At 41.1% G+C, this 144,179-nt stretch overlaps 3 protein-coding genes across 6 annotated transcripts; 1 reads left to right on the top strand and 2 right to left on the bottom strand.

Annotated features, from left to right (window-relative positions):
- Positions 1 to 50,967: 50,967 nt before the first annotated feature.
- BMX (BMX non-receptor tyrosine kinase) lies at positions 50,968 to 79,997 on the top strand. Its single transcript, XM_027810880.2, has 17 exons — positions 50,968 to 51,105; positions 52,105 to 52,209; positions 54,477 to 54,558; positions 56,211 to 56,330; positions 59,813 to 59,874; positions 64,703 to 64,884; positions 67,947 to 68,006; positions 68,754 to 68,808; positions 70,595 to 70,674; positions 71,313 to 71,440; positions 71,856 to 71,930; positions 72,668 to 72,839; positions 73,755 to 73,971; positions 75,706 to 75,770; positions 76,694 to 76,812; positions 78,762 to 78,919; positions 79,923 to 79,997. The coding sequence occupies exons 1-17, from the start codon at positions 50,968 to 50,970 to the stop codon at positions 79,995 to 79,997; spliced, it is 1,893 nt and encodes a 630-aa protein (XP_027666681.2).
- Positions 79,998 to 82,747: 2,750 nt separating this feature from the next.
- ACE2 (angiotensin converting enzyme 2) lies at positions 82,748 to 109,280 on the bottom strand. 3 transcript variants are annotated; one of them, XM_055703157.1, is made up of 19 exons: positions 108,955 to 109,280; positions 105,810 to 105,968; positions 103,273 to 103,366; positions 102,507 to 102,650; positions 101,045 to 101,157; positions 100,395 to 100,503; positions 99,570 to 99,667; positions 97,885 to 98,054; positions 96,032 to 96,258; positions 95,085 to 95,229; positions 93,406 to 93,504; positions 92,617 to 92,739; positions 92,082 to 92,254; positions 91,059 to 91,117; positions 86,734 to 86,834; positions 85,666 to 85,782; positions 84,246 to 84,440; positions 83,474 to 83,608; positions 82,748 to 83,069 (listed from the first exon to the last, which is right to left on the bottom strand). In XM_055703157.1, the coding sequence occupies exons 1-18, from the start codon at positions 109,147 to 109,149 to the stop codon at positions 83,488 to 83,490; spliced, it is 2,442 nt and encodes an 813-aa protein (XP_055559132.1). In that variant the 5' UTR covers positions 109,150 to 109,280; the 3' UTR covers positions 82,748 to 83,069; positions 83,474 to 83,487. The 3 variants fall into 3 exon arrangements, with proteins under 3 accessions (XP_055559132.1, XP_055559131.1, XP_055559130.1); XM_055703156.1 differs by having other exon boundaries at positions 83,483 to 83,608; XM_055703155.1 differs by having other exon boundaries at positions 82,748 to 83,608.
- Positions 109,281 to 117,115: 7,835 nt separating this feature from the next.
- Positions 117,116 to 139,658, bottom strand: CLTRN (collectrin, amino acid transport regulator). Of its 2 annotated transcripts, XM_005443037.3 has the most exons (6): positions 139,205 to 139,469; positions 138,771 to 138,829; positions 133,023 to 133,108; positions 126,059 to 126,175; positions 123,068 to 123,262; positions 117,116 to 118,967 (listed from the first exon to the last, which is right to left on the bottom strand). In XM_005443037.3, the coding sequence occupies exons 1-6, from the start codon at positions 139,269 to 139,271 to the stop codon at positions 118,811 to 118,813; spliced, it is 681 nt and encodes a 226-aa protein (XP_005443094.2). In that variant the 5' UTR covers positions 139,272 to 139,469; the 3' UTR covers positions 117,116 to 118,810. The 2 variants fall into 2 exon arrangements, with proteins under 2 accessions (XP_005443094.2, XP_027666674.2); XM_027810873.2 differs by lacking the exon at positions 126,059 to 126,175 and having other exon boundaries at positions 139,205 to 139,658.
- Positions 139,659 to 144,179: the final 4,521 nt, after the last annotated feature.

Raw genomic sequence — 144,179 nt, 5'->3', positions numbered from 1 at the left:
TCCTCATTTCCAACTTCACAGATGCAAACGAGGCAGCAGAACAGACTTAATGCTGATTTACAATGCACTCGCAGTCAGCAAGGTAATGCTGGACAATGACCAACTTCCCCAGGAAAGTCTAGTGCCTCCTTCCAAGGCAAGTGGTAAGGGTACATATGTGTGTGTGTAAGCTCTATCAGAGAACTGCAGCTCTGCATATGCTACTTCTCGGTTCTGTGCATACATATCCATGTGCTCTTAAAAAGCACATTGGAGTACATACCCAAGCAGCATTTCCAGCTTCAGCTGTGGAGAACCTAGCAGTCTTGTGCATTGAAAATCTGAAGCCCAACTTAACCTCTGAAACTCCTTGTACTGAGCCAAATCACACAATGTCCAAGGGGATTACTGGTACCTATGACTGGATTAATTGCCTCTAACTTTAGACTTTCACAAGCAAGTATACAGGTTTATTGGACCAAGTACACACACATGCTTTGAAATAAGGACTGTGTCCAAGCGAGCCTGTTTGCTTCCACTGGCTCTACAGTGAGTCCAGGGTGACTAGCTCAGGTGCGGATGGATTCTGTCTTCAGGGCTGCAAACTACTCCTTCAGATGTCCTTCAGCCATGTAGTAAAATCAGAGTGTTTTCCAGCTGCATTTTTCTACTGCTTCTCATATACTGCCTGGGAAATGTCAATTTCCTAGAAACATTTTAAATTATTATGCCGCATAAGCCAATGACTTACCATATCTTACAGAACTCACAAAGCATCCCATCTGGGGTTGTTGCTTCATCTAAATTGAAATATTTCAACTCTGTGTCCTTCTTTCCTCAAGGTGAAATGAAGTAATCCAAAATTTTCTGCAGGTCCCTTAGGATTTTAGACATGCTCTCTATTTCTTAAATAACCTGTAATAAACCCCTCTCTGCCTTAGTTGTTATCCTGTAGCATTAACCTCTAGCAAAGGATTTCCTTCTAGATCAGTTTACTCCCTATTTGATTCAATCTCTTTGTTTTGTTTTAATATATTGCTTCCATCTTTAGAAGCTTCCCTCCATTATTAACTACATTTGTTTCACAATCACATCTTAATCATGCAGGCTGCAGCAGGGATTACTTAAAAGTAAGGAAACACCTTTTGTTCTGTATTGAACTATGCTGCACTACTGCTGTGAGAATTACATTTAATAGAAGATGTGGTTTACTATCTGAGTTGTAGAGTGGTCTCACTGGAGGTGCTACACCAAATATTACACAGACATCTGTTTAATTCCAGTACTCCATAACTGGTGTATATTTCCTAATGTTAGAAGGCTTTAGAAGAAGTTTCTTTTCAATTATTAATCAAATTCTTAAGTGTGGAGCATCTTTTGCATCTTGTTCTACACTTTAGTCTTCAATGCAGCCAAGTTAATATTTTTATCAAATTGTAACTTTGCACTAAAAGAATTTTTGGTGTGTCAAATTTTCAGTATCACAGTGAGAAACATTCATATGTTAATAATACGCACATATTCCCTAAACTACTAACAAGCTAACAAACATCACATTTTCTTTTTGGGACCTGCTACTGTATCAGGAATATATCTGCAGTAAATCATCTGATAGGAATCCCGCTAAATTACACTGACCACATTTTCTACATGCCCTTTGCTTGCCATTCACTTTGGTGATCACCTCTGACAGTGGGGAGAGTGGGAAAGTACTTAAGTTCTGAAATTCTCAAAAACGTCATCTCTTCTATTCTGTACCTTCTAAATCTCTATTTCCCCCCTTACATCCATTCTTTTTTGCTTTCTCTTAATCATTTATGAAAATGAAGGGTAAGCCTCAGTAATTTTCTTTTTTTCTTTCCAGTTGCCATATTTTAAGGCTAGAAATACATAATTGGGGAAACCTCCATGACCTTTTCAAAATAACTTATCTCTGTCTGCAATTAGCTCCTAAATCAAGGCCTGATTCCTAAATAGCACTACAGACTCTAAATCCCTCACCCAGTCCCTCATTTATGAACATCTGTTTTTATCGGGTCTAACCCACTTCTTTCACGCTTACCTTACAAATTTATTTTGGATGCCACACAATCTGCCTCTCAAGCCAAACTGCAGACTGTTGGTTTTGGCTCAGTAAAGTTGGCTGATACCATTCTCCACAGTGACTGAAGAGTGTTGTCAGCGCAGATGTCCAAGGATGGTATCACCCTAGAGAACAGTACCACATTCTCCCAAAGGAATTTTTCTTAGAAAGGTACTTTAGGTTAAAGAAATATCTTCCAACTTCCCTATTAGATGAACAGCACTGTTGATTATGAAAACTGAAAGGACTTGATGTATTTCTTCTGCATGGGGTTGCTTAATGAATTTTGCATTTCTCTCACCCAGAGCAATGACAACAAATCAGCCTTTTCTGGTTTTACTTATAATTGTGGTTTTGTTATCTGCAATTTAAAATTGTCATAAGTTAACTGCAAACTGTGGTATGTTGGCTGCAAAGAAGTAGAAAAGTCTTCTCACTATAATTTTTAAAATTTATGGAAGCATGCTCAGTGCTTTTGGTTATCTAAAGAAATTATTTTTAAAATCCCTCAAATTCTGGAACTAGGTTTTACAGGACATTGTTCGCCAAAGGATGCTTGTGGCACAGGTAAAGCAAAATGCTTCTCCCCATCAATACACCAAGTCCACCACCAAAGTAACAAACATGCCGAGAGTAACAAACACAAGAGTGATAAAACACCCTGGGAGAACTTATGTTTTGGTAAAACAAATTTTAAAAAAGCCATCACCATGCTGCAAAGTTGCAACATGAAGAACAGTGGGGTGCAATTTCTTTTTAAGACATTGCAGCCAAAATAATAACAGTTTAAGCTAAAATATGCAAGAAAATCTCATAAGAAACTGTCAACCAAATCAAATCTTACTTTGTTTTTACATTTCATTAAGGGAAGACATTGCACCAGTTCTCCCTCAGCATTTTTTGAGCAACAGTTATCTTTTATGGATATGGTAGTGTGCAGAGACAGAAGCAACACAGGGTGACTATTTTAAAAGATGAGGTGTGTCTACATGTCATTAAATTCAAAATCCCCATGACACTGAATCTACCTCAAAAACAAGAGGTCAAAAGTGACTTCTTTTACGGCAACTAGAATACTACTCAAACTACCTCCACTTACTGCACTTGTGTATTCACAGAGGGCTGGGTTAGAAACTCCAGTTCTGTGTACAAACGATCATGGAAACTTCACCATTCAAGAAGAGATAAGCAAGTGTATTTGTGATTGAAGTGATCTGCTAAATCAAAGCCACCATCTCCTAACTCATTCATGACATCTAGGTCATTCATGAATCAGTGTGTTACTCTGACCTTTAGCTAAATTTAAAATATTTGCTCACTAGGTTCCTGTTGCTTCACATGCTATGACCACCTCCAGTCATTCTCCCTAGCAAGTCAAAGCCACGATCTGGTATGCTGATTACAGCAATTGAATACAGTCCTGACTACTCAGCTACAGGTCTATTCATACACACCTGTATGATGCATATAATGTGGAATTTGGGATTCATTAGGCCCAGCTTCTCATCTTTATTATTCTCCTAGTATGTAAGTAATTTGTAACCTATGCCCATAAAGACAAAATAACTCATTGGTGGTGTCACATGTTTCTAATGCTTGATTATCTTATTCCTCACCTGCCCTTTTTATGTGAAAGCAGTTAAAAACTCTCTCTTGTACTGCAAATAAGATCAATTTCTGATGTAAGTCAAACCCACTGCAATAGGTAGCAGCGAATTCCCCTTTATACAGCTAGCAAGAAGAAACACCTTACAAATGTGAAAGAATTTTGTAATGCTGAGATTCTGCTAATCCTGAGGGCAACCCCTGACTGCTGTAACTAGCACATGCTGAATGGAGAACTGTTCCCAAGAGGAGGGCATAACAGATGGGTGAGGGTTGCAGGATGTGGCCCCAGTTTCTCTCCAAGCTACCTGGAACATAGTGCTCTTAAACCTTCAGACTGCCTTCCACTGCTCTTGCACTGTGCAGAAATATCTGTTTGCTGTGAGAGCAAAATCCCTGACCAGCTGCTTAACTCTTACACGTGTCTAGTTTAAAGGTGTTACTTAGGCAATGAAAACTCATCTCTCGTGGATGTCTGTTAACCTTTATTTATCATTTCCATTCACTCCTGCGTGAATTCTGTGATGCTGGTGAAGTGCAGATTCTGCGTGATGTTTTCCCTCTGGTTTTAAGGCACCTGCAACATCCTTTTTCATGGGGCCAGTAAGAGTGGAATTCATACTGCAGTCTTCCTCAATAGAGGGCTCTTAATAGAGCTTTCATCCCTCCCTGTGTGCAGGAAGTTTGCTTTGTTGCTTGCATAACTGTTTGTGAGCATTCTCCTTCAGTCTCTCTGTTTGAAACTGGCCAGTGGGTAGACTACTGTGAACTGACGGACACCAAAGACACATTCTACATAGTAAGGGCCTTCCCCTACTACCTAAAAGAAATGCAAACAAGATAGTGTTTATTATATTAGGTACTTCAGACTGAAATAAATATACATTGCAATCCCACCCTGTTTCTCTTCCAAAGTCTGTCTGTAGTAGATTTACACATGAAAATATCTGGTTACCATTAGCATCTGTAATTAATTTTTCAGTTGCGGTCTAACAACAAATCTACAGAAGCCAAACAAAGAAGGAACAACGAAACAGCACATTTGAATACCACATGAAAAATTGTACAGTTTGAGCTGTTTGTGTTAAATTTTTTTCTCAAATACCTACTCATTCATCTTGCCCTCACATTAATGCAGCAGCTATATATGAACGCATTTGGAATGCCTCCTTACAAGTTTACATAGCTGACAACTTCACTTTTGCTTCTTATTTTAACTCCCACCAAGTGGCACTGTTAAGCTTAATTAGCACTAATTAAGCAGCCTTCATTCACCAAAGACATCAAAGGCTCCAACTCTCACTTGAGGGTTTTTTGAACCGTCAAGGAACACAAATGTTATTCCTAGAAATAAAAGGGCATGGTTTTCTACAAAGAAGACAAAGTTTCTTCTCTCGTCCAGTCTATCACTAGTTGAGACAAAGAATTTCAGTCCTCTTGCGGGTATACTTTGGCCTTTCATTATCCAGAAAGCAATGAAGACCTTATACAATCAACTTCAGTGTTAATCCTGGTGACCCTTCCAAGGGACCAAGTTCTTTGCAAACAAGTTACCTCTAGATGGTAACCTATGTCTTCCCACGCTCCAATCCAACACCTTAAAGTCACACTTACCAGGCTGAGATTACATCTTCCAATTCCTGTTGATTTTCCATCAATGGCATTTGAACTTTTCTTGAATGATGTTTCAGATCAATAGAGATATTCTGCTCCCATATACAGGAGCCCAGTTCCTATCAAGTGCTGTGCTGCTCTCTGTCCTGGAAGCAGAATATGGGAACAGGTAATTGCCTTTTTCGGTATGTTTTCAAACACTGAGGACAGAGCATTGCAAAATTAAGATGTTTTCCACCCTATAAAGGTGAAATACTTTATCTTGTTATGAATCACAACCAGTTCATTACATTCCTCTTCTTCTCCCATTTTCTTCCTCTCTCCCAAAATAATAAGATTCTTACCTTTAGCGAAGTGGTATGTGCTTGATGACTGTCTGTTCTGAAGCCCAGGTACAGATCTTGTACTTACATGTGGCTAAGGAAGAAGCAGAGAAGGAAGATGTTGTTCACGTACTTAGAAGCTAGTTTGTAAGGTGTGTAGGACTACTATTCAAAACCAGTTTGCTTTCCTTTGTTCCTTGGAAGTTAGCTGTAATTTCCTAGATAAATGGAGGAGTAGTTGAGGAGTTAGTAACAGTATAGTGTAGTAACAGAAGCTATAATGGCAGCTATATAAACATAATGTGGAAATGGAGAAAAAAATCGTTGTGAAAGATAAAGCCAAGGTAGCAAACAGGAGGGGAAAAAAACCCCAAAAAACAGATGGGAAATCTGGCTGAGGCAGAGGAGTTTGAAGTTAATGTTTAAAACGCTTCACTTCCTCAGGTACGCTGAGCAGAAGTATGTAGCATCCATCAGGAAGGAAGAAGGTCATGGATAGCAGTTGCATCTTGTTTCTGCTTGACAGCTCCAGCACAACATCATTTTTCTTTGTATTCTCTAAATATTTATGTACCTATGAACTCTTCAGAAGACAAGAAATCTGAAACAGGAGATAAATTAATAGTATCTATGGAGACACGACTTGTTACTATCACCATTCACACAATGAAGTAAATTAAGGGAAACTTAGAAGAATTAAAACTTTAAACAATATTACCCTTCACTGGGAATGCTACACTTGTCTTCAAAGATTACAGGCAAACCAGAAGAATCGCCACCCTTGGACTGATATTTACTGGCAAATGCTGGTATTCAAAGGGTTACATCACACAGTTTTATAACAACAAAACAAGAATTCTTTATAGAAATCAATAGCAATTATGAAATCTCATCCATGCAAATGACGTGACTAGAACTTGAACAAATAAACCAATGAAAATATCCACTAGGAATAACAATGCAGTAAAATAATTTTTCCCGTGGGTGTTTACTTGGCTTACCCTTATCTGGAAATAATTCTAGTTGGGGCAATTCCAGATGTACATAAGAAAAACCTTTCATTTCCCTCTGCTAAATAAAAAGACAGTGTAAGTGCATTTAAGTTAGACATCTAGGTTTTCCGAAATATACATTAGTCCTCCCTAGAAGAAAAGCAATGAGGAGTCTCTGGAACTTCCTGCAGTGTTGTATAACAGCCACAAGGCATTCATCTGTCTGCAGCTGAATAAAAGAAGTGCAGCTAGTTACTGGGAAGGACCGCCACGTTCTTAGGCCATTCAGCTGTGATGAACAGGGTCAGGAGGTCAGCAGCAGGCTGCCTAGGTTTACATGCTGACAGTCATATCTCTATCAGCTTTTTCTCAGTGGAATGCTGCTGCTGCATTTGATCACCTTGCAGCTCTGGTAGAGCTTTCTCCTTTTCAAAATTAACAATTTTGGGGTTATTCCTGGAAAAGTCGCGGCTGAGCTCATGTCCTTTTCTGAAGGCTTATTGAAGCTAAGGTAGCAAAACCAAAAGAAAATCCTTAAGACAAGTTGAACTATCTTAATAGACAATTAGATTTCTTCTTAGGAGTTCTGAAAAGGGGCTAAAGGCTCTTCAAAGCTCATGCAGTTTGTGGGGGAGACTGCAAGGTATCATTGCTTCATCCCCATGCTATCCTGCAATATATTTTCCTCATAGGATTCCTCGCAGACTGCAGGAGGCTTCACAAGATGGTGCTCTGTGCGTACATGGCAGTGAGGAAAAGCTGATAGTGGCCACAAACGCCTAGACGACAGCGAAGCACGAACACTGTCTTCCTCTGGGCTCACAGAAACCACTCAAATATATATTGCATGATCACAGATAGGACCTTTCCAGGTCTCTGCTGACTGATTTCAGCTACCTATATGTCTACTTGACAGGAAAGTTAACTGTCCATAAGCAAATCAAGTGGAGCTCTGTGTGTGCCAGGCTGCACAGTGGTGACTGGACATGTGCAAGAAATCATCTTTCAGCAGAGGCTCTGTGTTCTGCTGGGACAGGACAGATTGGACTCTCTAACCAGACAGTGACAACTTGCTGAGCTAAGTTATGCACTTGATTGTATCTTTGCAGTCACTTTGAGTTGTTTTTTTTTCATCAAATACTTCATCAAAATGCTGCAGCAGTAATTTGACTGAATCACAAAACCAAAATAACAGAGCACTTCTTATAGCAGATAATTTCTTATAGTCCTTGCCTGCAGTACACTCTTTATTTACATACATTGGAAAAAAATGAAGTACACAGAGTTCAAAATTCACAGCTGCAATGCTCGGTGAATTTAGACTTAATCTAGTACTAAAAACATACAATAAATATATGGAATACCTTCCAGTGCTATTAGGTAGGGTTTGTTACATTTCAAAATATGTAAACAACTGTATTATACCTTTTTTTTTTCCATGAAAAAAAGTACCCACAAAAAATAAAGATTTCAGAAAAGTTCTGGGTATCAAAGGCTCAAAAGGTGAGAATTTACTAAAAAATAACACAGTGCTATTTAATTATTCTAAAAACAAAATGGTGTATCCCATTCACCTGTTTTTTCCAGTGGATGAAGTTCAAACACTAATAGCAAGCAGAAATGGTGGTTGAAACTTTGGAAAGAGAACTCTGGAAAAAAATCAATGAGACAACCCAAAACTTTCCAATAGCTTAAATTAGCTGAAGTAGTAACTTTTGGCTCCCTTTCTAGCTGAGGGAGAGAAACAGATGCTTCAAAGGGTTATTCATCTTCTCTTAAAATAAACAACAAGAATACGATTATGAACATAACCCTAAAAATTTCTCAACATACTGTAAGGAGCATCTTGGGCAACCAACTCTGCAGCAGACGCCTCTGCTAAGGACTTCTAAAATTAGGGGAGATAAATACCATCCTAGTTTTAACCGGGTGTTTTACATCTCAGCATAGTCTACATGCATTTAAAGGGAAATTTTACAATGGAAAAAAAAAACCCAAAGAAACCAGGAAAAAAACTCAAGAGGCATTAGATTGAACATCTGCTTTACAGCACAGAATAGATCACCGAATCACAAAGTCTTTGAGGTTGGAAGGGACCCCTGGAGTCTGCGTAAGCAGTGCTTAGGGCTACGTCCAGTCAGGCTTCAACTGTCTCCAAGGATGGAGAGACCAACATCTCTGGGCAACCTGTTCCAGTTCATACAGGGGTCGTTTACACCAGGGCGTTAAAAGAAGTCAAGACAGGATACAGAGTGGTGCATCGCCCTGCAGAGAAAGGGATTAGAGATTACGCAAAATAGAGAGTATGGAAAATTGTCAGAAGCTGTCTCGCATAGCTTTTTTTTTACTGAGAATTTCTAGGTTTGGTCACGTAATTAGCCTCTGTCTTCTGTCACACAGTTGACAATCATGAAATCAGTATACCCTCAACGGTCATGTTTAAAATACAAACTGCCTATTCTGATATTATTTAATGCACATGCAGCCTAGTCATCTCTAAATTGCTTGCTGGTTAACATGTTTTATTATACACTCTTAGACTTAATTTTACGCACAGACCAAGGAACAGCAGATTTGTGTTTTTTAAGAGTGAAAACTTTCATAATGAAAACCCCAGAAGATTAAACTGCATTCTTAGAGGTCCTCTTTCATACAAAGAGGTTTGTTTCCTTCTCCTGTGGCTCATACAGACTTCCCAGAACATTTATTTTGGGATGGGGATGATTGACGGACTTGTTACTGCCGACAAATCCCCTGATCTGCCTTGGTCTTGGAGACTGCTCCAAACTGGAAAGTCTGCCAAGGAACAGAAGAGGCCACAGAGCACCCTGCGTTCAGGCAGATAATGGGGGAGCTGCCTACCTCCTAAGCAAGTGTTAAATAATACTGAAAATTGAAGCTCTTTCATGTTCTTTTCTTTCTTGTAATTTTACCAATACAATCTCTGTCACCACCACTAGATAGTTCCCTAATTAATGATAGAACCAGCTGAGGAACTGGCCTTTAGCAAGCAGTTTCACATTGTAACCAAATGCACCATTACACAAAACACAAAGATCAGAACTAAACTAAACTTATAAATTCCCTTTCTGAAATGAAGAGTTACCTATACTGCATGCCCTTCAAAGAGTTTCCATTCAGAAGTCTTTAATTTTATCACCGCTAACATTCTTTCTTTCCTTTCCTGGGTTTTATTTGTAAATGTGTTCTTAATTATAAGAAAAAAACATTGCCACACATAAGCTATGCAGCCTATTGAAATCACAGCTGCTCCAACAGAGAGACACTGGAGTTTCTAGCACAAGTATGGGAGGCAAGAATATATGTGTCCACACTAAATTCCCCTTTTACGCATTAGAACTGATTTACAAACCTTTTTTAATTTGTCCATTTTATTTCCAAACTGAACCAAAATATAAAAAGTGAAATAAAGAGGCTGAGTGTGGTCTGCATACCAGAGCAGATGTGATTTTTTTGACATGTGGTTTCAAGTGTATCCATTACTATTTTACAATCGTATTTTTAAATTTATTTGTATTTAATGTTTATCTTCAAGCTTGCTTCATTTTTTTTTAATTTCTACAGAGTATTGTGTTTAATTTCCTGACCCAATTAGGATTTTCAACTAAGGTATGAAACACCATGTCTTAAGGCATTATAAAAAATGAATTAGCTGTCTTCCTTGGGGTTTTTTTTTTCCCCTTCTGGTAATAGTTGTTTCCTGACAGAAAAAAGTAACCGAATAGTTTGCATCCAGATACTGTATTAGGATCAGTTATTCAAAATTCCAGGAACACTATAAGCTGTGCAGTCAAATTGATTTTTGGATGGGGATCAGACAAGTTTTTCTTCAGTTTTGCTTCTTGAAGTGTTCTGTATTGGACAGACCCACTCTTTGAACAGCTGTTCCTATGGGTCTCACTCAGATCTAGTCAATGCATCTTCTCAAATAACTGCTGTTTCTTAAGTACAGTATATGTTGATAATTATATGTGCTTTTGTTTTGATTCACGTATTGCAACACTAACTTTATTTTACTGTACTTCACCTACATTTGTTTTTCTGTTGTACATCCCATCCATCCAGTCTTTCCCCTTCTTCCCTTCTCCTCTCCTCAGCATCAACAAATCACAAACCATAGATGCCATTCCACAGCCATCCTCTCCTTTTAATTCCCTTCTGCTCTCTCCCTAAATCCTTTAAGTCTCAAGCCCAACTTTACTCGAGCAGCTTTGAAATAAACATAGTATCTAGATCCTTAGGTATCTGCCATGTCCAAATACAAAACAAAAAGGCTGGAAGTCCTAGAGAACTCACAGTATGGCTTCATCTTACTTTAGGACAAAGATCAGCATGGACAAATGGGGGACTAAAGGAACCAGTAAGGCAATCTGGTGATGATAGGCAGTGGGCTCAGCACAACCTCAAGTTATTATCAGACTTGCTGTAGACAACCTGGCAAAGCAAATTCTTATGGAGAGATTTGAAATGCAGATTTTTCCTCCATAACTATCATAATAAACAAATTTTAAAATGCTGCACCAGAATTTATCTAAACGTCTAGTAGAAAGAAGTATAGTAGAAGAAAGAAATGTGGGTTAAAGGCAAAGATGACCCAGGCAACTCTTAGTTCTATCCCTGTTAATTTTTACTTTTCTTAAGACAGAACATTGTAACCATTTTTTGCCATCATTCTTCTGTTGTTTTCTGCTCTCTGCTTTTGCAACAGATATCCTTTCTGCCAAGATCACAGCCTATTAGTTGCATCTGAAAGATCAAAACCTCTCTTTGCACATAGAACTCCGTTTAGCTAAACATAATTTCACACCAGTTTAAGATTCTTTTTGTGTAGATACAAATGCAAAATCATAGCCTCAGACTATAGACTGTTTCAGGCAGTGATCACATTTGTGTGATTCTGTGAAGTGCAGAAGACACTTTGGACAGTTAAAAACACTTCTTCCATCAAGAAAATATTCACATTGGAGACAGTATTAAGGACTGCAAGCCAGTGGCATGACAGCAAGGAGACTGAGAAGGAAAAAAATCTATTTCATTTTTAAGAGCAATAACAACCTCGAAGTCAATCATTTCCTGGCAGTTAATGACCAGATGGATTAAGATCTCCTCCAGATGGCCATTAACTGCCAGGAAATAGCCAACTCGTTGGCCATTAGTCCTTAAAACACCATTAGGATACTGCTCTTCATTAGTCACATTCACATGACGTTACTGTGCACTGAGGATATGAATGCAGCAGAAAACCTTCGTTTGAAAAGACAACAGAACAGAACTAGCTCTTAAATAGATGGATAGTTTCATTTATGCAAGGCTGTATTGCTGCTAGAACAGTAAGAATGCGATGCTCGTGGAAGCCACTGTCAGCAATGTAAGCCTCCACACGCTAATCCACTTATGTGCCTTCTCTTATGTCCTGAAAGGACCACCCCAAGGGGTGAAAGGTTAGTCTCCATGCCAAATCAACTGATGGTTTCCCTGCTAAGATGTCCAAAAAAGTATGTGACTGTTGAGATTAGGTTACTTGACAACTATTAAGAGGACTAAGACAAAAATTCCAAAGCATAGAAAGCACAACCATTTAGTTTTAGTGCATACACACACGTATGTTAGCATACTCAAGGAGAGACTAAAATTTCTTCCAAGTAATCTCTAAACACTATAATTTACTGTAGTTTATATATAGTTTACTATATATATTATATTATAGTTTTTATGTACTATACTATAGGTAATATATAGTTTACTATTGTTTATATAGAATTTACTATAGAACTGTAGTTTCTTGAATCTTGTGCTGTATATACATAATAACTACTTAAAGCTATTGATAGAAAAAAATGCTTAGTAAGACTAACTGGCAAACACATAATTAATTTGAGTCTTATTTATAATAAAATCTCCAAAGTTAAAGCTAGAGCATTAATTTATCTTTGAAAATATTTTTTCTGATTCTTTTTATGTATGTGAACAAACGAACAAACATCTGTGATCTGAAAAGGGAAGAATTTGTGAAGCTATAAATAAAATAATTGTGGAGAAATAACCTGTTGACATCACTGGTGCAAGATAACTAAAGGGCAGCAGAATTAAGAACTGTCTTCAAAAGAACAGCAAGTGCACTTAGAGCTGTATTAGTTTTATTAGTTTTAACAACAGATACAGATACTCCTGCATAGTCGTCAGCCAGTCCTTTTCTGAAAGATAGGAAGAACAGTCTCATCATATATTTGCTGACTTTAGATAGCATTTTTGCAACATATTTTACACAAAGGGCATATTAAACCTTGCCTTGGAAAGATAAAGCTACTGAGGAACTCCCAAGATTTTCCTGCAAAATCAAAAGTCACTGATTGCTCACTTGGTGCTGGTGCTTCAAGGTTTTCCCACTGTGACCTACAAGGCTAACACTGCAGCCAAGCTTACCCATTTGGAGAGATCTACTACATAATACTCTGAGATCTAAAAATTATTTTAACACTCAGGTATGCTATACGGGAGCTGCCAGAGAGGTCTTCTTACCAAGATCCCATGCATCACATATTGCATTTTCCCTGAGCTTTGCATCCTGAATATGCTAAAACTTGTTTCCACCAGATGTTGCAGTTTGGAGAGGGCTTGTTTGACAGGGTCAAAGCTATCTTCTTGGAAAAGAGAAGAGGATTTTTTATTTTTTTCTTTGTTTTTTTCTGCATTATTTTGCTACAGTAGATTATATTTGTTATATGTTTCCTGTGGTCTTCATGGGGGGAGATGCAATTCAAAATAAGCCAATGTGTTTAAAATAAGTAACTAAATAAAGGTAGTGAAATGCATATCCCCCAAAATGCCAAAGTTTCTCAGGTGCTTTCTGACACACAGAAAAACACTGAAAGAAATCTCCCCACAAAGGAATCATTCTAAAAGCACCTGAAAACAGATGTTTTATAAAGGAGGAGTGAAGGAAGCTTTTAGTAATGTGAACATGTGTATATTAGTAATTCTGGATACAACTATTGTTAGCTTTTAAGCTAATCCATCAATTAATGGGGAACACTATTGAAAGTGTACACAAACAACTGGGGCCAGCAGGCAGGCTGGGTAGTCACTAAGTGTAATCTTAACTTCTTAATAAGTTAAATAAGTCAAAAAAAACTTCTGTTAAGCTGCCTGCCCTCACAGGCATTCTGACAAAAGCCACACTGCAGCCACAATGCACTATTGCAGCCCAACGGTGTATTAACGTGGCATTCGACTGACACGCACCAGTCCATGGTGAACAGTGGAATCCAGGCTGCCTCTAATGCACATAGGGAGCTGCCACTCAGCATGTGAGAGAAGGTCCTGGATGACTTGCTTATGGCAAAATAGGACAGTTGGAGAGGCTGGGATTTCTTTTAATCCGTGCACTCTGCATTGGTATGCTGGTATCAAAAAATTTCAAACAACAAGCTCAGAACAGGTTTCTGGATGCCCTATATAGCAATGGCTTATCATGCCCAGATGTACCACACAGTTTTTCATCTAGTTACTTCTTCTAGTGATTTATATTCTTTTCTTCCCTATGTGCCCTGCTGGGCCTGTTCTGGTGAGCAACCAGATGGCTTACTCACTACTTGATTACCTCATCCCCTTTTTAGCAAACAAGAGTCCCTGCCAATTATAGGGTACAGAGGTTTTACAGAGTTCAGTGACAAAGTAGTAGGAAATGCTCCTCTGTGTGCAGGCAAGAGCAATGTCAGAAACATTATTCTTATAATGAGGAATTATGACCTAGGTTTCAACTTCAAACAAGTTAGACATAACACAATCAATTTGTATCTGAATGTCATCTGCCTCAGATGGGCAGTATACAGAGAATATTCTCTTCATCTGTTGACGGCAAAATATCTACTGACTCCAGGAGAGCGAGAATTTCAGTCCAGAATTTTTCAGGTAAGGTACTTTGCATCATTAGGAATAGTAACATGGGAAGAGCATGACGATTATATTTTCCCAGTTGATTTTATTGACAATAACGTAAAATACTGGTAGTGTGTACTGTCACTGTGTGACTGAATATCCGTTTGAGAAAGCCTATGTGAAGACATTTTACAAGCTAGCAAGCTGCAAAGAGTGCAATAAGAGGGTGGTTTGAAGAGAGCACTGTGGACAGAAATTGGGAAATGGGTCTCTGTAACCAGCCCTTCTACCAATTATCTGGCTGGGTGGACAACTCCTTATTGGTGTCGTGTTTCTCATTTCCCCCCTACTTTGTGATGTTTTCCAAGCATTTTTGCCCATTACTGGCTGAAGAAAGACAAACAAACGGTAGAAGAAAAAGAGAAGGTTTCCTCCCTTTTTTGTTCAGAAGAGGAAAAAAAACCACAGAAAAAAATACCCCTACCACATGGACCTACTACATTCTTTCCAGAGGGCAGTAAACGTCAACGCTGTAGTATATTTCCTGCTTTGAAAATGAACCACTTTAATTCAGAACTATTAAACTTCACAGCAGTGGTAACCCCTTCCTGTGTGTTGTCTTTCTGTTGGGCCAGTCTCTTAAATCATTCAACACTGCTGCTTGCTAGAGACTGAATACTCAACAAATGAAACTACCCCTGCAGTCAGATTTCTGCAATAAGGCTATGCTTTGATCAGAGCCTTCCTTCTTTCCCCAAGGATGAGTTAACCTCATAAAAATGCATATCCTGCCCAAATGTTTGTTTGCACTCATTTATTCCTTCCTTAATACTAATAGCAAGATCACTGACCAAACAAACTACTGAGCCTGGGTATAAATACCCACCCTTCAATGGCCATTTTTCAAAGGTGGTCAGGGCCATCCCACAATTCATGCTCTACTTGTAGGCTGCTGTTTTTCTTGTGTTGGTTCAAAGACACCCATTGAGAACAAGCATCTGGTCTTGGAGAGGGAGCAGGGACATGAAATCTGAACAGTGTGAGCAGACACAAGTCTGAGGGTTTTTTTTAAAGTCTGTCTATAAGTTCTTCTGTGTTCTTCCCCAGTATAGATAGTAAAATTGCTATTGGGAATGTAGCTATGTGTGCATCCACAACTGCCTACCACTAAAGGCTTTGTTCAACACCACTTGAACTTAGATCTGGGGCAGATTCCTGCCCTTATCTGGACTCACTCATTAGCATCCAGGGGACTGTGGAGCAAGACAGAGACGGGCCATCTATAAAAGAACTTTGTGCAAAATCATGGTCTTATTCTCTATTTTATAATAAAATGCTATAGATGAAGTTGCATAGACCACAGCCACCCAAAAAGTAGGCAGATAAAGTGCTTTTCCCGAGTCAAAACAAATTATCTAGTAGATGGTGCAGGAGACAGCCCCTAAGTGTTCAACATACTGTAGCTGCACATGGGCACTGTGCCCTGATAAAAGGCTGAGACACAGAATTAAAAAAAAAAAAAAAAAAAGACTATAAAAGCAAAGATACAAGGCAAATGTAATGCAGCCAAATTCACGTTACTTTGCAGCCTTGTCCACTGTTATTTCCTCACTTCTTTTACACCAAGGGATCTCTGACACAGAGCTCATGCTTTCTTTGTTATTTAGGGATTCAGGTTTGCACCAGTGACACTGGTTTTGAAGTGTTTTTTTGGGAGGTAAGCAGAAATCTCAGTCACAGCAGAGAAAGTACCAACATTATCCAGCCACTGTCAAAACTGGAAATGTGCTGCCAGCTTGAACAAAAAGATCAAGAGGACTGAGCTGTTCCCATACCCAATGTGCCTTTCCCATAGATAAGGGGAAGTGTCACAGCTGTAAAACAATGAGAAGCTTGTGCTTAACCATCACACATAACAGAAGCCATGAAAAACTGACAAGTACCTGATTACAATGTTAGTAGTAGATACAGAAATTTTATTTCAATATGCATTCATCTTCTCTTTCTCTGGTAAGGGTTATTCTTAATAAAGATAATAAAACCGCAGAGCTGTATATCTCTGCAAAACAGATAAATGGGCAAAAAAATGAAACAGCTACATGTGACTGCCTTACATCATGCAGTAAGGGTGCCTGGAATGCACTTATGGCAGAGGTAATGCAATGTTCAATTTTAGGGAGTTATCAACTGGCGATGATTAGTTAATAAACATTAATTCAGTCCTTCCACTGAAACAACAGTCTAAATTACAATGGCCTTATCAGCTGCAATAAATGCGAAAGGCCATGTGCACTTCTATAAACTGAGTCAAAGCAATAATTATCCTCTGGCAAAGAAAGTCTCCCATGGTACTTTTACTGAAAATCTGGCTCCATTCTGTTGGTAACAAATAGTTGACTCTTATCTTGATTTGCTGAATTGTTTATAAGCTCCAGGACACATCTCTTTGGCCCCCAAAAATAGTGGCACAGCACTAAGAAAGCAGTGAGATTTTGTTTTGGAAGGACAAAACAGCATCAGAAGTTAGGCTTTAAATGAAAAATCAAGTAGCCTACACTCTCATGTTAAGTCTACAGGACATGGCAACACTGTCTGTATAAGGGAAGGAGCTGGAGAAGATTATGTTCTTCTCCTTGGTGACGAGGCTTTCTTTAAACTAATTTTTAGTGGCATCCAACAAATCCATGAAGGATGGGAGTTCCGAAGCTTCACCCGTTCATTTGTCCATCCTCATGATAAATATGTTTAATTATGTTCATAGCGGTGGCAAGAGCAGCTCCAGTTCTGTGTCTGGGGATGTGGAAGTGTGTGTGGAAACAGGTTTCCAGCCCTATCTCACACTCATCTGTGAAGGAGGCAGCAGCAGCACCAAGAGCCCCTCCAGGCCATGCACCATTCACCAGCACAGGAAAAGGCATTTGGGTAGCACCTTGAAGCGAGGTCTGTAATATATATATATAATATATATTTTTATATATATATATAAAAAATTAAAATAAAAACCCAAACCACCAACAGCTATACCTAATGTGGACAGTGACCTATAGAAAGCTATGTCTTGAGCATAAGAGAGCCTTCCTCTTCTAGCGTAGCACAGGATAAAACAGGCAACTAAAGAAAGCTCCTCCTCTCTAATAACATCAGGAAGCAGTTTCATTTGATCTAAAGCAGTTGTATAAAATGCATCTGCATCTAAGCTACTTCCTGAGGTCAACAGGCCTGATTCAGCTTGAGCTGAAGTGGAAATCTAAATTTTAAAAAAAATATCCTTGTCTTCTCCAGTGAGAGCCGAGAACTTTAAAATCAGGTGAAATAATTCCACTCTCCGCATTTCCAAAAAACCTGTCATACAGCATCAAGCCCAAAGTCCTCCTATTCAACATCATTCTGTAATCTTTGAAACTTCAGTTACAGCCTTTTCTTCCCCTTTCTGTAAACATATACTTGCTGCATCTGGCAAGTGGAACCATAAATCTCCCCTGACTCTACTTGCTATTCTGGCATATTTGCAGTAGTTCACACATACAGAGTGCATTTAGACAAATGACAGAAGGAAAACCCTTCTGCAAACATCTAAGTAGAAGCCTCGGCTATGAACAGTATTTCTACTGTATTACTGTGCGAGTTCCTGATGCTGCACATCTTGAACTCAGCTGCACCTTCTGTCTTTTGGCACTACGTTCATTGTTTCTTCATGACTGCTTTCTGTCTTGAAATACAAGATTAGTGGATTAAAAAACCACAGCAAATACCACCCCTGAATTATAGCAATCTGCCTTACAAAATCTCACTTGCAAAATTAATGTGAGCCAGCTAACATGAAAACAGTCATGGACTGAAAACTTCCATGAACATAAGCAAAGGGCAATGATAAATAACTAAGTACAGAGGTCACAGGAGACAGCTAATGGAAGATTTAGGGATCAGCGTAAATCTGGTTTTATTTAAAGCATGCATTTAGGAACAGGAAAAGTAAGGAGATACCACATAAATGTAGTTTTTAGATGTTACTAAACCAGGAGGAATGTCAACCACCAGTCAGAAGGGAGAAATCACGCAAAGAGACTTTGATCAAAAGCAGAGGGTGGGAGCCTGGTGAAACCATGCCTGGGAGAAATATACATCTGGGGGAAAGGAAGCCATCTGAAAAACTCATGCATACAAGAAGAAGGAGACACAGTAACAGTGGTGCTGAATGGCATAAACAGGTAATAGCAATAGCAAAGTGGAGAGACCTTCATATTACAGCAGGGCACCCAAGACAACCCAAGATGCAGTTTGGTGTTCTGTGAGAGGTCCCTCAGCACAGAGGACACACGCACGCACGCATACGCGCACATGGTGTGCTCACTGGGACACCGCTGGGGCACCGAAGGGCTGGGAGAGGAAGGCAGGACAAGGAAATGATGGTTTCTCCAGGTTCTTTTCCCTCCACATCCATCAGCACCAACAGCGCTGTACACAATCTGTCTCTGGATGGGGCAGCAGCCACGAGGATTGATGGCCCCGCTGTAAGCATGTGGGTTCTACTGCCACAGACTGTCCTCACGCCTGGGCCTCAGGTTTCTAGTGCTGCCAATCAGAGCATTCGGGGGGAAAGAAGGTCTCTCAAAAAGCAGATTTGGGGAATGAAAGCAGGCTGTGCTGGGAGAAAGAGCATGGTCCTAAAACTGTTAAAGCTTTGTATAGGTAACATAGGAAGAAATACTAGTATTTTCTAGCAGGAGGTACACCATTTCAGTGTTAATTCTCATAGTATTTACTGCTTTTTCATGCTCCAAGTTCTGAAATATAGTCACACAGCAATCTGTTGTAGTTGGGATTTTTTAAATACACTGTAACTTATATTAATATTTTTTTAATCTGCCTGAAGACATAGTTCGAAATTTCAGTTGATAATACTGTTATATATGTTTTTGAAACAGCTATAGCTACTGAAACTAACAGAATAAGATCACAAAAGAAAAGAAATTTTAAGTGTCTTGGGAAGGTGCCAAATAAAGCTATGCACCATTAAGGTTATCCAGTCAAGGACCTTTTTAATGGCAAAGGGGATAACACATAAGAGGGAAAGCAATAAACAAGAACACACAGAGATACAAACCTGGTAGACAAGGAACGACAGAGGCAATGCCAAAGACCTAAAGTCTTCAGTCACTAATTAATGGGCCATTAAGAAATGACAGGCCTAGGTTTGGAAAAGACCAAACTGGACTTTGTAACTGATAAGATGGAAGCAAGAGGAACATATGGATTTGGGATATTCCAAGGGGGTCAGTAGGACTATGCCTAACTTAAGGAATGTTTAGGGAAGGGGACTAGGGAGGAACAGAGTGACTAGGCAGAAAAGCGTGTAAAAGGGGACAGTTGCATGCAATACATCGCTGGTCAGTATGCTTGTATGACTAAGCCCTGTGCCTGATCACCTCAGGCTGTCCTACCTGCTTATTAAATCCTTTCTTAACTGTCTCCCTGTGCAATCTTACCCTCTATCCTGGGTGAGCGCTGTAAGGACGAGGTGCCCGCAACCAGCATGGCAGGCAGGAGTGAATAGAGGGCCAGGTCCTGAATGCAGTCCAGGTGGAGGTCTCAGCTGCCAGCCCCCAAGCAGGAATGGTGCATGTCCAGAACACCGGCTGCTGGGACAGACCAGAGCAAGCAAGGGGCTCCAGCACCGGTGGCCCTGGTGCTGGAAATTGGAAAGCAGCGGTTGTCTCCTTGGCCTGGAATGGAGACCCCTGGGTCTCAGGGCAGGGCTCTGACGGCTGGGCAGGAAGAATCCCCCAGCCTCAAATGTGCTGGAGCTGCAACTGCCTTTAATAACCCTTAACAGAAATCATGTGAAAATATTAGAATTACAGAATATCAGAAATTCCTTGACACATAAGGTATGCAAATAGAAGTGCTATATCCCATAATACTTGGGCTCATCAGCCTCCTGAGTCAAAACACTTTTTCATCTCTGACCTCCTGTTATAAGACACCAGTTGTGTGGACGCTGATGGGTCTATCATGGCCTTTCAAGACTTGGTCTTGTGGAAGATACAGGTCAAGAGCCATAATGGCTCGTGACTGAAATTTAAGGCCAGAGAACACCCCTAGAGCATTGCTTAGCTCATGCTCCATGCTAGGATTTTAACTGCAACATGGCTGCACTTCAAGGTAAGCCTGGGACACTCAATTTATCCCTTGCTGTATCCAGCATCCCCGTTCTCTGCCCTGTGTAGGCGCTCTGGTGCTGAACCAACAGCTGAGAGGATAGATGGCAGTGAAAGCAAGATGAGCACACCCTGCAAGAAAAGACAACCCAGGAGTAGTGACGAGCTGTTGCAGATTGTTTCAACAACTTGCACAAAAACAGAAATTTAGGAACAAGCACCAGTAAGATCTTCACAGTAGGGGGAAGAGGGGATTACCCTACAGTGGCCGGGCTAGGAAAGAAGTCCTGGAGTAGATTCAGAAGAGAAGCCTGGCCAGGTAAACATAATTCAATACCTTGAGAAAAAGACAGATAGACAAGTAGAAAAGAACAGACAGGCAATAACTTTTGTTTTATATTTTCAGTAACCCAGGACAGATGAGGTCTAGTCTTAATCTGAAAAGTGAGCTGTGTAGGATGCTGTTAACTACCCCACACTCACGGAAGAAATGGAGGCAGAGACAGGTTGTGAGAGTCCACAGAAGTGGAGCCTGTTCAGTTTTGTGAACTCAGAGACTATGTTTCACAGGATTTTCAAAGCCATAAAAATGCATAAAGCCACCTGAAGAGTAAGCTCGTACCTGAGGCTTCTATCAGAAATCTTCAGTCTTAGAGATAAAATCAATTATTAAAGCCTTTTATGCTCCACGTTTAAATTGTTCTCATCACTATTTTCATTAGTGAGAAACTGCTTCATATAGCAGTTGGGGATCTGTGAAATAAATGAATGCATACAATCAATTATTTCTCAGGAATTTGTTACAAGTGGAGACAGAATAAAACAGAGGCCAAAGCAATTCAGACAGACGTGGGTTTTGCACTGCTCTAATCTTTGCATATGAGCTGAGCTCTGCTTTTTGGTTTGCTGTAACAGTGGTCTGGCAAAGAACAACATGCTAACAGGAACATCACATGCTGGGCATTACATACTGATATATAAATGCCCATGAAAGAAAAAGGACTCAGATCTTCTGCCTTGAACTGTTTCAGGGATCATTTTAAATAAAAGTATGTGAAAATGATACTATGCGTAGAGACACAGGAAAAAGGAATTATTAAATCAGTCAGTCCAGCATCTATTCAATTGGCCAGCATTTTTTGTACAAGTAGCAACAAGCATTAGGTACTTCAGAGAAAAAGTAAGAAATCCCACATCAGACAGATTAAGTGCCTTTCTTTTTTCAAACAGAGACTGTTTCAAATCTAGAAGGATGTGGTTTAATAACATTCAGATATTTTTTTTTTCAACCAGCAACCACCACAACCCTGAGTGTTCTTATTAACCCTGTAATTCTGTCAAATGATTTATTAATCTTGTTATATTACCAGCATCAACAACCTCCTATGGCATGAGTTCCAAAGCCTGAAATACATTTTTGGTCAAAAAAGCATTAGCTTTCATCAGTCTTCCTTTTGCAAACTTCACATCTGCACCGAATGTCCCCTTCATGTCTCTTAACATCAGAAAAACAAGTGTTCCTGGATCTACTTAAGTGCCAGACTATTTTGAAAAACAAAATAGTTCTCACTATTAGTGCACTTCTAATAGTTCTGTATATTATTTGTTAATCCTTTCTATACAAAAATCTCCCAGAAAACATTTAATTTTTCACTAACCCCCTTCTGTTGAAATGGAATGGGACATTCACTACTAAACAACAACCAAAAGCTTTACCTGCATGATTCCCTTTACAAAAAATAATGTAACAATACAGTTAAAAATCATCATCAATTAATCTGTAATTTAAGCACAATGGTTTTTTTTCTGCCCCAAGCTACTGCCCTAAACAGAGATCATTCAGGGACATGCCCGGCAGCTGGGTTTTCTCTTTTGTCAGAAGAGAGGTTTTGGCAAGCAACCATTCGTTTGTCCAGCATTCTGGATGTAGCAATAGCCTCTCATCCTGTAATTTGTCCTTTCAGCTACCATTTGTCTAGTCTCACAGCTAACGAGGTGATCATTACATACTCACAACATCTTTGCTAGAAGACATTTAGCTACCTATATTTTTAAGTCTGGCTGTTGATTTTCTTCCTTTAAAGAGAGAAGAGGTCATGAAAAACCTTACTTTTTAAGCATGAAGCCAGCAACAACAAAACTTTTCTTGCAGAAAAGTACAGACGTGGATCGGAAGCACTTCTTGGGGGACTGTTAGTTCCTAAAATCCTGGTCCTTTCCAAATGTCTCTCTGTGTTTGAGTCTTCTGTGGTTAAAAGAATGCTAATTATCTACCAGTAACACAGATGATATCAAATACTTTCTCTAGCCAGCTTGCTTATTTCTAAAGGCATCATTTTTGCAAGAAATTCAATCACAGCATTTCATATGACTTGCGTATCTGCAGGCCTGAGACTTGTTATGCGCCCAGCTGAGGTTTTAAATTTAAGAGCCTTGTAACTCCAACCACCCTACTTAAACAATAAGGAAGAGGTACCTCGTAGTGTGAACAAGGCTGCACAGAATCTTGGAGGTGCCTATTTCTCTTTGTTGAGAAAGGCTATGATGAGTATGTGCATTGCTTAACAGAGGTAGTAAGGAACTAAAATTAGAATGAACCCAGGCCTATCTTTTATTTTATTACATTTTCAAAGAAACTCTCAAACCCTTTCACTTGAAAGTAATCTAGCATCCACTCCTATATTGCAACTCTTAAGACAGGCTTCTGCTGTTTTGGTGGCATAAACTTACCTCAAATTTATATTTGTTGTAACATCAGATTTGCAGCAGAGATGGGTCTATTTTCATTATCCCTACTACTTCTAAATATGCTGCGGGCAGGTAATTATTCTGTTTGGGATACAAGAAAAAAAACCTCAAACTTGGTGCAGTCTTGGTAAAACCTGGACATAATTTCCAAATGAAAGGTAAGTACCTTCATATCTAGCAATTTTTTTGTGCGTGGAGGAATTTCTGCAGAATAATGTGCATCTGTCCTGTAAGTACTTTTCTTAGGCAAATTCACTGAATGGTGTGAGCTCTGTGCTATGAAGTGATGCTCTATAATTTTGAGGTTTTGGTTTTAGTCATGGCACTTACATGTTGTTGATTTGGTACGAAACAACTGGACTTCAGGATAAAGGTGTGTGTTGGGATAGTGTCCAGTGGTGTTAGAAAGAGCTCTGCAGATCAAATATTAAAATACAGCAAGACTTTGTGAAAGATGACCCAGGAGACACCTCATTCATAGAATTAATGCCTCCAATGGGACTCCTAGCACTTCTTATAAGCTACTCCACAAAAATTCTTTCCACCATCCATAAGACTCTTGACATCCAGTGAAAAAAAGCTTGTGCATTTTCCCTTTTTTCCCCTCTGTTTCCCATGTTTCTTACTATGCTTCATCGACTGCTTGTAGGGGAAGAAATTTCCTGCCAAGCTATAGTTTGCAACAGAAAAATTGTATCCCCAGTATACTAGTTCATATCAGCCTATCAGAAACAAATTAGAACAGCCAAAAAAAGCTAAACGTTCCTGAAATGACTTATGCTTTTTCTCCTCTTAATTTGTCTGTCTGCAATTACAGATGGAACCCATTACCACCCACTTCCTCACTTAGGAAATTGTTCTTCTGTACACTTTGTACTGCTCCTCAGATGCTCTGGGTGCATTTATCCAGACAATTATGAGTGAAGTCTGTCCCCACTGCAGTAAGTCAAACGTAAGCCCACCATGGAGCAGACGTCTTATGGATCAAGTCATGGATACCAGAAACGAAACCCAGCGAAAGACAGATTACCTGAGCCTGAGCCTAGCACCAAGCAGCATAGCACAGCTCCTCTGCTCCAGACCTGAACCAGCTCACAGGTCTTGCAGACAGAGAAGCCCACATTGGTCTGAAAACACTGTGTAGATGTGCCCCTCTATATCATTTGCTTGTAAGTGGAGACTTGCTGGGTAAGACAGTCATGGCACCCTGTTAATTACAGGTACACAGTTTATTTCTTTCAACACTGCATTATTGACATCCAGCCTAATGTTAGACTCCAAAAATCTACACGTCAGGCCTACATTTTTGTATAAAAGTTTTTGCTGCCTAACTTTCTGTAAAGGCAGCGAAGGAAGCGAAGCACCTGGACAGTTGGTTTATCTGGTCTGAAGAACATGTGTAAAATAGAGGATCTTCTTTTCCCATCAGTTACAGACAATCTCCAGATGTTCAGCTGATTTCTGTAGAGCCCTACATGCTTTGCAGGAAATGTACAAAACTGACAAGCTTTCTGACTGAAAAAAGTTATAGCCTGGATATATCATTTATGTGACTAATGCCTCTTATTTGTCCTCACTGAACTAGAGGCAGAACAATAATGTACAGGCAGTTATTTAGGGCACCAAACGTTTCATCTTCATGAGTAGAAGGGGGAAAGCTAAAGGATTTATTAGAGGGTATGATTTGATGAGTACATTTCCTTGCACATGCTGTTTATTTTGAACAGATCCTGTCTTGAATCCTGTAGGCTCTCTGCTCTAAAGCTATTGCTTGAATAGGCACCCAGACTGACCTCTCCTTGGGTTGGGGACTGCCGAGTAGACGTGTACATCTGACAGAGACACTTGCACGCTCTTGACTTGCTACAGAGCTGGCTGTCAGGTTAAAAGGAGGGGATGAATGCAGAAATTCAGGCTTGAAGCTGAGAGCAAGGGAGTGGGCTAGCCAGTTCCCTGTGTGGGCACCTGGAAGCTGCCCTTCAAGTTTTGTTTTTCCTTCCCAGCTTTCTCTGGTGAAAACATCCTGCTGGATCACAGCAAAGATAAAAACTCTGTTTTCTTTCACAAGACAGATTCCTGTAGATTACAAAGACAGTCTTTCTTACCTAAACCTTGTATCTGGAGAAACTGACTCCCTCTTCCATCTGCTTCTAGAGCTGTGTGTAATCAAACACTAATAATATATTGCATTCTAATACCAAAATTATGAGTGAAAATAAGCAGCCTGACAGACAAAACCTCTCACCCTAAAGACAGGAAAGATTGAATTATTTGTTTTAATTGCTCAGAAACAGGAAGTAAAGCATGAAACAAAAACACTCTTCATTGTGCTTTCATTCCTTTGACACAAGGTACACTTTGCTACAAGAACATTACTAGGACAGGAAATTACATAAGCATGTGAACTTAAAAATCATCAATTTTTTGCCATTATTTAAAGTTTTCCATTTCATACTAAACTAGTATTCCACAGAAATTTTTCCAAGAGAAGTTCCTATTTGACCAGACATTTGGAAAAAAAAATATGGGGATTTTTTTTCCAGTTTTATCAAAAAACAAATAAGGTTGCTGTCTTTCTGATGTACATAATTTCCATTATTGTGAGCTACAATTGTGTATTAAGAAATAAAATCTCTCATAAGGCTCAGTGAAAGGGAATTTATATTTCTGAAATACATTGAATTTATCCATCTTAAATACACCACAGATCTTCTAATCTGGACCCTAATATGAATCTTTACATTGTCTATGAACAGCCTTTTTACTTTTTAAGGAAAGCAAAACCATGTAAAGAGACATGAAGTTTTATTTGACACCAGATGGTTGTGCTGCCATCCAGAGGGACATCCACAAGTGGGAGAAATGGGCTGACAGGAACCTCATGAAGTTCAACAAGGGGAAGTGCAAAGCCCTGCACCTGGGACAGGCAACCCCAGGCACCAGTATGTACTGGGAACCAAGCTGCTGAAAAGAAGCTTTCTACAAAAAGACTGGGGGTCTTAGTGGACAGCAAGCAGGCAACGAGCCAGCAATGTGCCCCCATGGCAACAAAAGCCAGAGTTATCCTGGGCTGCATTAAGAAAAGCATTGCCCGCAGGTTGAGGGAGGTGATCTTCCCCTCTACTCAGCACTGGTGAGACACATCCAGAGTGCTGCGTTCAATTCTGGGCTCACCAGTAAAAGAGAGACACAGACATGCTCAAATGAGTCCAACAAAAGTTGACAGAGATTATTAAGAGACTGGAGCACCCAACATAAGATAAGAGGCTGAGAGAGCTGGGATCATCTAGCTAGGAGAAGAGAAGGCTCAGGAGGGTTGTATCAACATGTGCAAATGCCTGATCAGAGCGTGTAAAAAAAGAGCCAAACTCTTTTTACTGGTATCCAGTGACAGGACAAGAAATGACGGGCACAAATTGAAATGCAAGAAATTTTGTTTAAACGTAAGAAAGAACCCTGTTTTACCCTAAAGGTGAAGCACACTGGGGCAGGTGTCCATCACTGGAGCTATTCAAAACTTGACTGGACATAACCCTAGCAGCCTGCTTTGTATGTCCCTGCTTTGAGCAGAGGCTTTGGTCTAAAACATCTCCTGTGGTGCCTTCCGACCTTAACCACTCTATCATTCTGTGTATCTGTAAGGGGCAGAGTACTGCTCCAATATTTATACCAAAATTATGAAGTCAAACACATCTGGATTTTGATTAGAGTGACAACTAGTCAGTTTTATCTTTACAAGCTGCAGGAACAGCTTGCTTATCAGAGAGAAAAAGATGCACGTATAAGATTGAAGGGATTAAGGACCATGTATCTTAAAGCAGATTAATTGTAATGCTTCTCTTTATGTAGCTACACCGGTTGACCAGAACATTCCTAACAGTCTGTACCGTCAGTTCTCACAGGTGAAAAAGGACTGAAAGGCTGTCATTCTGTACCCTTTTGCTTGGATTTTAGTGACAACGTAAAGGATAATTTAATGCAGAACCAGGCTTCTTTTTGCAGTCTTCTTACTACACTTCCCTGGTATTCTGCAACCAGTAGCATGCTGCTCCATGCCAGGAGAACACTACTGCACCAGGACAGGAAGAGCAGGCAAACATCCAGCTTTGCAGACCTGTTCTGATGCAGAGTCCCTATGGCACAGACGTTCTAGGATTGAAACTTCAGGGTGGAGAGTGAGTTTTCTAAGAACAAGAGCACCATAAAGCCTTTTTCACATCACCTACCTTGACTTGGTTGTTCTTACTACTTTTCCCCAAAACTGTTAGGCCCATCCCATAAAAAGCTATATTCACAGGACCCTTTTTCAGCAAGACTGGACCCCTCAACAGGATGAGTTGTTTCAAAGAAATCCTGCTATTTTTTTTTAAATACCTTTTTTTAAGGATCTGCAATCTGATGTTAACTAGCCCCTCTCAGACAAGTAGTCAGGGTGGATTCAAACTATTTGTGCAAGTCAGAGTTGTACAGACAAGCCCTGTGCAAAGAAACATTGATGCTATTCTTCCCCTAACAACATGTATACATAAGACTTTTTTTCATTCTGAGTGGAGAACCATGTCATAAATATGATTTATAGTGTATCATCTGAAGGAATGATTGTAGTAAAATGAGGCATTGCAAGAAATATTATCTTGCTAATTAGAAATTACAAGATGGAACATTTACTGCATAACTTCAACCCTCAAAATTTATTTACAAAATCCAGAGGATCTTTAGTCTTAAAGTATAAGGAAGCTGAAGGAAGTTTTGTTTAAACTTGTCTGCAGATGTATGATAAATAAAGCTCTATAGCACCAAATCACTTGCATAAACCTACCAGCTGCCCCAGTGCTCTGAAGAATTTACCTTTGCCCCCAGGATCTCTCCTGAAGTGATGGATGGGATTATGGCATTCTTGCAGGGGTTTGGAATTGCTTTGGTTTTGTTTCTTGATAGTAAGGCCTTACCATTTTCTCTGATTCGCTCAAATTGATTCACATTTTGAAGCCATGGGCTAGTTTTTCTGAGTAAGAGATCTCTGCATGAAGACCTGTCTGTCTCCTTCAGTAAAGCAGAAAAGGCTAACAGATGACAAACAGAAAACAGAAATTAGCCACTGAGTGTTAGAATACAGGCACATAGGAGGAGAGCAATGTCACAGAACATTTCACAACATAAGAAAGACCCACAGCAAAATACTAAAAGACAAAATACAGTGTGGTGACATAGATAGAAAACTCACAGTACTAAAGGCATCGTAAACATCCCAGACTCCTTCAACAGGAGGGACCATGTTGGAGGAAGCACAGATGGGAAAAATAAATACTAGAATAGCATTTTATGGGACATTTTATGGGACAAACTGATACGGCTGAGGCTTTCACCTGATTAGAAGGTAAGTTAGGGAAACAAACCCTTCATATCTATTATCTATTGATTTTTCTGTATTGAAATGGTGCATGGAAAAATACCACTAAGATGTTAATCAGCGTTAGCATATCAAGAAAGCATGACACTTCACTGCTGGTGGAGATTTAAGCAGCTAAAATCTAAAGATACTCAGTAAAGCATGGCATGTTGAGAATTCATCTGGAATGTAACCATTTTACCTTTGTGAGGGCAGAGTACAACACTTTGGCTGACTTCAACAGCTGGTTGCAACATACTGGAGAGATGTGGTAACAAACACATGCGATACTTTTATGCTGCGAAGTTTTCAGCAATTCACGTAAGAAAGCATATGGAGCCTCTTAAATATCCTTTCTGTCAAGATTCCCTCACCTGTAAATATCTTGGCTTCAGTTTAGTCACGTGCCCACAGAAATTTTCATAAACCATAAAACCTCTAATGGTTAAATTACCTTGAAGAACAAGGGATACAGATTAACTCAACAAGTGCTACATTCAAAATAATCACAGACCCAAATATTTTACACTAAAAATAGAAATACACACTCTAATAGAATAGTCAGTGGTATAGCAGAAATAGTTTATTCCACTGCAGCAAAGACCTTAAGTCAACATTTGTGGTTTCCATACCTGTTGTGAAAAATTATACTTTTTGGTTTTGTTCTCTCCGTCCCACTCCTTTCTTCATTTCTTCTTTTTTTATTAAGTCTTTCCACTTTTTCTTCCTTCTTCATTCTTACACCTTTGAACTTTCCTGGTTTATTTTTCTTCTTTCTTTATTTGTTTTGTTTTGTTTGTAGGACAGGAGATAGAGCAGAAGAAATAAACCTGCAGGCCTTAAACCTGCACACCACAGGTTTTTGTCACAATGGTACAATGTGACAAAACCCCACATTTTGCTTAGAGTGTCCTCAATAAGGGAAGTGGGACAGCACAAGCCATGATCAATTTTTCCTGCAACCACATGTTGAGGAAAGCACTGACAAGACATCTGTAGAGGAGTGTGCAGGTCTGGCTGTTCCTACATGCACATGATGCTCACTCTGAGGTTTTCAAAGAACTGCAAATTAAATCTGGGTGAACCAGCTGCTGAACTCCCTGGTTAGCTGGACTGTAACAGCTGAGGCAAGAAGGAATACCTTCCACTGGCCAAGCATCTCTGGGCCTCAGTGGGTTTCAGCTGCCAGCTGGGTGTGGGTTCACACAGTTCTCCACCTGCTTTTGTTCAGCTCAGATGAGCCCCAACATCTGAAACTAAAACATTGTCCTATGTCCTCTCTGGCTTAGCTTCACAAAAAGAAGTTATAGATGGAGCAAAACTTAGGTCAAACCAGTCACAGGTCTGGGACAATAGAGCCAAGATTTTAGAAAGGCCAGGAGTATAATTACATGGAAGAGGAGAGGATCAGAAGTCAAATATAAAGCAGCACATGTGGGCACCTAGAAAAAACAGCCAATTAAACCAAATATGATCTCCCATGGAGGGACTGACGCAGGCAGCAATTATCAAAAAGCCTTTGTCCCCCGACTCCAAGTAAAGCTTCGGCACAGCTCATCCTAAACCACAAGTCAGGCCTCCAGAAATCACGCTGCTCTAATAAATATATATGTGTTTTTAGACTTTGCCTGCTGTGTCCATTTATTTTTCCAGGAAGCCTGCTAACTTCAGTATGTAAGTAAACAGTTCATCTTCAGCGCTCACTATAAAAGGGAAGCGGCAAATAACAGTTCCCTGCTCTCCATATGAGGGAAGCTCCGTCTATCATATCCAAATTCCCCCACCGGGCAGAAGGGTATTTTAGGTGACCTCTCCTGTCACCTCCAGTCTCCCCTGCAATATTTCATGGGCTTTCTCATGCCCCCTCCCAGGCCATCTCCTTTGTCTGCTCAGTCTGTCTATGCGCTTCAGTACCCCATCTCTCTCCCACTGCATCCCAGTCCATCCAGGCCCTTCACATCTGCAGAACACAGATTCTCTTTTTGGCAGTTTGTTGTGGTTTTTGGATTTGGTTTTGTATTTGTTTATTATTATTATTAAATAAATTGCAAGTGTTTTTATGTAAGTAAATTAAGAAAATGGCAGCCAGTCTGCTCCACTCTGACTCCACTGAAAGTGGTGGTAATCTGCAGTTGTTTTAAATGAGGAAATAAAATCTCAGGAGATGGAAGACAGCAATAAGGAAATTGCATGTAAATTAGGGACATGTCACAGTATCGTGAGACTAGATTCACAGACACATTTCACAGAGAAGAACAGTGTTATGCTCACTTATGCCATGAGTGAATTTTGTCCAGAAGACTTTTTACATATTCATGAAGGTGACGAAAAGCTTTTGCAAAAAATTAAAGAACAGTTTTTGCAGGGTGTTTGCACAAATTACCACAACCTAAACAAAACCATCTGTATTATTTTGCAGCCATGGATTTCTTTACATGCTACAGTGAGGCAGTATTTTATACAGTTATGACTTTGTTTCAGCATTTGCATAAAAAGGTTGCTGAAAATTAAATTTTAAGGACAGCTAATCCATCTCCAGAATTATACACACATTAATATTCTCTACTCAAATCATGTATGTGGTTATAATAAAACCCTCTCCCCTTTTCATCAAGGAGCTTCAACCTTAATTATTTCTAACATTTATCCTGGATATATAACAAGTTATTTCAATGTATAACTCAATTACAGGGGTACTGCTAACATTTTTAGCTCTCTAAAGTTAGACTTTTGTGGTTTATGGTGTTTGTAGTATATCAGGCATCGAGTGAAATGCAGTCTTTGCACGATTTATTATTTTACATACAATCTGGTAATTTTCATCTAATCCTTCTTCTGTTTTCAGTACATCCCCAGTCCTATCCCTTGAACTTCTGGAATTATATAGTAAGATCTACAATGATTTTTCAATATGAACTGTAATCTGTAGTATTACATCTTTATTCAGTGTCACCCTAGTAATCCAATAGCAGCGTTTCTCCACTGATTTTCCACCTTTTTGTAACTTTGGATCCCTTGTCTTGTCCACTCTATAAAAAAAATTATTTGCCCTTAAATTTACTGAGACATTTAGTTAATATATGCTTCTTGTGATGTTTGAGTGGTTTAATCATCAGTCGTGAACTAAAAACTGCATTTTATTGTTTACCTCAAGACACAAGAGGAGCTATTCTTTTAAAAAGAATAGTTAATTTACTACTACCACACTTAGTTTTGTGCCCCTGAAACTTTGCAGTGAGAAAAAGTCAGCAGTGTTATACCACTAAAAAACTGATGTTGTATCAGATGTTTCACCCTTTCAATCTGTTATATTATGAAAAAGTCCAGAAAAGTGAAAGCTGCTTTAGACTTTGTTACAGCACCTTTACACAGCTTTTTTCTTTAAAAGACCTAGCTTGATTTTTTTCTAAACCTAACTATCAGCCTAGAGATAATTGTGCATAAATTCAAAAGAAAGAACTTCCAGGTGTCTGAGCTATGGGAACAGGTACTACAGTTACCCTTGGACCACCTCTTTAAGGCAAGTTTCAGGAAGCTGCCACTGGCAGAGAAGCTGCTCATTCAGGTGTGAATGCTATCAGAAGCCCAGAAAAGCGAAGTCTCATGCCTCTGTACAGGTGACTTTGGATATGTTGCAAATGAAATACTGCTGAAATAAAACAGTGGAGAAGACAATCAACAGTAAGAAGCAAACATTGCCTCTGCTTTGCAGAGCCTTCAGAACTTTTTCCAAGGAGGAAGACATGCACTCACTGCTCCTCCACAATTACTAACTTCACAGCAGGGTTACTGCTGGCTGTGCTCAGGCAGTTTAAAATGCAATGCACAGCTAGAACAATTTACAGATGCATTAATCACCACTTACTCTTGTTAGCAAAGGATGTGGGAAACATCTTCCAACTTTAAGGCAAGTGCCATATAAAGGTCATCACATAGAGGCAGTTCTTCACCCAGAAGTGCTTAGTTTTAATTATAGCATTTACTGCAATGAATGAGAGTTTAATCTCCAAAGGGAGACTACCATTCATGAAATAGTTGAAGAAAGTTTTACACACAAATCCTGTTTCATAATAGCCAAATGAGACACACACATAGGATAACAGTGTCCCAGCAACAAAAAGTCCTCTGCCCACAACAACATTTGTAGATTTAATCAGATCATAATTTTCTGTCTAGGAGATTCTGCCAGATTAAAAAAGGTGGAGAAAGGGGAATAAAAACCACTTTAATAGTAACTAAAGAATGAAGAGTGCTTTTGCCAGTGGAACATATTTGTCTGGGGCAGTGTCAAGAAAAAAAAAGAAACCCTGAGTCTTTTAACATAATTTGAAACCAGATTCTCCTCAGAGGAATGGAAAGAGGGGGAAAAAAAGTTGCCCTGAGGCTAGGGATGAAGGCATACTGCAATATTTCTAACTAAAGGTTGCCACCTCAGTGTCTGTCCTCTTACAGGCACATATTGTTGCACTGAAACAACACAAGATTCAGGGTAAAAATGAAGTGAGACTACTTTTTTTAGATTTATTTTTATGTAGGAGAACCCAATTGATGTGTCCTTTGGCAGTATTTCCTTTTAGAAAGCATGTCAGGGAGGTGGAGGCAAAGAGCAGGAGCCAGCAGGATCAGAGAGAGCTCTGATGGGTAACAACAGGGAGGCCCTACCATCACGATGGGGTTTTGAGCAGGGGAAAGAGGTGAACGTGAAGCTCAATGGAAAAAGTTGTACTGACATAAATGCTTTCAGGGAAATATTTTAACAAAATTGCTGATTCAAAATAATCAAAATCTTCGCTGAGAAGAGTGAGTTGAGTCAGCAATTGAACCAGGGCAATGAAGTTGGCTGGCACCTGGCAGAGATGGTTTTCTATCGGCCCAGCATCTCAGTTCCCTGCTTCCTCACCCCATCAGTCCATATGGTCCTTTTAACAAACAGGCAAAAGGCAGGCAAGCAGGCAGCCGCTAGCTAGAAAGTTGCATTTTAGTTCCCTCTGAAAGTGTTTTCTTTCTCTGTAAATGTTTGGTGGGTGTAATTGCATTAACTGCTTTCCTTAGAGGCACTTGTCCCTTCTCAATTCCTTATTCCTAACCCTGCATCACAATTCCCAGTTGTCATCATGAAAATGTACTTTTTTCTTAGCACATAGCAATAAGTTTATGGCAAAGACCACAAACAGTTATGATAGTACAACTGAGAGGGTTGCACGACTAAGAAAGAGCAGCCAGGAGATGAGAAAAGGCAAGGACTTCTTGTCTCCAAAGAAAACACACTGCAGAGCACCCTCCTGAGAGCTCGGCCGGCTTCAGCCAGGCTCCTGGCTCTCCAGAGCTACTCCCCAGGCCTTGGCCCAGCACATCTGCTCCCTCTGAGCATCAACTGTATTTGCCATAGTAATGTGAATTTCACAATACTAGCTGTTTTCTGGTAGCCCTTCTGCTCTGGAATCAATAAAAAAAATCACTGACATTAAAAAAAAACCAACCAAACCAAAAAAAGCATTTGTGGTTTAAAAGACGAGTTTGATAATGTTGATCCCAATGATTCAACACATCTAAGAAAAAATAAAATTAGTAATATGTTGATGGTTTGATTTCATGACTTTGTGGACTGACTTATGAGCATAAGGATCAACACCTGCAACACTCCCATCTGCTTTTGACTATGTAGGACACAGTGTTGTTTTCTCTGTTTGTTCATGGTTTCTCCCTTAAAAAATCAACTTCCCCATATCTATATAATAAGAATGCAACTCCAAACAGAGGTGTTTTTCTCTCTATATGCACACGCCTACAATAAAGAAAAATATTACAAAATTAAGAGGGAGGCCATTGGCTTTATCCACTCCCAGATGAAATAAACAGATCAACCACATCAACGAAGTTTGAGAATACTTGCTCTTCTTTGCCATGCTCTGCCACCAGCACTATGGCAGAAGCAGTTTCATGACGAGTGGTGAACTAACTGCCATAAGAGCTTGCTTTCGCCAGCTGCACGCTCCCTGTTGCCTTGGTTGTGCCAGCTTTTATGTTGCTCATCATAGTTCTTCATGAGCCAGCGTAACTTATGCAATGCACAGAAACAGCCTGGCAAAAAATGAAGACACTTCTGCTGTTCTAATAAGTCAAATCGGTTCAGTGGAAGGTGAGCTGCTAACCAGCAGCCTTTGCCAAAGAGAAAGCAGTCTGAGTCACCTTGCATAGATCATTTTCTCCTTTACCTCAGCTTCCTTTTTGTAAATGAGGCTCATGCTGAAAAAGGCACACTGTTAGAAACAATGTTTTTCTTCTGAGTGTTTGTGAACTTGGTAGAGTTGTTTTGGCCAGACTTGTTTCTGTTTTCCCAAGTTTTGAGTTTCCTATAGTCAACCAGGAGCCAGTTACTGGGTAACTGGAGGTTAAACAGAAAGAGGTAAGCACTCTCTTCCTATCGGTGTGCTCACTGTCCACAACTAGCAATGAGCTACTCCAGTATGCAAGGCTTTAGCTTACCCACCTGCTCTGAAGGCGTACCAGCCTCTGCACAACTGGCTGCAGTTCTTCCAGCACAGAGCTACTTCTCTCCTGTGTAAATTTGCAAAAGGTTTAGGCACAGCATTGCTTAAGGAGACGAGAGGCTGAGAACTAGCTCAGCATTCCTGGTCAGGTGAAATTCAACACCTTGATTGAGATTTTAAATGCAAATAAATTTTACTTACAGGTCTCAGACAGATGATGCTTCCAGAACCAGCACTTTTATAAAGACAAATTTAAACCAAAATTCCTGTCTTCGGAGATGGGGTAGGTCCGGGAGAAGAATGGGAATCCAGCTTCTGGCCTTGCACTCAGCACCTTTCTTAAAGTCCCCTGGCTTAAATTGGAAGCCTGACACACTAAGAAAATCCCCATTTGAAACCATAATTTCCTAAAGAACATGAAACCTTTCAGATTCTAGGAAGTATTCTAAAAGTCCTTAGTAGCTACAATCAGGGCTGTTTCCTCCCTCCATCTATGCTATGCATGTTCTCAGGAGGCATATGCATCAGGAAGCGTTTAGGTCAGTCAATAATAAAGGCTTCTCTCTCCATAGATTCTGGTTTTCATCTCCTCAATGAAAAATTTTCTTTTAAGTGAAATCTGTAAACTTCAGGTACAGAAGTATCAGACAGCTAATATTTTTGTCCTGTAAGAACTGCAATGTGAACACTCATCGGTAAGTTTTTCTTATGATGAGAAGCGATCGCAAAATAGTTAAAAATAAACCTGAGCAACCCTTTCTAGGTTTTTTCTTGCTATTATCTCTGAATCTTGAGATTTAACATTCAGCATTACTGCAGCCCTTCACATAAACCCAACATGTCTGAATAGCAAAGGTTCTCTCAGATATGAGGAACGCATGGCTTTATAGACTAGCAATTGGCCCCTTGCTCACAGTTTCACTACTCTGAGTCATCAAGGCTCAGAATTGATTCAGAAAAGGTTTAAAGGTCATTATTATCTTAAGAACTAACTACATGTATTTCACCAGTTTGGCTGGAACATCTGCAAAACAGAATATGCCAGACAAATGCGAACATTTTGGTTTGAGAAAGCCATTACGCAATTTAGTCTCAACTCACAAACACAATTCAGTTTCAAACAAGCCAGCTACTGGGGATGTTGCACTTTCTTTCAAACTTCATCAACAACAATGTGCAGCACCATGTAGTGTTCATTTGCATGACATTCAGCACATTTTCTTGTCTCAACTTTATGTGGGTTTTTACCTAATGAACCTTATTTAGAGTTTGAGCTTAACTGCAGAATTGATTCCTAAATTTGCTGCACAGGTCATGAAAGTTGAAATATATTATACAAACACATGACTCATGAAGACTCATGAAACCATCGACACCAACAAATAAACAAGAAGGCAGAATTAAATCTATTCTTTAAAAACATTTATAATCCTCTGTGAAATATTTGGCAGCCTTTTAGAGAAAGGACATTGACATAGTCCAAAGAGAGTCAACAAGAATGATAAAATTTGATTGTTAACATGCACAGAAAGTCTGGAAAAACATGAATACCACAAAGTGAAATCTAAGCTTTTAAAAACTTCAAATGGTGTTTCATAAAGGAATAAAGCAAAACCAGCAGCAGCACTCTGGGAACAAGACAGTGTCTTTTGCAGAGCAATAACAGAGCAATAATGGAGTTCCTTGCTTGTGGTTTTAGGAGTAAGAGCTCTGTTTGCCTACCTCTTTGGTCATACACTGCTTAACACTAAGGAACCCCGAGACCAACTCTGAGCTCTTTGGTTATTTTTACTTGGAAGTCAGCATTCCCTCGTTTATACAGATGACATCAGTATCCCAACCTCACTAAACTCAGATCTAAAGGTTCAATTCAGCAAACAGGGAGAACATCCAAGCCCCTTCAATTACTTTGTCATTTCACATGTTTTAAAGTTCAAGAAACCACAGGTAAGTGAAAGGAGAGATCAAGTGTTTTTCTTCCTCCAGAAAGTGCTGCTATTGTGTACGTGCACTGCCATCCTTACACAAAGGTGAAAGGATGGACACACATACCACAGGAAGAGTGTATGTATCCACAGTGAGTGTGTTTCCTGTGTACTGCTTTACATTTCTGAGGATATATCCTATTTTCCCTCCTTCCCCTTTTCTGTCCTCACTCTGAACCTTATTCAATGGCATTATTTTTACATTAAAGGGAATTTAGATTGAAAATAACCATATGTTACTCTGCACGACCCTTTGCTATGGCTGGATTCTGGTGTCAGAGCTCTGACATTATCAGGCTGACAACAAACAATCCTCCCAAAATTCCAACGCTCCCAGGGCAAAGAGGTCCCTACTTCAGTACATGGCTGGAAGTGACCTGACAGACACTACGCGCCTGATGAAGCTAGATTGAAATGTTCTGTCCTTCTCCATTTGGCCTTCATTTCTGGCCACTAGACAACCTCTGCTGCTGTAAATTTCCACCAACTCATTTAACTGACTCAATTTTGAAGCCCCACCTTATCTGATAAATTCAGTAAGTGCTAAACATTAAGAGGAACAGGAGCAGTAAGGTTTTTTTCAAAGTGAAAGCTTGAGCAAAACATAAGGAAGGCATTAAGACGACTGAGGGCACCCTTACCCTGTGCAGTGAAGTATGGCACAGAGATCCTCAAACTATTACGCAATAAATGAGCTCCAGAACAAGGAGCAATTTAATTACATCAGAACCATAGTGTTTGTGGGTTAATTAGCCTTGCTGAGAAGCACCACATTAATGCAGTTACAGTGTTTCCAAGACTCAAGATCCCTGGTTTTGTGGCTAAATCAAAACAAACATTCACTTCTGTTAATGCAAAACTTCAAAAAATAGTGATTTTGGCAAAAATAACTTTTAAAAAAACCCAACTAATTATTTTAAGCTAGCAATTCTGGGTATTTTTTATAACATACAAGACTAAACTCATAAGGACAGAGACACAGCCCCAAAATCCCTCTAATGTCCTTCATAGCACAGCCCTGGCACCTTTACAGAAGAGTGCAGTTCATTCTTTTTGTCTGCCTCACTGTGAGTCAAAGTTCAAACTAAAGCTTTGCCTCCTACTCTAACCAAAGGTGAAGATGCATTACATTCATCCTTTTCCACTAGTTCCAGTACTCAGACAACTACTGGCCACAGAGAAAGAGACTGACACTGTGATGGTGATTAACAAATTCTTTGGAGAGGTTTTGGTTTCAGCTCATAATCCAGTACATATTTCAGAGGAGCAGTTTCAAAGACCAGAAGAAACCACCCTAAATCCCCTGCAGCCTACAGCAAAACAAGCTCAACAGGAAACAAAGGACCACATTTCAAATTCCTCTCCCAAACCCAGCAAAGAAATGACTTAAGGGAAGGTGCTCTTTTTCCTCCCACTCTTCAAAATGAATACTCTGATCACTGTATTACAAGGGTGGGCTTCCAGGCCTAGCCCTAAATCCTTTGAATATTGTTTCTGAATTTATTTTAGACAAGTTTCATCAAATTCACCCCACTACCACCATTAGTCAAATGCTGCTTCTAACAGCTGTTTTTCCCCTTCAAACATGTGTACAAAGACATTGCTACTTCATCACACTAAACACCTTCAAACCGCTCAGTCTGGACCTGCACCTTTGTCCTGTAGTTAGGAGCAATGGCGTTTCAATACTGTAAAGTCCAGTACTAAGAAGATAATCAAGCTTTCACTCCAAGCACTCAGCTAAAATTTCTAAACTGACAGTAATCACAAAGCCTTCAGGTGCAAGTAGTCATCAGCTTATAAAACCCATTTATATTACATGTCTGCTCATTTCCGTGAGCTCCTCCCTGAGATTAAGGTAATGCATACATACAAGCTGGCAAGAGACAAAGAAAACCTTCCAGCTGCAACATTCACTTGTGCCAGATGTACCTGAACAGGGTACATTGTAATTACTCACATTTTCATCCCTATTTGTTTACCAAGGCAAATATTACTTAACCCAAAGTCTTTTGCATCAACAGAAATAGTTTACCCTGTTACATTCGTTTTGATATATTCATGGCTTGTATCAAAGTATGGTAACACCAACAGCACAATAAATGAACAATAAAATTAGATAGAGCCTAATCACCTCTAACAACCATTTCTGTTCACATGAGGACAAACACAGAGTGCAGCCTGCTCCCTGCCTCTGTGTTTCCCAAGGACTCCCCAGACACTCACCAGGAATGAGATACGGGCTAAACTGGTAAGCAGCAAGGTCTCAAATGCCTTCTCTCATTAGAGTCCCATGTCCTGGTCTTGTTGATGACTGGCGGTGCACCCTTCTGAGGACCAGCCTGTAATGTCTCGGCTGTGTTGGAGGGCCCATGTCTTTCAGTCACTCAACAGGCTCACATGCGTACACGAGGTCATGAGACTGCCTACCTGTAAGGCACATATAAGGTGTTCCTTAACATGTCAAACGGCTTTCCTGTCAGAAAGGAAGAGCTGGGAAATATCATCATTAATCTAGGGGGCAAACCCTGTGCCAGGAAGGTCTATCAGAATAGTGTAGTGTCACCTGGCTTGGGTACACAGACATATAACACACCTTAATACAAAACTGACCACAAAAGAAACTCTTTTTTTTTAAACGATGCTGCATATTCCTCTCTGAAGTAGAAGTGGTCCTTAGTAAGCCCTTTTTTTCTGGATCAGCGTGGGTTTTTTAGCATTTATTCCCGTACGAAGCACACCTTCCCGCGGCTGGCAGGTTTGTACTGCTGTTGAACCGTGCCATCTGCTGGCTGGCCTCAGAGGGACAGGCTGGTGAGAGCCCCGCTCCGCGCGGTGCTCCCGGGGTCAGAAGGGACCTCCGGAGAGCCTTCTGCCCAAATTCCTGTGGGAAAAGATGGCCCTGCATATGGCAGGCTGAGTCTCGAGTATTTCCAGCAAAGGAAGTTCCACCATGGCTCCAGGCAACTTATTCCAATATTAACTCTTCTCACAATTAAGTATTTTTTCCTTATATCCAGACAGAATTGCCTGAGGCAACTTGTCTGTTTGCTCTTGCCCTGCTATTGTGTATCTTTGTGAAGAGGGCCTCCATCTTCTCTAGATATACCTTTTAATACTTGATATTTAATATTTTATTACTTTAATATTTGAATGTAACTGATTTCCCCCAAACTTTCCTCTCGTCTCCTCTCCTCTCGTTTCCTCTTGTCTCGTCTCCTCTCCTCTCCTGTCCTCCCCTCCTCCCTTCCCTTCCCTTCCCTTCCCTTCCCTTCCCTTCCCTTCCCTTCCCTTCCCTTCCCTTCCCTTCCCTTCCCTTCCCTTCCCTTCCCTTCCCTTCCCTTCCCTTCCCTTCCCTTCCCTTCCCTTCCCTTCCCTTCCCTTCCCTTCCCTTCCCTTCCCTTCCCTTCCCTTCCTTGCCCTTCCCTTCCCTTCCCTTCCCTTCCCTGCCCTGCCCTGCCCTGCCCTTCCCTTCCCTTCCCTTCCCTTCCCTTCCCTTCCCTTCCCTTCCCTTCCCTTCCCTTCCCTTCCCTGCCCTTCCCTTCCCTTCCCTTCCCTTCCCTTCCCTTCCCTTCCCTTCCCTTCCCTTCCCTTCCCTTCCCTGCCCTTCCCTTCCCTTCCCTTCCCTTCCCTTCCCTTCCCTTCCCTGCCCTTCCCTTCCCTTCCCTGCCCTGCCCTCCCCTCCCCTCCCCTTCCCTTCCCTTCCCTTCCCTTCCCTTCCCTTCCCTTCCCTTCCCTTCCCTTCCCTTCCCTTCCCTTCCCTTCCCTTCTCCTCTTCTCTTCATTGTTTGTCAAATTCTTCACCACACTAACCATCCTGATGGCCACTGCCAATTTTTCAGTGCCTCTATTATAAATGTAGAAACCGCTACGGGGCAGAGTATACCAGGTGTGGCCTATAAGTGCTCCATAGCACAGGAAAATCTCACACCTTCATTTCCTCGCTATGTTCTTGCTGATGCAGTCCAGCATGCTGTAGACTGTCTTTGCTTCCAGAGCCCGCTGCTGGGTCACGTTCATTGCTGCCTACCAGAAACCTCGGGGCCTTGGCCATGGAGCTGTCACCCACAGCCAGCTCCCAGGCTGTAGGACTGCCTGGGCTTAGTCCAACCCACATACAGCTCTCTACAGGTCTCGATGGCCCTGAGGTCTGATGAAGTCTGTGTGCAGTGGCTCTCCTTTCCTGTGTACCTACCTCTCCTCCTGGCTTGGTATACTCCACAAGCTCCATGAAAGCACATTCAGTCTCATCACCTGGACTGTCACATGCGTATACACCACATGAATACTATCAGACCCGGCATCAACCCCTACGAACTCCACATGTGACCAGGTCACTTAGTTCAACTTTGAGCCATTAACCATTACACTTTTAGCTTTGTTTAGCCGGTTTCCTATGAAATTTGTGGCCTATCTGCCCAGTCAATATCTTACCAGTTTGTCAACAAGGTTGTCAAGGTAGGCTATGTCAAACATCTTCTGAACTATCAAGGTTTGACACCCACAGTTCTCCCTGCAGCCACTAAGCACATTGTTCCATCTCAGGAGGTAATGAGGTTCATTATGCACTGTTTACTCTTGGTAAATCTGACTTGGCTTGTCCCAGCCACCTTCTTGCCTTTCACATGTAAGCAAACAGCTTGTAGGAGGACATTACATACCATTCCCAAACCTCTCTGCAGTTTCCTGGTTCTTTCTTTTCACAGATGGGAATAATATTTGTCCTCTTCCTGTTGTACAGGATCTTTCTCTGGTTTCCATGAGCTTTCAAAAATGGTAGAGTGACTTTGCAATGACATCAGCAAGCCCTTAGCACCCTCAAATACATCCCGACAGGTCCCACAATCCTTTTTTATATGTTTATCTCCAATTTGTACAGACAGTCCCCAGTTAATCTGATATTACTATTGGTGGTGTGCCTTTTCAGCCTTGCTCTTTGGGACAGAGCCAGTGCTGGTGGCTACCACATACATAGGTCCATCATGAATGCCTTGTTTAAAACCTGGGTAGAATAATGCCAAAGCACCTTGTGGTTTGCTTAAATCTTCAGCTACTGAAATCAGACATGTATGTGAAAATAATCAGTTCTCATTGATAATAAAACTAGCTTCCAAGTTCGTATAAAAAGATTTGAAGTGATCTGAAGGTGATCAAAAAAAGCCTTTTAAAATTATTTTTGTTTTTACTCTCATGGTCATTTGATACCTGGCTGATACTTTTATTGCTTGGCAATAATATGAAGATATTATTTCATCCCTGATACATATATTTACAAATGCATATAATTTATATTGTTAGCTTTACTTGTCTAGGTAAGTGATCACTGATTAAGAAATACTGCAAAACCTGCAGCAATTTAAGGACACATTATCAGGATAACAGACTGTGCATTTTACATATATAAAGTCCATAATGCTTTCAGACCAAGCTCAGGTCACAAATATAAGATGACTAGACTACTTCCTTTAAGGAACATGGCCCCACTTACTAAATGCCTGCAAGGCAGGTCTGGCCCTCAGCTGCAGCTTTGTTCCACCAAGTGGAGGGCTGATGGGACTTTTGAACAAGAAAGTAGGTTTTCACCTATTCCTGCAAGATACACGGAGTAATGTTAGCAACAATCAAAAGCAGACACAGAATAGTTCAGTTTGAAAGAGACCTTCAGGGGGTCATTGAATTCAACCTCCTACTCAAGGCACAGGTCCAGCTATGGGCAACTGCATCACAATGTGAGCAAGTAGGTATGCAATTTGTCACCCTATGGAATAATATCCCATTTCAAATAAAAGTCAACTGGTACATTACTGTCCTGGTTTCAACTGGGATAAAGTTAATTTTCTTCTTTAGTAGCTGGTGCGATGCTGTGTTTTGGATTTGGTGTGAGAACAATGTTGATAGGACACTGATGGTTTTAGTTGTTGCTGGGTTTGCTTTGCTTTGCTTGTGTGCATGGCTTTTGCTTTACCTATTAAATTGTTCTTATCTCAACCCCTGAGTTTTACATTCCTTTCGGATTTTCCTCCCCATCCCTCTGGGTGAGGGGGAGTGAGCGAGCAGCTGCATGGTACTTGGTTGCTGGCTGGGGTTAAACCACAACAATTAGAAACAAATTACTAATCCTAAACCAGAGTAAATGAAATACATGTTTAAAGATGCTTCAGTAATAATATTTTAAGGGACTTGAGGCTAGATCCCGCTAAATATCCCCTTTGTAAACAATTAATTATTGTGGCATGCCCAAAAAAAGTAGCTTTGATTTTATATCCTGCATACAAAAAATTTTGACCTTCAGTAAATTTTAATTGCACAGAAAAAAACTGAGGGAACAGGAGAGCTTCTGGGAGGGAAAGATATGTCTCCTGTATGTAGCAAAACTAGACTGCCACTTAACACACAAAACACTAAGTACAATATTGCGAAGATTTCACATGTCTTGTAATGTGAGGAAAAATACACAATATCACATAGATAATTTTCACTGAAAAGTGAGGGATGAAATGCAGGATAATTTTAACTACCATTTTAAATTAATTTTAAAATTAGAAGACAGAAAAGCTTTAGACAATTAGGACTATTTTCCATATGTACTTGATTTGTCTCCTTCACTGGATTTCATTACACCTAGATCAGAAAACAGTTCCATCCCTTAGCCTAAACGTGACTTGCTAAAGTGAATACCAGGAGGAAGCATCATAAATATCTGTATTTAAATAACATGATTTAATGGAAATGTATTCAACTTTTTTATGTTTACATTTTTATATTAAAATTAATTACTTGCCTCATTTCCGATAGCTTTTTATTCACTGATTGTGTTGAAGAAACCTTAATCATAAATTTTAAATACCAAGGTAGTGCTTTACAACTGGTTTAATCAACTAAAATCTATTTCAACTATGGTGGACTGGAAAAAGGTCAGTTTATCAAAACTTTCAAACTTAAAAATTTTATGGTTCACTAGCAAGGCTAATATAATTTGTAAGTAACTAGAGATGAGTGTTTCTGCACGTCTACACACACACTGAAAGTTTTATAATTAGTAGCTTTCACCCTCTACATATACTTTATTTGGAAGAAGAAAGAAAATTTGTATTATTATAAATCCTGGATTGTTTCGGAGCTCTGAATGAATAGCTCACTGAGCTGAAATAGTTCACCTGAAATGAAGGAAAAAGCTCTTTCTGAACCTGTGGGAGAGAACACCTGTAAAAGGTGCAGGATTTCTAAGAAATGAAGTGGTGTTTGGCCATCTTTTGTACAGGGAATGCCAGCAAAGCCTGCTGTGGTGTCCTCACACCAATAGGCATGCCCCTGGGACAGGGGTGGAGGGAGATGATGGCATCTTTCTTCAAAGATGGTCCATGTAGCAGAATGGGAGTAATCTAGTTCTGCAACAGCTTATCCTGACTGTCATGTGCCCACCACCCTGAGGCTGACACCTCTCTTGCCTACCTAGACCCCATTTTCTGCCCTGCACGTTGCCCAGACCATGACCCTACTACTTTCCCCACCAACCACCCACACCCTTACCCGTGGCCATACAACACTTCCTCTTCCCTGCCCCACCTCAAGCCTCTGCCTGCTGCCCCACTAGCTGTCCCTGCTTTGCCTTCTAACCGGTGACCATATCAGCTGCCCAGGTCCACGCCTGCTGTCCCCAGCCAGCTGCTGGGCCACCCTCCCCTGTCTGACACCTTGCTTGCACACCCACCAAGCCCCTGCCTGCCACCACACCAGACGCCCCAGACCATACCTTCTACCCCAGTAACTACTTTCTGCCCCAACAGCCTCACAGAACCCTGCCAGCTGCCTCACCCACTGCCCAGGACCATGTTACCTTCCCCACCAAATTTCCAAGTCTTTGCTTAGGGCTGCACAAGGCCCTGCCTTTGCCCCCACAGAGCCTGTGCCTGCTGCAGGCAGATACTCCTGTAGCTACCTGTTCTTCTGTCCCATTTCCCCAACTCTACCCCGCTCCCTGCTGTCCTGCCTTCTCCACCAGACCCATCACTATCCTTGATCTCTTCCAGCCCACCCACCCCACCCCACCATCCTGTCCTGGTCCCCCTACATCAACCCTCACCACTCCCAGCCTACGCCTCTGGGTCATGTTATTGAGAATATGGAGCCAAGCCATAGTGGCAAGCACTTCCCAACAAGTTTGCTTACTTCATCTGGGCAGAGGACGTGTTTCTGCTTGGTTGGGTGTCAGGCGCTCCTCCTTGCCATCATTTCTGAGGTGGGAGACATGCTTCCACCATGTTTCCCCAGCCACCATAGCTTAGTCAGGTTCTTCTCCAAGCTTGTTCTGTCACAACTGCTGTCCCTTTCCCTCTCAGTTTTCCAGGTGCTCACTCTTCTGAAGATAAAGGTTACCAAGAGGGAAGGAGCCAGGTATTCTGGCTTGCATGCTGCATTACAGCCTACCATTAGAAAATGCTTATCAGTGACCACCACATCCAAACCACTTTGCCAGAGAAGTAAACAGGAGCAGCAGTTAATGCTAGAGGAAGTACCTCTAGCCTCCAGGAGGTCCTTTGCTTGTGCCTTGCTGAGTATTGTTCTGATAAACTGTCTCACAACAGTCCTCTTTCTGAAAGACAGGGTGGTTACTTTAAAGATCTGTCAGGGTAACGAGCCTTTAATATTTGTCTCTGCGTTACGGAAAGCAAAAAAAATGCAAATATTCTCAGTACAAGCACAACTGTTCGGGACATAAGACACAAATTTCAAGCGTGGAAAAATAATCAAAGATCCCCAGATCCTTCATGTCTCTTCAAATCATATGGAACAAATGTTTACAGTAAGCTAATTCCATATGGCTTTTTATTTACTTCCAGGGAGAAATTAGATTTCACAGTTGAAGGAATTGAGGTCTGTTCAGCAAAGAGGGAGGATACCATATCTTGCAATTCTCTAGGTAGGCAGAAATCTGTGCACAGCACAGGCCACTCTCTGTACTTTCTGCACTGAAGGATCATTCCTTCAGCACAACTGAGTGGTTAGTGCAAGCACATTCTGACTCGGCACAAAAGAGTCTGCTCACAGAGGAAGGGCAGCCTGGCCAGTGAAAAGGCAGTGCAACTGCAACTGTAACCTCGGGTTTTGCTTTTGGTTTTTTTTTTAAAAAAAAAAAAAAAAAAAAGTTGAACATTTCACTTGGCATAATTTCAACTGTTCTCATTTCTTTTCCATGAACGGGGAAAAAAGAACACTGTGCAGTGGATCTGGACAGGATGTAGTTTTGCTGTCAAGGCTTTTTTTAGGATTTGAAATTGGTTTCTATCTCAAATAGTAATGAGAAGTCAAAATCTGGAAAACATTTTTTTAAACTTGAGTCAGAGCACTCCAGTAATGAAGTGGCTGCAGTGGAGGCAGCTGCTCCCTCAAAGGCTGAATACACAGTATTCTGTTTCAGAGAAACCAAGGGATGCAATAATTTTATAGGCTTTTTTGAGTCTTATAAGCATTTCTCAGCCTATACCTTTAACCTTTATACCTTCTGTTACATCCTTAGAATTAGGCTATGTGTTTGCTTGGTTCTTGCACAGGTCCACAGACAACAAGGCAGAACGCATGTTACTAGATCACAAGGTGATCCAGTATGTCATTTACTATGCAAGGACATAACCAGAGACATCAAGTTCCTAAATTTAACAGAATATTGCTTTTAGCTAAATACTTCAGAAAGAAGAGTATGTGTTTTTTCCCATATCCAGAAAACAAAGGTGTAACAATTATAATTTTGTAATCTTGTAGAAGTTTACTATTTATTTCATAATTTGTGTTTTGTATTTTTAATATCTCTTTCTGTATTTTTAGTACTGTTTATTAACAAGTAGGTGTTGCAAGGTACAGTTTATAGAATAAAATGTTTTATTGTTTAATTGAAATTACATATTGTGATAAACCCTTTTGTCTCTACTAATTTCTTGGTGTGCTTTCATGGCACAACTTTGTTAAACCCAGAGGCTGTTTTGTTAGCATTTCTACAAGGAGTAATGGTGGTACTTCACCTTTTTTCCAAGCCACAGTAAGTGCAGACTGTAGTCATTCTGTGTGGCTTCAGCTGATATTCTCTGGGCTCTCAGTGGCCGCAGCATTAGAGCAGTTGTGGATTAGAAACCTAGTCTCACTTGAGCAATGTTATCAGTCCTGGCAGTTCAGGTAATTGCTCAGAGTCATTCAAGCAGCAGTGAGTTAAGAAATTTTGTAAAGGTCACACAGTGATGACCCCAGAAAGATGACCTGAAAATAATGCTTTAAAATAAAGTAGCTGAAATTCCGTCTCACCCATCTTTTTTTCTGGCCTTCAGTACCTCCATGAGCTCCATGAACTTCAGTGGGTTGTAGCAGAAGATTGGATGTTTCCTCGTTTAAGGAAACAAAGCCACATGCTGTTACAAAAAGCAGGAGTTCTTACTTCTCCATTGTGGGAATGACAAGCTTTTTACATTTTCTATCAAACCTAATATTTTAGTTCCAAGGACAGCTTCTCTAAGCTATGTTGAACTAACTCCTAACTTCATGCTAGTTACTCCTACAGTCAGTCAGGGCAAGTGCCTACCCTATAATGCCTGAAAAGTTTCCTAATGTGGGGTGGACACTCATCCTTTCCCCTACATCAGAGCAGACATCTCAATAGAAAGATTTCAGTCCCGACTCCTACTTCATCTACCCCAAGCTCATATCTCCTTCATATGTCGTGTGTCACAGCAAGATTACCTTTAAGCTCACTCACCAGTGGCACTAACACTGGTCTGTCCAAAAGTGAGTTGGTGGAAAGTGTAAGTAGGCATCCTGTCCACGGGAAGGGTGGCCAGATGCCTATGGTGGAGTAATGGCTAGTAAAAACCCCCTTTTCCTCTTCAGACTATTTCTACTAGGTATGTGTTACTTTCTGGGTTCAGGTAGGATTCAGTGGATAGATGAAGTGGGTGTGATGAGTGTCATGCAAATTTTCTTTATCCGCAGTGAACAGGAACATAACAAAGTGGGCTGCTTAGCACAACACTTCCCTTTGGAGTTCCAGAACATACAAGGCAAAGGACGTGATCTATTTTCTTCACGTTTGGGTAAGATAACCTGAAACCACTCTAAACTTGTAGAAATATGATGGATCTCATCCTTTGAATTTTGTGTCTTTTGATCATGGGTTGGTTTACATGGCAGTGGGCCTGCTGGCAACAGAGGATACATCTGTCTCAAAGGGGGAAAAGGATCTTCGCACAGGAGTTAGCAGGGCTCATTGAAAGAGCTTCAAACTAGATTTGAAGGGGGAAAGGGATAAAACCAGGCTTGCTAGACGCAAGCCTGGGGTCAGCACAATGCTTGAGGAATGGTGTGCTAGCAAGGTGCTTTGGTCTGCCGTCTCAGTGGAGGTAGGGGATGGAGGTCCATGCAAGAGCAAAGACGCAAGGGTTGTCGATGTCTTAGAAGCCATGGAAGTGCCTGAGAATGGTCACATAGCAATTAGGGCTTCTCCCCCCAAAAAGGTGGCAGGATGAGTACCTCAACTTAAGTGCATCTACACCAATGCAGGCAGCGTGGGCAGAAACAGGAGCTGGAAGCCATTCTGCAGCAGGAAAACTGTGATACGGTTGCCAACATGGAAACATGGTGGGATGACTCGCTCAGCTGGGGTGCTGCAGTGGATGGCTGTGAACTCTTCTGAAGGGGTAGGAGAGGAAGCAGAGGCGGTGGGGTAGCTCTGTGAGGGAGTGTTTTAATTGTCTAGAGCTCAATGTGGTGATGGTAAGGTTGAGTGTTTATGGGTAAGAATCGGGGGAAGGCCAACAAGGCAGCTGTCCTGGTGGGAGTCTGTTATAGACCACCCAGCCAGGATGAAGAGGCAGGTGAAATATTCTATTAGAAGCTGGGAGAAGTCTCACAATTGCTAGCCCTTGTTCCTGTTGTGGACTTCAACTTACCAGATGTCTGCTAGAAATACAGTACAGCAGAGAAGTGACAGTCCAGGAGGTTCCTGGAGTATGTGGAAGTGACCTTCCTGGCAGAGCTGGTGAGGGATCCAACTGGGGAAGGTGCCCTGCTGGACCTGTTGTTTGTGCAAGGACTTGTGGGTGATGTGATGGTTGGAGGTCATCTTGCCCATAGCAATCACAAAATGATGCAGTTTTCAGTTCTCAGGGAAGTGAGGAGGGGGGTCGGCAGCACTGCTGCTACGTTGGCGTTCCCAAGGGCCGACTTCGGTCTGTGTAGGGCCTGGCTGACAGAGTCCCCGGGGAGGCAGTCCCCGGGGGCAAGGAGGCCAGGAAGGCTGGACATTCTGCAAGAAGGAAATCTTAAAGATGCAGGAGCAGGCCATCCCATGAGCTGAAAGGTGAACTGGCGGGAATGAAAACTGGCCTGGATGAAGAGAGCTTTGGCTGAAACTCAGAAAGAAAAGCAGAGTTTATGGCCTTTGGAAGAAGGGTCAGGCCACTTGGGAGGACTTCAAGGCTGTTGTGAGGCTATGCAGGGAGAAAATCAGAAAGGCCAAAGCCCCACATTAAGCCAGAACTTAATGTGGCTAGTGCCTTAAAAGACAATTAAAAAAGTTTCTATAAATACATTAGCAACAAAAGGAGGGCTAAGGAGAACCTCTGTCCTTTACTGGATGCAGGAAGAAAAAGCAATAAAGGGTGAGGAAAAGGCTGAGGTACTCAGTGCCTTCTTTGCCTTAGCCTTTAACAGTAAGACCAGTTGTTCTCTGGGCACCCAGCTCCCAGAGCTGGAAGACAGGGATGGGGAGCAGAATGAAGCCCCCATAATCCATGGGGAAATGGTCAGCGACCTGCTGCACCACTTAGACAGGCACAAGTCTATGGGGCTGGATGGTATCCACCCAAGGGTGCTGAGGGAGCTGGCAGAAGTGCTCAGTGCTCACCGAGCCACTTTCAATCATTTAGCAGCAGTCCTGGCTAACTGGGGGGTTTCCACTGACTGGAGGTTAGTAGATATGGTATGTAGGGACACGGTTTAGTGGTGGCCTCGGCATTATTAGGTAAATGATTGGACTCAGTCTTAAAGCTCTTTTCCAACCTAACTGCTACTGTGATTCTGTGATTGTGTGATTGCTGTCATTTACTGCTGTATGATTATCAAAGCTAAGAAAAAATAAATAGATAAATATATATGTACATATATGCCATACAAGAACATTTTTTACTTTTAGATTTTTTCTCCCTGTCATTGTTCCATAAAAGTGCGTTTGTTTCTGTTGGAAGAAAGAAATGGGAAATTTACAGTTCAGGGAACACACCTGTCAGCACTGGGTATGTTTTTCTGGTCTGTAAATAGAAGGGTTTTCTCTTTTGTTGTTGTTCTTTTCCCTGCTGTAATGAGTTCCATGTTATGCTGCAGATGTAATGCATTTGTGCATAGAGCAGACTGCTCTTTGCCAGAAAGGGTGCATGACTTTAAAAGGAGAGATCCTCAGATGATAAAGGATAACAGAGACACCTTGTTTAGAACTATGCTATATCCGTAGCTTAATTTTTGTATACTATGATTGTTTTTACTGAGTGAATAAGCTAAACTACCTCATTTGTTTAAGCAATATTAAACACATGCTTTTTTAACGTTTATTACTGTAAAATTGTACGAAACAGAGGAGAATGACTCAATATATTAATTATTACAATTCTATATTTATTAATAGTAGTAATAAAAATAATTATGATGTTCTTTTAGGGAAATATAATGGAGAAGAAAACAGTTCTAGAAGAACTTCTTTTAAAGAAGTCACAACAGAAGAAAAAGATATCACCAATTAATTACAAGAAAAGGTTGTTTGTTCTGACGAAAGCAAACCTTTCTTATTATGAATATAACAAAGGGGTAAGAAGTATTTTTTTTAAGTAAACTGTTTTAAGATTTTCCAGTGTCACCTTATTCCTCTAGTTGTCTTCTCTTTAACTTCACCAGACATTATGTGTTAGAACAACAGGTGTACTTCGTTTTGAGTAGAATTATAGGATATCATATCCTAGTTTCAGTTCATGAAAACACTTAGCTGCAGGCATAGGACTGTCTCTGTTCAGAACAAGTCTTACAGTTGTGCTTACCATTGAGCATCTGTTTGTGTCCTTCCAAGGAGAACTTAAGCAAGTAATTAACATCGGCATGTTTACACATTGTCTTGAACAGCAATGTTTTCCTTGTCCAGGCTTACCTTTGAACTGATGTAAATAACTGGCTTCAGAAGTTACTTCTATGAGGCATAATTGGTTCAGAATCTCATCCCTCAGCTGCCCAAAGCAGATGGTTAAACTATCTTTGTTTCATAAGGAGTGACTGTGTAGCACAAAAGGATGGCTTTCCACTCAGATCTCCCATCAGGAATGCAAATATATGTCCAAGACAACTTATTTTTAAGTTTTTGCTCCAATCTGTAGATTTGGACTCCTGCTGTGAGTTACATCCCATTAAAAAACTGCAGGGAAGCTCAGAGAGAACAAGCTGCATTACCTTAGCAAAATTATGAATGCCACAGTTTGGCTTCTGGTTTGCACTTAAGGTGTTTTCCTCTTAATTCCTCCTCCATTTTTTCCTTCTAGTCTTCTCTTCTTCCCTGTACTCCTGCAGTTGCAGCAGATGCTTTCTCAGATGTAGGGCTGTGTCCTGTAATTAATGTAACTGATTTATAAAGGAATTTGATTGATATGTTAGATGCAGGTAGGGTACCAAGGAGGTTTTTAACCACTTTTCTTTTAAAGTTCAACAGACCTGAAGCTATGGCTTATACAGCTTAAACCATGAAACTGTACAAAACAGTAAAACTATAATATTTATTGTGTTAAGATTAGTTTACCATCTGCTATGTTTGTTCTCTCTTAGAAAAAAGGAAGCAAAAGGGGATCCATTGAGATTGAGAAAATCCGATGTGTTGAGACAGTGAATCTTGAGGAAACAACACCTCCTGCAAGACAATATCCTTTTCAGGTTAGCCATGGACTGTGTTTCATTTACATATCAAAATGGTTGGACTTGATGATCTTGAAGGTCTCTTCCAAACAAAATGATACTGTGATTCTATGAAATATGACAGTCATCCTAAAGTTACACTTACTAATCCTGTCCTGAGTGGTGATACCTAATACTGTTGAGTGCTGCTGATAATTACAACAAATAGAAAATCAGTCTCTATCATTGAAGGTGTGACTTGCTGAAATATTTTTTAATTGACTGTGATATCTTTTAGATCAAGTTTTGTTTCTTTTATGTTCAAAGGTCTATCAGACATTTGCTTTAATATTATCTGGAAGATACAGATCACTACACTGATTATCACTTGTTTTAAGGCACAATTAAGCACTTAAAAATTCTTATTTTAATTCTCACTGCCTCTTTCAACTTAGTTTTTTTTGGCCTACAATACTAAGTGCAAGATTTGACTCCTGACTGCCCGATTACCATTCAAATGTGCCATAGTCAGAAAATCCAAGGCTACATACACCTTTTATCAGAAGATGAAGCTGCACAAAGCTCTACACACGTTTAAGAATTAAATGTGATGAGAAAGCCATAACTTCAAATTTGCTGCCTTTCATCCGTTTCAGTTGCCCAGCTTGGGTTCCTTCTAGACCCCCCATCAATCTCGATTCTATGGGCAATGGGACACGCAGATGTGAGAAGTGGCCGCAGGTTCCCTTCAGGAGTGCCACTGCCAAACAGTGCAACTGCAAGCAGCAGGCTGCTAGAGTGAATAGCAGGGTCACTGAATAGTGCGTTAATTCGTGACCCTGTAATAATTGCCATGCCCAAGGGCAACCTCATGAGAGAAACTTCATATTTCACTGCCTGGTTGATCCTAGGTGTCATTCCAGTCTTCCTTTCCCTCTCCCTCTCCCAGTTTTATGGCACTGAATGGCACATTTATGTTAAATTAGTGTATTTATGTCAGGAGTGCATAATTCAATTAAGTGGGGGAAAAAGTGTATGCTATAGTTTATACAGGGTGGGTGAGTCTGTTCTGGGAAGGAGGATCTCTAAAGATTACTTAGGATCATGATAGCTGAACATAAATTCCCAGTGTGATACTGTGGCCAAAGGAGCTAATGGCATCCTTGGCCATGGAAGCAGGCAATATTGAGTGAAAGCACTCAATGTATTTTGACACTACTGTGATCACCAGGAGAATATTGTGTCTAGTTCTGGTGACTATAATTGAAGAAAGATGTTGTAAACTGAAGAGAGGTCAGAGGAGAGACTTGACAATGACTAATAGATTGGATGAATAACATATTAAAGATAAAAGCTCACAGGGCTCCACCATTTAACTAAAGGAGACAGGAAACAAATTGATCAGTTGTATATACTTACCAGTGGGAGTACACATTTAATAACAACAGTTCTTCAGTCTAACAAACAAAAGCAACAAAGTGGCATTTGAAATTCAGTGCAGATGACTAAAAAGCAATGTACACGAGGGAAATGAAACTCTGACCTAACACAGACACACGCACAGACAGACAGTACTAAACATGATCCAAAAAGCAAAGCAGATGTTAGCAATTATTAGGTAGGCATCAAACAAAGCTAGCAGAAGGTAGGCTGAAAACAAGCAAAAGAAGCTGACCGTTGACATTGTGTAGCTGAGATGTAGGATTACTAACTGCAGGATGTTGTAGATACTAGTTATTTGCTTAAAAAGGCAATTGAGTGAATTCTCAGAAGAAAAACACCTCTCAAAGGCCATTAATTATAAATGCATTGGATCAGGATTCTGATTACTGTGCAGCTGCCCTAAGCATGTACTTTGCCTCAGCATTTGTTACTGGACACTGTCAGAGACAGGTTCCTGGCTTCGGTGAGCCTTTGGTCTGGCCTTGTGTAACACAAGCCAGAAGCTGGAAGATGAATGTGGAAAAACTGAAGTGCAAAGAAAGAGTTTGCATGTGGGCTGTAAGGTCTTCTGTACATAGAAGATGGCAATATCCAGAAATATTCGGTACTGTTTTTTGTTTCTGCAACTGTGCTTTCGGGCATGAACCACTTTGGTTAAGGCAGTACATATTTATATTTATATGAAATATGAAGTATTTATATGAAATGGCAATAATATGTGACCTCTGAGAAACATTACTAAGTTGCTGGAGTTTGATGTGGGTCCACAAAGCCTATTTTTTGGGTTCCCATCCCCTTTTCCTCTCCCCTCCCGCTTTCAGGCAGTACAGTCTCACCATGCTGGCTTTCCCAACCTGTTCCAGGTTGTGTACAAGGGTGGACTTCTCTATGTCTATGCCGCTAATGAAGAGAGCCGGGAGCGGTGGCTTGCAGCTTTGCATAAAGGTAACAGTATTCTTTTGTGTAGCAAAATATTCAAATAACATGAGGAGAGATAGGAAAATGCTCCTGCCTCATCATGTTGTGCCCTTCTTTGTAATTTGTTTTTAGTCTCTCTCACACTTCAGCACTGACTGGTTAAAATGCATGGTACTTTCAAGAAGGGATTAGAAATTTTAAAGGTTGAAGGTTTCAGTGAGAAATAAAGCAAAATAAAGTGCTTTTTAAATTACTTTTAATGGGCATTTTTTAATCTTCATCATATGTTCAGCCTTTGCTGATGCAGATTAATAGAGCACAACCATTCCTGATGTGTCTAGTATAGTGCTTACCTGCATAAATGCCATTTTGATAACCAATACTATTAGTGTTTTTTCCTTTGTATTTTCCTCTTTTTTTTTTCAAGGAAATTTCTATTGTTTTCAATGAAGCAAAATCACAGTAATGCAAACGTAAGTTATAAGCAGAAAACTGTGTCCCTGCGTAACTCCAGTGAAGGCAAAAGCCTCACATCGAATAGGGCATCTCTCAGGCATGCCAGCCATTGTAGGAACAGAACAGGCTGTCTGAACAAAAATAGGCTGTGAACAAATATTCTCCTCAATTTTACTAGTAAGGCTGTGTATGAGCTACCTCTCTGTGACTCACTTTGCACACACGGAAGTGAGGATATGTCAATTAATTTAGCAAAGTTACGAAGCATGTGGACCAGAAGCATTCAACAAACTACACCAAGCCTTCTAGAAACCAAGTTTTATAGTAATATTTTTGGTGAAAAGTAAGGTTGTGTAAGTGATATATTTTGTAATGCTCATGAGACAAATAGCACAAATATTCAAATGCCTACAAGCCTTTTAAAAAGTGTATGAAAAGCACTTGTCATAAAGGGGTGTCCTGATCCTTTTGCAGAACTCTTGCATGTTCAGAAATCTTGGGTTTACACTGGCTCACTGCAGCACAACTGAAAACCTGTCCTGACACAACCAGTTTTTAAAGTCTTACTCTATGGCTTCAACATTTCTTCTAGATACCTTCTGAATCCAAAACTGCTATTACAGCTTACAGAACTAATGAATCACTAGCACAGTGATACTACTGGTGCTATTATTCTAAAGTAATGCAGTCCTTCAGATATGAAATAAATATTTCTGTGATGCTGTTCCCTTTTGATGTGCTTAAATAAGAACTGTATTTTAACAGATAAAAGTTAGTTTGATTTGCCATATAGTGTGTTAAGTATCAGTGAATATAATTTTCTTACAGTAGATAGTTCTAGGAAAATACTCGGCATATTTTGATATATGAAAATGTTTTCCTTTAATTACTTTTATTATTGATAGTGAAATCTTTATGAGATCCATGATTTTGAATCATAGCTGTTGGATCCTGTTTTGGCTTTGGGTGTTTCACTGGATTGTATTGTATCTCCTTCTTTACGCTCAGTTTCTTTCTCAGAGAGACAGGTAGCTGGGGGTTATGGATTTCAGGTTTGAGTTTGCATAGAGGAACATGGTATAGAGATAAGAATGGTATGTCTACAGCTAGTAGTTGGTAAGCACTCTGGGGTCCCATGGTTGGGTGAAGCAGACTATTGATCATAAGGAACTTTCCCATTTTGCAGCCAGTCATGTTCTCTTTGGTTTCTTTGTGCTTTCCAGAAATTAAAGACAATTCTGATTTACTAAACAAGTACCACAAAGGATTCTTCATCAATGGGAAGTTTCTCTGTTGCAACCAGACATGTAAAGCAGCCCCTGGATGTACAATTTGGGAGAAATGTAATGTGTTCTATTATTTGTTTGATTACTCATTGATGTTTTTAACAATACTGTCAAATCACATGGACATTTAAGGCAGTGTAATGATTATAAAAGCTATCTACTTAACCTTTTCGTGTATATGCTAAGCTCCTTTCATCATCGTAGCAGCTATACATTGTAGCTTATTGTATACCGGGGGGAAATAATACACTAAATTATATCTGCTGTTTGGTCAGAAAATTAGTCATATTTTTACTCAAAAAATAAACTAGATGGGATTATTTTTGTCCCTATTCTTCAGATTCTACCTAAATTGTAGTATTATGCTGTAAGGCTCTTCTAGTAATGAGGTCTTGTAAGCTGGATGGTTAGGAGGAATAGAAGCTCAGCGCGAGATGTGTACAGATGAGTGTAAAACAATACAGTTTCATAAATAAATAGAAGTAAAACTCTTATATAAATATATAATATTTATATGATGTTTTATAAACAGTGTGATTTAATTTGCAGCACTTTTTTATTTTAATATGCTTTTCTAAACTATTTTTTTTAGAACTTAGTTGCAATTATTTAGGAGTTTTAGGGGTTTTATGTAAAGTTTAGGTTTTATATGTAAAGACTGAAAGAGGAAAATCTGTAAATTTGTGACCTTCACAGACTTCACATTTTCAGAAGTGAAATATCTCATGTTTGTGTACGTGCTTAACAAAAGGCCACTTTTGGGAGAGGATACTGAAGTTTATGAGTATTTGGGCTTCAGCCTTTTAAAGCTTGTTTATTTGGCATTGTAGAACACTGGTAGATCCACTGATTTCAGTCATGATTTAATCTTGGTTGTAAGCATTTTCAGTCACAATAAATTAAAAGTTAAATCCAAAAATGTAGGTGGAAACAGTTAGGAACCTCATTTAGTTCTGTGAGACTGTCTGTAACAGTCATTTGCTTTTGAAATTTGAAATTAATGATACAGGTTTATCTGCAATTACTACAGGCTTCATCATTATGGAACACTAAATAATGTGAAGAGTTGTGAGCTGATTTGTAATGGTAGTTTGAATAGCTTCATCTAGCTTCAAACCCACCTGTTATAAAAGTAAGTAAGGCCATGAAAGCCCTGATCAGTGGCAAGGGCAAGGAAATACTTCATTACCAGTCACGTATGGCTTAACCAAGAGAAGAATTAAAAAGAGAATTTTTGTATACTGAATGCTTTGTATATGTCTCAGATAATAATGCATGCAGGATAATGTGCTGTATCTACTCTAAATTTCTTCCTAAATAAGTTCCTGAGGCTGCTAACAGAGATTGCGGAGTACACCTTGTGTATGTAAGGATGGTTCCAGACAGTGTAAGTGTTGTAACCACTGGGTAATTGAAAGCAATATATCTTAATCACGGCATCATAGACCAGAAATGTCAGTGAAACAATTTCAAAAATAAAGCATACATGTGTTTCCCTCTGTATGCAGTCAAATTGATCACAAAATGATGCAGTTTTCAGTTCTCAGGGAAGTGAGGAGGGGGGTCGGCAGCACTGCTGCTACGTTGGCGTTCCCAAGGGCTGACTTCGGTCTGTGTAGGGCCTGGCTGACAGAGTCCCCGGGGAGGCAGTCCCCGGGGGCAAGGAGGCCAGGAAGGCTGGACATTCTGCAAGAAGGAAATCTTAAAGATGCAGGAGCAGGCCATCCCATGAGCTGAAAGGTGAACCGAGGGAGCTGGCAGAAGTGCTCAGTGCTCACCGAGCCACTTCCCACCATTTATCAGCAGTCCTGGCTAACCGGGGAGGTTCCACTGACTGGAGGTTAGAAAAGGGGCGCCCATCTACAAGAAGGTCCAGAAGGAGGTTACAGAGAACTACAGGCCTGTCAGCCTGGCCTCAGTGATAGGGAAGGTTATGGACCAGATCATCCTGAGTGCCATGACACGGCATGTACCGGACAGGCAGGTGATCAGGCCCACTCAGCATGGGTTTGTGAAAGGCAGGTCCTGCCTGACTGTCCTGATCTCCTTCTATGACAAGGTGACGCACTTAGCGGATGGATAAGAGAAAGGCTGTGGATGTTGTCTGCTAAGACTTTAGTAAAACCTTTGACACCATTTCCCACAGCATTCTACTGGAGAAAGTGGCTGCACATAGCTTGGATGGGTGTACTCTTCACTGGGTAAAAAACTGGGTGGACGGCTGGGCCCAAAGCGTGACGGCGAATGGAGTTAAATCAAGATGGCGGCCGGTCACAAGTGGTGTTCCCCAGGGCTCAGTATTGGGGCTGGTTGTGTTTAATGTCTTTATCAATGATTTGGATGAGGGAATCAAGTGCACCCTCAGTAAGTTTGCAGACAACACCAAATTGGGTGGAAGTGTTGATTTGTTTGAGGGTAGGAAGGCTCTGCAGAGGGATCTGCACAGGCTGGACTGATGGACGGAGACCAGTTGTGTGAGGTTCAACATGGCTCAGTGCCAAGTCCTGCACCTGGGTCGCAACAACCCCAAGCAACACTACAGCCTTGGGTAAGAGTGGCTGGAAAGCTGCCTGATGAAAAAGGACCTGGAGGTGCTGGTCAACAGCCAGCTGAATACAGGCTGGCAGTGTGCCCGGGTGGCCAAGAAGGCCAACAGCATCTTGGCTTGTATCAGAGATAGTGTGGCCAGCAGGACTAGGGAAGTGATCGTCTCCCTGTACTTGGAACTGGTGAGGCTGCACTTCGAATACTGTTTTGAGTTTTGGGCCCCTCACTGCAAGAAAGACATTGAGGTGCTGGAGTGTGTCCAAAGAAAGGCAATGGAGCTGGTGAAGGGTCTAGAGTACAAGTTTTCTGAGGAGCAGCTGAATGAGCTGGGGTTGTTTAGCCTGGAGAAAAGGAGGCTCAGGGAAGACCTCTTCACTCTCTACAGCTACCTGAAAGGAGGTAGACAGCTGGGGGTAGGTCTCTTCCAAGTCACAGGCAACAGGATGAGAGGAAACAGCCTTAAGTTGCACCAGAGGAGGTTTATATTGGATATGAGGAAACATTTCTTCATCAAAAGGTTGTTAAGCATTGGAACAGGCTGCCCAGGGAAGTAGTGGAGCCACTATCCCTGGAGATATTTAAAAGATGTGTAGATGTGGCACTTAGGGACATGGTTTAGTGGTGGACTTGGCAGTGCCAGGTTAACAGTTGGACTTGATCTTAAGGGTCTTTTCCAACAAACTAATCTATGATTCTAAATAAGCTAACAGAACTAGGAAAACCACAGTGCTAAATACAACCACAAATTTCCCTGAATTCATATTTTGACATAGACGAAAACATGGTTGATGGGGTTTTTTTTAAATATTGGGAGGGTGTTTGAAGTAAAAGATTAGAAAATACAGAGCTAAAGCACATCAATACCTCAGAGAAGTGAAATATCAGCTGCCATGATGCTGTTGCTACTAGTGCATAGATCTGCAAGTGAGAAAGCCTCAAGAGATACATTCTAATTAAATTCATGTTTTTTCCTTTAATTCTCCCTCTTGTAGATGTCACTCTGTGTTGTACAACTGAGTCTGTGAAACCACTGCCTCCAGGTCCTGAAAAGCTGGTATGTAAAAACATTTGAGTAACTATTTATATACTATCTGTAGTATCTAGTAGAACATAGACACTGTAAAAAAGGGAAAGACCCTTTCCCTACAGAAAAAGGCCCTAGGGCAGTAGGGAGCGCTGTGGGATGGGGTGGAGAATTGCAAACAGCCACTCACTAGAAGCTGGTATAGACCTCTAATTTGCAGTGCGGCTTCAGCATCCTTGTATCCACCAGCATGTCAGAAGGACAGATTCATCTCCCTCCTCCATGTGGCAAACCAGGAAAGCCTCAGCCAGGTTCAGTTCACTTTAAGATGCTGGTGGCAGTACTGGCTACAGCCCTTGCAGGGATGTCTTTTACTTTATATACTTATTTCCAGTGGGATCAGGAATTGCCATCAAAATTAGCTCTCTAGTGTGTAGGAGGTCCCAATGCTAGAGATGCCAAAATCTCCCCTCCATCAGCCTCACTAGTGAAAATGGTGCTCATAGTACTTGGAGAAAATATTGTAACTAAAGATGTGAACAAATATACCTGCTCTGCATAAGTGAAAAATGGTGGGTGAACTGCACTTATCTCAAGCAAACCCCAAATTGCTCTTTTCTGCAGTTGGGTCAGGAGTACAGATGCATGTTTAGGAATGTCTGTTTAGCCCAACTTTACAGAGGCAGCCTCTATATTAATGAACTGGGAAGTACATCTGATCTCTTAATGTGCTCCTTCCTGTATCTTCACTTTATATCAGACAGAAGAAACCCAGGAAGGTGGTGTCCCACCAGCACCCACTGGACACTGTCCATCTGAGAAAGGCAAGCTTTCACAGTCCCAAAGAGACAAACAGGACACCAGGATACCAAAAAGTACTACTTGTTCTTGAGTCAGCCTGAGTCCTCTAGAAACACAGTTGCTTTTGAAGGTCAACTGTTGGCAGGGTTAAGAATAAGAGTAAACTAGAAGATTTGCTTCTCTGCTTACCTTCTCATCTATCTCCTGTACAAACACAAAGGCAATAGTGGTACCTTTGACTTTAGTTTTACTGCCCAGCTTAATTATTGACATTTGTAGGTGGGAAGGAGGTAACAATTACATGAGAATAGAAGAGACCAACGTGGATTAAGTTATTATGTTTTTATCTCTTAAAAAAAGGACTAACAATATAGTCTGATATAGCCTCCTCCAAATTAAACCAGATTGGGTTTCAAAGCATGGGATTTTAATATCTCTGTTTCCTGCTTTATTTTGATTTGTATTCTGTTCTGTATCTTTAGAACTGGGTCTATTTCTTAGCTTCCTACTCTTAATCAAAAAGTAACTTAAAGAAAAAAGAAAAAAAAAGCTGGAACTTTTATGTATACAGTTGATGCCAACAGCCAGGGCTTTAAGAAACATGTAGATTATCAAGAGACAGAAGATAAAATCACAAGAGCTGTAAAATGGATTTTCAAGAAAAAGAATAATAAAGCCTCGAAAGGAAGCTATGAACAAAGAACCTTTTGACATTGTTTCTGATAATGAGATTTGAAAGTCATAGCATTGTGAACATGCAACAGTGTAACTTGTTTTGCATACCACAGTCTGTTTTGCCTGGCTTTCGTGAGGAGATGCTTTGTCTATCCAGAGAGATCATCAGTCATGCAAATCCACTGCTGAACATGATGGCTTCTTCTAGGCCTTTATGATTTATTTTTATTGTCTGCTTGAGTTCAAATAAGATGTTTTGAAAGGCAAATTTAGAAAGCAAAGACATGAGTTTTCAGATGGGTACTTCTAAATCAGGTTCAGCAAATGCAAATATAACTACCACATCTGGTTAGAACAACTTGACTTCATTTTCCCAATCCATATAATATAATCAGGTTAAGAAAACTAACACTGCCTTCTCATGGTGAGGAATACTATACATTTAGCCACAGAGCTATTTCTATAAGCTGTCAGTGCATTTTTATTTTGCCCTTTCATCTACTCAATTTGGTCATCAGAGGTATCACCATACCCCCAGCCTTCCTTCCACCTACTTCTCATTTCATGTCCCCCACCTCTCCAGCCTCTGCAAGTCTTGCTCCCTTGCTTTCTTCCCAGCTGACCAGAGGCATTACTTTTGCGTGTAGGCAAAACTGACCAGAGGTGTTACATTTTGCATGAGGCATTACTTTTGCATGCGACATCCTGCACCTTTGGTGCCTCTGTCCCTTTCATCAGTTCAGCATTATGCCTCTAGTCTCCCACAGAGGAACTGGTTCCTAAAGAGTGATGCCATTACAAAGAATAGCGGGCACAAAGGTCCCTTCATGGGAATCACTGGGCACTTCCCCTGTGCTTTGGTAACAGCAGGAAGTAGGAGCTTCTTGCCTAAGAAACACTTTCACCTCTGCTGGTGGCTGGCATCCACTCTTTGCAATGGAAAATGATAGGTCAGACCAATACTGCAGTAGAACAGACGGAAGTCCACTGAGTGCACATATCTTCTCATGATTATGTATTGGACAAGTTTTATAGAGGCTAAAGTGAGCCAGCCCATGCTTCCAGCTCTATGGCAGGGGTTTAGTTCTGCAGACAGAAACCATTCCCCTTATGCACATCACAGCTGAATCTCAGACAGTCACCTTTGTTTCTCTCTAGATAACAGCGGCACAGTCATCAATATGAAAACCACAATAATATCACAGCCAGAAATAATAATAATAACCATTCAGTTACTATTAGGAAATGCTCCAGGGCTTTCTGCCAGTGCTGGAAATGGAAACCTGTATATATGGACACAAATCAGGACATTAATCTGTACCAGGTTACCAATGAAGTCCATCCAGAATATTGCAACTGACAAGTACACATCCAGCAGTGAAACCCAAAGGGATACAAATCTGATGTGCTCATCTTTGGCTGGTTCTTTTTTCTGGCAGGATGGACAAAGCAAAACTCATTTCAGTGATAATCACAGTATCATAGAATGGTTTGTGTTAGAAGGGACCTTTAGAGGTCATCTAGTCCAACCTCCAGTGATAATTCTTTATACCATTTGCTTTAGCCAATGCTTTGCTATTTCTTCTGTTCACACAAAAAGATGAGAACTCCCTCAGAGAACACTCTAAACATTCCACAAACAAAACACAAGAAATGAAGAAAGGAAGAAAGAACAATTAGATCTCCAAACATTACCAAGGCCACATCAAGGTGCACATCAGCTCATAAACACGTTTACTGAATATCAGCTTGCTCTAACATCACTAGATGCTTTAAAGAGAAAACAGCTTAATCTCTGTATTACAATTTTCTCTATCATTCTGACAAATTCAGGCAACTCTAATTTTTTCACTATTCCACAAAGCAAATGGGCAGTCTAAGACTTGAATCCTGCCTAACACAGGGCCTCAAGCTATAAGCTCCTTTCCACCCAAGTCAGGTGTGACCAACAAGAACCACCCTTATTGGATTGAAGTAGTAGTACTTGATGAGTAATACACCTACTTCTAGTCAAATGATGATGACTCTGCTGTGAGTGATACCTCTTTCAAGAATGAGTATCTCCACTGGAGCTTTAGTGAGATCAGATTGACACTTGGTGTGTTTGCAGGAAAAGATCATGTGTGTCTTCTGGCTCAGTGGAATCAATCAGGCATTCAGGTGGCTCTTTGGTTTCTCCTTGTTTAAATTAAGTAAAGAAATGTCAATAAAGAGAAAAGAAGCAAACATACAATCACACGGTCAGTTGGACTTGATCTAAAGGAATCACAGCTTGCTTCAGGACAGTTGACATTCTTCCCTGGCATTGTATTACAGTGGTTCTCAATCATAAATAGGTGACATTTGGAGCCTTTTCTCCTAAGCTTGTCTTATTTTCCCTCATTCTTTGCTGTCAGTGTTTCAAGTTTTCCCTGCTCTTAAAGAATTGTGATTTCTAGATTTCCTCAGTTATGACACTCCTCCTATTTCAGTGCCTTAATTTTGGATGCTTTTTTGCCCATGATTTCATTGACTTTAATGTCAGGCTTCTCATCCAAGTAATTTGTGTAGACCTCCTCAAGAATCAGTGGTGAGAGGTAGATACTTCTGTAAGATGACATATTTCACAGTAAAACATGGGTCAAAGCTGGGTAAGGTGAATCTCACGGTTACATACCTACGCTTGTTTAACTCTGCTCAGGGAAAGTTAGGCACCAAGGAGTGAGATTCCTTATATTCAATATACTTAGCAGAGGAACATCAATAAAACATAGTAAGGAAAGGGAATGATTTAGACTTACAATAGTGTTTTGCTTTCAGTGATCAGTAGTAACAATTGACTAATGCTTGTTGTGCTTCATGGTAATGTTACTGCTTATCAAAAGCCATTAAAAAAACCTAAAGTTGTTTTATAGTGCTGTGATGGGGTCTTTTGATACAAAGGACATCATCGCACTTATAGTAAAGCACAATTTGGTCATGCAGTGTCCAAAGCACACAAATTGCAACGGTTCATTAAGTAGTATCAGCTTCAAATAGGTAGCAGGTTTTTGATACAAGTCAAGTGTATCAAGTAATTCTGGTAATGAGAGTTTCCTATTACAGCAGTGTCAGCTTCCACTGAGAGTTAATTGCTTCTGGTGTCATTATCACAGAACCTGGTTCTGTTCTCACCTGTCTCACAAATGTGGAAAACAGTATCTGAACTGGGCTTCTAAATGGATAAGGAAAAGCTGCTCGTCTGTGCCCATCATCTTAGCTTTGATTAATTTGTAAATATCATTATGCATGTTGAAGATAGAAGTGATCGTGTACATGTCACATGTTATTTCTCACTGTTCTTAACCTCTTACCATTACCAATGGTAATCTCCTTACCATTTTATTTCCTCTGTCTTCAAAAGTGGAAACATAGAAGCCTGCCTCAGGTGTTATCACCAGACAAGTCAGTCCTGAATATGGCTGTGGCCCAATGCAACTGGGAGGAAACTGAAGGAAATTCAGCTTTCCGGCTTGTCAGAAGCAATAAATACTATGTATTGCAAGAGGAAGATTCTGGCTGGTGGCAAGTAAGGGATTTGGAAGGGTAAGTATGCCCTGCAGAATACTTTTGTTCCATGACCATGGTCTTCCACGTATCTCATCTTCATAGACAATGCTGCAGGCAGTCCTGGTATCTTTCAGCATCTGTGCGATAATTACCTAAGTAGCTTTTAAACATTGCTCTAGAAGCCTCATTGTCTTCTGTACAACTCCATTTTCATTACCATCTTTGGCTGCCAGGTTGAGTAAGATTTAGAACACTCACTGCCTAGTATACTAGCCAAGATAGTGTTCAGTGGCCTGATTTTTGATATGTGCCTGAAGAAGGCCTTGTGTTCAAAGAAGCTGTCAAATTTTTTTTCCAATCATTTAGTTTACGTGAATGAAAAGATAAAATCTCACCTTACAAGTGTTGCCTCTCTTGTATGCACAAACCATCTTTAGACCAACACCACTACTATTGCAATAGCAGTGACAGCACAGAAAACAGTGAGAACGGCCGAGGCACAAATCACTTACCACTTCGGTCTCTCACCAGCTTTAGCAATACTTTTCCACAAAGACAGTGCACCCCCATCTTGCACAGCATTTAATTATTCTCTTTGAGGATCAGAAGTGGAGGAATCCCCTTCAGCAATTTAAAACAAGGTATTTTTCATTAATATCCAGCTGAGGCAGAAAAGAGATTCTCTTCCCAAGTTATTAAAAGAGAAACAGCTTTAGGCGTACACTGGAGACAAAGGCACTGCAACAAACAGGAGCTGCCTGGAAAAGATAAAATTCCTTGTCTGTTCCATGATGGATACTAACTGAGTTTGATTTTATGTACTTGATAGAAATGTGGAAGGGAACAATTTTGGAGCTAGGGGATACCCAAACTGGTTTGAAACAGAATGAAATTGCTTGAACCACTGGTTACTTGAATTCACCAATTAAGTTTACAATGTAAGAAAACCAACAAATAAAGCAACCTTAACTTAAAGTATCTGCACTTTATAACTCACAAGATTGGCATACTGTTCTGGGTGAAGAAACCAGCACACAACCCCGGTAACTCAAAGACAACAATAAATTAATAATCTGAGATATGCTCTTAAATGCCTTCACTGGACTGTTTACGGCCATGTAAAAGCATATGGTACAGGCAGCTCTGCTTATTGAGCTTGAGTAGAGGGCTCCAAGGTGAATGAAGGAGCAGAGAGACATCAAGAGAAAGGGGGGCATTTACAGCTTTTTCTCTAGCTTGAGAAACTGAGACTTTTGCAGTATTGATTCTGCAAGGACAAGTCACATATACATCGTAACAAAACTCTTAAGTTCTGCTTGAAAAAAAACGTAAATCTTGTTTTCTTGGATGTAGTAGGAACAAACATCAGGAGTTACCTGCTTCACCTGTTTCCATGCACCCTCAGTCTTCTTCTCACTCTACGAAGATCTATGTTAAAAAAACTCTTCCTTTCTATGTCCATCCATATTCAAACATACAATTTATTCCTCCCATTTATTTTCCTGACGGGCACAGCATACAGCCCACCCCCTTACAATTATAGATGTCTGTTGGCCACCATAATATAGGTCCATCATGCCATTCTGTCAGCTGCTTTTAAGTGATAGCTCAGCTGTCCATATTCACTTAGTTTAGCTTCTCAATTGCATCTGGCTTTGTGTTGGGAAGAGTGCTGAGCCTACCCATTGACTTTCTGCATTCAACCTTGGATACTCTGCTGGCACCTGTTAGTCACTGGCATCCTTCATCACAGCAACTGAGATGGCACGTAATGATATTGTTGAATGTCTGCTCCAATCTTCCATATGATGAAACCAATCATGGAGGAGGAAGCCATTTCAATGACTAGCAAAAAGAGTACTTCCTTGAAATGTAATTTTCTAAAATAAATTACTTCTGTATTTTTCTACATGGTAAGTAAAAGCAGAAATGTTTTAACCATGAGCATTTCTGTTAGTGGCATTCTAAAATGTGGCTCTGATTAATCCCTTTTCCTATGTTAAGTGACCAAATTTAAGATGCAATTTATGATAGCTAAACTGTGAACTGTTTATTTTGCAGGAATGAAGGTTTTGTACCGAGCACTTACTTGAGAAAATTATCTCTGAATGATGATGAGCCAAGGTGAGTCAATATGCAGCCATCCACTGCTTAAATGTTTTCCTCACCACTCTAGTAAAGATTAGGCAATATTTCTGGAATATTTTTCTTCTTAAATAACTTTCTGAGTACTAAGCATAAGTTTCCTGAAAGGTACAGAATCAGATACAATTTGTCTTCTCGACTCATACATTAATGCAAAAAACATCAGTTGAAAATCCTGGTTTCATTTAAATCAATAGAGTTTCACCACTGACTTGAATGATGCTTGGATTTCAATCTTTTTACTCTTATTTCAGCATTAAATCAGCCTTGCTGGCACTCTTGTGCCTTTATATGTATGTGAGTAGTTCAGTACAGGATAAAAGGAGCCCCGGTCTGTCAAACTGATACATCAGATCCAACTTTTCCTTTTTAGTAAGATGACACAACATTGTAAGCATTAAAGTTGTGCCTAAATATTTGACTGAAAATCTCACAGAAACATAATAGATTGCCTCACAGTACACCATACTGAACAAGATTCAGAGGTTTCCCCTACTCTTACAGTATCCTATAAAAGCCAGCATAAATAAGAATCATTATTATTTCTGTACAAAAGGGTATTTTAGAAGCCTCTTTTTCTGCCACATGAGTTCCTGTTGTCTTGGAAAGTCTAGGTTTGTGAATTTTGGAAATCTTCCATGAAATTTTGAAAGGGTAGATGCATTCTCTTCATAAGGTCACTAAAGGGATATGCAGTTTCATTGCCTGTTACAGCATGCACAGAGAATATTTGACTTTCCAACACATTGCACAGTGGAGGAGAAAGGCTGTTCAAGTGTTTACCAAGTCATAAAAAAATCCAGACAATTAAATATGTCTCAACTTTTTGAAATATTCACCTTATACCATGGCATAACTACTCAAAAAATATATGTAGTATGACTTTTAACCCAAGGAAGGTTTTTTTCATAACTAGTTTTTCACAATTTCAGCATGTTGTTTTGTCTTCACAGGGAAAACTCCGGTGTCAGTGAACAGACATTGGCAGAAGAGCAGAGTATTGCTAAGCATGAGTGAGTATATAGAATATGTCTTTATAAGAACCTAAAGATTCTTTTGGCAGAGATTGCCTTTCCACTTTACATGTCCACTATACCTAGAGCAATGGTATCCTATGTGTGGCTGTCATAATAGTGATAATAATTATATTGTTATCAGCAACATCACTTTCCACAGACTTCCAAAGGCATGAATGTATTTGCTTTCAGACAAAAAAGTAATTTAGACAAATCAGTCTTTTACACTAAATGGATGCTTCATAAAAGTGAACTGCTATTAAGAAGGCTGCATTGGAGCTCCCTGAAGTGATCTGGCATAGCATGTTTGGCTTGTTTCCTCCATTTGGTTAATATTATGACAACAAGAAGGTTCAAAGTTAGAGGAGAATTATGCACCTCCCAGCTTTTAGGACAGCTGTGTCTGCAGAAGGCACAATAAACTACTTCTAGTAGAGCTCCTGGCATAACTTTAGAGCAGCAGGATCCTCATGTAAGGATTTACTGTAAAAAGTCAGTCACAGGGTGAGCCCAGATATTTCAGGGCAAGGAGAGCCACTGGATGACAGGAAGCAGATGGGAACTAGTGGTTTCCCTTTTATCTCATGGCCCAAAATCACACATGCAGGACAAGTCCCAGGTCTACCCTCTGGCTTTCAAAAGCAGTTTTAGAAATATTTATGATGTCTGGCATTTTTTATATGTCTGATGTGCCTTATTCAGAAATCAGCCTGTGAATAGTTAGCCAAATATTTCTCTTTGCAGTTGGTATGCTGGTTATGTCTCCCGCGTGCAGTGTGAACAGCTGCTCCATCAGAAGGTCCTACATATCCTTTATCACTTGTATATGAACAACCATAGATATGTTTCTGTGTCTGTTGTCTTTGCTATACTGTGTAGCTAGAGGATGCTGATGCTCTTCAAACAGCTGTAGTATTACAGTGCTAGAAATTCTCATGCTAACTTGATATTGATAAACAGATCTCTAAAAATGCCTCTTCTACATAAATGAACAAATTACATACCTCTGAAATAGGCTTGGAACAAAGCCACAATGAGTGCATTTCCCCTCAAAGCTCTGTTTTTCGGTTTTACCTCTAGGCCTGTGTTGTTTGACTCAGTGTGGCTTTTTCTACCAGTCACTCTAGAGCAGGGGTCCTCAAACTATGGCCCATGGGCCAGATCAGCCCCCCAGGGTCCTCAATCCAGCCCTCGGTGTTTATAGAACCACACCACACACACACACACCCCGCCGGGGGTTGGGGGGGGAAACCAAGCAGCCGCAGATGACGGCCTGCCACTGCATCCGCGCGCCGGCACCCTGGTTGAAAAGTCTGAGGACCTCTGGTCTAGAGGAATCCTCTGTGATGGTTTTACAATATACACATGTGGAGTAAAAGCTCATCCGCAGACAACTCTGAGCAAACTGAGTGCTGTGCCTGCTGACAGTTGGTTTAATGCAGCTGACTAGGAGCAAGGACGGATAGCACCATAGGACTAGTCAGCTGTACAAGTCTTTACAGCAGACAACCACAGAAACCCTTGTTCATGTAACTTTCTGGAGGAGTCTCAGCCTCAGCCATGCTTTGCTCTTGGATGCACTGTGTAAACAAGTTTTCCTCTTGTGGCTTGCTGCTTTCTCACAGCCAGTCATATTGGTACTCAGCCACTAACAGCTTTGATATAACCTGACCCTTTGGGAGCCTTGGCTCCATGTCCTTTCCTTTATACCTGCACCACTGCATCGTAGGTTCAGGAATTAAATTCAGGTTTGGCAAATCACTGGAGAAAGGCAGTTAGGTCCCAGTACCAAAAGGTGTTGGATACTCCTGACTTCAGTTAACTTTAAGGGGACATTAAATTTATTTTGAACCTCACAGCAATGAAACTTGGCCTTTATGTAAGATTTTAGATGTCTTCTTTCCTCCCTGCAATAGCCATTCCTAGCACATTAGAGGTGTAGCTGTTAAAACAACTCTGAAAACCAGCATTTTGAGCCCAGTATGGAAATCATTAACAGAAGTAAAACTGGATAGTGAAAGTTAGGACTGGAGTACCACATAAAGACAAAAAATAGTCTCAGTATAATAAAATGCAGTGAATACTGCTTATTCAGTAATTCAGAAATACTTTGGCAACAGAAAATACATCAGTCTAAAACATTATGTAAAGGAACTGAGTGTGGTGGATTGAGCTTTTATTTAGATGGGACATATGTGGCAGCATTTGGGTCCTATAATGTGTACTGCCTCTGGATGGGACATGAGGCAGGAGATGGGGGTTAACAATTCCTCATCTCCCCAATTATAAATCTGTATCTATGCACCAAAACAACACTGCAAACTAACTGCTTCATGTCTGGGCTGGGTACAACTCATCTAATTTTAAACATTTACAGTGGGACACCAAAACCAGTTACGTAGACCCTCTTTTTAGTGGAAATAAATAAATATTTCTCATGCATAATTCATCTTGTCCATAAAGGAAGTCAGATGAGTCTCATCTTTTCCTCTCCTTTGTGGACATTATGGTGTAAAAGCCTGAAGTTCAATGACATGAATCCCAACCTCATTGTTCCTTGTAACTTTTTGGGTTTTTTTCATTAGGGAAAAGAAGGTGCTTTTATGGTTTGGAAATCTAGCCAAGCAGGAATGTATATTGTGTCTGTATTCAGCAAGCTTCCTGAGTGAGTATCCAAAGACTGTGTACCATTTCTATGAGCATGCTATGGGTGCGCTGTGTGATATGTGTGACCGGTCAACAACAAAATCTCTACATTGCGTTGAAGGTGAACCTTGGGTATATTCGGGCCATATAGTTATTTGAATTCATGCATGACAGTGGCTTCATGAACAGGGAAAAGGAGGTCCAGAATCGTCCCATCTAAGCATGGACATGTAACAGGCACATAAACTAGGAGAACAGCAGAGTTTCAAGAATGAGAGAGAAGGAAAGGAAGGGCAAAGGCAAGAGCAAGGGGAAAGGAAAGTGTTCAAAATTAGATGTAGAACCATTGCAAGGGCAGTATGTGAGTCATTTGCTCTAGATGTAACTGTTGGGAGACAAGCACTAACCATCAGACTACATTAGAGTATGCAGCAGAAGTCTCCAATGTGCTAGGAGCCTGTACTACATGACCAGCAGATGTTAAAGGGGAAACTGAGGCAAATGTAACAGTCTTCCTGGTGACATCTACTACATATTTTGTTATTTGGCCAGTTGGAGTGTTGCAGTTCATTCAACAACTAACTAATCTATTAATACATGGGCTAGAAGGTACTTTGCAAGGCTTTGACATGCACTGCATTTTGTGATGTTTTTCAGAAGTAGAAAAGGAACAGTCAAGCATTACCATGTGCATAAAACCCCTCAGAACAAGTATTACCTCACTGAAAACTACTGTTTTGGATCAATTCCCAAGCTTATACACTACCATCAGCTCAACTCAGCTGGTAATCCTATATGCTCTTTCTACTTGATTGATTTCGGCTTAGGCTTCTGGACTTCTCAGCATTATAGTGAATCTATTCCAATATTGAAAACTCTAAATACTGAAACATCTTTTGGGAGAGTTTGGGTGGAACTTGATCTAACTTATTCACAACAAATACAGTTGCTTTCCTTTGCTGTACAGTGCTTTTTTATGTTGCACCACCTCTTCTTGCAATACCTCTGATGCTCTAGCCCTTAAGCACAGAAAATTTTCAGTCTTGTGTCATGATGCAGCAGCTGCTGAATATTGAATATCTCTCATCACCTGAGCGGTTGTAATATGGCAGGCAGAGGAAGGTATTAATTTCCCTGTATTTTCTTTGATTTCAGAAGACTCATGCATATATTGTGACTTTTAACAGGTTTTCTTTGTAGGTATGGTGACAAGGCTCCGGCATGCAGTGTCTACACAAGTAAATAAAGTCCCAACCACAGCTTCATTAGGAAATGGTATGAAGATAACCTTCCTTTTTGAAACTGGTATCAGTCTTGGCTGTCGAGAAAAGAATAACCAGACAATTGTGACTCTTACTGCCTTCACGCTTGCAGGAGGTTACAGAATTTTTGTTTGGTGGCCATTTCCACTTGTCCATGCAGGAAGCAATGTGAGAATTTGGGAAGGAAGGTCTTTCAGTCATTAGCTTCTTCCATAGTTTCCTCTTGTTCTTTACGGTTCTATGTAGTAGGGTATCCCTCCCTACAAGTGCACCTAGTCTACATCCAGGGCAAGGTGAATGCAAAGGTATTTTATACCAACTTCCATGTTGTACCCGTTTTAAGGCATTTTAAGTCAGGTCTTATATCAACTGTGCAAGACTTTGCATGTTTCCTTCCCCAGCATATCTGAGTCATGGCCATTCTCTCCCTTTGCCACATTACCTGGCACAGTAATTCTTGTCCTCCAATCTCCTATATAAAAATGTATCATCATTTAATGCATAAAGCTTTCTCGTATCTATTTATAAGGCTTAAACCTCAGCAGTAGCAAACAACACTTGTAGGAAGTGTGGTCTCCTTCCATAACTCAAACACAAAGCCAAGAGACAGGTAAGTTGCTTCAGTGCTGCATGGTTCTGCAACCTTCCTGAGAAAATAACAGCATTGCCTATGGGGCATACCACACCTGCATTTGTCTTTTTTTTTTCTTTTTTTTTTTTTTTCTGACAGAATTGTTTTTGTCCCACTAGGAATTTGGGAGCTGAAACGAGAAGAAATTGTCCTGATGAGAGAGCTAGGAAGTGGTCAATTTGGAGTGGTGCATCTGGGAAAGTGGAAGGGAAAATATGATGTGGCCATAAAGATGATTAAAGAGGGAGCAATGTCAGAAGATAAATTCATAGAAGAAGCTCAGACCATGATGTAAGCTATGGCACTGCTTAATTATTTGGAAATAATGATCTCTCCAAACATTAATCAGTAATGTATAGCACATACGGGAAAGAGAATTTCCTCTTAAAAATAGCATTAATAATGGTTAGTACATTAGGCACAGGCTAAATAGGTAGACACATAGGGTAGTTGAAGTATTACCAAAAAAACTTCACAAAGATTAATAGGGTCATTTACAAAGTTTTCAATTAACATCTCTTCCACAACTTCAGAGGTTCCACATATGTCACTTAAAACTATGCTTCATTAGCATTTATACAGAAACAGTTAGAAAGCTGTTCTTGCCATCCTGCAGATAGGAATGAGAAATAACTAGGAAATGCCAGAAACATGAACATGAGACTTAAGTTTTAGACTCTGACTATGAAGAGGTAAAGATGTTAGAATTTCCAGTGAAATTCCATGAGATGATAATTGAAGCACACAAATTCGATAATATTTTAGATATCTCATATCCTGAAGGAATGCATGACATTCCTGTCAGTTAACTAGCTGATATGACCAGGATTCTGAATCTGAAAATTTTGTAGCACCGTTTTAGTAGAAAACCTTAAGATCTAAGGTCCACCCCACCAACTCAGATCCATTTTCTCCCAACATTAAGGCTGCACATCTGCGCTGCTAAATCCTATTTCAGGTTTTGACTATAACATTGCCGTTTCATCAATACTGAGTCGTCTTTTGATTGTCATCATTACCGACTTTCAAAGTAATGAGCAGAAGGACACTCAGTCCTTGAAAAGGAATATTTGAAGTCTAAGATGGGACAGTATCCAGTTTCAGTAATTTCTTTCAGTACGTTGTATTGACATTTGAAGAACATAACACAGAAATGCACAATAATCTCCATTTATTCTTACATTAAATTTTTTTTCTCTATTTCAGGAAATTTAATTATCCCAAACTTGTTAGACTGTACGGTGTATGCTCAAAATTGTATCCCATCTATCTAGTGACAGAATACATGGCTAATGGCTGTTTGCTTAGCTACCTAAGGAGTCATGGGAAGGAACTACAACCCATTCAGCTTCTGGAAATATGTTATGATGTTTGTGATGCTATGGCATTTCTGGAGAGCTGTCAGTTCATACACAGAGATTTGGTAAGCTATGCCACAGGAGAAGTAGAACAGGGAAGGTGGGAAGATGACCTAACGCTAGGCAGTCCTGCCCTCAGGATCAGCCACAGCTCCCCTGGCTCTGTTGGCACTCACCCTAAAAAACATTGTGGTCTGCTGAACAGACTCTTAGCTGGCTCAGTACAAGGCAGGTCTGGATGAGCAGCACTAACGCCACAAGAAAAACAGCACTGCCCATAGGCTAGTTTGCTTTGCCTCAGAGCTGAGCTGACAGGTCTACAGCACCGCATGCAGTGCTGCCTGCACGTATGGGCTCTAGCCTCAAGGATTTGTGGACCACCTGGCAGCACAGACGTGCAATTGTAAAATCAGTCCACTGAAGTAAAGAGTTCTGTCCAATGATGCTGTAGTCCTCCAGAAGAAAGAGATGTAACATTAAGGATCTGGGTCACTTATAGATCATTTTTAATGAGTTAAGGATTTATCTAATTGGGACTATTTCTCTTTAAAACAAGTGTAGACCCTGCTAGGATAAACTGGAATGTATTTGGGTGTATTATTAGCAGGAACAGAACTTGAAAGTCTAGTCTGCAGCTGCCCAGCCCTTTTAAATACATTTATCTGCCAGTTTTCAAGCAAGTATTTCAAGCTGCTTTTGATGAGGGGACCAGTCCTTTCAAGGACTTGTACCTAAGGTTTATACAAAATTTAGCTTTCAAGACTGCTGGCATTCTTTGGAGAAATAAGCTGTTATTTCATTGGCATATTAAAAATTAAGCTGGCCAAATTTCTGGTGCACTGTGCTTCAGAATCAGTAGCAGTATTTTGCTTTGTAACTGTAGACAAAAAAATGTTGGAAGGTTTGTGACAATTTCTGTTACAGACTTGCTTTATTTTCCAATAGAGGTGCAGTGTCCTCAGGTAGCATTTTAAATGTCTTCTTGATGACATTATTTGACAATTCAAAGAATTGTCTTTATGTGTAAACAAAGTTGTTAAATCCATACCTCAGCAATTTTCACACCCTGATTCAAAAATCAGGAATATCAGACAACTTAAGTAGCAGAAATTGAGTTGTAAATGTAAAGTCAGTTTCCTGAAAACTGGATGTGCACCATGGGAAAACAGAAATAAAAGCTGAGCCTGATTTCAAGTTGAAAACTGTAAATGCAAACTGTATCACAAAAATGAATAAGCATGCAGGCAGAGAATACAGCCTTAGATAAATGTTCTCAAGTGATCACTGGCAGAACTAGGTTTATATTGAACTTTTCATAAATCAAGCTATTTAAATCACCTTTCATTGCTCCACTTTGTTTATAGTGCATTGGGAATAATCCAATCAATGTTTTTCACTTTTTGATGCCTCCGTAAATTCTGAGACTACTGAAAAGGACCCTAGAGTAGAACACCATTTGAAAGACAGGGTTTAGTTTCTGGCTCTGTTGCTGTTTTTGTAAGGGAATGTGGGTTTCTCAATTCTGTTTCCTCATCGCTCAATGCCCTTCTTTGTAAAGCTAGAATAATGGTAAAAAATGTTTTTCAGTCAATAGTAAAAAAAAACAAACCACAAACAAATAAGAAAGCTACTTACTGTTCCCTTACAGTTCCAAACGTAATTTCTTCAATCAAAGAATGTCATTATTCATTGAAATGTTAGAGGACAGAAATTATTATTAGCAAATTACCAAGACATGATGTTATTTGCTCCTCTTTGCATTTTTTCTACTCATGTCTTTTCTCATTTCTCTACTGAAGGCTGCTAGGAACTGTTTGGTTGACAGCAATCTTACTGTGAAAGTATCTGACTTTGGGATGACCAGGTAAGCAAAAGAATGGGGTGCCTTGTGACGCTATGATGTTAGTGTACATATAGTTTACTGGCATTGATCATCTAGCATTTGGCTCTTAGGAAAGATAAGCCACACGGTGTGATGTAGCTCTTTGTGTCTCCTGTCCATTAATGATCATAAGCCATTATGGGGTTGGAATAAATTCATTCTGCTGCCTCAAAAAAATAAGGATTAAAGGCCAATCACAGCTGAGAGATTTCACTAGTCGTGTTTGTTAAAGAAACCTCAGTGTTTACCTTGGGTGCAAGATTTTCACCTAATTTGAGGGCCAAACGTCTTAATCAGCAGCCTCAATGGAGAGAAGTTGGAGAGGATGAGGAGCCTAGAGAACATGTCCTCTGAGAAGAGGCTGAGGGAGCAGGCTGCTTAATCTGGTGAAGAGGAGGCTAAGAGGAGATCTACAAACTGCCTATAGCTACTTACAGCTACAAAGCTGATGGAGACACATAAGTCTTATCAGTGCCAGATGATATAACAGTAGATATCGGCCACATACCGTAGCTCGGGAAGTTCCAGCTGGACAGTAACAGAAGGCGGCTTTTTCCCCAGGAAGGCGGTGGAACAGCAAAACATGCCAGTCAGGCAGACTATGAGATTGCAACCTTTGGAGGCTTCTAAGACTTGGCTACAGAGAGCTGTGGCTGACGTGTTGGGAGTAATTCTATTTGAGCTGGAGGCTGGGCTTACAACAGGCATTTCTATGATTCTGCATTATTTCTCTAAGCTGATAGCAATGATCTATTCTGTAGATTATAGCTAATGCCTCTATCGGGCATCCTTTGGGAATCTGGGATTCTGCCAAGGCTTTTCTTAGGAACTTTGTGATGTACAAGGAAGAAACAGTAAATAGTATTTCACTGTAACTCCGTCACAACCAAGTTCTTGCCTTGTAGGTATGTTCTGGATGACCTGTATGTAAGTTCACTAGGAACCAAGTTTCTGGTGAAGTGGTCAGCACCAGAAGTTTTTCATTATGCGAAATTTAGCAGCAAGTCAGATGTATGGTCCTTTGGTATGTATGGAATTTGACATATAAATATGCATGCATATATGCCTTTACGTTTGGATTACCTCAGCTTACTAAACAGAAATGCTAGAGATTTACACACTGAAGGAATGTAAAAAGGAGTTATAGCTTGCGTTCTTACCTAGTGTTTTTATGCATCCAAACCCTATCCTCTCTGAATTATTTTAGCCCTACAGTTTTCCTTTTAGGTACATAGAAACTCTGCCTGCTCCCCATTTGCTATGTATATGTTTAATATGGAAAATTAAACTGTTGGCAGTGGAGATCAGATGGTATCTTTGGCGTATCTAGACCATAAATCAGCGCTGCCCAGGTCAAAAGAGCTTTTCAGTTAGTCGTGGAGGTCAGAGTAGACTCTATGCATAAGCCACTTGTGGAAGAGAGTCAGTGTGAGCTGGAACTGGTATCTCAGCAAGAATAAGATGTGCTTGCAGATCACTTTCTACCCAGGAATTTCAAACATTTGAACTTCTCCTTCCGTGGTTTTCAAGATATGATTTACAAATCCACGGAGTGTGTTCAGTGTTTCTAAAAGTCTGCAAAAGGTGTCAAAGGAAAGCAAGCCTTTTGTGAACAGGCTTAAATTCCACGTACATGGGTTTGCTCCTCCAGTAGGAAAATTTTGGCAGCTGTCAAGATGATGAAAGATTGGCAACGCACTGCTCTTGACATTGAACAGTGGTGAATAAAGCAGACGGAAGTGTTTCCAGTTGCTGGGCTTCTTATCTTTAACTTCAGCTAGTCTCCCAATATTAACGACTCTGCCAGAGAGCAGCTAATTTATGCCCTTTACAAGTTGTTCATAACATATATGATTAAATCAGAAGTTGGATTTTCTAGTGATACATTTTCTTTTTGCTCTTATTGATGAAATTCTGGCTCCAGGCTTTATTGTTGTTAACTTCAATATTGGCATTAACTTCAGTGAGGAACATTATTTTTCCTTAGAAGTTCTTTTCTCATTTTAACACTATCCATTGATGTAGTGGAAGCAAGGGAAGAGTGGGATCCATCAGTTCTTGTTTGGTTGTTTTTAACTGATGAGTCTTTAAAGGGTTAAAGAACTGAACTGATGTATTCCTATCCCAAAAGCAGAAGTCAGAGAAAAAATAATCTTGTTTTTTAATGTTCTCATCGGGGAAAGCTGGGATTCAGGTACCATTTTATTCTGATCCCGCTGTGATGCTACAATGCTCCAGTCTTCAAGCTGGAGGGAAGTCAAAGATACAATTAATTTCTTTCTCAAAACCAACCACTACTGCCAGAATTATGTATTATTGTGAAATAAATATTTCACAGTATTTTTTTTTACTTTATGGTTGGCATGATTATCACATATGTTCAGTTACAACAAAAATTGTTTCTTGCAAAGCTATCATGATGAATTAATGATTATGATATTATCCAGTGTTTCTGTTGCTTCAGTATAACCCAGTCTTTATAGGTATGTGTAGATGACACTATAAACTGTTCAGAAATCTTTCTGACACCAGAGGAGTATATGTCCCACTCACTTAAAAAAAACAGTAAAAATCTTATTATTCTCTAAAAACGTAGATACCTATAACCGTCATTTTGTTTTTCCTTCCCTCTCTCACACATACTTATATAAGGGGATGTCTGTATATATTTCGTGAAAAAAAATCAGTCCATGGATAGCTATGTCTTGGACTTTCTCCATCATTGTCCACATTAAATATATTTATAACTAACTTTATCATCAGAATTTCCCTTCTTCTGCAGTAGGTGTTGGTTTACATTTGGGTACAGAATGACGCTTGTCAGTCATCTCTGTGCTTCCCTTTGGACAATATTCTCTGTGAGGAGTTTGATAGGTTATATGTTGCATATATGTCTTATTCCAGGAAAAAAGGTTTATCTTGCATGTATTGAGTTTCATTTCTTGTCTTCTATTGTTGCAAATATTTCTGCAGGTATCTTAATGTGGGAAGTGTTCACTTTGGGAAAGCAGCCCTATGAGCTTTATGATGACATGCAGGTGATTGAGAAAGTTTCTCAAGGATATAGACTTTATAGACCACAACTAGTTTCAGACATCATCTACCAGATAATGTACAACTGCTGGCATGAGGTATTTATATCTGCACACACAAACTGGAAAAAGAAAAAAACAGGAGTCGCTACGAGTCCCTGTTGATAGCTGTATTAGTGCTCATAGTGGAAAATATCCCTTATAAAAGCCATTGCTTGTATGTAGTACATTCTATACAGCAGTCTAGTTCAGGACATTGTTAGTACAGGAAACAGGGCATAAAGGAAGGTTGGCTCCCTTCTTTTCAGAACCATGTATTTAAGCAAATAACCGTAAAATACCCTTCAACAAATTGACAAAATATACAGGATGAGATTCTTCTCACCTAATATTTATGGTTTCAAATTTGGGTGCTGAACTAAACTAATTGTCTAAATTTCTTCCATGATGACAGGACCATTACTGGTACCTCTCCATTGTCATTCATCCTTTTTATGTCAGTCACCACAGAATAAAAGATATCTGCTTTCCTATACAGAGATCTTAAACAGCAAACATGGATGAGACCTCTACCTTTTTAGCTAGCAAAAGTTGTGTGAAATAATCCCACCTTTAGAATGAGAGGGATGTGTTACCCTATCTGTGAGTCTTCTAGGAATTATAAGTCAAATGCTGATGATGCTCATTTTATCTTGAGAGAACTGCATCTTCTGTGCCAAGAATTATCCTGATTTATTGTTCCTCTTCATCTAAAATTTAGTAACCTGTCTGTGGAGCATGACTTGTTTCTCACCAACAACAAAGAACTGTTGGATATATTATTGGTGATACCATGAAATGACAGTTATGTTTGGGGGTTTATTTTAATATAATTGTCAGAGAAAAATAACTTGTATTTGAGGACATGTTAATGCAAAGAAAGAAGATCAAACTATCATATGATAAGATAGATAGAAAAAGTAACTTTAATTTTCTTTGCCTCACAATCATCACTGCCTCTACTAATTTCTGCATGCTAAATACAAAAAAAACTAATGCAAATTACAGTTCCTGAATGACTTCAAACTTAAATAACCATACCCATCATCTTTGCTTCATTTAGCTACCAGAAAAGCGCCCTGCCTTTTATCAGCTCTTATCATTTTTTGAGGCACTGAGAGAAGATAACAGAGCTTGAAAAGGAAGATTCAGAAACAGATGACTGTGCACACTGGTTCCATATCACCTGTCTTCTGCACAAGAGCTAAATCTGAAACCTGCCTGACATTAGACACCCCTATTATTCTGTATATATTCGTGTTCTTCTCATTTAATCAGGGAGTTGACCAAGAAGCATGTGGAGAAAGCCTTTGTGACACTCTGTGGGTGACAGAATTTTGAAGGATACTGTGGAAGAATATAATTAATTTTGTTAGCATTGTCTCAAAAGACTTCTCAGACACTGAGATATGTATACCAATTGTGTACCACAGTACTTCCAAGCTGTCATTATTTAGCCTTAAATGGAAATGTAAAGAGGGAAATGTATGCTTGTTAGGTTTTCTGGTTATCATAATTTATCTGAACATGTTTTTCTTTGTAATCACTTGAAGCTGATGCCTGCAGCCAAATTTAGAACTGCTACAAGTGACAGTAGCACAAATAGTTATAGTCTTGCTTTCAATTACCTTGAAATTACTACTGGTAAAATATTACATCAGTTTGCTTACCAGTACTATTGACTTTAGTTTTGGCCCTAAGGGTATAGATTTGATTTGGAATTTTTTCTAAGCTAAATATCTAAGATATTTGCAACTTAGCAATTTATGAGGTGTTAACTAAAGTGTTACTGCTTACTGCTACAGATAAAGATAGAGCAAAAAAGTTTTATGCAGAAATTCATAGTCATTGCAATAGTAAATGGTAAATTTGCTGATCTCTATAAAATCTGGAAAGCAAACATTTGAAGAGAACTGAAAATGCTATTAATATAATTGCTTATCCAAATATTTTAGTACTGAGGAGCTGGAATTCAGCTCCTTATGTTAATGTTTAAATAAGAACACCCAGTTTTCAAATGTGCATAGCATCACACAAATTAGGACTAACTGCAGTAAGTCTAGAGATACCAAACACATCTGAAGCTACTTAACTATAGCAGAGGTGTCTAAACTTAGACACTGACATTTGTAAAATTCTGATCTAATATGTAGGAAATAAAAGGGATTTAAATTAAAATAAGGTCTGAGAAAACCCTCTCCTCTCTCCTTGTATTTGAGCTAGTTCCATGTGTGATGCCTCTAAGTGTCCAAGTGATGTCTGCTTGCCCTTTCCCCAGTAGAGCTGGCCCAGCCCTAGCATGGACATCTCTGAAGCTCCAGTTTGAGCTCACCTGAACCTAAGGCATTAAAAATGTAGAGTGCAAATGTGGGGAGAGGGGAAGAAATGAAGGTCTCTGGCCAGCCAGAAGCTCCAGCGCCTGTGCTTGCTGGTGTTGCCTAGTCCCTGCATTGGAAGAATAATGCATCCCTGTCTGTATGGGGAGCTGTGCACGTTTGAGGGGAAGCATCGTTTGGGGTCATGCAAATGACTGTGGGGATCTACAGAGGCCTGGGGGGCCATGGGAGGCTGCACATGAGGGAGGCGTAGGACATGGTATGATGCTGCCTGTACATCAAGCTGTGCCAAGGTGTGTGATCCAGAGGAAGGGTCAGGAAGGAATGCTGACAGATAAAATATGAGACGAGGGTGAAGAGGAGGATGGGTGGACCACCCCCCAGCACAGAGGGAGTGAGGTATTGTTGGGGCTAATGCATGCAGTTAATTTTTTTTAATATAAACATTGTCTTTTTATTTCTGTTCTTCAAACATCCTGCTATATTTTTTAATGGCTTTATGAGTTGATAATTCTGAATGGTGGTGTGGTTTTTTTGTTTTTTTTGATTCACAGCACAGCTTTTAAAATTAATTGCTTTGAAATAAAAGCTTTGCCTTAATGGAAATGTTAATCTCAATAACAGATCTGAAGATGGCTGGCATGACTAATTGCATTATTTGACAGTTTCCAGCTTTGCCTTTCCCTTTTTCTGTTATTGCACAGTAAGTGGGAAGACCACGTTATTTGAATTATTTATCTTAAAAGTTCAGCTAAAGTACTAAGGTTTGGGGATGTTATGGCAATGGGATATGTGGTGTGGTTAGGCAACTTAAAGAAAAATTATTTTCATTCCTTTACATTCCTTTCTAGTTTGCAGTTGATCAGAATCATCTGCCTACCATTTTGAACCGTCTCATCTAAGGGTCTTGTCTATTAAATAGCAAGTAAGCGCGGAACATTAGCAAATAGTGCCCACAAAGTCCAGCTGTATGTTTTCAGTTATATTTGACATTTTCTACAGTTTCTGATCATTTTGGAGGCCCATGAGTTTAAGAGCCTGTGCATTTGCTGACCGTTTTTCATGCAGGCTCATGTTTGCTGCTGGCTCAGAATGCAGAACTGAGTAGACGTTTTGTGCCTTTCAGAGACCCTGGTGTGTACAGAACAACTGCACTGGCATGGTGGCAAGTACGGCACAGGACCTACAAGACACAGATTTATAGAAATGCTGCCTAGAAGGGACCTTTGGAAGTCATCTAGCTAAACTTCTCACTCAGGGTGGGACTGTCCCCACCGCTCAATCAGCCATACATTTGTCTACCTGAGCTCTGAACACTTCTAAAGGTGGAAATCCCACAACCCCTCCCAGAGCAGCAGGCAACCTGTTTCAGTGCTGCACTACCCTCCCTGTGAATAGCTTTTCCTTTCCAGGTGCAACCTGAAACCTCTGGAGGCTCAATCTACTCCCTTGTACACAATAGTGCAATTTGTATTTGTAGTATGCAGAATTTGTGATACAGTATGTGGAGGCAATAGCTAAGGTACTGAAAAAAAGAAAAGAACTTTGATCATTTAATATTAAGGAAGTTTATTCCACTTTTAGACTACAACATAAAACGGATCTTTTTTAATTTTTTTTTTGAGGGATCATGGGCTACTTGGCCTCTACAATACTTATCAAGCAAACAGTTAGAAAAATAATTTATGTTACAACTTCCTAACAAAGTTCCAGTGTTAGTCTTCAGCCAGTATCCACTTCACATTGATACAGATTTTCTGAGGTTGCAAAAATTGCAGTTATTTCATATCAAATTGAGCTCTTCACCACTAAGGTTCTTCTGGTGGTCAGGCTTTTTTCTTACAGTCTGTTACATACACTTTTGAGGTCTCCATCTGGAAAGTTCAAGACATTCCTCATGTGTATTAGGAGTATGTGAGTTATTCTTATGTCTGTCTTGAACAGTATATAACTGTATACTTCCAAGCTTTTGTATCTTATTACAGAAGAAACAAAGAGAAGTTGGATGCAGCATACTTACAAAAAGCAGCTCAAATAGTGTGTAGTATTATGCACATAATTCATGGAAAAGCCACAGGACATACATATCTTCAAGTTTTGCATGTTTTCTAGTTACCGCATAAACAGCACATTTAGGTGATGCTGTCTCTGAACCGGTAGATTAATGGTCAACCAGAAGACTTTATGTTTGATGACATCCATAGTGTTTTGGTCCTTGCTAGGCACCATTGTTAAAAGTAAAATGAAAAACAAAAAAAACCAAACCAGAAATCCTTACTGTACCCACACCTTCTAGAATGATGTTTGTGTCTCTTCAGATGGCTCAAAACCCATGTTGCTTTTTCCCACATCATCGTAAGGATTCACCTGTTCACAGTTTGAACCTGCTTCACTCCTACTTTCTCTTGCTCTCCTGTAATGAAAATTTTATATTAGAAGTTTCTGTTCTGTTCAAGTCCTTTTAGATCCCAAGAATCCCCTATTGTAAAAAAACCCTGTGTTCAACTGGGAGTATTTCTGTAAAAGAAATTGTGTTGGTTTTAAGGGGAACTGTAGCAAACCTACTACGTTCTTAGAAACCCCGTTAACGGACATAAAAAAAACAACCCAGCTATATTGCTGTTAATACAGTATTTAAGGAAAATTACATTACCGGACAGCCTCCAACAAGATTACTGAAAACTGCAGGTGCTGATGAATGTGACCAAATCTGGTGTCAGGGAAGGCTGTGTTCCCAGCAGGCCACTCCATCCACCTTGCAGTGAGGCTGGCAGAAGCCTGGCCTCACTGTGGCTCCCTGTGGCCACAGCATCCAGCTGCCTTGGTTTAACCGCTGATGGGGAAATTGCACTAAGCTGCCAAACCTGCCATGGACTGAAAGGCAGGGAGCTGAACTTTTAACTATCACTGTTGATGGGAGGGAGATAATATGCTTTAATTCCATAACTTCCTTCAGTTAGATTTGGCAACATATTTGTAAGCACACTGATGATTCAATCACTGGGCCATCTCCCAGTGGCCATGATCATAGTATCAAAAATATTACTCACTTTTTGCGATCTCTCTGCCCAGTGATGATCAAGACAATAACTCCAACGACAACAAGGCTAATGACCACTCCAAATATAATTAACCAGATGGTGACTGGTGGTTCATAAGGTGTGGCCAGAGTTGGAAGTATGCCCACAAACTCCAGCGTGTTATCATCCAGTTTGAAAGCCTCATTGATTCGTGCCCGAGACATCCTGCCATCAAGAGCAAATGCAAAGACTTTCACAGGCTTATCAGAAGGAAATAAACAGTTTTCAGTTGTTTTATAAATCTCCAGTGTGTCAATTTTCCCCTAAATAGCTCAGCTGAAAAGGCTGCATAGGAGGTACTGCTAAACTCACTCCTTCTGGGATGGGGCGGTGAGTGACAGCCACAGTAATTTAAGCCCTTAACCTGTTGCAGCTTGACTGACATGTTCAGACACGGTATGAACTCTTAAGCTCAGCCTTAACGTTTATCACAATGAGGCAAACTGCCTTCTGATCTCCCTCTCTGTTTGTGTTTTGCCTCTCATTCTCTTTACCCTAAGCTTCTTGGCTCCCCGCAAGTTTCTTGGACACATGACAGAAAACCTCATCTTCGGCATCTTTATACCTGTTCCCCCCCTACTGCCTTCCACAGTTTTGATTCTTGTGTTTTTCCTTTCCCTGGTGTGTTTTCTGTGTCTTGTTTTCCCCTGAACTTCTGCTTCTGCTGCTGAGTGCTAACCAGACAGTGACTTTCATAGCCATGTTCTTTTCCCTTGGTTCACCAACTTACCTCACTGCTTTTTCAACCCCATCTCATGTTGCTGCTGCTTTTAGATTTGTGCACTCTTCATTTCCCACTATACAGTATCCATGACCATCTGCAGAGCTGCAGTTTTACTTACCATTTTTACAGCAATGACTTACAGTGGTGTCATACTGTGCTATAAAAGACCTCTTCATTGACCCATAAGTGGAAACCAGCTCCTGCTCTGACCTCTTCTTTTCTGTATTATCAAATACATCTGACCGTCTTCCTAATACACCATTATTCTGGAGTCCTTGCTAACACTGATTCTTGCACTAAATTTTTGCTAGTGAGAGGAAGAAAATGTGCATGCATGCACACACCATTACTGTGCTCTGTATTTCAGAATATAAGATCGTTCCTGTTCAAGTTTGAGCAATGACATTTTCTGGCAAGGCATGATGCAATTAAGTTTTACAAGCCCCCTGAAGCATTTTACATTGGCTGTTGTCCAAGACACCATCAGATAGATGGACTGTTTTCCTTCTGTCATAACAGTTTCTCTCGTCACACTATTTCCATGCTAACTGCAGAACTGACTTTCTTATCACCCCTTCTGCCTCAGCTGACTTGAGCAGCTCTTTCCCTTCCATTCTTCCACATGGTTGTTGGTTGTTTTTTTTTTCCCAGAGAGCAAAATCTCACCTGATGGCATCTTCCACATCAGCTTTGGGCACGATATCACTGATATTACCTGGCATGCTGACAGTTAGGTAGAAGGACACCCTTTGCGTCTGTTCCCCAACATGAATGTCTGTAAGTCTGAATGAGAAACAAAAGGGAAGGTTTTTTTTAGTTGAGATGACACTAGCTTTAAATTCGGGCAAGGGAACACTCGTGTTTGATCAGCAATGCCAAGGGATTAGTTTATGCTGAGTGAATGCTTCCTAGTGACCTCAACTGGGAAGTGAAATCAATTTTCCTGGCAGAATTTTTTTTTCTGTGTGCTAATTCATAACTTTAGATGGAGAAAGTCTACCCAATACCTGAGACAATCCTTGGCGTAATTTTACAAAGCACATAATCAGGTGCAGAACAGAGAGTGTTTGGAGCAAGCCTCATGAATAAGGTGATCTATGAAGTACCAAGTGAAAAAAAATATATATTCTTCCTTATATTCTGCTTGACTGATGTTCTGTAAAGTAATATCAAATAGCTTAAGTAGATAGCTTCTGAAAATTTTTGGAGACCTAATAAAATGTTGTTTTTCTTACCAAAATCCATTTCAGATGATAGATTTTATGGTTGTAAGTCAACCTAGGTAAGATTAGTATGTCTGCGCAGAATTCTAGTGCTTTATAATCAGTAAGTTTATCTTTCCTTGGCCCAAAACCTCTTGGATATTCAGTATCACACACATACATTGTTAGAAATTTTATTTCAAGTCAATGTATGTTCCCTGATATTGCCATATAGGTGTCAGGTACAAATTCTCAAGGCTTACTTCCACCACTGATAAGCAGTGGGAGACAAAGCCTTCTGCATCCATTGAAGTTATCTAACTTTAGCATGTTACTCCTAAACTTCAGACTCCTGAGTGGAAAGATAGCATATAACCAAGCTGGCATCTTGCCTTTTACAGCCAGCTGATGTTTGACATTGTTTGCTATCACCTTACATTTGACAGAAGGTACAATTAATTCCACCAATTCATGACGCTAGTGAACCAGAAGCAATATAGACATAGCTGGCACAATTAAGCAAGCCACTCACTGAAAGTTAACTTGCTGTTTCTTCACCTCTGCAAAGTATTTTCTCATGGCATAGGCAATGGATGACTTGAACAAGAAGAGCTCATTTTCATCCCATTCATACTGCAAAAATAGCGCAAGAGAAATTCATCAGAGATGGCAAGTTATCTGACACTAAGCAAATCATTCTAAAAAGGAATAGCAATTGTAATGCTTGGCATGCACTTCAGTATTATTTATTTGCGCCATGATAGCACTTCAGGAACCTACTCAAACCCTTTAGCTCCGTTAATCTTGTTGCTCTGCTGGAGAACAAGCAAGCAGGGATCCCTGCTGCCAGACACTGCACCATGCTGTCCCTCTGCAATTTCTGGTACTGTTACAAGTGGCTGCCTAAAATGCTGCAGTCCCAGCCCATCTCACTGCCTTATGGGGAGCAAAGACAGCAGAAGCGATATTACTCCTAATAAATATTGTGCATTCTGTTTGAAGTCTAAAGATTTCATAATTTAGATCGTGTTTTAATCACATAACTTTATCTGCAGACCTTTTCTTTCAAGAAGGAGAAACTTTGGGGTGGGGTTGCTGCGTGAAGGTGGCTTATTTATTTGCTTGATGAGCTGGGATTTTTGTTTGGGGTTTGTTTTGGTAAAAAACTCTTTGCATCAGTATTTCTGCAGCAGGGATATATTTGCTGGTTTTCCCTAGAGAATAGATACGTGATATTAAAAAATATGCACTGGCCCAGTGCAGGCTTCTCCTGGCCTGCCCTGTGAGTCCGAAGTTATTTGCAGTAGAAGTCAAAAACAGCTTCTCTGGGCAGGAACTGAGCGCTGTACAGGGGGCAAAAACCACCACAGCAGCTGATAATGCAGCCTGGTCTGTTGTGCAACCCCACATGAGCACGAAGGGAAAATTCCTGTTTGAACTCCGGTGGCATTTTTTTTTATCCCCTGAAGGCCGAGATTTGATTGCGTTTATAGTGCCTGAGCAGGAGTGCCTGTAAGTGCTGCCAGCGATAGTTTTACAACTGCTCCTGAGTTTCTCCGGTATCATTCAGGAAGGTGTGGTAGAAGGCAGCTCTGTTGCAACAGGCTTTATAAAACCCAGCTGCATTTTTCAACCCTGGCCTCCTCTTGACACTGATAAATGAAGAGAGAAACGCATGGCAGGAAAGAGCAGAAAGAGCCCACTGTTGTCAGCCTGTGCAGCATCAGGCGCTGGGAGACGTGCAGGTGACCCAAAGCCACTGCTGGGCGAGCAGCCCCGGCGGCGAGCGGAGGGCAGGGGCTGTGCCAGCTCTGGCTGTTCCCGCTAGCAAGGGCTGGAGCTCCGAGTCACCTTGGCCTTGGCAAATGCCCCTGGCTTTCTCCTGCTGGCTGAGGGGCAAGCAAAGCCCTGCGCCAAAGCACTTCTCGTTGTTATTGCCGCTGTCTCCGGCAGCTGGCAGTGTTCACCATCACAGCCTATGACCATGTGGGGGTGTTTGTCTCAATTTTTCATTTATTCCCAGCATCTTTAGGCTTTGCAGTGTTTTGATTTGGTTTTTTAATCAGGAGCTAATTGAGCTTGACTCCTCTATTGCTGCTTTCTGTACTTAACATCTTAGCTTTTTAATCATTTATTCATTTCCGTAGCATATATTTTGTCTTTTTCAGTCTAATGTATTTTAATTGCCACTGTGCCTTTCAAGGGCCTTTATAAATACCATTACAGGCTGTGTGGGTGGGAAGTACCTGGCTGGCTTCTGATCTGTGCTTCAGTAATGACTGACTACCCACATGCCTTCCCCAGGCACCTCAGAAACCCATCTTGGTGCTCACTGGTCACTACAAAGGCTGCTCTGCTTTCAGAGCAAAATGAACTCTGCCGAGCACCTCTGCTCTGTTATAGCACGTTCCCTCCAAGATCCCACATGTGACTTGAAAGATAGTGTAAGTCTGCCCCTGATTCAAAAAGGATTTCCCATTGTAAAATACATCTAAATGCGGAGCTGTCAGCCTGCAAGCATTCCCTAACACCATCTTGCATGTCAGCCTTTTACAATGTCATCACACATAGGATATTGATCCACTGGGGAATTCTGAATTAATGTTTGAAAGGGGGGGTCGCATTTCCAAGTGCTGGTCAGGGGACTGAAGCTCCTGGAAGCCTTCATTTTCAGACTCCAAATGATTCAGCAGGGGTCTTGTAGCAGTTTCCCATGGGAGGGCACTTTCACAAAGCCCCTGCTGAAGCAAAGCTGTGGGTGTTTCAGCCTCATCAGCTACTCTGGTGATTGCTCCAGCTGCAGCTTTAATCCCATCAGCCTGAAAACAATTAGCAGGGTAATTGCGGCGGCGCATGCTCTGGTACAGCCGGTGTAGACCTATCCCTGAGTTTGTCTGGGTGCTTTATCTGCCAGGATATTTGGGCTACTGAAACTTCCCTGCTGGTAGCAGCCGGGTTGTGTAGTTGAGAGGGGCAGGAGCTCCTGCATGAGCTGCAGCTGCCCCAACTGCTGCCCCGGTGCAGCTCTCCCGCTGCAGGAAAGTGTGGGGGGGTATGTGTGTAGGGGGGGTGGATTCTTTCCCTTTCTGCTCTATCCAGTATTAAAGAGCCGAAATACAAAAAAATTTGCTGGCATACTCAGAATGCTTTCTGCTGTCCTAACAGTGCAAAGCAGCTCGAAATACATCTTAAACAAACAGCTGCACCAGATTCCTAGCTTCTGTGTGCTGTGAGCCACATAAAGCAGCCAAAACATACTGTTCTGGATAGCTGGGCTGAGATTCCTGCCCGAGGTTCCTCCTGCCTTTTCTTTATGCCAGTTCATGCATGTACCATTACCCACTGCTGGCATACCAGCATTCAGAGTCACACCCCTGGGAGCTCAGCCATAAGGGAAATTTGTGGGTCGGCAGAAAGCTACTGAATGGAAAAGGTTTCTTGCAAATAGGTGATGTGGACTGATTTCGACAGGAAAATGCAGGGCTCGCTCTTCAGAGTTTCGGAATACAATAATTCAAATTAAGTAATCTGTATAAGATTGTTTTACAGCTGCTCAATTGCACAACAAAAGACTCTGATGGCAAAAGGCAGACATAAAAATGGTATTAAGCTAAACATTAACCATAATGACTAATAAATGTGTTGTAATATGGAATCTTTTCATGCTGTTGATACCAGTTTTGAATTGTATCTAACTCGACTCAGCAGTCTAGGAAGCAATAAAACTCCAGTGGGGCTTACATGTGAGAGAGTGATAGAAGTAAGAGTATCAATTCATATGAAAAATGAGCCTGTGGTATTGTGTCCTTGCTAGCCCAATAGGCTCTGACGTGCAGATCTAAATGACCTGCCTGATGACATGCTCATTCTTGGAAAATTACTAATGTTCTGTAAGGTGAAAATGGCTATTAACAGGAATGAAGTGTCTGCACTTAGCCTTCTATGCTGCCTCTGCGAGATTAACGTGAAGAGGCACAGCTAGAACAAGGAGCAAATTTTCAGCCTGGGTTAAGCAGATGGGCTAAGCCAATGCTCTGTTTAAAATCTTAAAAGCCATCTTCGGCTTTGATGAGTTTTTGCAGTTGCTGTAATACATTTTATTGGACAAGCTGGTATAACTAGGGAAAGCTGACAAGCTCTTGGGAATGAAAGCCCTTCTCATCTGAAACAGAAGCAGCTGCATTGCCCCCTGCAATCTTAATAACAAAGCTGTCTCTGCATAAGGGTTGGAGGGCAGGGAGGCAGCCAAACATAGGAGGGCCTGGAAAGATTACAGAAAACAGACAAACAAAAATCTGTAAAGGAATGCTGACAGAATTGTTTCAGTGTGAAATCAAGAGCATTTGAGAACAGAGTGGGATTCAACCCCTGTTTCAGCACTACATTTAAATGTGAACTAGCTGCTCTAATGATAACTTCTGAAGGTAGCCAGCACAGCCATGATAATGGACATTAGAAGAAATTAGGTAGAGGCTTTACATAGACACATCAGCATAGCTGGGAAAAATATAGCCGTTTACAGGTACATGGGCTCTCCCATGCTAGCGCCCAGGCTTGTCCTGTAGTAGGTAAAAAATGATCGGTTTCTCCACAGATTAACTCAACTCATCTAGCTGAGATGTCTTTCTTAAAATGGGTAGGTTCACTCCTTGGAGCAGTCCCTCCACTCATTGTAGAGGGAATCTTAACCACAAACACAAGACAAGACATCTTTTATGTGATAACCCTTCACCTGAGCTGATGCCACTCTTCAGACACAATGATCAGCTTTACCCTGCCTTATTTTCTGAGAGCCATTAGCACGACATCTTGGTTGCCCTAGCAATGGGAAGAGTGCCACAGCACAAACACACTTACCGCCTGGTCCCCCAGTGCTGACTTCAGGCTGATGCGCACTTTGATGGCATTGTCAGAATCTGGTTTAAAAAGGAACAAAGGCTGTGTCAGAGCTGCAGTGACACAAAGTCTGTCCCTGGGAAATGCTGGGATGGCTAGAGTTTCCTTACAGGTTCTCCTGCTCCCCCTGGCCAGTTTGGTGGGATTGATCTTGTTTTCCTTCAGCCACCTCTACTGCAGACACCTGCACCAGAGACATCAGCCACCCAAGTCTGGCTTTGAAGTAGACAGAGCGAGCACATCTAGAGTGCAGTCCTCTAGTCTTCTTTAGACATCTCCCGAAGGAAATGCCTTTTTTCCACCATTGGGAATGAGCGGCTCAGATGTGGATGTTGGTGTCTGGTTAGGTGAATCCCAGCATTAGAGACTGGCAAAGCACTGCAAGAGTTACATTGCTCTCCAGTACTGACAGTGATTACACATATATAACCTGGCTGGTTCAACACTCAGTTTCACCACAATAGGCTGAAAAACGCATTTTTCCATGGTCTCCTTTTCATCCCCTTGAGCTCCCTTTTTTCACTAACACATGATGGGGTGGGGTGGGGTGGAAGCAGTAACTCTTCTGTATTGGTTTGCCCCTATGACCCCAGATCACAGTCCTCTGGATCCCAAGACTGATGGCTCCCAGCCCTGCAGAGCTGCCACTCTCAGGCAAACGCCATGCAAGTCCAAACCTCTGGTCTTTTTTCCCTCTGCACAGCCATTCCACACAATTAGTGCTGCCACTATTAAAAATAAACTCTTATTTCTGAAAACTGGGTAAGGCTCTGACAAACTTCCTATGTGCTGACTTCTCCGGCTTTGGCCATAAGGAAGCCAATCTGCCTTCCCCTGAGTAAAACTTACTGTCAGTGTGCACCTCCCATAACCCTGCTTCCTTAGAAGAGAAAAGCCTTCAACAGCTACAAGAGAGAGGGACTTTGCTGATAGGGCTTGTGAGGACTACCAAGTGTACTTAATTCACCTACAAGCCATACGTACATGGAGTCCAGTGTGTTTTCCAACCAACGTATCTGCCAGAATTGTTTTTTTGAAGCCATTTATATAAAGGTTCGAAGTAGTGGAGCAAGGGTGCCGCATTCATATATTTCTCTCCTGTTACATTTTCCAGTGCTTGAGTCCAGGGCTTGGATCTGCCTAATTCAAGCAATTGTCTGTGTATGTGGAAAGAGAGGTAATATATGTTATTGCCATGTTTAAACCAGACATCTAGCAAAACAATCTGTGATTGGTATCAAAGTTTTCTTTTTTGTGCTTCTGGATTTTGTCCTTCCTCCCATCATTCCTATTAACAAAAATAAATTGTTTTCCCATTAACAGGCAATTAAACCTTTGATGTTTAGATCCTCAGTGTTTATAAATTTAGTCTACTTGTCAAAATAAACTGAGTAGATATGTGCTAGATTTTTGAGCTAGGTTCATTCTTGATGCAACCTCATTGAGTCCAGAAGCTTTCAAAGATGAATGAGGCTTTGTTATATTCTGATTTATTACGTGTGAAAAATTTGCTTTGTACCTCAAATTCTGACCAGCTGCACTGGAGTTGGTAATGTCACATGTGTGAAGAGGGCCAGTATGGTTAGCTGCCTTGCAAAGTGCCTCCTGAAACTGGAACTGATAGATGGTCCTGGTGTAATACCTAAAGGCAGGGCAAGGAGAAGGAAGGAATATATTTTGTTAGTTGTCTGGCAAGGAAACTCGTAAGCCCTTTGGAAAGTTCTGCTGCATCAGCTGGCACTCCTGCTTGGGAGGCTGCACTGCAGGGAGAGAGTCCAGTTTATATTTATAGGCTATGCTAACTCAGATTTAACAAAATGCGAAGAATAAATGCAGCAGAAAAGCCCCAAATCTGTTTGCTGCCACAAAAACCAGGAGCTAGTAAGGTTTCTAAGGCCCAGCTCTCCGCTCCAGCTGAGTCCTCTAAAATGAGATGGCTGGGACATGGAGGGACATCCAGAATTAATTGTTTCAGGGTTGCATGTGCGTGGCCCAAGTGATAGTAATATGGGGCATGCTGTCTCCCCAAAAGGCAAGCACCTCATACAGATGTGCTCCCAACAGTGTAACAGCAGCATGAAGCTTTTCTGCTCAGCCAGAAGCTCGGCAGCCTCTTCGCTGCTCAGAGGTTGCTATGGAGCAGCCCCTGATGTCCGCAGAAAAACTTCCACTGAAACCAGTGACCTTCAGTCAGGATTTTAAACAAAGTAAGATTGTGTCCTGAGATTCTCCAGTAGATGTTTTAGGTAGTCGGGGTATGTTCTGTACCCAAAACTTAAGTCATTAATTAAATTAAACACTGAGCTACCTTATGAATGAGTAATCATTGGCCACATGAAACAGTGCTGCAGCATCACAATAGGTTTCATCATGAGGCACTGGTTCAACAACGCCAACTATTTCTCTCCTGGGGAAAGGAAAAACACAGGATTTCTGTTAGATAATAAGGAAAAATAATCTGACTTTGCTCTTCCTCTCTACTGTCTGATACATATGGGCACCTTTCTCACTTCCAAACAGAATTACATACAGCTTTCCAGTAACCCCAAAGGAGTACTGCTCCACAGCTGGAGACCACAGAAAAGAAGCTGCTTTGAAACTGATAGTGCAAGGAAGGGATTTACATGATAGCAAGGTGTGCAGGGAGTTTAGTGGTATGAAATAATCTACAAGGCATGAGCTTCACACACACCCCTCATGCCCTGCACCACCCTGAGGTTGGAGACTAACCTTTGGTGGGTTGGTGCTGGGTAAGTGCATGCAGAGACTAGGTGACCCAAACTGTGTATGCCCTGCTGTGCCACTGGGCTGGAGATGAGGTTTCTCTTACTTTCCTCTCCTGAGAGTGTGTTTCCTGAGCAGTACTATGGAAAAAAACCCATGCCCTACATTCTGAAAATGGTAATAAGCTTACATGGTAATATTTTCCATGAACCTGTATTTCAAGGTCTTTTTCCAGCAGAAAGCATTGCAGTGCTGCTACAACAGACGTGATAAGCTTCCCTAAACAATTTGTCATTCTCCATTTCTCTGACATCTCTGCTACTTTTGCATAAATCAAAGTTGATTTTTACAGTGGGTCAGGAGGTTTGCTTGTATCAAGTTTTATCATAGATTTTGTTTGGTGATGGAGGCTCACTGTTTGTGTTCATCTTTGAGTGCAGACTCAGTGTGGGACTTGTTTGGTTTCTCTGCATCTTTCTGCCCCCATGTTAACCAACCCAAGAAATGGCAGACTCATCTGAATCAAACCGCTTTTTAATCTCGAGCTCCAGGGTGCTGAAAATAGATTGGCAGGTGGGGATAATCTGAAAAGGCACCTTTGGATGTTACTTTCTCAAGGGAACTGTATTTTCTTGATCGAGAAAGGTGGTATCTTAATACATAATAAAGGAAAGAAACGGTTTGGAGTTTTTTAGACAATTTGCCTCCAAACCCACTCCAGAATGGGGAGGAAACACAAAGCAGGGCAGTGCGCACAGATATTTTGTAGAATGAGATCTGTATGCATCTCAGGCTAGCAAGTAAGATGAACTTCACTTCCCACTTGTCCTTAAGGAGGTGGGGAGCGAATCAGAGCATACACCTGATGAGACTTAGGGAAGCACTGTGCGTAAATTATGAAGATGTCTTGGGGCATGCATCAGAGGGACGGCAATGTTGACCCTGGGATCTGGACATCCCATGTGAAGGCCATGGGCTGTCTTTATCAGAGAAGCTGACATTAGAAGTGAGAAGAAATTCTGCCAAGAAGCAGGGTAAACTGCCCAGGGCTGTACACAGTGTTAATGGGGATACATGGTCTGTGAGATGTTGTCCACACCATGTTGAGTGTTTCTAGCTGGCACTCTACCGGGCTTTGTAGAAACACTCTGAGAGACACATCCTGCCCTACAGGGGCACAGGCACCTCAGTATGTTGAGTAACTATGAAGGACTGATTTTGCAGGTTCATTTGCAAAAAATCCTCTTTGTTTCTCAAACTTACTTCATCTCCCACCACCGCTTTGTCCATTCCTGCTTTGTAATCTCACCCCTAAACACCATCCACCTCCACTTCTCCAGCATGTAAGTAAAAGGCATTGTTCCAACAATCGTTAGTGCTTGTTTGAGCAGAAAGTTGATTTCAGTTTCTGAAGAGAAAAGCAGTTAAGGTAATGGTTATGGTAGCAATTAGTATCTGATTAGACAGCTAAAGTCGCTTCCTTTTACAGCTAATGCTTACATCTGGTTTGAATTACAGATTTTTCACTAAGGAAAAAGTGGAAGGAAGAATAGTATTTAAAAAACAAACATGAGAAAAGATTGCTTTGGTATTACATACAGGTTTGTCTCTCTTTTCTCCATACCTCTTGAATAATCTAGCCCTTTAGCATTTGCATTTCACTGTCCTCCACTGAAAACCTTCCCATGTTCTGGGGAATTTTGAGCTGAAGACATCTCAAAATGTACAAAATATGCATCTCCATCCTTACAAGGTAATACCCAGAGAAGCCAAACTGCATTATAATCAGGACCCACCTACACTGTCCACTCAATATTCACTTAAGCAGGAGATGTAGATCTCAATGTTTCAGTTTCATTTGACCTTCTAAATACATACCTTGATAGACATATGTACAGATTCATGCAACAGAAGTCAAGAAGATTTGTTGAGGCTTATCTAAACAAACTATCAAGATTTTTGGATGAGTTGTTCAGTACTGAAGGTAATGAAGTGCTAGCTATTTATTTCTAAATTATGTAGCAGCATTATAAAGTAATCCTGCTTTATGATGTGATCTGGGAAAAAAAATATATTTCTGATAAGTTAGTGGGGTAAGATTTTCGGAAGCCTCTTGGTTGATCACTCAGTTTACAGACACAATCTTCTGCTACAAAATAAGGCCTGCAAGTGTTTTCACTTAAATATATGATATTCATGCATTTATTTACCTTCATCCTCTTGGAAAGTTGGCTCTAGGAGATCAAGAGATTTCAAGTGCTGAGGAGTGGCTGCAGAAAGTGACATAATTTCACCCACTGCTTCGTGGAAGCCTTCGTTGGCCCCATCTCTCAGCAGGAAGGGCTGCACAGAGTACGCCATGTCGTACTCGATGTGGCCCATCTCGTGGTGCGCGGTCAGGAAGTCGTCCATGGTCACTTTGGTGCACATCATGATCCTGCACACCAGAGCAAAGTGTTTGTGGTCGGAGAGATGGTGGCTCAGCCAGCTGCTGCCTGAGCTCTGCCTGCCACAACTGCGGCACAAAGCAGCCCCTCGCCCCTCGCCAAACCCGGGTGGCCGCATCCTTGCAATTCCTCCTGCAAGAGCCAGACTCAGAGGGGAACTTAGAAAAACACTTTCAGCTGCGTTGAAGTTGTGCTGGGAGTTACAGAAAATTGCTTTTTGTGAGAAGCAGCTGCTCTCTGGCACTTGGCCATCTGACACTCACTGTCAAACTTAGGCAGATAGTTAATATTAAATATTTTAAAAACTGCATGTCAGTGACTCCTGCTCCTTCACCCTTGTGTAGGTACTATTTAATAAAGGAATTTCTTCCCAATACTGTTCCCTTTCACCTTCCCCAGACTGCTGAGGAGCGAGGTGCAAGGCTAGTAGCTTTCACTAGGGCTTTTCTGGGGACTACCCTCTCTCCCCAGGTAACTGCAGGGACTGAAAGAGGGAACAGAATTTGCCCCAGGAGACTTCATTGTGTATGAACTTGCTGTCCCTCTCCTTTCCCAAATATGGAAGAGAGAGATGGATTTTCATGAAACTGGATATATCTGCTAAAGATAGACAGTGGGCTCTCAGGAGGTTTTCACTTGCTACCCAGGGTCCCTGTGCCATTCCTGCAGAATGTGCAGGTGTCCACAGATCTCACTGACATCCACAAGCACCCACATTTCTGCTTATTCCTTAAGCCCGAGAACATAAGTCATTATTTCTCTGATTCATCTAAATAAGTCAATTCTCTGATTAAATTTGAGAGTAATCCTTAGATCTTCACAGAAAAAAATTACACAGAAAGGTTTACAGTCCCACAGGATCCCTGCTTTCTTGTCCTCATCTCTTATCAGCCAGAAAATAAAAAGGAAAAAAAAGGGGGAAAAATTATAACTTAAACCAGCATGGTGCACCTTCAGTGAAAATATAAATGTTCTAGGAGATGGTATAAAAAGGAGTGTGCTGGTTTTGTCTGGGGTAGAGGTATTTTTCATCACAGTACCTAGTATGGGGCTATGTTTTGAATTTGTGCTGAAAACAGTGTTGATAATGCAGAGATGTTTTATTTACTGCTGAGCAGTGCTTACACAGAGCCAAAGCATCTTCTGCTTCTCACCCCATCCCACCAGCAAGCAGGCCTGGGGTGCACAAGAAGCTGGGAGGGGGCAGAGCCAGGACAGCTGACCCCGACTGACTAAAGAGATATCCCATGCCATATGGCATCATGCTCAGCAATGAAAGCCTGGGGGACAAAGAAGGAAGTGGGGGACGTTTGGACTGATGGCATTTGTCTTCCCACATAACTGCTACATGTGGTGGAGCCCGGCTTTGCTGGGGATGGCTGAACACCTGCCTGCCCTTGGGAAGTGGTGAATGAATTCCTGATTTTGCTTTGCTGGCATGCACAGCTTTTGCTTTACCTATTAAACTCTCTTTATCTCAGCCGATGAGTTTTCTCACTTTTACTCTTCTGATTCTCTCCCCCATCCACTGTGAGTGGGAGTGAGTGAGCAGCTGTGTGGGGCTTGGTTGCTGGCTGGAGCTAAACCATGACAAGTGGTCATAGTAATTACAGTACCTGTAGTCATTTTTCCCCAGATCCCACGCCGTAGGATGGCAAGCAACCTTCCTGTTGTCAGTCGGCTCTGTGAGCATGGAGTTATTCCAGAAGCCCTCGGTCATTTTCTCAAGGCCAATGGAGGTGAAGAAGGCTTCAGCAGCTTTGAATATTTTCACTGCATCCCATTTCTGAGAGAGACAGTGCCACCATTAACTGCTGCTTCTGCACTGAGCCTGTACCCGATGGTCGGATTAATGCAGGACAGCTGACTTCATATTTATCTCCCAGTGACATATTTATCTCCCAGAGATCAGCACCTGACTTACTGAGGGTAAGACGGTAATGTCTGCCTTTGGCACTTCTGTAAATTCTGCTGGGAACTGGAATTAAGTGTTTTCCCTGCAAGCAAAATAGGTTTCTGCACTCAGAGGTTCAACAGGTATCACCTGACCCAGACCAGAGAAACCCTCAATAAAAGATAATGTAGTGAAGATAAAAAAGGCATTCCAGTCAGCAGCATGTCAGATCTGGGATCTGACCCTTCAGCCACTTCAGTCAGGGACAACTCATTTGAGGGAGTGGAGCTGCACTTTCGGCAGGTGAGCACGCAAGGAGATCTTGGCCAGAACCCTACAACCTGGCAAATGTGTCTAGAGGAGTTCCTTATCAGGTTGTAACTGCCTGTGAATGTCCAGAATATTTTTGTTGTTCAGCACTTTTATTATTCTACATAGCAGGAGCTCTGCATTTACTGGGATGAGTTTTCACAGAGATTTAGGTAGCAGACAGCTCAGCTGGATGAGAATCCTAAACAGGGCACATCCACCAGGAAGGATGAGTTCAGCCTTTGTCTTGAGGCTCTGTAAATAATACTTCCCTCTGCACAACTGTACCTCAATATACACAAATGTATGACTACAAGGGGGTTGGTACTCTAAAATAGAGGTGACATTAATGCAGACTTGTGCAAACTGCTTATCAATCAAATTTACGTATTCTTTCTCTTGCCAGCATAACATTTGCATGGAGTTCTCCCTACAAGAGGAGGGTAGATTTCAGGTGAATAATCACATTTCGAAAATCAAATTCCACCAATCACCTTTTATTTTATAAAAGGAATGAAGCTTAGGCAAGACTTACAGAGTTATCTTCACCCATGTTCTTGGTCTGGTAAAGGTACTATCACAGCTGTTAGCACTACAAATCTCAAACACAGACCTTATGGTGCTATGCAGTTATCAAAAGATAACAGGCAGCATTGCAATTTCCTAGCTGTATCCAAATAAACAAGACTGGCAAAAAAACCCACCCTGCAATATACAAACTATTTGATTATGGTAATGGCTGGCAAAGGTCATATTTAATACCAGCCAACTCCATGAGTCCTGAAATATTTCTATGTACAAAATACATCTCTTAACAGATAGGTGGCTCTGAGGAAAATTGACTTGGAGCCAAGATTAAGCCAGTCAAAGAGGGTGGAGAAGAAAGAAAGGACAACAATTAAGGGAAAATGTACAGTGGAAAATGAATGAACACATTAAGGGGAAGAGCAAAAAAGGATGCAGAAAGCAATGCTTTGCTGGTGGTGTGTCACCTTAGGGCAGCTATGGTTTTCTAGAGAGCAGCTGACATGCAGTGTATAATTTTTTATATCGTCTAGATTTGTTGCATAATGCATATTGCATAAAAGCATGTCTTACCTTTTCAACCATTGCAGAAGTTACGTCAATGTTTGGTTTGGCTGGATAGGGAACGGTCAAGGCATACAGATTTGTCCAAAATCTACCCCACATATCACCTTCAAAAAAGAGAGAAACATAGAATACTTTAAATTATTGAATATGTATTGTTCAAAAGTGCCATCCAGTTCTATGAACTGTGTGGTGTCATAAATAGGGACTCCTATACATCTAAACAGGTCTGTTCCAGATGTGGAGGGCAGCACTTCTGGAAAGGCATGCTTATGTCAAACTTAGATCAAAGATCCCTTTACTCCCCAAGATCAGCTATCCTGGTACAACACAGTTTCAGGACTGATCACCTTCCTAAAGCTCTATTCACAACTGAGCACCCCATACTATTAGTCCATGTGATTGCCACTGCCATGTTCGTGTATATTAAAGCTACAGCAGCTTGATGTTGCATGCTTTGAAAGCAAGGTCATGGAATATGTGAGCTTAGGATAAGATTTCAAAGAAAAAACAGGTCTCTGAAACTCTCATTTCTAAGGAAAACAAGTGCTGCAGAGAGAAGGGAAATATCCCAGCCCAGAGCTGGAGCTTTGAGCTGGATGTTGCCAGCTCCAGCAAGGATGAGGACACCTGCCTTCCCCACCTGCCTCTGCTGCTAAGCACCTGTGTCATCTCTGCCAGGGACTTCTCCATTTCTCCTCTCCCCTTCTCTTATCTGTAACCTGTTTGTTAATATCCGGATCAAACAAGCAGATTACTCCCTTCCCATGTGCCTTGAAGGTGACTGTCCTGTGTACAAAGTCAGGTTTGCGCGACATGGCCATGTTGACATACCCAGCAAGTGAGCAGGGAGGCATCCTGTGGAGCTGATGAGCTCGGGGCCATAGACCTGCTCCAGCCGGTGCCTCACGTAGGCATGCAGCTGCTGGTACAGAGGTTTTATCTGGGGGCAGAGGAAGAGAAGCAAACAAATTGTTCTCTCTTTGCTCTATGCTACTCATTCCTCCTAAACAGAGAGCCTCAAAGCTGTCTGATGAAATTCTCCCAGCAGGTAAGTGACCCCAAACCTGCATCTGAGCTTTGCCCCCTGCCTTGGGGCTCAAGCGCTGAGTACAGATCCTAGCCCCAGAAGTCCTGCTCAAGTACAAGGGAGGGAGCATTGCTAATTTTGGATGCAGAGTATCAAGGACACCGTCTACCCCATGGGAAACATACCTCCCCACATGGGCTCTACCTGGAGGACAGACATAGATCTGCAGAGCTCCCTCTTTCCCAGCCTTTGGCACAGTGTGGCCTGAGAGGATCAAGCCGGTCCTCGAATGGCTGCAGAGGTAAAAATGTCATATATGTCCTCCAGCATCTGTTAACCCCATGTAGACTGAGGTTAGCCAGCTTCGAGCAGGTCTGATCTTCCTTCACAACGTCAATATGTGAGACCACTATCACAAAACACAACCCTGGTGAGAGCTTGTTCCTGGCTCTACCTGCTCAAATGTTTTCTCCACATCTTTGATCAGCTGGTCACGGCTGTATTTGTATTCTTCTGGATAGTCTGCTTCATAATTTGCTCTCCAGTAATCCCCATAGTCAGAATAACCTGTAAAGCATGGATGCATCACATCAGGACATCACACATGGCACTTCTCAGGCCTGCAGGAGCAGTGCAGCTCCTTGCTGACACCATGCAAACCTGCAGCCTTTACCCCAAAGCAAAGCAGTAAAGCGTGAGGTGCTCTTGGGTCTAGGGGGAAGGAGAGTGCTCCCCCGAGGCTCTATCCTATACATGTGCAGGTACATGAGATTTCCAAGAAATGCAGAAACTGCAGTTGTGGTTATCTGCTAATTAGGATCATTCCAACTGGAGATGGAAGTCAAAGGAAATCTTCACTCCTGACTGGAGCTCCTGCAGCTGTGAGGGAGGGCAGCCTCTACTCACGCTGGATACTAAGGGGTTTTCACAGAAGGTATAAGCTGGTGAACATTGAATATGAGCCCCCTCCCCCAGCAAGAAAACCACCAGGGAAGGTGTATGCACCAGGACTGAAATTCAGCTCCCAGTTCCACTAAGTCTTCCAGTCCACTGAGCTCCATCAAGCCTGGAGTAGAAATGGCTCATAGATGAGGTTCTTCCTTAGTGGTATGGAGGAAGGTCATAATGACTATATCTTAATGTTTGGGGTTTTCCTGCCTAACTATTTGGAATATAATTTCTTATTCCTGGTGTCTAGTTCCAGCCTGACAATTTTCACAAAACAAGGAGTATAGGAAAGTAGGTGATACAGCTGCAGTTTGGCCAAGGGACAGATCATGTAACTACATCAGAAGCTATTTCAGAAGACCAACAAAGAAAATTAGCAGCCACCTGCCATTGTTCCTTGAAAATACAGTTCCCTATGATTTCTGTGGAGACCTCTGACTGGAAGCACACTCCTGCTAGCGCAAAATCTTTTTTAATCACCTGCCTGTATCTGCTGGACCAGGTCTACAAAATCTGATCATTCCAGTCAGGGCATAATGCTTATAATTGTACCACTGCTTGTGGCTGGTGGAAGAAGGTCAAGGCCAATAGAAAAGAGGAGATGTCGCCATGACTCAACAGCACTCAGTTGTTTAAATTGAGTGTGCTTGCCCATAAGTCACAAGCAGCGCAGTTCTGGTTAAGGTAGTGTGTAATGAAGAGCACTGATACGTTACGGCACTTAGGAAAGGTGCCAGAAAAGTCTTCCCCCATTTGTTCCAGGCTGGTGGCAAACCTCTGATCTGGTCAATGGCACCTGTCTGCATTGCCTTTCACTTTGCAACATGCTCATCAAGAGCACATTATGCGTAAAGTGCCACTCATCAATGCGTTAAAAAGTATGGGTTTGGATTCCTGTGCAAATTGTGCAAAAACGCAGTATGTTAATTTCTTGAAGCCGGAAAAAAAGAAAAAAGAATGTGACTTACTATTAAGCTTTGCAACCTCATTTTTAAGTTCAACGTACTCTTCATATAATGGTCTCATCATCCTGGCAACATCAGCTCTCCAGCCTTCCCAGGCCCACAGTCTTTCATGATAATCTGTGCTGGAAGCCATAATAATGTCCAGACCTTGTCAGAACAAAAAAATTAGTACTAGCCCTTGAAATAGTAGAATCTCTTTATTTTTCTAGCACAGCAGGCAAATGAGCCAAAGAGAAAGACACTTCATGAACAAAGAAGAAAACACTTTCTGTTTGATATACTGAAATATTCCATTATTTTATTGCATCCTTTTCTGATTTAAGGTTTTCCCTTTCTTCTCTTTAAGGGACATGGAGCAGATCATGAGTTCCTTAAATGCACTCTCTGCATTAGCTTCCCTTAAGCTGGTAGCATTCTTGGGACTGATGTTAATACAACATTGGTCCAACAAGACTTTGGTGTCAGGGGAAAAAAATAAACTTTCTGTGATGTAGGAGAACCCCAGGTGACAGGCAGGCTGTCACACAATCTGAGCAGTCATTCCCAAATTTTTCTACTACAAATAGGAGACAGTATGTCTCACGGGCAGCGGACCCGCTGGAGGTCCCTGAAATGCAAGGTGCAATTCAATTATGACTAAGCTTTAGATAGCAGGCTATATCTGTTGAAATTACAGCCTGTTCTCCTGCAGTTAGGAGCCACCCTTGGGCTTTTTCTTTTTGAACCTTCAGTGTAAAGGACACAATAGGGGCAGTGGTTAATACCGTACCTGGCTCCAGCACCAAACACTCAGACGGTTCAGTGATTTTACAGACGGTCCCGGTGCTGTACATGGTACTCATTGTATTTAGCACAGTGCCCAGCTGCAAGTTAGATGCAAGATAGCCTGTTAGAAACCCACTCTGTGCAAAATAACAGCAATTATGCTAATTCCTTAAGACCTCAATTCAACACTTCACCCACCAGCTTAACATTTAAGCATATGTTTAAGCTCAGTAGAGATTAATGAAAGAATTTGCCTAAATGTATTACTGAGCTAGGACCTAGCTCGAAAAGACAGATTATCTCCCAAATATAGGGTGTAATCTACAGGTCCTTAATATCCAGTCAGACAGAGCTCTGGATTTAATGAGCACAGACTGTCACGAGAGAGCTATCAATACACATCAGTAATAAACCAGTGAAATTTAGCAATGTACTTCCATAAGCATGGACGCACCTAAACTTTCCAGGTAGGTCATGGTTTTGAATGGCAGCAAAAAGGGCCCCTGCTGCAGAGGCTGCCAGGCTGACTGTTGCTTGTAGTTGTTTTTAACATCACGTCACGCTGATAGCACAGATCTGCTTATACTCAATTACAGAGAAGTTACAGTTCGTGTCTTGGGTCAGCTGAAGGCCAAATGCATCTGAAATCATTCAGCTTCATCCCAGAAGCTATGCTATATAGCTCTGATTTTATTTTTTTTTATGTTTTCATGTTTTCATACCTCAAGAAAAACATGTACCACTTTTAGCTTTTCCTTTAGGACTTTGCTATTTCTCATTTAAAGCTTTAAAACAGCACTACATAGAGATGTCAGTGGGAGAGGCAGTTAATGACTAGCTCTAACTTTATCTCTGTCAGCATTAAAATAAGTGGTGCCCAGGGAAATTTTAGTATCAGTGAAAAATATTTAAATATTCCTATAAAATCCCATCAGACTGTACCCAAAGTCACTTTTCAAGCAAGAATCAACAATTTCAGCCCCAAAGGCCATTTATCTAGGAAATTGCAAGTGTCTAAACAGGGAAGGTACTGAAGAAAATACCTCCTCAACAGAGACAACATTACCATCAGTCAATGCTATGCTCCAAAATAAATATGTTTGTATGAACTGTCAGCATTCCCACCAAGGTAATTCATCTTTCCAGAAACACATCTCATTTGGATCAGATGGGAGGTCCAGCCAGTCCACTGCTTTTCTTGCATGGTGGTTAACACTGCTGATATTAGCAGAAAAATCTCAGGATCCTTCTATAATCAGGACTGTAGGATCCCCTAACTCAATGCTGTGTTTCAATTTGATCTTCAGCAAAAGAAAAATAATTTAACCCTCAAGGGTTATAAATCCTTTTTGAGTCTATGTATCTGCTTACTCCAATTCCACATATAGCCATTAGCATATACATGCCTGTAGAAGAATGGCTGCAGAAGCGTGGCCTTAGAATCTCTGAAGATCTGCACAATCCAGACCTGGTATTAGAATAGGCCTGTAATCAGAATTGTACTGAAGTTGCTGTGCTGAAGTTAACAAGAAAGGTAGCCTTGAGCTATTCTTGAATCCTGAGACCAAGTAATTATGTTGTGACAACAGGCCGTGGCTGTAACAAGATACAGCTGCTGGGAAAGCAGGTGCAGGGCCAAGAAAGATGGGGACCGGTATGGGAAAATAGGGAGTAACAAACTACAAGGCTGAAGCACAGCAACACAATTGGCTACATGGATAGAATGCTCATTTTAGTCATGATAATTAGGGGTGTGAGAACCGCGCGCGTTTAGAGACTACTAACCAATTATACTTCTGCTTTACGAATATGCATGTGTATCGGTTCTATATAAGTAGTGTTAGAAACTAATAAAGTTGAGCAAGATGCATAACTCGTATTGAGCGTCTTCTTGACTCCGGCTAACCCTTCTTCCAACACATGCCTTTTACATGAACTTGTCAATGGAAATATCAAATCTCGCTATGAATCTTGTTAAATCTTGCTGGCCTTCAGCAGCTTTCTGTGGAAGGAGGTCACCAACCTTGCCCAGTTTCAGGCATCCCAGGGTGCCTGCTACATAGAAACATTCCCTCTTTTTCACAGTTCAATAATGCAACATGTGCAGAAAAAGGAGGACTTCCTCCACCTCCACCCTTTTGACTCATTGAATGTCCTTTCACCCATCTCTTTCTGTTCGTTACCCTATGTCTGGACTTAGCCAAGCACTTAACCACAGGTCCTCTTTTCCTTTTATGACTAATCTGACCATTTCTGCAAGGAAAAGACAACTCAGACACATGTGTGCATCTGAAATTCATGGCATGGATTACACATTGCAAAACCACTGACTTAAATGGGAGCCAGTTTCCTAAGCCAGACCACCCCTCCAGCCCTGTACTGCTATGAGCACCTCGTACAGGTACATTCCCCACACTGATGCTGGGAGACAGCATCGTCCCAAGACAAGCAGGGTAGCAACAGCACTGCGCCCTTGCTTGGGGATGTTGTGGGAGGCAGCCCAACTCACCTGATGAAAATGAGCTACATTCAGCAACTTACTCTGCGGTATTTTTCCAGTGACAGCACAGATGATCCTCTGAGCTGGAGAGCCTGGATCTGGAGCCTGGTGAGAGCATCCTGGATGCTGGCTAACGGGAAGCTGCTGGCATTCCTGGAGGCCTCGTCGTAAAATTCAGACCACTTGGCACTTGCCTCATTCTGAAAGGGGTTCACACAAACCCTGAATTACTCCACCAAAAGGGTGTAGCAGCCTAATGTACTCAGTGGGCAAAAATATTACTTCAGGGAATAACTTCATTTGTGGAGACCACCTGTGGATTGCGGGCTGAGCACTTGCACTGCGCGGTGAAACAGCTGGCAAACTTTTTGGCTTTGTTTTATTCACACATCCAGATAACCATTTTTCTTTGGAAACAGCAAAAAGCAGGACTGTCTTCTCACACCATGCTTGTTATAATTGATCCAGCATCACCTAGCTGTGTTCCCTGCTGTTCTAAATCACCACGTATGCTTCCCTTAGTGCTGTTCTTCACCCACCTGTACCTAACAGAAACCAGATGTTACTCCCCATTTCTGCCTCAGTAGCAATGACAGACATCAGCCAAGATATTGTTATTGAGTCTTTACATTATTAGAGTATAACTTTCTCCTGAAGTTTTGGAAAATAAAAGATTATACTTGGGCATAGGAGGCTCTAAATGGGCACCTAAAGTGTGCACGCAAAACCTCGATATTTTGCATGAGATTGCTTTTACTGTTGCTGCAGTTACATAACATGACACGGGAAACTCCCAAATTTCCATGAACAAAGCAGCACTGTAAGAACATTATTTGGATTTGGGCACGTCTTACTTTTTTTTAATGTATTTGTACATAGTTTAGCACACCAGCACCCAAATGACAACAAGAACAGTACTAATTAACCTGGGTCCGTGGGACAGTTCAATTAATTGTGATCATGCCAGAGCTTCCTGCGTTGTGGAGATGGCACCTGTAAGGCTCATCCCTCCCTGATGAGGCATCAGGAAACACCAGTGTCATACTGTGCCCGAAGACCTCCTTCAGGCACGCTTCACCCCTGTACAAACACATGGCAAGGCCTGGGTTGTCCAGCCCCATGCAAAGGACCCTCCGTGACTGCTTTAGGCTCTGGCAAAGAGAAGCAGTGGCAGACATAAGCCCTTGGCAGCTCCATCCCCGTGTCTCCCCCTGCCCATACAGCCTCTCTGCGGGAAGGCAGCCATCACCAGGAGGCTTTCCAAACTCTTCCCTTTACAGAAGTGGAGCAAACAGCCCTTACGCTGCTCAGCAGTTTGCAAAGCACAGTGAATAGGAGCTTGATAAACACCCAGAGGAAGAGCATCACTGTGTAAATCTGTTCCTGAACTCCTTGTCCTGAGCAGGGATGGAGAGGTGCCTTAGGAGCAGCAGGGCAGAAGAGAGGCTCTTTGGCTGCAAAAGCCAGGGGAAAGAAGTTAGCTTGCTGTCTCATTTTTCCCCAATTAGAGGAACTGGTTGCTAAGTCAGATGAATAGTTATGGGGTTCGTGGCCCAATTTACAAGAAAAATGGATGGAAAGGAGCCAGAAGGGACAGTATTCATTAACTCTCCTCCTCCAGCAGAAAGGGAGGAGGGGAAGCAGTGGGTTTATTACAAGTGCTATTGAAGAGATCAAGCGAGAGAAAACATTCTCTCTGAGCACTGGACTAATTGGCTCTTATTGCTGGTATCTCCTCATGTATTTTATTATCATCTCATTAATGCTGAAAGTACTATATGGGGCTTTCATTTTACGTGTTTGGAAACATTACAGTTTAAGTACCTGGTGCCCCAGAAAACAGTCCAGATTGACAATGATTAGTCATTAGGATTTCTTCCAGCAACCAGTCTCCTTGCTTTAATTAAGAAATATGATAATTAAACCATGTTATAATTAAGCTATAAGATCACAAAGTGGAAGACTTAAACCATTATGCAAAAGTAGATGTAGGTTGTTCAGCTTAATTTTTATGCTCTGAATCATTTTTCTCTAAAGCTTGAGTTAACTTTAAAATGCACACAACTACAGAATTCAAGGTGTTTTTCTTCACCCTGAAAGGCTTCAAGGTTATGAGATGCTAGGTTGAGGTGTGGCAGTATCAGTAACCAGCCAGATCATGGCTGACTGCTCTTGATAAACATGGTACTTGCCTAGAGACCCTGCTGGCTGGGACAGCTAGAGGTTGGTGTGGAGAAGCAGGGAGAACTGTGTTGCAAGATAGCGTAAGTACAAATGTTGTGGTCCTTCCTGCAAATAGAAACTGAGTTTCAAACCAACGTATTAGACCACTGTACTATGAACTCCACTGTTGGTGTTTGGAATTCCGTGATCTCACTTCATTTTTCCCAGTTTAATACCTCCAGGCAGCCTACCAACAGCTCTGACTATGAGAAGAGTGATGGGGGATGACGGGGAAGGTATCCCACTGGGTAAAGGGTGTGGACTGCTATGTAAAGCTATCAGCAAACATTTAATAGAAAGTCTACATTCAGAAAATGTTGCATATCCAGCAAGAAGTAAAATAATTCCAGCAACAGAGAGGGCATTGTCTGTGTCAGTAAAAAGCCTGGTGTTAGTTCAGTTTCATGAAAAGTGGGAGACCTGAGCTCATGTGGGCACAAGAATCAAATCCCATTCCCTCATGCCGCAGGGCAGCGCCTGGCCTGGGCCCTGGGAGAAGACCATCCCCTTCGGGCTGTGCCCTCTCCAAGAGGAAAGGGGCCCCACAGAGAAACGCCATGCCGGGAGGCACTGCTGGTGGTGGAGTCTGAGCAGAAGAAAGCGTCTCTCTCCATCCAGCTCAGATTGTGGGGCCGAACATGCAGTACAACCTGGCCTTTCCCTCGGCTCACCAGGGTGACTCAGGGTGATGGCAAGTGACAAGTCCAGGCTCCAGCCATCCCTGTGAGGTGCGAGGGCAGCCCGGGCACCAGCCCTAGGCTGTAGAGGCTGGTAGTGGCCCAGGCACCTCCAGTGAGGCATTGCGACGTTAAAGCGAGCCCCTCTAGCCTCCTGAAACTAAACCACAGCTACCAAAGAAGTAGCACTCCAATTTCAACCAACCTCAGTGGAACCAAAATGAACCAGAAAGTAGCTGTCATATTCCTAAAGCAACAGTAAAAACCCACAGGACAGAGCCCTTACCATTTTCCTGGCAGTCTCCTCAGTGATGTTCGTGTTATAGTTCCACGTGGCGAGGGAGCTCTCATAGCTGATATTTTCTGCCCTCCTGTTAAACTCTTCTAGAAACATTTGGGCTTCTTGTGTGACATCCTGAGGGGTCACAACAGTGCTCAGACCACAGAGAAGCCAGAGGTGGACAAACATCTTCATGTCCATGCTGAGAACCTCCCAACGAAGTAGGTTTCCTCAGGTAAGCTTCCCTGTCAGGCTCTGTCTCATCAGCCTTCAAGCATGGCTAGCATGGAAGAAAAAAGGCTGAATCCAGTTTGCTGGGCCTTTTATAGGTTTTATCCATTGTAGGAGAGAAAGGAAAAAGTTTTTTATAAAAAGCCAAATAAACAAAAGTCAATGATTAACTTTGGAAAAACATAATTACTCCTGCCATTTTATGGCCTTCTTATAAAAGGCTTTTACTTTTGGTTAATGTTTCCCAAATGTGCTGTCAATGATACAGCTGGTCACTTTATCTATAGCCTGCCCATGTCTTTGGTAGCTCAGAATCTGTGAATCCTTTAACAGTGATGTAGAAACTTCACTGAAACACCAAGCCATGAATGCTAATTCCCAGGCAGGAAGAAACCCCGGTTAGCCTGACGTAGGGTACCTGGTTGGGTGTTTAGGCCCATGTTTTAAAAGGCTCTTGCACAGCCCAAGTGATTTGGAGAACATACCTCATTTTCAAAGCAACTAGGGCAAATAAAACCAGATTTTTAAACATGTTCACTGAACCATCAGAAAAAGTAGCAAGAGATTTCATGGGATCACAGCATCCTGCATAGAGACATAATCTGAACTATAAATCAACTGGTTTTAAGTCCTAAAGTGATTAAGACTACTAAAATGACTCCAGTAAAATATCTAAATACCTTTGCTAATCTAGCTGGGAGCCTAGCACTTACTGCAAATCAATAGGAAAATCAATGCATGAATTAGTTCTGGAACTGCAGCTTGGGTTGTGTAATCAAACAGGCAATACCTTAGTACTTTTTAAATTAGCCTATTTCTGCTCAAGATCACGTGGTTGGGTGTGTTTTGGGTTGTTTGTTTGTCTTTTTGTTTGTCGGGGGGGGGGGGGGGGGGAGGGGGGGAGCTTTTTGAGACTCAACTCTGCAGCCGCACCTATGGGGCTGGTTTCCACTTCTTGGCAGAACTTCTCCAAACCCACTATGAGTCTGTCTACATGGGAACAACAGCAATCAGCCCCTTTACTGCCAAACTGTAAGAAAGGAGCTCCAGCTCACCCACCTGCAACAGGCTGAACACAGCACGGCCTCAGCAGAGCTACCGGCAACAGGCATCCCCAACAAGGAGAGCCAGAAACCAGGGACCTTGAAGAAGCACCTTGCTTTGATATCTTCTGATAACTACATCCTGTCAACCAGGGACAAGTGATCTCTGTCATCTATGTGCAATCCTCTAACAATCCTTTGGGTTTTTTTTTTTCAAGGGAAAGCCAACAACATTCATTCAACCCTTCCCCAGAGGTCACATTCCCCAAATTGCATATTACTCCTCTTGGTACCATCCAGACTCACTACATTCTGTGCTTCCTCCACACCTGATCGTAACTGAAATCTTATCAATTATCAGCAGTGCAATCACTGTCTGCATCTTACATGCTGTACCTCACTGATACACACCTTCTTTCTGGCGACATTAGCCAACGTTGACTCATATTCCGGTTGTGACCTTTCTGGTAGCACTGGTCCCTGCTCAGCTGTTCCCTTTTTTGTCTCTATACATCTAGTTCTAGGGTGGCACTAATTAGTGCATTTTGAATCTGTCTGGGGTGAAGTCCATTACACTGATTTCAGACCATTTGTCCAGTTTTTTATGATCACTGGAACTGTAATCTTTCAAAAGACTCCCAGCTTGGTAATGGCCACAAACCTGTTAATAGATAGGTTTTTCTCTTCCCACATCCAGATCATATGGGTGGGATACAGCAAAGCCCAGGAAAGCTATCACTTAAAATGGCCCCTCTTCTTGACTGAGAACCATGGAGCCAGTTTTTTAATAATTATGTGCCTTTTGTGATTCTTGTCTAGCTCATCATTCCTTGATTTGCCAGTGAGACTGTCACGTGGTGAAATGTAGGAAGGTTTTTGTGTTGTTGTTTCATCTGCTGTCTGTCAGAGCAGAGAATTATGTCATTATGACATCATTATGACATTACCTTGATATGATTTCTTCTCCTCCAGCAGAGAACAGGGACTATGTTGACTATTCACTTTAATTCTTATTTTTTATTTCTTGGGGTGGACCTTCAGGCTGGTCTAGAAAGCTGGTGAGAGCATGGAGGCAGCTTGTGCCACAGCAAAAAGGAAACAGCAAACAACTGAGAAAGGGAAATACCTTAAGCCTTTCCAGGAAACCCAAACCTCCAGCGAGGGCAGCAAGGCAGCAGCCACTGGGTGATAGGAGAAGAGCAACTGGGAGTGAAAATCCAGTCTCAATCAAATAGTTGTACGCGATGGCAGCCAGCCTGCTTGGCTCAGAGCAAAGATGGCTGTGTCAGTTTGACACAGTTACAGAACAAAGGCTGCGGGTAACTTGACATGATAAGACAGGCTCGTTCTCCTCCAGTGTGCCAGTCCTCCCCTTCACCCCTTGGGTCTGCAGTGTCAGCTGTGGCTCCCAGATCCTACCTGATACTCCCAGTCTGGTAGTCCCCAGGGTCCAAGTTGTCTGACACCTCCTTAAATAGCTGCCCACCAATGTTCATCTGTACTCTGGCTCTGTTAGAGCAGTTTTCTGCCTCATCACTCATGTTGTTGGCTGAGCTGTGCTATGAAACTAGGACTGCAATAACAGAATTGCATTTAGGGCATGCCTCAATAAGAAACCACTGTGTTGCGTACTGGGCACCACACACCCTAAAGATTGCTTAAAATACCATTATCAGGCCATTTTTCTAGGCAGAAGCACTGCTTAATCTCTCTGCTGCACTTTGTCATTCTGCCTAGTGGATAAAAAAGACAAACATAAGCATTACTCGGTGACCGATTTGCCGAGAGGGGCTCTGAAGGGCTGGGGCTGCACGGCACTGGGGCTGCCTGGCCTGGATCATCCCCGGGGAGCACCTGCGGCCATGGGACAGCCACCCCACCACCTGCGCCGGGCTGCGGCTGCCCCACTCTCTGCGGCTCCTCTGCCTTTTGGCAAAGAGCAGCTCACATCAGTTAAATACCTGGCAAATCCTTGCTCTGAGGACTTCCCGTAAAGTGACTTTATGGAGGCAGTGGACGGCCCAGGGGTGGATTCAGCTCCTCTGCACATTGCCCTGATTCAGCAGTAGTGCTTGGAGAGGGGCTGTGCTGCTTCAGCTGCACCTGGGCATCGCTGGGGGACAATCCCAGATTGTCCCTCTCTTCCTCATGCTTCAAACTGGGGGCTGGGCAAATAGTCCTTTTAATCCCCTGAGCAGCCTTTTTCCCACATGACTAACCCTTCTGCATGCGTGACATCCGCCTTTTCTCAGACAAAAGCCCTCCCGCCAGCGCTGGGACTGATGCGCTGGCTCCCTGGCTCACCAGCTGCCTTCAGCCCGCGAAGCAGGGGCTTTCCCCATGCTGGGAGCCCTTCTGCAAGAGGGGGATTTCGTGGGACCCTTGTGTCCGCTCTCTAGGTGGGGAGCAGAGCTGTGTGGCAGTGAGGAGGATGGATGTCTCTGCCCCAATGCGGGCAGGCACAGCCTGTCCTGCTTGACCTCTGAGCCACCCAGGACCAGCGTCGTCCTGTGCAAAAGGCACGTACTAGCAGCCAGCCTCAATGCATCAGCATCAGCAGTTTGGGCTTAGCTGGCTCTTCCTCGGCAGGAATGAGGTTGCTGGTTGGATTAATTCCCCGTTGTCCAGCAGGAATGGAGGTCAGGGCAGCCAATGCAGAGCACAGAGAGTCCTCCCACCTGCTGCCCACACTTGGGACCTCTGTCTCAGAGGGGAAGAAGTGAGGGGGATTGCTACCTGCCTTACACCAGCTCCTGCAGCTGGCTCAGCCGTGTGGCCGTATCCTGGTGACCTCCCAGAGCAGGGAGGGGTTTTCACCGCACTGGCCCGAAGCTGAAACTATGTATCCCTCCATAACCTCCGGTCCCAAGATAGGCTGCTTTTCTCCCTGGATTTCAGACCTAAATAGAAGCTGTTATCTCTGCACCACTCCTTTGCACCCCAAGGGAGGCACAGGCTGGTGGCTGTTCCCCAAGTCAAAGCACACTCAGCATCACCAAGGGGGAAAATGCCCTGTGGGCAGTGGCGAGCCCCAGATCTGAAGACAACATCAGGAGCTGTGTAAAGATGCTGTCAGTTGCCCAAAGCATCAGGAAACCAAAGTATTTTTTCAAGGTTTAGAAGAAAACTTTGAAACGGAATGATTTTCAGGAAGGCAGATGAATGTACAAATTGGCAGGTTACATTAGGATATCATAAACTGTCATTGCTGAAGGCCACAGTCAAAATCAAGACCATATGTTAAGAAGGTAGAGGAGAGGGAAACACGCAGGGGCAGCATATTATGTATTCCTTGTCCATCGTCCACCTTGCCCATTTACAAAAAGCCACCTGGCCCACCAATGAAGGGGAAGGTACTGATCCTGTGAAACACAGCTTTTCATCTAGGCAACCTGCATTTCTCATTTCAGTTTTACTAAGGCAGGAGTGAGTGCTCCCAGTTTGTTTTACAGTGACCATGTGTCCACACGTCAGCATCTACTATGTTGTTTAGATACAATACCATAGAGAACATTAGTCCAAAGTCTAACATTCCTGTTGGTCCACAACTGACAAAAGCTACACACTGTAATTTGGAGCAATTAAAATCTAAATGATAGGAGGCAGAAGCTGATAGAGAGATAATGCCAGAACACTCTCACCATTTCTCCAAAATTAAACGTTTTCTATCTAGCCATTGCTGTAGCTAATAAGATGCTTTGATAGCTTCAGGTTGCAACCTCTAAGGGAAAGGGAAACACAGTAGGAAGAGGACAGACTAGCAAAATCAAACTTTTCTTTTTGTTTTCATATTCAGTTCCTACTGAACCAGCTGACTTTACTTAGAACAAAGTTGAATCTGTGATATAAAGGTGGAATTCTTCCTGATTCATCCAAACATCAATCCAGCCACAGAATATCCAGTTAAAATGAAAATGCATTACGCTGAGTGCACCCACAGTACTTAATGTGTTCACAGAGCTGAATATACTGACACATTTGTGCTGGCAAGCGTGTATCACTCATCACTGTCAACATACTTTAGCTCTATGTGATTTGAAAATTAGCAAGATCAGTATGTCAAATCAGGCATATCTAACAGTGCAAATTTTTCATTAGCCATTGTCTGGTAGCATAGAAAGCTGAGGTGTCACTCTGTTGCACGCATCACTTCTCGCATGCCACATCAATAGGAAACAAATACCATGAGAGGCCAAAAGGAACTGCTCATAGAAAACCAAGCACAGATTGCTCATTGCTAATGGATTGTGGACAGTTGGTCAATGTATTTTCTGTTAAAACTTGGCACATTTAAAACAGCTCATTTCATGAGCCTTAGGTTACTGCACTGATGGACTGACCAAATTTCTGAGGGCATCTGAGCCATGTTTTTAAGAGTATCTAGAAACACAGACTGCCACTTCTTACTGGGAGTTATTTTATGTTTTTGTTGCACTTCTGCCCTAAGCTTTAAAATAATTTCTCATTTTCCCACATGTGGGAGGTTACACGTGAAAAACTCTTTCTGTCAAGATCTGATAATGGTCCTTTCTTGGTCAAAACTGATGCCCTGTTCTTGGAACCACATTAGCGAACCAGAAGTTCTTGTGCTAATGCCATGATTGGTATTAATTTGGTAATTATTTCATTCTCATAGTGATGAAGGAACCTCCTGACCTGAGGTTTCTTGTGCCCACTTCATCCTTCTCTTTTGTGAACAACAGAAAGAACAATGAAGTAGCTTTAGTTATATCTTCCCTCCAAATGTAGAACAAAGGTGTCCCTTTCTGAAGGCATAACCAGCAAAGGGTTCTCGATGAAGGCCAGCATGACAGAAAAAAATGTCATACCTAGACAGACAAATAGGAGTATATAGTCTGCAAGAGGCCCATGAGGTCACCCCCCCAGGCTCTGAGGCACCGGCCGAGCCCCAGGGGAATACTGGGTCCAGCTGTGAGTACCAAGCTTCATGGTGAGCTAACAGGAAGATGTTTAGGGGTAAGTACCACAGATAGACTCTCTCAAGACTTTGTACATTGTCCTGGAATTCTGATGTGACAGAAGTAGCTTCAGTCTAGTTTTCTCCAACACAGATTAGGCATCAACTTGCAGGACAGACATTAGCTTTCCTTAAAGGAAGTGGCAGAATGGCTCAAGTAAGGACTTCAGCATCTGCCCACAGTTTGCAATCTTCCTTAAATAAACACCGATAAACAAGGACTACTAATTTCGTTTACAAAACCAGTTTGTGGTTGATACAATCCTTAAGGTTGCACACCGCAAATGTTTGTGTCATGACCAATGCAGTTCCTAATTCAAGGAGGGCACTACAGCATTCACAATGTTCCCCAGCACTCCAAATGTGTAGCTAATGACTGACAGTGTAAGCAATTTACTCATGCATGGTTTGCGCTTATTTTGGCCTAGACATCAATACTGTCTCAAGTAAACTGAACAGAACTGTAACATCCTTCCTGAAATGTTGACTCGCTGGGAATATAGAGCTAGTGATAAGCATTGAGTATTTTCTTCAAACAGAATTTCTCTGGCTTTATTGCTTCATCTAATTGAATTTTATTGCTTCATTCTTTTTTCCTCTCTTTTCTCAAACACAATTTTTGAAAATGAAACAGCTCTGTCTCAGGCACACCATGTTCCTGCGTCCAAATTCATTGGCATGGCACAAATGTAACTGAAAGCAGAGCCGACTCATTGTTTCAGGAAGTAGTTTACAGTATAGTCTGTATTGCTTGTTACTCACTTTCCTGTTTATTATCAGGCTGTTCAATGGCAGGTGGTTTAGAGAAAAAGAAGGTGAAAGTTACATAAAAATGTAGTCCAGATACTCAAGTGATATAAATTGTCGCCTTACCATTTGAAGGCTCTGGAGGACAGGCTTTACCAAATCAAAGTGCTCTTTGTTTTCTAGTAACATCCTGCTGCACAGAGACTAGAAACGAGATTTCTTTCTTCTGTAGCACTGTGCCCTTGATTAACCTAGTTAGTGGTACCTATTGCAGTGAAAGAGCTAGTATCAACACTGACTTCAAAGCATTGCTAAGTGTGGTACCTGCCTGTTCAGCAGAGGCAAGCAAGATGTATGCTCTGGGTGAATCCCCTATCATCATTAGCAGAAAACTACACCAAACTGCTGTAAAGCAATCAAGTGGCTAAAAGGTGAGCTGGGAGGAAGTCAGTGATTAAATACTTACCACCAGAGTCAGCCCACATCCCCTGATGTTTTGTTCAGAAGCTTTCAATCTGTTTTCAAATCACTGTCCAGTGCCACGGGCTGAATTGAACCTTCACTCAGGCCTTGAGAAGTATGTCCAGATATGCTTGGCCCTTTTTCATACCAAGTGAATTTTATTTCAGTATCATATAGTACAATACAGGATAACAGTAATTCTTAATCAGTAGCTCAAGGTTGCTCTTGCACTGCCAAGCTATTCTCACTGAAATCTTTCACGGGTTCTTGCAGGGTGCTGCAGTTACAGCAATCCATTGTGGTCACACTGCGATGTAGCTATCTGTCATACGAAGAATGTGAAAAGTGTGAAGGTTTAGAAATGATGGGATGTGAATTACCTCAATAAAACTCTGCCTGACTGAAAGACCTTGCAGCAATGACTGAGGAAGCAATAATAACACTGCACTCTCTATCTTCCCTCCAAATGATCTTAAATACTGGTAAGCTTAATCTTTGACATTCCTGTGAGAAATACATCTCCATGTTGTGGATGGTAATTTTGAAGCACTGAGATAGTACTATTAATAACTGCCTTTATTAATCCTTTCCCAGAACAAAGCAGCACACCCTCTGGCACACAGAGAAGATGCAGTCCTTGTTCAGAGGGACCCACCAGAAGGACATCAAAGACAACCATGACAGACAAGACCATATGAGGCAAATGATCAGTGGGTTCCATAGTTTTATTTTGTATTTAGCCCTCCTCTGCCCTGCCTCCCTTAGCCTCCAGCTTACCGGCTTCCCCTGTTCAGCTGCCTCCCTTTGCCCCACTGCTTCCCCTTCTCCTCCCCATTCCTCCCCTTCTGCTCACCCTGTTCCCAAGAGCCAGTACTGAGTCAAATGGATAGTCAAAAGTTCTCAATACAGCCAAAATTTGTACCCTGGGAGACCAGAAAACTTTGTACCCTTTAGGACACTGGATAGTCCTTTACAAGCAGCTTTTACCGTTTTACCCTCTTCCTGTTGGTGAGAAGTCTGAAGGAATAACCCTAATAAGTAAATAGATTTTCTAATATTGCCTCCTCCAAACGTGACACTGGAAACAGGGTGGTTAATGGTCAAATCTTGCCCTCAGTGATATGGGCAGCTGTTTGGTGACTGCAGATATCATATTTTGCTTCAACACACTTCTGTTCTCTGTGTACAGTTACCCACATATACCACTCCCCTTTACTGGGCCCCTGTTTTTCTGAAATTAGTCAGAATTTTATCACTGATTTAAATAGGAATCGGATTAGGGCACAGATAGCACAGTCTGTGTGTATGGCTGACTCCAAAGTAATCCAACAATGCAGTTTAGGGTCTGGCACCATTTGATGGTGCCCTCAACTTCCAGTCACACAAATGGGAAACACAGGTTTCAATGGTCTCTGCTGACTTACCAGCATCTACACGTTCTCACCCCGGTCAGGTGCACCAAGCCCACCAGCTGGTGATCCAAGCACTGAATCTGTTCACAAGATATCCAGCTGTATGATACCTGGTGATATCCTGAAGGTTCATCTGACACTGGGTTGGCTATGTCTGGGTAATCTACTCTAGTTCTATTTGCAAAAAATGTAAAGAAGATTTTTCCAAAGAGCTGTGAAATGCCCTCATAGATTTAATGAGAGCTGGGCCACTAACCACAGACTGCACCTTGGGAAAATCTGCCCTTTGTTGCAACTTTTAATTTCAACAAATATCGAACTTTTGCAACTTTTAATTTCCAGGTCATGTAATCCATGACTTGGATCCGTTAAGTGAAAAACACTTTCAGTACTAGATCTTTCCTAGCTCTAAAGCTGTAGGCGACCCAGCCACATTTTAACTTGCTCTTACAGAGGCTGTGAAAGCTTGCTTTTTTTTTTCTCTAGAAATGAATACTTTGATGCACCAATTACTATTCCATCCAAAGGCATACTGCATATCAGCAAACAGAAGTCATTTTACAGAGAAACTTTTGCATATGGCTTGAAAGAAAGCCCAGCAAGAACTGACAAAGATAGATGATCTCCCCAGTGATATTCAGGAATAATACAGTTTCACATTTATCTCAGGGAAAAACAAGCAATGGACATATTTAAATAATCATTAAAAATTAAATCCCTGACACAAGGCAGGATTCAACCCTGTTCTGCCACACATCTTCTGGAAATCTTTAATGGATATCATTTGAGGTTGTCTCATTTGCTTTGCTCATGCACAAAAGCTTCGTAATGGAGGTTTGAGTGTATGTGTTATCCGCAAAAGGTTCTCTCGAGGGAAATTAAGTGAAAGGACATTTTTCTTGTCTTCATGTTTGACATTCAGGAGTAGTGGCGAGATAAGGTAGGCACAGGAGTCTTTCAAAAAACTGCCAGATAGCAATGGCAGCATTTCATAAGGGTGTGAATCGTTCATCATCTGCTGCAAAAACTCCATTAACATGGCCTGCTTTTAAATCCAGCACTTCACAAGGAATCCCATTTTCTACTGTTACTGTCACTTCGCCTTTCTCTTCTAAATTTTCTCTCTCTGTTGACTCTTTAGTCTTTCTAAAAACAAGAAAGAGAAAATCAACTTATTCTGTTGACCTGCAGCACTTCGCCATGATTCCACAGACATAAAACCTGCACATTTAGTCAGAAGTTTATCATAGGTTATGTTCTGAAAGACATAATCTGGTGCACCTCTTTGCTGTTGTAAATATACCATGGAAGGTGAGAGGCCTACAGATTGGAAGCCCTGGTTTAGTGGTTTGAGGTCAGGATCAGGAATCAGAAAACCTAGAGTAAACACGTTGTAAATATGTTATAAATATTACTTCACTTCCTTATTCTGTAAAATGACTGGAAGGTGCAGAAGGAAAAGGTAGCGCAAAACAAAAATGGAAAACATCTTTAAATCTGTTCCTGCTTTACATCAGGAAGGACTGCACTAAACATCTAGTCTGACACTGTTATGTGTATCATAGATTTCACCTCACGATGTGGACAAATTAAAACATACTTTTTAGAAGCAGACCAGCTTTAGACTATAGCCTCCAAAAGTGGAGACTTGAATGCCCTCATACTCCTTGATGATCTTCTCTAGAAGTCAGGTACTCTTAATGCTGCAAATCTGCAGTTCTAGTTCAAACTTCATTAACAGCCACCTTCCTACCCAGTATTTTATACTTCTGTTTTCTAGATCAAACAATTGCACAGCTTTCACTTTTCCAGGCTCCAGTTCTCACTAAAAGCATATTAAAACAGTTGCTGAATAAAGTTATCTAAAAATACAACCATGAGAAGATGTAATACAGAAATACCAGTCAATGTGTCATGACATTCCTTTAATTCCAGATTTATTCTGACCTTGAGATCTACTAGTTCATAGTTGAAAAACCTGCTGTACTTTGCAGCCTGCAGCATCAGCGGTTTCAGAGGATAAGAAACTCAAAGGTCAGCTCCACTGCGTCCTATCCCATAACATGTACTATAACAATCTGACTCAGGACTATCATAACAACCTGACTCAGTGTAACTGCTAATAACGGCGATTTTCACAATAATAACATTTTATTGGCCTTTAGGAGATTCTTGGCATTAGAGACTAAAAAAAAAGTGGGGAATACTAGTTGAAACCTCTGACCTCTGGCTGATTTTATCTGCTCTTACAGTGATAAAAGGAGGGTTCTTTAATACAAAACCTGTGGGAGAAGAACATAAAAGATACTAAGAAACAGGTTTAGAAGAAATTAGAGGAGTAGGAGGTGTGTGGAACTAGATGTGTGGAATTTGTTGCCATAGGAATTCAGAGAAGCTAGAAATTTCCAGTCTAAGGGGACACTCAACAAGTTAAAGAAAGAGAAAACATTGTGGGTTAACCAATACACACAGACCAAATCCAGCTCCGGAAGACTCTCAGCTGCAAATTGGATGCTGGGAGAATAACAGAGGGAATCACTGTGTGTGCTTACTCTGTTTTCACTCTCCCCGAGGCAAATGCTTATGGCCTCTGCTGCAGATGGGATTTTGGGGGCTTGGGGTAGAGTTCAGCCTAGTTCAGCATAGCCAGCAGAGGCTGGTCCTGCCCTGGGTATACACCAAATCTATTATCAGAGAGGGAGGTGTCCTGTTGCTGCAATGACAGGAGAACAAACATAAGGCTGGGAGACACTGTGTCTGATCCAGCTCGCTGTAGAGTCGAGGGCTACAGTCACATGGAGCTCTTCCAGCTGCAGGCAGCTGTGGCTTTGAGTTTTACATGTTGGGCAGTGATGCACAGTGAAGACCTAAGTAAGAAAATCTTTCAATTCAAGAAATGATGCATGAGTCTAACTCATTACTGAAACTCCATTATAGGCCTGTGCTTCCCTGTCACCCGGAATACAAACAGCCTGAAGCACGTGTTTTGGGGCTTATCTGAACTAAGGCATTTAAGTGGTACTTTAAAGGCCTATAAAGACAAAATGCCAGATTTATGAGAAGTCAACACCGTCCTTGGGGCCAGATATCCAACACAGCTTACTAGGCAACAGAGCTGCCATTATGTCAGCTCTGGACAGGTTTCCAAGAAAACTCATTACTGGACACGCAGAAGTCTTTGACAACCTGGTCACATACTTCAGTGCCTGAAAAAGAGATGAGCACTTTTGAAATTTTCTTCTCTGATGCCTGGCTTTTCTTTTTCAAAAAAGCCAAATAGCCCAGATCATCCCTTTTACCCCTCCAGTCTTTGCAACAGTAGATGGAAGAAATATATGCTTGGTTTACCCTCCCTCTCACTTCCCCACCCCTGCCTGGAAACGCCATTGACGTGCAAGGAAGGTTAGAGTTCAATCATGGATGGATCTGCTCAGAGGAAAGGTTATACGCAAAGGCAGACTAGGGAAACAGAGGGAGAAATAAAAAGGAGAATAACAACTAAAAGGGAAAGAGCATGAGACAGAGAGGATACCAAATAACCATAGGCAGGCAGCAACAAACCATATTACTGGTAGTATGACAATAAGGGCATGTAGTTTACACGATATTGAGGGGAACTGCTCAAGATCAGCTGAGTTATTTTGAAAATAGAGGGGGGGGAGAATGGTGTCTTTCAGCATGATAGGAAGCACAAATGATTATTGTAGCTAGAAAAAAATCATAGCTATTTAGCATAATTTATTTATATTACACTTACTTGATATGTTCAAAGACCCCCTTTAAGTTAGGCACTATATAGACACACGGAGCCATGATACTACACAGCGGGTAGATATGGGCTTCAGGTAGCAACATTACTCTCCAGTTTTACAGAAGAGGTCACCTAGGTTCAGGGGATGAAATAACTCAGCCCATACCACACGGAAGGTTGTGACAGGGCTTAAACTATCCACCGATCCCAAGTACCTGCCCAGACTCTTTCCCCAACAGCATCCCTCATCTATTGTTTGTTCAGGGTTTTTTTGAAAATGGAAAAGGGTTTTGCAAATTCACGCAACTCTTCTGAATGCAAAACATAACTGAAGGGAGTCTGACTACAATGCTAAGGGTTCTCTATGAGAAACACTTATCCTTTGCAGTAAGTGTTTTTCTGAGGTCTTTTAATGTTGTTCGTCAAGGTGATAAGGACGCAGAAAGGAAAAGTCTCTGCAACACACCACTTTTCATATATGAATCCTTTGTTCTGATATATTTGGGGATGCAGTCTACCATACAGTCAATAATTTTGTCACCTTGTTGTCAGCAGAAATTTACCCTTTTTCAGTTCTTCTGCTGTTCTTATATGACTGTGTTGCTGAAGTCATAATACTGTGTTAACCTAACCTCTGCCTCTGTGGCAGCCTAAACCATGGCAAAAGCTGAACTTCTGTGGCAGAGTCTGAGTCAGCTGAGATATTTCTATTCCTCATGCCCAGCTCTGAGCCAACAGAGATGGCTGGACCAACACTCTACTTACTTTCTGTCTTCCTCCAACACACTTACACTAGGGAAGCATGCATAGCTTTCTCTTTTTCACCAGTACCTCCACAGGGCAGAAACTGAGAGGAAAAGAGTATCTCTCTCCTACCCTATTGTCAAACAGCAGATACCTAGGCTTATGGGGAAATCTGGTGATGAACCTGTGAAGGGCTGGGTACTTTGGACTCACCAGGTGAAGAATGGTAGGCGAGACCATGCATCATTCCATTGAGCAGGGCGCCTTCAGCCATATATTAATCATTATTATGTTGTCTACTGAGGTTTCTCAAACTGCAGCAGCAAATTTCTTTTAGCCCTGCCAGCTTTTGACACTACTGCCCTGGAAGGGGCACAGCCACTGCCAGCCTTCTCCCTCTTGGTAGCTATTTGGGTAGTCTGTGAGAGAAGGCTCACCTGTGGCACACTAAACCTTGAGAAGAATGACAGCCAACGTCTTTGTAAAGCTATCATATCTAGTTAGGTGGCCTCCAGGATCGTATTCTCATACTCCCTATTTCCTCATTATGCCCCAGCATTACTAAGCCATCTATACTTCACAGTTAAAAATTTTAACCCCTTTCCTCAGAAAAGGACATATGGATTATCTTTACCTACACAGGACGTGGGGGCACAGCTATCATTTCTCTGAGGCTGATTTGAAAAGGAAAACCAGCCCAGCTTAACTTGCCGGTATTCAGTTAAAAAAGAAGAAAATCTAAGCTGCTTACTTCTTGTGTTTCTGAATCCCTGAAACAACGAGGAAAACAATTCCTGCCACAATGAGACAAAGAACAACACCAAATACAATAAGCCAGACAGGCGTCGCGGGTTCAACAGGAGGTGATAAGGTTGAGGTTATCTTCAGGAACTGCAGTGTTTTGTCACTCAGTAGGAAGGCACTGTTGATTCTGTTCCGATTCATCCTTCACAAAAACACAAAGAACATTACAACTCTTTATAAAGGTATTTTACAAGTTAAAAAGAAGAGGGGGGAGGGGGAAGGGAATTTTCATGTATGTGCTGCAAATCTGGCAGGGCTGAATTTGATTCAGCATAACACTGGCAGGATTACACAGACCTTCACTTTAACATACACCTTGCTAGTAATCCATAGACATCCACACACTCAGAAGGTTTTGAACACCAGACTTCCGTATGTATTTATCTGAAAAATTGGGAAATACAGATAAGACCTGCAGTACAGTATTATTATTTATTTCTGTTTTGGACCACGTGCTGAAGGCATATCAGACTGTAATCTGTAAGGGTGGCTTTGCTGTCTTGCTCATGCAGCATTCAAGGTTAGCATGAGAGCGGCAAATCTACCCTGCAATGCTCAGAGGAGTTACTTATCAGTGCCCCTTGGTTCCTCAAAATGACCCATTCTGCATGTTATGGGCCAGTACATCTGCTCTTGCTGCTGCAGATTTTCTTAGGTCCCCAAAGCACAGGATACTATTTGGTCCATAAGAATCCATCCTTATTGCCAACACACCCTTCCTTCCCTGCAGGTGCAGCTACAGGGACTTCTATTTTGCATACTTTTTCCATTATGAGAAATGTAAGTCTGAGAAACATGCTTTTTCATATGAGTTGTACAACTGCTACTCTTTCTAATGGATATCTTCACCCACATTTACTACTTCTAAGCATTTGCAGGTATTTCTGGATCTGAATCTAAGCAGCCTTAAGAGGCTTTAGCAGTACCTTTCATTAGCTTTTTCAAAATGTTAAATTTTTTTTAGAAAATGTATTACATATATTGGTCTTGAGAGATTCTTTTTGATTGCAGTTGTATGATTCACAGCAATTCTTTCTTATATACAGTACAACCTATTTACCATAAAGCAACTATTTCCTAAGAACAGATATATGGGAAATACAGGTAAATTTTTGAAAATTTCTTTTCTCGGAAATCATAAAGTCTGACTGTCCCTTAGACAGTAAGTTCTTAGCCTTAATGGAGAGCTAGCATTCCTGGGAGGACTGAAATCCTTGGCAAATTATAAGACTCATTATACGGTAAGCTGTCTTTGATTTAGAAAAGATTTTCATCCTTATTGATATGAAAGGATCATTGTGAACAGCTGAAATGAGCATTGTTCACCCTTATCTAATGGCTGGAGTTAGAGAATTATGTGCTGAAACACATGCAGGCAACTACAATTGCATTTTGTGTTTGTATATGCATAAATATATCCCGTGTGTCTTTATGCAAGACCTTGGGTCTCATACAGAGCTCTGAGAAGGTTTACCTTCCTCTTTGTTCTTACTTTGTAGAGGATCTCATACAATAAAATTCTGGTCCCTAGGTAGTGCTCTTATGTGCTACTGTAGTATGAAGAATTAGCATATTGGTTTAGTATGGAAGCCTGCAATCAGAAGCAATTGAATAAAAAGCATTGTAGTTTTATAGACTGCTTTATTTCTTGTTTCTAAGTTAGGTAGGAATTAAAACTTTTCATAAATAGCATATTCTTTATCAGGTGACAGACAAGAGTTAAAAACCAAACGTAATATAATAGCATCCAATTTCTGTGGCAAACAGGGCACATAAAAGACTTAAATAAATCAGCTTATGCTACTGAACGTATCAAAGAATAACAGAAATGCAAAACCCCTGCATTCCAGCACTCTTACCAAGAACTTCAGTGAATAAATAATCTGCTTCCTCCACTAATGCTATGAAACTATTGTTTGGTGTCTCTGTTGGAAATAGTTTAATCTGCTCATAAGCTTAAGTTAATCTTTCCAAAAGAACGCATACTCATTCATCAGGAATTAGGCATTACACCTCCATAGAGATAAGATGAATTTTCAAGGCAGAGTACAGAATGCCTAGAAACAAAGAGGTCTGTTTTCCATTCCAAGCCTGAGAAATGTATGTGAGTTATGCTGCTTGTGGGAGTCATCCCTATAAACCCCTTACGCAGGTTTGGTGGATGATTGAAGTCAGATTACCCATTTTTTCTTTTCCCCTCTTCAGCTCTATACTCTTGCCGGGATATTGGAATGGGATATTTAGTAGAAAGCAAACTGATTTGTACCACCTGGTACTTTGTACAAGCAATGCTCAGCTATGATATTGACTGGCATTCTAGAAAGAGCTGGTATGAAAAGAACGTGAGAATAAGATTGTTTAAGCCAAACTGGGCCACAGCCAGCTCTGTTCATGAAGAGTTCACACGACCTCTTTTCATGTGAAAGCTTCTAAATTAAGTACAGATGAACTGTACTTGAGAAGCACTGAAAGGAAGCTGGTCACTTGTCCTGGTCATTAGTGGGCAGGTGGGCATGTGGCATGCAAAGGAAGTTAAATTATACAAATCCCACCCAGAAAGTGTGCAATTCTTTCATCTGAAGGAGAAGGCTCTCTTGCTGGGAAATGTAGCAGCTGGATGAGAGTAGTGTATGTGCCACACACTGGACAGCAAATTACAGGTAGGGCTCTGGAAACGGACTAGATTTCTTCTGAGGCTCCAGCATTAAGAAAGACCCCTTTCAAAGTTATAATCCCAAAGCTCACATGCATTGCATTCTGTGGGACCCTGCAAAATCCTCTAATCTCTCATGCGTGCAAGAATCCTGACCCCTTAGTGTTTTAACTACTTGGATTAGCTCATCTTTAAAGGGGCAGAGTGCCCATTCATACAAGGCCCAGAGAGAGAAAGTATCCTCAGTCAGCAAGGAAGAAAATGTTGCCGAAGCCGTGGCTGTACCTGATGGCTGCCTCTACCACACTTCCAGGAACAGTTGTCACATTTTTGGAAGAATCTGTGACCACAAACCAAAATGACACCCGATCCGTCACATTACAGAGCAGCACATTGGAAATTCTGCAGACAGTTAAAACAAAAATCATCATTAAAGAAGCATGGATGGAATCATTGAAATATTTCAGATTTTCTTAAAATATTGCTTTCATCTAAAGGGGGAAAAATTTCTGCTTTTAAAAATGTTAACAGTTAATGCTCAAGGAAGAAATATCACTCACAGCATTTCCTATTTCCCATTATGAAATTTTGCTTATTGAGACCAAACTTGAGTCTTCAAATGAATTTCTGAATCTATTACAAACTTGCATGGGCATACATTTAATGTAATCAAATGGAAAAATACATATTTACATCTCAATCATCAGGGCTGTGACATAGGCCACGTAATGGGGCAAATGCATTGGTGAACTATGAGGTTTGGTTTTGACAGATAGTACCACAGGAACCAGTCATGAGGGATTCCCCACATGATTTTCTAGTGAGTGTAGTCCTACAGGATACATTTGTTGGAGGGAAGAGCAATGAAATTGATGTTACTCCTTTTGGCATCTTTGTTCACAGAGTCAGGCACAGAGTGGAGGCAACAGGCTAAATCTAGACTTTCTGCTGGCACTGGCCTATGCCCTTCAGCTTATGCTATGACAAATATTTATCTCATCTGTTTTAAGAGAAGATTGCTCAGTTTTATGTGAAGTCAGTAGTGGAAGGGCAGAGACACGCAGCTTCTCATGGCATACTATGTAAAAAGTGTGCAAAATGTCTTTTAAATGCCTTTTTACAGATTCTTAAAAAATTTGTTTCTACCACTAATATTAGCAAATGGTGGAACTATTGTTAGAAAAACCTCATGGAATGACACCATCATGAGTATTTAAACTGAAGAAGTGAAGGCTAATACATTAGCTAATACACCTATCCTCAGTCACAATTATTATGATTAATAGTGACTGAGGATAGACGGTGTTCCTACGTTCTTCTCTCTGTTCCTAGTTTATTCACAAACCTAAGAAACAAACCAGCCAAACTGGTGTAATATATAGGAATTATATAAGATGGCATTTATTACAGCACAGCAAGGAACATAGTATCTATCATTAAAGGACAGCCAAAGCTTTTATGAATTCAATGACAAATAGCTAGAGAGAGAAAAATGAAAAAAAAAAAAAAATTAGTTCTATATCATTAATAAAGAGCCCAAAGAATGTGGCTCGGGATTTAGATTTACTGGCCATGTCCAAGCAGTAAGCAGATATTCTGAAAGTCCAGGACCAAGAATTAGGATTATTTTTATTTCCAGAGAGCAGCCTGGACTTGGTTCACCTTTCCATAAGGTCTACCTGGCCACAAGCACAATACAGCCACCCTGTCTTGACAGACTCCACTTGGGATGAAGGGTTTTCAGATACTGCCTGCTGTTCTGGAGAAGAAAACCCTGCAGTGAGCAAGTGGAGAAGAATGTAGCCCCTCTTTTAATTAACTGCAGTGATGTTTTTAATGCCCATTACTAGCTATTATAATTGGTTTTAAGATTTGGCCTGTCCATCACCAAAATCTAAGATATAACATTTCCTTTCTAGCCTGTCCTCTTTATCAGGGTGCAAGCAATCCCCCTGTCACAGAGCAATATTTGGCAGTGCCATCTGCTGGCTAATTACAAATACAATTAAATAACCTCTGCACTGGCCTGAAGAGCAGGAAGCATGAGGTAGGAAGGAACAGAAGGGAGCCAAAATTGCCAATGAATGCCTCCATCCAGAAAAGAATGAGTTTGCTTTTAAGGCAGGACAGGCATTGGCTTGATCACAGTAGCTCATTATGGATATTTTGCAGAAATATTCTACTTACTACTGAAAGGGGGTTTTTTGGGTGGTATGGGTGCCTTACGTAGTGCAACCTTTTGTTTTACAGAGAAGGAACATATTCCATCGAGATATACAATAAAACAGAAAGCAATGATTTTGCAGAGCTGAAATACCCACTTCTGCCTCTCTAGAACAATGTCAGTTTTGCAAATACAGAGAATTTTTATGGCTAAAAGAGGAAAGTTATCCTCTGGAATTTGAAAAGCTATTCACATCAGTTTTCTGACAACAGTCAGAAGATGGAAGCAGATTTATTCCTCCCAAAACAAAAGAAAAGCACAAAATTTACAGGACAGGGGAAAAAAAGAGTCTACTTCTGGCTGGTGGCTGAGAAACTTGCTGATTTCAAAGAGTATCTAAAATTGTATCTGCAGAGGAAGTTTTCCATCATGAGAATTTATAACAGTAGGACCTAAAGCTTCATGTACTGCAGTTCTTAATGCTGGATTTTTTGTGGTGCAATCAAAAACTGGTCCAGGTAGAAAATCTGTGTTTGTGTTGTCCTACAGATGTTCTTGAAATGAACATGAGTGAGTGAGAAATGAAATGAAGTGAGTGAGGAAAGTTTGATCCCCAAAGAGAAAGGTAAATTTGGTAGATAAAGACTGGCAGAACATTCTGACCTTATTCTCATTCAGAGACTCAAAGAGACTCTTCAGCCAGGGGTTGTCCCTACAGTGCCAAGGTTTTCAGCATGAGATAGGGCAGTTGGTCATCATTAGGTGCAGCATCTCTCTCTCTTTAGAAAATACAGTACACTGAATCAATTGGGCAGCAAGGCTTACACTAGGATACATACATACTGCCTCCTTTCTGCTCCCTGTTATGTCTAAAATCCTTGCTTGATTATAGGCATCCAATAAAAACCAGGAAACCGTAGCAGCTGGTTTCACTGCTGCGACTTTTTCATGAGTGTGAGTGGAATCTGAATGCTGTAAATCCTTTCAGGCTCAAAAGAGAATAATACTGCTCACAAGAAGTTCAAAGAGGATTCAGTAAACACCAAAACAGACTGGTTCAACAAGCACTAATGTGGCAGTTTCTTTGCAGCAGGTATGTCTTTTTTCCTCCCCCTGTGCTATTTGCATGCAGGTTTGATCCACAGCATGCAGAAACATTACAAAACTATCTCTTTACATTGTTTAGATTGGAGAAACCTGACTTCTCCAAGCATTATGTTAATTAAGTGTATTTGTAAACATATGTGGACATTTTTTTTATTTCCTTAGCAGGCAACAGATAGACTTCTGTCATGGTGATTATAGGAGACTGTTATCATCAAAATAAAAAACATCATGTTTCTCCCTTGTGGCACCATGGAAAAGTACAAAACTGCATTTTCTTTAATATACACAAGTGAACAACAATGAGTAGAGTGCAGGTTCCTCGGCCTGAAACGCCATCGTTGTTCTTTATGGAGATTTAAAGGATTTTTTAGGGGTAAGAAAGAGCTGCCAGAGACTCTGAGGGAGCTGCGTGTCTGCAGTTGTTAGCTCACGGGAGAGCCATAGTCCCCAAGTCCCAAGCACTATCTCCAGCTCTCCCGAAAGCATCAGGCCTCTTCCAACCCATTGCTGTGCAGCTGCTCCTGCAAAAGATTGTTATTTCCTTCCTTTTTGTGAACAACAGCTGTGGGATCACCTTGATGTAACAGCTTTAACTCTAGAGGCTTCTTTTCTTGTTCTAAATGCTCACAATATTTTTACCATCAAAATAGCTTGTCTTAGGAATATGGATAATGTTGGTGAATTTTTTTTTCTGTTCATTTCATGAGGAAAACTGCAGCTTTTTTAATCTACAAATGGGGAAGAAGATGTACCGAAGGTAGATTCTCTTACTTGAATAAAAGTAAATACGATAACATTCTTTCTGCTCTAAAGATTAACCAGTCTCAGCCTCAAAAAAGATGCATATTATTTCAAATGAGTCACAGATTAGAGAAAACAGAGTTACTAACACAGATACAGACAATAATTTTTTAACGCTGAGAGATCAAAGGTTGGCTTATGTAGTTCATGAATGCATGTATTGAGAATTAATTGAAAGGCCATACATAGAGCAGGAAATAAAGGGGGTTTAATTCTCCACTGAAAAAGAAGTATTTATTTTATCTGTATTAATAATAATCGAATAATTTTATGGATTTTGTCTTCTGTTTCACACAGACTTGAAAATTTGACAAGCCTTTCAAACATTAAACACAGCTCCATGATTTATTAAATTTTAGTTTAGAAATTAACCTTAGAGAACTCAAGATGTAATGTGCAAGCCTGTCCATTCTGCACTGGGTCACTCAGTGGTTACATAAGGGCAACAGCAGCATCAGCTGCTGTTTCCAGCAGCACATTCAAATGCTTGTCATTATGGGCTGGCTTTTATCCAGCTTCAGAAGCCTAACAAAAGGTGACTTTGAATTTCAAAAGTGATGGGACAGACTGCAACAATAGTTATGCTGATCCACCAGATAAATTATTTTTGGGGCCTGATCCAGCCTGCTGAAGTTAATGGCATTTGGTCTCATGTGGGAGTTGGTTGTGGCTGTGAGTTACTGCAGGGCTGTGGGTGTATTAGAAATTAATGGGATGTTAAAGGGGAGGTTTGTCACATTCTGGTTATGGCCCTGTGCAGAATTTATACCCTAACAGAACCAGTATTTGATTATGTAAAATACTGGTGAATTTTTTGTAAGTCTTTATTTTGACAAAAATCTTCAACTCACTAGATGCAAAATGTGGTTCATTTTAGATGCTAGCAGAACGCAGTCACAAGCGCCTTGTTTATTCTTTTATAACAGAATAATTGATCATTGCTCTTTTACAGCTCCCAAAGAAAATCTGTTGGTGTTTATCTGTAAAAGCTTCTGTAGTGTAATGTAACTTATTTGCCACAAATTCCTGCTTCTGCCTCCCTCTCCACTGCAAGCCCCTGCTGCAATCCTGCCCAGCTATCCAAGAGTGCGGTTCCTTGTGCATGGCATGCTGCTGTACCCTCAGTGCTCCCACACCTCCATACCCACTGCAGAGGGGACAGAGACAGACTGCTTTCCTTCCTCTACACTCAGTTCCTTCCATCTGCCAGCCACAAGGATGGGGAAAGGAGTGCATTAGTTGCAGGACTTTTAATAGGATGGAGGTGTTCAAAGCTTTCCTGCTTCCATGTAACAAGCAGGTTATTTGAGGTGTATTGGGAGGTTCATCTAGCTCTCCATCATTGAGTAGTGACCCTGAGTTCCCTTGGGATTTGGGAGAGATCTATGGATAGGAAACACCTCATCCTGTTGCCTAGTAAGTTATACTAGATCTCAGAGCTGCTCCTTCAGCTGGCATGCTGCCTACACATGACCCCAAAGGTATCTAGAAGTCCTAGAAGAGGTATCAGTTATACCTCCAAAGTACACCCCAAGTGATACCCCATGAGGAAGTCCTACACCACCTTAAAAAGAGGTAAAGTTGCCCTCACCTAGCTGTTTTCAAATATTATACTGACTTCTCTGACAAGCATAGTAGCAGGAAATTACTGATGTGTGCAACCTCACCTCCAAACTGGGGTAACACTGTCATAATCATAATTGTCCATAGGAAAAATTGTCTTGGTAGGAAACTGAATTAAGTGAACATAAATGCTGTGATTTCCTGCAGTGGATAGAGATAACATCCATTAAAACTTTAACTCCTTTCATACTGGCTTGATTTTTCCCCATCCCTGCACCAAGCTTTCTAATATTAGTTGAGTCTGCAGAGACCCATGGTGCTTGAAGAGGAAAAAGATCACTGGCTTCTGACAGAGTTTTTTTGCTGTGTGAAAGCACCACAACTTTGAAGGAAGAAAATAATTTTAAAAAAGGACCTGGGACTAAAATAAGTATACAAAAGTGAATCTGTATGGATCACATACTTGATGAAAACTCTGCTACTTTGAAAACCTGAGAAAAAGCCTGCAAAATCACCTTTAATTAGCATGTACCTTGAACTCATTTTTTTAGGTGTCATTTTCATTGGGTGCAGTAGCATACTTGGATGGTTTTGTTAAGCTTGGTGTGATGCCTCTTTTGCTCAAAGACGCCAGCTTCTGAGGAATAAAAATGAAACAGCAGGGAACCAAACACTCCTGTTCCATGGAGGGGGAAATCACCTTCTATTTAAGAGAAAGTGTGGCAGCCACAATAATCATAATGTGATTAAATTTAACTAATATTTTTGCAAATGTGGAATATGCTGCATCTGATGCAATGACAGTCTGAAGTATTTTTAAAGTAAACTGAGAAATTTATCCTCATTAGCCTACCAGAACCACAAGTCTGGTGAAAAATAATAGGCCTATAGAAATACACTAACAAGGTTTCTCATTTAAGAAAGATAAGAGCATTCTGAAAATACAGGTTGCTAAATGGTCTGTCTAATCTGCTATCTAACTTCGTAAGTATCAAGGATCGGAAGCCTGAGAAGAATATTCAATACCTCAGGGTAGATTTATCCCAAAACCAATTAAAAGCTGAATTATGTCTAAACTGCAACATCTGAAACTTCTTGATGCTAGGTAACTCAACCGCTGCAATATTAGGGACAGATACCCCCAGCAGAACACAGCGCTAGTATAGCTATCCACCCTCCAGTTCAATGAGTTAGCTGATTTTCAACATACTGAGGAAGCTGTGCTCTAAGAAAATGTGCACCAAAGCTGCTTATTCAAGGAGCTGTACTGCTTCTCTTGCCCTTGCCAATGTGTCCCTTTGCCTCCTCCCAGTGTGGTCTCCAGAAGGTATTATGTCTTACTGCCAGATTCTGCTGGAGTGAATTGGCACAATCCCACTGAGATCCACAGCTGTGTCATTTCACATCAACACCGATACTCGTCCAAAGATTGATCATTGCTTAAAACAGAGAAACTGTGATGTTTAACATATATCTGGGTGTCAAAGAAATATACTGGAACAGGCTGTTCTGAGAAGCTGTATGTAATGATCTCTACAGTTCAGTACAGCAGAGAATGGGCTACAACATACAGCATTGTTAATATGTATACGGCAAATCAGAGTAGATGCTCACTGAGTTGTGCTCTTGCTGGAATATCTTCTCATTGCAAAAGCCACCATTGCTTTGAAGAGGTACTCTTCATTAGCGTCCCAGGCATACTGTAAAAGAAGATGGAAAATAATCAGTTCCAGCACCAGTGCTGGCAGTACAGAGAGGGAAAGGAGTCACTGAACTTGAAATGCTACATTGATCAAGGAAATGAATAAATTCTCTGGTTGTGCTACAAAAATAAATTCCTGCCCGTTATTCGGTGTGCATGAAAGACTTTTTCTAACAGCTGTTATAAAACGCAGTATAAAGTGCAAAGAATGTTTCCAAAAACTGAATGAATTGAACGCTTCTGAAAGCTGTCCAAACTGGAGTTGTAAAGTTTCTTGTACCAAAGACTAGGCATACAACTAGAACTCTCCTCCCACAGCTGCACCCATGGCCTTGCCTCTTTTGCTGGATAAAGTAGAAGGTTTAAATCCACTCTCAAAGACTATTTGGCTCTGCCCAAAAATAAAAAAAAAAGCAAATGTTCAAGGTAGTCTCTGGGAGTTGGATGTCAGGACACCAGGAAATAAATTGAGATTATGGCCTTATTGCTGCACACCATCCTTGGAACAAGAAGACAGACTCAACAATAGCACAAATTACTACATCACAGATGAGATGAAAGAAAATAGCATCCTTACTACTTTAATAAGAAGTAAAATACAGGCTCCTAAAACTGTTCTCCATTGTCTTGATGAAAAATCATGCTTCCACAATTTCAGTTTTCTGAGATAGCTTCACTAGGTTCCTCTGGGCTTTCATCCACATATGCAATTCTAATCACCTGTAAGAACTGCACCTATTACATTTTCATAACAGAGCCATGGCTGAGGCATACTGATTGAATTTCCCCTTTCAGCAGATTACAAAGATTAATAGTTTCTTGGAATTATATTAATGGAGGTTAGAGGCAACTTTCTTCAGACAATCAGAATACAAATCTAATCTTCAACTTTCAGTATTAAAAATATCTGTACTGTAATCATCCAAACCAGAAATCCAATGGTGTGGATACTTAACCCTGTTGACAATTTGGACCTACTTTTTCACAGGCCTTTGTAACACATTCAAAAAACAGCAATATATGTCAAAAAGCAGTAAACAGCATTGAAAATGCCAAATCTCAATTCTGGTTTTTAAATACTAATTTTGAATGCATGGGGCTGCAACCTCTCTGCAGAAAGGAGGACTCCAACTTCCAGGCATCAGCCCTCATTTCGCTCTGACATCCTGTAGACTGGGAACCTAAGCAGGCAAGAAGGCAGTCATTTAAAGAGCAGAAAGTCATACTGATCATATTTATCATCCCTAGAAAATGAAAAGTGGTGAAATGGGCTCTCTGAGATGCAATAGGACAGGGACAAACAACAAAGCTGAGCAACAGACATCTTGAGTAACATTCAAATCCAGCTGCAGTGCTGAAAATCTGGGTTCTGACTCACCACTCTTGCCTTGTGAATGAAGGGAGGTGTAAGCATACTGTGATAATGCCAGCCTAGAGATTTAAACTGGGGGGGTGGGGGGGAGACCTTCAAAAGAAATTATAAAACCCTGTATTTTGATCCCACTGCACTGATGAAAACATGAGAGCAACGACAGCAAATAGTACTAAAAGAAAAAGAGATAATGTAGTAGAGAAATTAATGTAGATGAGAGCCATAAAACTATTGTAATTTTAAAGATATCTGTGCTTAAACCACAGAGAGCACAAGTTGCAGCACTAAAAGGGAAGATCTTCCTTTTTCTGTGTGGGGCACTACTGACTGAATCCCTGTGTGCCATCTGCAGACTTTCAGAACAGGTTCAAAAGGACAGAGAGAAAAAAAAATTGTTATCCAGTGGATTAAACCAGCTGTAGAGATGATTTAATCAGTTGTCTTGAAAATGGATAATGATGAAACACACTCTATTTCACACTTACATGGACACAAATGCAATGCAGCACTACCAAGTATTGTAGTTGAAATGTTTATGTTTAGTGCAATATACGTATATATGTACAATTAATTACTATCAAGTATTCAGTTTTCATAAATAATGCAGTAGCCTACAGCTTCTTTAAGTCAGAGTAACAAAAAGGGCATCTCGAAACAGGGAAAATAATTTGTAGTGAGGAACTCCAGCCCCAGCTGAAAGATTAAGCACTTTAAAAAAGACAGAACAAACAGAAAGCTGCAAGATACAGAGGAGGAGACTGGCAGAGAAAGCTCAGCAGAAATCAGGGGTCTTCTTGAGTGAGAAGATGCTGCAGAGAACCTTCCAGGCAGAAGGGTAAGAAGCCCCAAGAAAACAGTGATCAGACAGGAGGTACAGGAGATAACTAAGGGCTCCATATGAACAAGAACCTATGTACATGATTGCATGCAGGGCTGTGCAGGGGGAAGGCAACATAATGAGGAGGAAAGCTATGGCAAGACTACCTTTAGGCTAATAAACTGTATGAACTCATGACAAGTGGGCACAAATTGCCAGTAGTCAGTTTCTAATCACCAGCTTTCTCCAGTCAGAGGGACAGGTACAAAGAAACCTGAATTGTTCTGCTATGGGGCTTTATCAGTTTCATCTTTATCCTCCAGCTGCAAAAGGCCTGGACCACAGCTGATGACTGAGGACGTTGTTTTGGTTCTTTTATGTCCCGATGAAGTACAGCTATTGATGCGCATCTTGTGCTGCTACAGAGGAAGGGTATTAAATATCATGTGCAACCACACCCTATAAACATAAGATAACTGTTACCAATGAAACCTTGCATGATATCAGAATTATTAATGTTTACCATCATCCTTACTCTATAAAGGAACAAACACAAAGACCCTAACTCAGTTGCCCATTCCATCTTTTGTATGTTAAGGACGAGCAGAACTAGACACAGCTGACTGTGAAAGCCAGGTCTTAAGTGCCTGTTAGTGAAAGAGGAGGTTGATGAGATAATGGGTAAAAGATGATGAGCGTAGGTTGTCGAGGGGGTGAAATGCTATAGTAGTGCTCTAAGGAAGACAAAATTTAAGGTAGTAGAACAAGATTATAATATTACAAGATTGCCCTGAGCAACCTGATCTGATTTCAGAGCTGACCTGGCTTTGAGCTGCAGGGGACTAGGGACCTCCCAAGGTCCCTTCCCTCCTGAATGGTTCTGTGTTTTAACTGAACAGCCATTCAGACTGCAGAGTGGCTACAGACACAGGAGCACGCTTCCGGGCCCCGTTTGATGGCAAGACACCAGGTGCATCCCCTTCATCCTCTACCCTGGAGACAGCCTGAATGCCCGAGTCAGAAGGGAAGTGCACCTTCTGATTCACCTGGCTGCAGCCCCTGGGGTGGCAGCTCTTCGGCTCTTACAGTTACATTGAGCGGTGACACAGAGTTACATAGACTTCTCAGTGTGCATCACTTTTGTTCATTCCCTAGTTGCCTTTGGCCCTTTTGAATTAACTCTCTACCACTCTGCTAACTCCACCAGTAGGAAGCAACTAGTGACTAGCAGCTATTCCAGAAGCCACTCAGAAAGTTAACACCAGCCTCAGAGAAACTCATCTATCACCTTCCTTCCATTTAGGCTTGCAGATACCATGTTTCCTCCCACCGGTTAGCAAACAACGTCTCTGTCAAGTACACCCATTATTTGCAAATAAAATGATAACGGCTAAATACTTACTGTATCTTAGCTGCTCTTTCCAGCTCCGTTGTGATAAGAACTATATAAATACACTAAATGGCACTCCCTGCCTCCAAGCACAGCCTACCTTGCGAACAAATTAAAAAATAGTATCCTCTCTTAATCAGCCTCACACAAAGTGGATGCCATGCACTAAGCTATGTGGAAAACTACACTGACCTCTCTGCTGTGCCCCTGAACGTACATTGCAGTTATCCTGCCAGTCCTACAGCAAAATGCCCACAGTACTGGGGATTTCTATTATCATCTAGTTTGAAGTGACTTGGAAATCAATGGAATAGAATACAGTAGCAGAACACCATACTAAGGTATTGTAAGCTGGTCGTGTCCTACTGTGATACAAGGACAGTATTATGTTTTTCTTTTCTAAAATAAAGAAATAAAATAAAAAAGCATCCCAAATTCAGTTTGATAGTAATTTCAGTTTTCCATCTCATTCATTCACAGAGAAGACTGCAATAGCTATGAAAAGGTACAACTACCTGTGCACTTAATAAATTGTTCATTATTTGTGGGTAATGTTGTATGGCATCTTACCACTTTCAGCATGTTGTTGTTCTAAAATGTTGTTCTAGATTGTCCAGTTCTTAGGGCATTCACACACTTTGTTATACGAAATAAACTACTACACATCTACAAAAAAACAATAGACTCCTCAGTTATTTCTTTTTTCTCGTAATATAAAGTGCCTTTAAGATTAATGATTTATATTATACCCTTTTTGGATGAAAAATAAATTACAAATGATCAAACCCCCCTTATTTTACTGTAGTTGGATACGTAAAAAGTAATAAGAAAGAACATTACTGGGAACTGCAATTTTCATTCTTTGCTACTATTTTGAACAAAGATTAAATCAAAATATTAGCAGTTATCATTGAGAGGAGCTTCAATAATTATTTTGACATATTTTCAGCCATAGGATTACACTATTTTTAATAAATATTTCAACAAACCAGGCTCATACTACTGTTTAATTAAAGTCTCTCACCCAAGAGAATTTACTTCAATATGAATTTCCACAAATACTTTAGCATGTATCTTGAATATTTCTTCCCAATTTGTCTGGTTTATGAAGCTGCCACTGGAATTAGGTCCCTACTACTGTTAGTTTAAATTACCTGATATTTCAAGGTAATTTTAGAATAGCTTCTATGGTCATAGGGAGATTCTCATAGCTCCAATCTCTTATAACATGTAACCTACTCTTTTTGCTTCCCAGAGCTCCTAACATAATCAGACACCAGATTTCCAGCGGAGATGACTGTCCAAGACATTTTATATCTAATTTTATGCTGAGCTGTGTAACATGCTGCAGATTTGCTCTAAGCATTCAAAACTGTAAACAAAGTACTGGGCTCTGCTGTATTTCATAACGCTTTAGATCAGGAAGGACCATTCGGTCATTTAATGTCCCAATCTTTTATGCATCACAGGCCCTTATTGCTCACACCAGTATTTTTACATCAAGCCCAAGGACTTGAGTTAAGCCAAAGCACTTCGGTCCTCATGAGACTAGCTTGTGCACCACAGGCAGAGGAGAAAGGCCACTATCCTAAGCCCTACATTAGCAGGGAATTGATAAGATATGCTTGGATGATCTCTATAGATTGTGCTTGTCCAAAAGCCTGACATAAAGTCCCATTTCATAAAAAACTAACAATCTTTTCCTGCTTCCCATCCCAGACGTGCTGGACTTTACAATTAGCGCTCTTAAGCAGAAGTGCTTTTCCCAAAATACAGACTTAGATTTGTGCAGCACCTCTCACGCTTAAAGTCTCTACTGTTCCAGGAAAAAAGAAAAGTCTTTGACAGAAAACTATCTTTATGAAAAGGCAAGCTTTATAATTCTCTTACAGGATGCCATTTTAAGGAGCGGGTTAGTCAAATGTCAAGAAATGGATGCCTGGACCATGACTTGCACAAGCTGTTACAATTAACACTTCAGAACAAATTGCTTGTGCTGCCTTCAGAAATTTTACAGTACATATTACTTCTATTTTGGCAGATATTCAGTTAGGAAGAATATGTAAAGATACTTTACTTACTGCATTCTCTCCCAAAGCTGTTTTGATACTGAGCCGTACTTTGAAAGCATTCTGTGCATCTGACACAAAGAGAAAAAAGCAAACATATATGAAAGTCAGGCAAAATAGGATTTTAAATCATTTACTGCTCTAATTATTTCACAAACAGCAGCTTCTAAATGTGTCTTAACAGATCACCCACTTAGAACAGACGTTACTAGCACGAAAAAAGCTGCAGCCCTATAGTCTCAGTGAGGTTCACTGTGACCTCTTTAAGTGAGATCAACTTCAATACTGAATTTGCAAAATCATAAAAGAAGCAAATGCTCAGTAATTCAATCTCCAAACTGGAGACAACCGGTTAAAATTAAAATCTGAGAAGCTGGCAGCTTTGTAGGCATAAACTCATAGCTACATTTACCTGGGGAAGGATGGGAATCGGCTCCAAAACTTACCTGGCTTGCAGAGCTCAGCGTGAGCAATGGCAACTACAGAGAGAGTAAGCAGTGAAACCCGTAACATCCCGTCAGCGTGGAAAGGTTGAGGCAAAAAGAAGTGAGTCTCCCCTGTAAAGCACTCTTAAACTTTCTGTGACCCAGGATTAAAGCATCAGCAGCACAAGTGAGCAACCAAGTAAAAAGTTTAATAATTAACCCCCATTATTTTAGCTAAAACAGGCACTAAAAACAACTGTCTTCTGTTAGTTATTGACTACCTTTCTCTGTAGCAAAAAAAAAAAAAAAAAGCTGAATGAGTTTTTAATTTTCCTTCTTCCTTTTTAGAGTAATACAAAATTTCACACAGTGCCCCAAGCCAACCTTTTTCCCCCCAAGTTGCGATGTCAGAGAGGCACACAAGATGTCTGAGGGATGTCACACCAGAGCAGCTGGTGGGACACTGTGCTGTTACAATAACAGCAGGTGAACTTGAAGCTCAGCTGCCACCAGTCCCCAAAGGAAGCTGCCACCTGGGAAACTGGCTGGTCCCATAGAGGGCCCCTAAGGATGAAGGAAGAATGGGCACCCTTTCCATCCCTAAAAAGAAATGTGTGATGAACACAGAAGCCCCAGACCCAAAAAACAGGGCTCCGGATTCGCCCCTCATTTGCTTTTGAACTCATAGCACTTCTGAAGGGCCTGTCTGGTGGTCCCAGTACCATGTCCCTCTGTCCTCCATCCCAGTCCCACTCCTGTGTCCTGGCTCAAGAGCTTGTCTGAGCCTGGCAGAGAAAATGCCACTGTGGAGAAATACTTTCTCGCTGTCCGAGGATTGTTATGGTAGCAACTGGGATAAGAAGAGGTGCAATAAAGGGACTTCGTAGGAGGCATGTTGAATAAGGACATATTCTTGTTTTATAGACATGACATGCTGTGTACACTGTATGCAAACATGCGTGGAAACATTTTAATGATGCACTCTATTAGTCAAATGTTTATCAAGACAAATGCAGAGGAGAAAGAATTCAGAAACTGAAATGTATCTCAAGTACTTGAACAGTCTTTGCGATCTGAACAAGACAGGATTATTTGACTCCACTCGGCAGCTGTATTCCCCCTGTAGCCTCTTGAATGGTTAGTTCCCAAATTGAAGATCACTTCAAAATGACTTTCAGTTGGTTCTTCAGCACTGAGAAGGGTGTCTTGAGGCTGCAAACCCAAAGACCTTCACAAGAATGAGTACCAGTAAGAACATTTTACTTAACTTTGGAACTGAATTTATGGCAAACAATAACCAGCATTTACTACATAAGAATACTTGAATTTTCAGGTAATGGAGAACTTACTGCTTCACTAAATCTTAATTTTAAAAGCCACTGTTAAAGGACTTGATATCCCATCTTTAAAAGTCATTAAGTCAAGCTGATTCCTGGGCACTTGGTTACTCTCACTAGGCAACCAGCTCCGAGTACAAAACTCTTGGATACATTATCTGCTTAGACATTCAATCTATGCCTATGAAAACAAAAAAGTGATGCATTCATTTCTAATGACAGCTTAAATTAACATGCTGTATGTACCTACATCAAAAGGAGAGCACTAAAAAATGCACAGATGTATGAAAGACTGACAGTTTTCTGTAACATTTGTAATTCAAAAAAAATCTTCAAGGAACATAAATATAAGTTTCATGCTAAATTCATGTGCATTGCTTTAATAACGAGCAGTTGAACATTTTTGTACCTTTGAGGAAAATACTGGAGAACTTAGGAAGAGAGCAGAAAAGCCGAGTGTTGTTTCCCTGCTGCCAGAAGGCAAATGGAACTGAGCGTCAATACACGGCATCACCACTTCTCCCTGCTGTAAACGACTGTAAATCAGTTCTTCCCCCTGGAATCACATGGAGCCGGTGTCAAAGTACATTGAAGGCACACGACGCTCAGCAGGAACAACCTCAGAGGACATGACTGGATTCCCCGATCAGGGCTGCTGACTTCCAGCCAGGATGGCTGGTTTTCCCCAATTTGTCTTGCTGGCAATCAGCACGACAAATTATTTTTTTCCAGTGAAGAGGGGAGGAGGCCAGGAGACAAATGATAAACGCCCCAGCCTAGAGCTCACAGGGAGAGAGCATCATGCAGTTGATATATACGTACACAGCAACTTGGATGCGTGCCAAGTGCATCCAGCTGACAGCCCATGTGCTTATCTGGCTGTATATGCACAGAGTACCGCACAAAAGCAACTGATTGTTGCACACCTATAAATCTTTTTCCAAAACCAGCATGTTTTTTAAACAAGCCAGGTGGACAAGCAACCCTAGACCAGTTGTTAGTAGAAAGCTAACTTTTCTTCAAATTAATGACATTTTAAAATGCTCTCTTAAAAAGCACTGTAACTTTTCAGGTTACAAATGGAGTATTAACAGCATAATCTATAAAGATAGAGATTCTGCTACTTTTTATCTCTGTAATAAATCTACATGCCTGGATAACTCTCTGTCCAGCCTCTTTTCTCCCATTTTGGCCAGATACATAGCACTGTTTAAGCATGTATGCATTTGTTTGCCACTGATTGATCATTCAGGCATCAGTTTGCTTGAACAAATTACAATCTACATGCACATATGCTAATTATGTTTTAAATTCAGGACTTTGTGAGGTATTCAATTTCTAAATAGTTCCTTTTTTATAGTAACTTTGTTTTTCCTAACTGCTGTTCAGCTACAGGTCATAGCCATGCAGAATCTCATGCACGATCTGCATCCCAGAAATAGCATTGAACTAGTGCAAAGAACGGCCTCCCTTCTTGTACTAAATGAATTGGTCTGTCTGGTTGAAAATAACAGTAACTCTGTAATTTTTTTCAGTGCTTGTGACCTCCAGAAGTTCAGGCATTGTCTGTACGTATATACTTAATAGTATACCATAATTTGGACTTCCAAAAAAATTGAGAGGACTGAATTTTCAAGAAAGCATCTGACTTGGTAAAATAAACAAACCCATTCCATCTTCTCAATGTGATTAGCAATGTACTTTTCTGCTTCTTGCAACGTCTTTGAAATGGAAAATCCCAGGAAAGTAAAATTTTGATAGCTATCATATAAGTTAATTAACAGCTATGGCCAAACTTAACCTCAGTTTTCAAATTTGACAAATTAACAGTTTTAAACTCTGAGGAAGTTAATCTTTAGTCTTAAATAGTTGTGTCCAACTCTTGCAAGGAAAGAGTCAATGTGCTATTGTCAGCATTAGCCACTCATGGAAATGTACCTGGAGAACTGCAGATCTAGTTGTACACAGCGCTTTGCAGTTCCCTGGGGGCAATGGAAATGATGAACGCTGTGTCTTTCTTGCAGACTTCAGAAGCCGATGAGATTAAGATCCAAGTGAATTTCAGCATCATCCTATAGACCAGGCTGGCTGATACAGGTCCAGCCTAAGTGTCATTAAATGGGAATTCTTCCAGAAGCTTGTGGGGGAACAAGGTGTTCAATAAGGACTGCTACCACTGTCATCACAGTAATAATGCCAAAGCGACTTAGATTGTCACAGAGGTTTTATCCATGCTCACAGAAGTAGATAGCATGTGAGAAATCATTTACCACTTAAGACAGTAGCATAGCCATTAGGCAGCAGGTGAGGGAAGGATGCAATCTCCAGAGTCTGCACAGGCAACAGCCTTGAAAAGTGCACTTTGCAGTGGAAAGCACCAAGGATTTCTCAATACGGGGCTGGCACTGAGAACGAAGAAAAAGAAACTTCCAGCCCTGCTGGGATGGTGAAGGAAGGTGCTGATGCTGCCACTTCACTGGTAAGTTTATAGTATGCTCTACAGCCCTGAAGTGCCAATGAAAACTGACCGCTTCCCATCTCAAACCCACACTTCCTGAACGTCTCCTAGCCAGTGTGTATTTTCTGAGTTGCCCAAATCCACGCTAGTGTTTTACTGCCATTTACCATGTGTTCTCTTATGTCCATTTCCTTTAGCGAGGAAAATGACAGCTATACAATTCCATCAGGAAAGATACCACTCTTCCACTGGAGTATATAGCAAAAATCATAAGGACAACTTCTAGGTAATCCGTGTGCTTATAAAATGTATCTTTCTCTTTTTCCACATGGGGCTTGGGCATACAACAAAGAGGGTGAACATTTCTTAACTGCTAATGTCAGTCCACAATGGTAGGAAATACAAGAGAAATGGAAACCAGAAGAGCCATGTGGAAACGAAGTGCAAACGTGTGCTAAATGGAGCATCTGTACTCTTGCTCAGAGATGGTTTACTGCACACGCGTAGATCTGTGCAGATCTTAAAAGACATGCATAGATTTATAATGCAGTATGATAGGTAACTCTTTAAGTGCATTCAGTGCCGACCTTCTCATGATGAGGTTCAAATAGTGTCATACCATGTAGGTATGTTTTTCTTTAGGAAACACAGAGAGTGAGTTCCACAAACTTCTTGAAGGTTTCCACAAAACTGTGCTTGAAAAGGCCTGTGGTCTATAATCCCAGTGTAAGGGCCAACAGCTACTGACCAGAACGCTGCATTACTTTGGGTATGTGAATGGTTCTTGCCTGGAATGGTCGTGTTTGTTTCTTTCTGACACTGTATCAATTAAATTGTATAGAATTCTGTGCCTGTACTTAATATCAAATTGCTGTTATGTGTATAAATTCATAAGATTAAACAAAATGGAGAAAAATGCAGTTATTGTATTCCTGTTTCAAAGGCATGACAGCTTTTCCCAGAATCATTATATTTGTAAAAGCTGATGTATTTTGTGTTTTCTAATAAACAGATCCTCCTTTTCACAACTGAAATATATAAGCTTAAAGATGGTCCTTTCCCCAGGTATATGTGGAAAATGCCAGAATAAAATGCAGAATACTAATGAAAGAAATGATTGAATTTCTTAGGTTTTTTCTTATAGATAAAGGAAGGTTATTGTTACAGCACTTGCTCTGTTGAAAGGAGGCTGGAAGGCTAC

Source organism: Falco cherrug, chromosome 2 (genome assembly GCF_023634085.1).
Source record: "Falco cherrug isolate bFalChe1 chromosome 2, bFalChe1.pri, whole genome shotgun sequence".
NCBI lineage: Eukaryota > Metazoa > Chordata > Aves > Falconiformes > Falconidae > Falco > Falco cherrug.
The sequence above is the reverse complement of the archived record's forward strand: the minus strand, read 5'-3'. Positions and strand labels throughout refer to the sequence as shown.

Excerpts from the sequence above, each read along its gene's own strand:
- BMX (XM_027810880.2), top strand. The coding sequence starts at position 50,968 with ATGGAGAAGAAAACAGTTCTAGAAGAACTTCTTTTAAAGAAGTCACAA. Across the intron at positions 54,559-56,210 it reads GCTTGCAGCTTTGCATAAAG|AAATTAAAGACAATTCTGAT; the intron begins GTAACAGTATTC and ends TGTGCTTTCCAG. Across the intron at positions 71,931-72,667 it reads CACAGCTTCATTAGGAAATG|GAATTTGGGAGCTGAAACGA; the intron begins GTATGAAGATAA and ends TTGTCCCACTAG.
- ACE2 (XM_055703155.1), bottom strand. The coding sequence starts at position 109,149 with ATGGACATGAAGATGTTTGTCCACCTCTGGCTTCTCTGTGGTCTGAGC. Across the intron at positions 95,230-96,031 it reads AACTTTCCAAGAGGATGAAG|AAACTGAAATCAACTTTCTG; the intron begins GTAAATAAATGC and ends TTTTCTCTTCAG. Across the intron at positions 83,609-84,245 it reads GGGCAGAGAGATCGCAAAAA|GAGAGCAAGAGAAAGTAGGA; the intron begins GTGAGTAATATT and ends TTTTCATTACAG.
- CLTRN (XM_005443037.3), bottom strand. The coding sequence starts at position 139,271 with ATGTTACGGGTTTCACTGCTTACTCTCTCTGTAGTTGCCATTGCTCAC. Across the intron at positions 133,109-138,770 it reads CAGCTTTGGGAGAGAATGCA|TATGCCTGGGACGCTAATGA; the intron begins GTAAGTAAAGTA and ends CTTCTTTTACAG. Across the intron at positions 126,176-133,022 it reads TCCAGCAAGAGCACAACTCA|AATTTCCAATGTGCTGCTCT; the intron begins GTGAGCATCTAC and ends AACTGTCTGCAG.